Raw genomic sequence first — 144,179 nt, 5'->3', positions numbered from 1 at the left:
GTACGTCTCCACTGCCAGTCTGATCGTCCTCTTGGTTACTGTTTTCTGATGCAGCTTTGACCAAAGCTGCAATCATATCTGCTTTAGGTTTCCATGCACCAGTCCCGTAGCCTGGCACATCTCAACCAGCTGGCCCCTTGTCATCTTTCTGTACTCCTCTGCTGACATGCTGCCTGCTCTCCCTGACTAACTAAGCTAACAAAAGAAATAAAACAATTGTGATCAGAACTGTGAGTATTCACTGCGTGGCTGATTTAGAGTACTAAAACACCTTCAGTGATCACTGTACACAGGAATTCACTCTACCCACACAATTAAAGCCAACTAGTATTTGCCAACCAATTAATATGTGATGTGGAAATCCCACCACTGCCAAACAATAAATATGTGACAACCATGCACTGGCCCAGCAATCAAGGAGCCTCAGTCCTCACCACTATCAACAGTGAGGGGCATCCATATAGGGAAAGGGTAATAAATACACACAGTAAAGTACAATTTTCCTTAAGAGCACACAGAGATCACAATCAGTCTGGGGCTGGTTTCTCCCTTTCTCTCCAGAACCCCAATACGACTCCCCACTGGCACAGCTACAGGGTCCAGATCTCAGTCTAGTGGGCAAGCTAAAACCTCCAGCACCCTCTCTGTCCAACCAGTGCTTCGTGTCCCTGCCCAAGTAGCTGGCACACACACACTTTGAGATAAGAGTTTATTCAACCACACAGACACTCCTGGGGAAAGCTGGCACAGGTTCTCCAGCTGTGCCCATTTTACCCACACTATACGGTGGTACCACTTGCCACCACCCACTAATATTTATCAGCTACTCAAAGGCCCTTATGAACACTGTCCAATTATTACAGTGCAATATTATTATACAAATGGTAAGTGCAACCAGTCAAGACTTATTTGGAGTGACGTGGTGTAGTATCACTATATACATGCAATGTACTTTTAGAGCTTAAATTATCTCTAAACAAAACAGCCACAGTTGAGAGGTTTAAAAATATTTAATAATAAAAACACAAGGCAATACTTCTTACTACACAGTGCTAATCAAGAGTTGAAAGATCACAGAGAAATGCTTAAAAGAATACAGTAGCAAAAGTTCTGACATCACAGAAAACAAACTAGTCTAATCTTCATATTTCTTAGCTATATCTAAGAGAAAAAAACAGTTCTAAAATCCTACTTACATCTAGACACAGGCAGGGATCTGGTGAACTGGATGTTCTCAAGACAAATGCTCTAATGCTCTCATTCTTTCTGTCCTTAAATTGATAACACAGTACCAATGATTCATTTCAGATTACATCATTTCTTTCTGGTTCTCAGGCTAACAAAGTGTCTGAGGTTAATAGCCCTTGATCTTGCAGCTGGTCTGGAAGCCCGAACAATAAGAGAAATTATACATGCATATTCTATCAATTAACTCTGGTCTCAAGACAATAGCCAGAATTCCTTCATCCAGACATATCAGCTCCAAGTTTTGACATCAAAGAATTGACTTATTAGCTTTGTTACAGCAGAGTGCACTGTTGTTAAATTTTTGAAGTTCCTCATTTAACACCATTTTTTCTCATTTAAGAGAACAAGCCTTTGGCTTATATTAATATTTACAAATGACAATTCTATCTGGCTAGGCTGGCAGCCTTCACCTATCTTCACAGTGACATGCAACTTGTATTAAACTATAAAAAATCAACTGTTGTAGTGTTTGCGACACACCAAAACTGAAATCCAGTCCCACATTAAACATGACTGACCATCAATACAACCCACTGCTTAAACACACTGAACAACAGTACCCAGGTATAACATTTTTCACCAACTCACCTTTGCGGCACATAAGCAAAACACTACAAAACAAATATTCAGTCAACTTAGATTAGCATAGAAATGCTCTCAACTACTCCCAAGAGAGTCTAGGAAAGCTCTAACATTACAAAAGAAAATGCTCAAAACAGAGCATGTTTACCATTATTTGCTCCAAACGCCATACCGAACACTTATACTTTGCAGTTGGGCCCAGAGAACATACTGTATTTCTCTAGAAAAATCCAAATGGCTACCAGTGACTGCTAGGGCTTATCTGCTACTCAGCTGTTTGACATTCATATTGATTCATTGTTGATATGCCCACACATACCATCACACAGACAGACAAACTGTTCCCTGTGTTCCCTTGCAAGTAGTGCTGTCTGTTTGTCAAGACCCCATTTAAAAAAAGGTAATAGGTGAAAAAGCCTTTTCAAAGCTTGCACCTGCAACATGGTACTGACTATCTCAAGATATCTAAAGACAACAAGAATTAAATATATTCAAAAAGCACCTGCTTTGATTTTTTTAGTAACAAATGCAGGTGCCAATGTTTCGATAATGACTGAATCAGGACAACAGCAGCTTGCTCATATTTGCACAGCTGAACACTATTTTATTTTTTAACTGCATTCTTTGATATACTTTGTACATATGCTTTCTATTCCTTCTTTAATCTCTTCCAGTTCTTGTTTCTATAAACCTATATGTTGCCCTCTTTAAACTGTAAACTACATTGTAGTATATTGCCCTTGGTGTTTAATTGTATCTTCCATATGTTACTCCATTGCTATTCTGCAAGTGAACTGTCACACTCTTTGAATAGTGCAAAGAAAGTATTGCAACTATCGGTTGAAACTTGTGACATCATAACTGGCCTTGGTCATGGCTGGAAGTGGTCTATGTCCCATCCCATCTGCCTTGTCAACAAAGTTAATAAATAAATGTAATCACTTTATTTAGTAGTAAATATGATTTTTACTTGTGATGCAATGCCACCTCAGTGCTGTTATATTTTGTATGTGGTTTGCATTGTACATCCCAAGAAAAAAGTGGTATACCCATCCAGTATGGAAAATTAACATCCTGCAACTTTGCAGCTGTTCTACTTACATTCTTATGTATTTCCTTATGTAGGAGACAATATCTCACTTACCTTCTGCAGTTTTTTTGTAACAATTACAATGAATTATACATAGGTATTCAGGTATATAGTATTCCTAAGTCGGCCATTCCACCACTGAAGAACTTTATATATCACAAGGTTAGAGTCAGTTTGGCCATTTTGCTGTTGCCCTTAAAGGTATTTTTTTGTGATGATGAGTATGATTTTCCCATGGCAGAAAAATTTAACTTTTATGGAAACATGCATGTACATATATAATATTTGCTTCTGACACAGTACAGGCACATTCTTGAAATGTATTGCTTTTCCATTCTGAACAGAAGTGATACCCCATGCCTACAGATACTAAATATAAAGCAGTTGAACTGGACTATTCTAAGCCATGTGTAGACCGACTAATTTGCCCTGTCCATGCAGGATTGTGTATCTCTGACATTTTCTAATAACATTTTGGGCACAATATTTGGCTTTTTTATCTATAAACTAATCTTAGGTTGTGTTTTTTGATGCATAAGTGTGGGAACCTACATCTTTAATTTCTGAATGCTATTAAACTGAACATTTAAAATGCTTGAAGTGTGACATATCCACCAGTTTTAGCCATGGTGTTATATTAACACAGTGATTTGATTTTGGTGCTTTTTGTATTTGCCTCTACAAGGGAAAGGGAAACTGTGTATGTTAGCTGTGAACCATATCTGATGAACACTTGACATCTGTCATAGTGTTTTGGTGCTTTTTGTCTCCACTGCCTGCCATTGATCATCAGTCACCTTGCCGCCTAATGACCCATTCATTTTCTGATTACTGAGAGTAAGAGTTAGAAAAGAAATGAAGCTGTTAGGAATTGTCTGCATTTATAACCTGACTACTCCACTCCCACTCATCTCCACTATTAAATGCAGGATGTGTAGTAAAGTTAATGGCACTAGTCAGCCCCTAACTTCCATAAGGGATGTACACCCACAAGTAACATCATCCATGAACCTAAAAGCATAAACAGATAGCTATGTCCATGCACAACTTCCCTTTCCACCAGGGGAAGGTGAGTGGGCCATTTCCCCTTATTCTTTCCCCTCCCTTCCTGGCCCCTCCATTGCCAGGGCTGTTTATTAAACCCTAGTCACCTGGGTTATTGTTAGGTCTCCATCCTTCTGTCCCATGGATCCAGGCTTTCCATATGTCATTTCATGCATTAAAAATGTTGCAAACAATAGTCAGATAAAAGCTGCGATGAGTATGTGTTTTCTTCTGAGAAGTATTTTGGCTTTCACAGAAAGACATTTCTTGTACCCCATGAAAATATAGTTGGCAGCACCTCTGATATTCAAGTGCCATCAGCCATATAGAATTCTCTCAATGTAACATTAATGCATTTCTACACACCCACCCATGTATATACATAGTGCTACTCACAAGTGAAAATGATGAATATATATCTGTAATTAGGTAACAATCCCCGGGATTCATGAATGGTTATTTTCCTTGCAAGAGCAGTGTAGCTGCTCCTGCACAGAATATAGCCGTAGAGCGATCCAGGAATGTGCCGTTTTGACGTGCACGAGCGTGCTGACACTGTTTCTGCACAGAAACCCATGCAGGATGCTAATTACCTCATTTGCTTGTGAAAACCATGCAGATGAGGTGAATTAGTGATTCAGGAAGCAGGCAGGTAACCATGCAGGAACAGTGTAAGGTGCAGAAATGTGTCCGGCTACTGGCTGAATACATTTCTGCAAAAATGAAAATGGAGCCATGACAGGTCCAATAAAATCATGTACCCTAATCTGTAGGCATGCCAATGGCCAAATATATGGCCAGTGGCATGGAAAACTGTTTAATTTTTATAAAAATAAAAGTTTGTTTTTTTTGGCCCATCTTGGCCGTTTAAGTATAGGTCAGCGCAGTGCAAATGGGATTGTGGGGGAAAAATGTGAAAAGTCAGTTTTAAGGGAAACCTGCATTTTGCTATTATAGTCTATGGCAAGCAAAATCAAAGCAATGGCAGGGAATAGTGGTTGCTAAGGGGGAAGGCTCTTGTGTAGTGCAATAACTACAGATTAAGGCAGTGAGGTATGTTAATGAGGAGACTTGTACTGAATCACAAAATTCTTCTAAGTGTCACACTGCACCTAACCATGTAGGTGCTCTAACACCATCGTGTAGGCAGGAGGAGCAACTAACATGAAAAGGGGGTGTGTCATCCTTGCTGTAAGCACATTTGAGCTTCATTGCCCGGGTTTGAGCTTAACTAAGCACAGCTAAATGAGGGTGTGTGTCCCAGATAGCTTAGCTGTGCTTAGCTAAGTACAGAAACAGTAAGCGTGTTCATGTCCAGGGAGGGCCTTTTCTTCTTAGCATTGTGTACACTAGCTAAACGGGTTTGCGTGGCACGCCCCAGAGCTTAAACAGGAAGTATATAGGATAAAAAAGGAAATATAAAATCAAGGGAAATGCAGTACAAATCAGTAATATGAGAGTCTGCAACTCACAATGGGCTATTGAAAACAATCAATAATACAGCTGGTAGATAGCTGCATAGCTGAAAATTGGAGGAGATGTAACTGAAAAAAAAGAAATAGAGGGCAACAGCACATAAAGGACAAATAAAGTAGAAATCACAAATATGGGACTCTTGCAACTCACAATGGGCCATTCAAAGCACTCAATAATACAGCTGGCTGCATAGCTGAAACTGGGAGGAGATGTAAAAAAATAAATAAAGGGCAACAGCACAATAAAAGAGAAATGACATAGAAATCACTAATATGGAACTCTTGCAACTCACAGTGGGCCATGCAAAGCACACAATAATACAGCTGGCAGGTGGGTGCATAGCTGAAAATGGGAACAGATGTAATTAAAATAATAATTATAAAGGGCAACAGCAGAATAAAGGCAATCATGCACAAATTACCACTAATGCCTGTAACACTCGCAGTGGCCAAATCAAAGCCATGAGTAATATAGCTGGCAGATGGAATGTATCATAGTCAGCCAATCATACAGGCAGCATCTGCAGCACAACAGCATAAAGTATGGAAACACCTTACAGTCTGTTTTTTCCCACAAACTCTGCACCATTGGTGTATACATGCAGGGAATTTTAACTGGAAAAATGTTAGCTGCCATTGCTTTGATTCCTCAGTATGTGCTAGAGGATGTTAGCGGAGAGGAGGATAATGCTGACAACCGCCACAGAACAAGGAGGAGGAGAACAGTGTTCAGACCCAGGGTAACTTACCAGGGGCTACCTGATCTGGAGGTAGTAGAGCGCTATAGGGTGGACAGAGACATACTTCAGCAAATCACAGAGCTGTGCCAGCTTCAACTCAGAGCTAGAACCAACAGAGGGGGAACCCATCCAAGTGGTTACCAAGGTAAGTGTAGCCTTAAGAAGTCTAGCGACAGGTACTTTCCAAAGACCTACTGGGGCCATTATGGGGGTCTCACAGGCATCTGCATCCAGGGTACTCCACCAGTTCCTGGATGCTATGCTGTCACATGCCAGTGAGCAGATTTACTTCCCCAACACCCGTGAGGAGAGGACCAGCAATATGGGTCTCTTCCACCATGTAGCAGAATACTCGGAGGTACTGGGTGCCATAGACTGCATGCGCATCCACCTTAAAGCACCACCTAGTGACCAGGGTAGGGTCTACATAAACCACAAGGGATTCGCCCTCCAACTGCCAGGTCATGTGCAATGCCCAGGGCATTATCATGAATGTGTTTGCTGACAGCCCTGGAAACTATCATGACTCCCAAATCTGGCATTCATCACAGCTGTACCAGGCATTTGCCAGTGGAGGGATCCTGTATGGCCATCTGGTGGGGGATGCTGGCTATGCACTGGAGCCGTGGATGATGACACTCATCAGAAATGCACACACACCCACACAAGAATGACATAATGAGGCACATGCACAAACCAGGATCATTATAGAGCATGTGTTTGGGATGCTCAAGTCACGGTTTTCCTGCCTTGACATATCTGGTGGAGCCTTGCAGTACTCTCCAGCCACATATGCACACATGTTCATAGTATGTGCCATGCTACACAATATGATCCTGTGGAAACAGCTGCAGCAGGAACAGCACGGGGAAGGGCCACATATCATTGCCAAGGTCCCCACAGGCAAAGAGGGACTCACAGCAGGAGACCCCTGAGCCTGCTCCCATAGGCAGATGGAGGCATACCTAGTATGCTCAGGCCTTGGCAAAGATGCAATGCATAGCACACACACTGACACTGTAGGGACCCCAGGGACTGACACCTCTCTCTGACTCGCACCCACAATAAAATAGATGACACACACATCACATTACCTGTAACTTACCATGTATAGGCAGTATACTGTGTGCATCCAACATAGCGGCCCTTAAGCACCGATCTCACAACTGCCGCAAGCACAAGGTAAGTCAGCCTTCTTGACCATAAATGAATGAAATAGTGTGTTCTGCTAGCATATCTACGGTAATGCAGCATGCATGCAAGGGAATTGGGTGGCCTACTGGGATAGCAGCACACAACTGACAGCTATGTGGGACACCAGGAAATGTCTGTTCAAAACTAGCCTTCACACACCATGCAGTAGTACCCGAGTTGGCAAATCCCACTGCAGTATATGTGTGGGGACAACTAATTGGTGGGGGTCATAGGTCACAGGCATGGATGTCAGGGTGGGGGGTCCCATTACCACCCCTCACACCAACACAGCAAGCCAGCTGTAGAAAACCACAGAGAAATATCTGATAAAGTCACACAAATAGTGGCAATGTTGAATTAACCCCCTACAGACTCACACAGTGACACAGTGATAGCACAGCAGGATCTGCAGTTGCAGTAAGGCTATGAAGGGTAAAAAGTCTGAAACTCAAATGTATGCCAGTACAATCTTACCTGGGCTCTTTAATGATATGTCTCTAGTCCCCAAGACAGGGCACAATAGTATGAAAAAAGAACCAAAATTTAAAGCAAATATCAGCACAGTCTGTGCAAATGTGTACAGTTGACAGGTGTGCCCCCCATATACCCACACAAATGCAGTAACATGTATGTTTGCAGGAAAGTAGCAGCATACACACATTGTCAGGGCTGTACCAATACACATGAAAACATGCTGTCTCTCCATAGTATGCAGGGGTCAATGAGCTATGTGTGGTTAATACTGTCTGGATCTGGCCAGCATGTTCTCCTGCCAGTCGCCTTGTACTGCCCTAGGTACAGTGCTGCCTTTGACAGGGCCATGTGCAGATAACTACAGTGCCAACTCTTATGCATGTCAGTGACACCCACTGCTCTGCTACTGACATACCTGGAAGTCACAGTGTTATGTGGAATATACTACACATATTAGTGACATCTTAAAAGATGTGTAGCAGAGGTGCCAAGGCTTTTGTGAATATACGTGCTTTGTGGCACTGTTGCCAGTGGTCATTCTCAATAATTCTTTTTCTTATGTTTGCTTTTACATATAATGGACATGCCTGTACAGTTGAATGCACTCTGTACCCACACCCATAACTCCCAACCTCTGACAGCAAGATGTCTGGACATGGGCAGAAATAAAACTGGAAGAAAAGGCACAATGATAGGCATGTGTTGTAAATATTGCTCTTACATACTGAGAAAGTTGGTAGGGTGAGGGGTTTGCAGTAGGGAGAATTGTTTGAAGGTTATGCATTTTGAAACAATAATGTCTGATTATTTTGTAACATCACACTTCAATTCTATGTAACTATCTTGCCATAAAAACACAAATTTAAGTAGAAAGGATGAAACCTCTAGCCAGACACCTGGACAACCAGCCAAAGAATGTACAGAACAGGGGTATGCACACAAAAGGATATGACATCTCAGGTTAGACAGATGCCACACAAGCAGATCCCCATCCAGTATATCACCAGGTTACTGGACTGTTTACACAGCCATGTGTCATTACTACACTGGCTGTAGCCACACCTTACAAATGGTCTTGTTGGGCAGAATTTACATAACTGCCCTCATAATATTGATCTATGCATCATACAACTAGTATTCCTCTGTTAAACCACTGTGATGATCTGGGGATGTCTGGCACTAGGTAATGACACAATACATTGCAGTTTCAGACTACAGATATATCAGAAAATGTATGCTAAACAAAACAAGTACCCTGAGGAAAGTCCTGTATACTCCTGAGAGGTATGGCTGTAGCACACAAAACCCTGTACTGGAGTACACCTATCCCTGGAATGGAGTCCCACTCTTACTATAGAAGGTCACACTGGACATGCTTCTACACTTAGAGAATCACAGGACATGTTGGAACACACAGTAGAATATATGATTGTATTGTGTGTGTGTGTGTGTGTATATATATATATATATATATATATATATATATATATATATATATATATATATATATATATATATATATATATATATATATATATATACACATACATACAAAGAGCTATGTACACCTCAACTGTCCTCACACACACACATCAGACAGGATTACCCTCAGCTAGCTGTAGGTGGCCCATATGTGATATATCTGCATCTATTGCGTGAGATACATACACACACACATATATATGGGCAACTGATATATGTCAAACATACACACACATATATATGGGGAACTGTGAGACAGACAGTGATACAGAAAGAGACACAGGGGGACACAGACAGAGTGAGTGACAAACACGAATACCCTGAATGGCATACAGTGATGTCCTGCTGTGGAGACAGTGGCATACCAGTTGTAAACAGTTGCACGTGCCAGCATAAAAGGTGAGCCCCATTGTGTAACAGTACTGAGATTGAGTTTAATATCACATCACCTGCCTCCATGTATCTCCATAGGTCCAAGTATTAGGCGACTCTTCCCACTCAGTAGACTTCACATTGCTCTACTTCACAAGATCTGCTGCTTTCATTCACCTTAGAAGTACCAGTGGACACCGATAACCCCTATAAGCTCTGTAGCGCATGTGATAACTGTGTAACACTATAGTACAAATAACTAGATAGGTAAGGGTTCTAATCTCAGTATAAAAACAAAAGTTTTTAGGGTATGCTGGTCATCTGATGAAGTCATCTTTATGACGAAAACGCAAATAGATGTATGGTGAAGGCGTTTATGTTTTACAAGTGTCTCTGTTTGTGCGTTGGAAATAAACTTCGTTTAAGTTGTTGATTTGAACCATCCTTCGTGGATTCTGCTTTTTGTGTTGGTTTTTGGTGACTATTTGCAGTATTATCCATTTTTTTTGCATTTCTTGGTCAACGTTCTGTGGTGTACGATGGATGGTTCACCACTTCCTGAATCCAGATGGCAGGACAAAGCAGGGCAAATGAGGAAGCTCATTGGCCAGCTAACAGCCTTAGTTGAACTTCTTACACCCATCAGCCAGTCGCTTTTGGAGTCTAGCAGCGTCAATATCCAATCGCGTGGATCTAGGACCGAAGGGTTAAACGCTAGATGTGTAAAAAACAACCGGAAGCAAGGGGAGCTTATTGGCGTGAATACTGTAGCCGGCGACCTTGGTGGAACTACTAATGAAGGAACAGAAGGTACTTTTAATGCTGCTAACACCCCGATGATTTTCCAGAACCTGGATACAAGAAATGGCCCAAATGGAAGCAGTAATGTGTTTCGTGAAGAGCGTGGGTGTCACTCAGGTACTGTGCTAACTACTATGCATAAAGAGACTTCCGACTGGCTGAAAGGCAAATATGTATTTAAATGGGACTATAAACAACGAGAAGGCTTGAATGATTCTTATAGAAATAAATTAGATAAATTGTCAAAACTAATGCACAAATTTAAAGTTTTGGATATAGAGAACGAGTATTTAAAAGAATGTATTTCCAGAGACATTGTACCTAAGGGATTACGTGTTTTTAAATTTCCAAACAATGTGGTTATTGGTACTGATTTTCACAAAGAGCTTTTAGATGTATTTAATAAATGTGGTATAGATGTTTTAAAGTTAATTATAAAAGATAATATTAAAAACCAAGGAGCTATACAGAAAGATATAGATGAATTGGACCAGCATATCAAAGATGATTTGATTTTTTCTATCAGAGAAGAAAAGGAAAAATATTATAATATTAGGAAGGACATTGATACAAAATGTGAAGACTTAGTAAGTAGGAAAATTAAAAAGTTAGAGAGGGACATCAATGATTATGAGAATAACACATGTTACCCTATACCTAATAAAAGGTACAACAATATTTATGCTTATGGACATAAATACAATGATAGAGAAAACAATTTTAATGGAAATAATGGGGAAACATGTTTTTTTGATGAAGATGGACAGGATTATGATGAAGCATTCCCACCTTTAAGGAGATCTGAAAGACTAAAAAGCAAACAGGGCCCACAGCAACAAAATTTTCCAGGGGGGGGGGGAGAAGGGGGAGGGGGAAATTTTATTGAATCCCCACCCTTATACACAGGTTGATAACGAAATAGCAAAGGATAGGCACAAAAATGTGTATAATAATTTCACAATTTATAATTTTAGTGAACTAGTTCTAGAAAAGGAACACTTTGATATATTTTCCAGGGGTCTAAAATATATACCTAAAAGGAAAGGTGACATAACAGGAAGTATATTAGATATAAAAAGTTTTTTAAGAAAGGTAAACTTACATATTATGTTTCCCAATAACAAAGTTCAATTCAAGACTGAATTGAAACGGAAAAGCATATACAACCCCCCGTTACGCCCCCAATTAAAAAATGTGGAGAAAATTATTGAATCTGAAGTGAGGAAACAGGTAAATAAAATATGGTATAATCCAAATTTAAGTAAGAAAGAAAGCGATCTGTTGTATGAAATAAGAAACAACAGAAAAATCAGAGTGATGAAACCTGACAAGGGAGGTGGGTTAGTTATTATGGATAGTATCCTATATGAAGGTAAAATGAATACCATCCTATGGAATGAAGTTAGATACTCAATAGTATCTTTGAATGAAATGAACATAGCATATAACAAAATAGATGTTATTTTACAGGACATGCTAGATGAAGAAATTATAGATTATAACACTTTCAAATACTTAAAAGTGGATAAACCTAGAACACCTACGATTTTTGGTATACCTAAAATTCATAAAAATGAAGAAGATCCACCGTTTAGACCGATAGTTTCGGCAGAAGGTTCAAAAACATATCCTTTAGCCAAGTTTATAGACAAAAAATTAAAAAGTGTATGGATGAAAAGGAAATGTATTTTGAAAGACTCTTGGGACTTATTAAAGGAATTACCTGATAGTCCGGTTAATGATCAATTATTGTTTGTCACGATAGACATTATTGATTTATTTTCCTGTATCCCATACAACGAAGGGACTAAAATGTTTGAGGAAATTATTTATGAAGATAGTGTATTAACACAAAATGAGAAACTGATAAGCACTTGGCTAATGGAGTTAGTCTTGAAAAATAATTTCATTTACTTTAATGGGGAATTTTACCAGCAAAAACAGGGGGTAGCAATGGGGGTGGCGTGCGCCCCTACATATGCCAATCTAATACTTGCTTATTGGGAAGAAAAATATATTTTCAATTCAGAATTCAAGAATTGTTGGAAGATATATAGAAGGTTCCTGGATGATATTTTAATTTTGTGGATAGCTGGAAAGGAAAAATTTACCAAATTTTTGGAATATATAGAAAATACTACTAATTTCCTAAAATTCACACACAATATTTCCGAATCTAATGTATTTTATTTGGATTTAGAAGTATACAAAGATGGACATGAACTAAGAACTAGAATATTTAGAAAGAGAACCTTTTGTAATTCTTATTTACATTTTGAGAGTGCCCGCCCCCTACACTGCAAAAGAAACATAGTGAAGGGACAGTTTGTTCGAGGAAGTAGAATGACAAGTTCTGATGTAGATTTTAAAGAGGAATGTGACCTTTTAGAAAAAATGTTTTTAGAGAGAAGTTATCCATTAGCATTTATTGCACAAATAAGACAGGAGGTGGAAAAGGGGAGACAAGATAAATTTTGCCCCATATATAGAAAAAAAGATTTCAGTAATGAAACAGATAGTAATAAAGAGTGTGTAAGAGAAGAATTTCAGCAAGCGTTGGTGCTTGAATATAACGGATTGAATAACGTAGTTAAAAACATATTTTTAAATGAATGGGAGAAATTCATAGCCTTGACTGACATAGAGAATTTAGCTATTATACCACAAAAGGTAATTTTTAAGAATTCACAAAATATAAGATCTATCATAGAGAACAGTAGTAAAAGGAACAAAGGAACAAGACAGAAAAAAGGAGAAACAGAATAGGTACATACAAATGTGGTCATTGCACCCAGTGTACATATATTATTAATAATGATAGAATATTTTTAGAAAGTAGAGGAAGGTATGTAAATAGTGGAGAATTTTACAATTGTGAATCTAAAGGTGTAATATATTTAGCTATCTGTGAAAAATGTGGATCGTTCTATGTAGGAAAGACAGAAAAGAAATTAAAAAGAAGGATCTACGAACATGTTTATGAAATCTCAGTCAGAAAGGAAAGTAATGCTTTATTCAAACACACTAAAGTTTATCCTGGTTATAAATATAAATTTTTAGTATTAGAACAGGTCAAAAGTGATAGTAGAGGGGGATTATGGGAAGAAAAAGTTGAATTTAGAGAACTGTGGTGGCAGATCACTTTAGAAGCTGATAAAACACCAGGTTTAAATGATTGTATTTCCATAGTTCCTCTACTAAAAATGAGAGCTGCAAAACTTTGAATGTAATGAACATAAATGGTCAGGAGAGGGCACTGTTCCACACATAACAATATCAGTGTTAATCTATGTGAATGGGACACACACTTTCTTTTATTAAAGAATTTTAAATGTTTTTAATTCATGATGTTTTAAATAATGTGGGTTTTTAAATACATGTATATTTAACTGTATTTATATTTAATATATTTAATTTATTTAATAACAAATTTAATCATATTTAAGTAGGAATGTATTTATATATATAAACTTTTTTAAAAAGGATTTAATGATATTTAATTAATTTAATTAATCCTGATTTTTTATTGGTTAACAATGATGTGTTCTTAGTATAAAAACAAAAGTTTTTAGGGTATGCTGGTCATCTGATGAAGTCATCTTTATGACGAAAACGCAAATAGATGTATGGTGAAGGCGTTTATGTTTTACAAGTGTCTCTGTTTGTGCGTTGGAAATAAACTTTGTTTAAGTTGTTGATTTGAACCATCCTTCGTGGATACTGCTTTTTGTGTTGGTTTAAGGGTTCTAATCTCAGTACTGGCAACTGTGTGTGTGTGTGTGTGTGTGTGTGTGAGAGAGAGAGACAATTGTGTAAGTGAGAGTGAGGGAGTGTGTGTTTGTTTGTAGGTGAAACAATTTTAGGCCATTCCCACCCACACCACTTCCCAGTGCCCCACTTTCTCACTCCTGCTGATGTCATTCCCCTTATCAGCACCTTTGGCCAGTTTTCAGCCCAGTAAGCTCTGTAGCATGTGTGATAACTGCATAACACTATAGTACAAATCACTAGCTAGACAGGGGTTCTAATCTCAGATTTGGTGAATGAGTGTGTGTGTATAATTGTAAGAAGAAGTATTTTGATAAGTCTCCCACCCACTACCCTACTTTATCACTCCTGCTGATGTCATTCCCCTTATCAGCACCTTTGGCCAGTTGTCAGCTCAGTGAAGCTCTGTAGCATGTGTGATAACTGTGTAACACTGTAGTACAAATAACTAGATAGGTAGGGGTTCTACTCTGGCAAATGTGTGTGTGGGTGTATAAGTGTGTGTAAAAGTGTGTATGTTTGTAGGAAGATGTATTTTGATAAGTTTCCCACTCACTGTCCTACTTTATTAGTCATGTTGATGTCACTCCCCTTATCAGCACCTTTGGCCAGTTGACAGCCCAGTAAGCTCTGTAGCGCATGCGATAACTGTGTAACACTATAGTACAAACAACTAGATAGGCAGGGGTTCCACTCTCAGATCTGGCAAATGTGTGTGTGTGGGTGTATAAGTCTGTGTGAAAGTGTGTATGTTTGTAGGCAGAAGTATTTTGATAAGTTTCCCACCCACTGGCCTACTTTATCAGTCATGCTGATGTCATTCCCCTTATCAGCACCTTTGGCCAGTTGTCAACCCAGTAAGCACTGTAGCATGTGTGATAACTGTGTAACACTATAGTACAAATAACTAGATAAGGCAGGGTTTCTACTCTCAGATCTGGCAAATGTGTGTGTGGGTGTATGTGTGTGTAAGTGTGTATGTTTATAGGAAGACATATTTTGATAAGTTTCCCACCCACTGGCCTACTTTATCAGTCATGCAGATGTCGCTCCCCTTATAGGTTCATAGGTGTGTACTAGGCTAATGGCCCTGGAGTTGTTACAAGTCCAGCACATAGAAGTGCCCTGCCATTGTGCCACCTGACATTAGTTCCCAGTGCCTCCATCAAGCAGAGTCAATGGAGTGATCCCTGGGCTGAAATTTCTATTACCCATCCACTCATCAAGATCTCTCTGGAACAGGGTCATCTAGGTGTTTTGCTTGACATGTATGGGAAGTCTATTCCAGGGCATTTGAAGTCTCTGGGTGAGGAACCTGTGCTCCAGCATGTTGTGTTGGTTGTGGTAATGAGGTTGAGGTCCCTGCAGTGAGTGGTGCAGAGAGATTGGGATGTCTTTAGGTGTAGCATTTGTAAAAGAGTTGGGTCAGACATGGCTTTGCAAGTCAAGCAAAGTTCGCCTCTAAGTAGGTAATATGAGACAGAGAATAGCTGGAGTCTTTTGAGTCTGTCTGTGTAGAGGACATGTGTTTAATGCTTAGGATCCTCATTGTGAGTTACTTCTGTGGCCTCTCCAGCTTTTGCAGGTGTCTAGTGAGGTACATACTAAATGGGCCATTATACTTGATGATTGTTCTAATGAGGAAAGAGTACACAGAGATGATGATCTCTTTCTTACTGGATGCAAAACCCTTGGTAATGAGATGTGCCACATAGAAGGAATTCCTGACCACAGTGGCAGTGTGGTGGTTAAAGGAGAGGTTGCTATCAGCCTGTGTCCCCCAGATCTCTTATAACACCTACAGTGTTCAGTGGGCTCCCATCGATATGGTACTTAGTGGGAACTGAGATTTTACCAAAAGGGCTAATGATGCATTTTGTGGTGTTAAACTTCAGGTCATGGTTTCCAAACCTGTCAGTTGTCTCAGTGAGGCCTTTCTGTAGGATGTCTGCCTCGCTTGTGGTTAACGATGGCTCCCAGCTTGCATTTGTCTGTGAACTTGGTCAGCCAGAGTTCCTTTGTGTTGGCCTGGACTCCTGAAAAGTAGATGCTGAACAGGAGAGTACACAGGAGTGATCCCTGTGGGACTCCACTCGTGAGTGGCTGGAGTTCACTACTTTCACACTGTGTGTTCTGTGAGCCAATTTGCAACCCCCTAGTGTTATAGGGATTGATGCCTAGTTTGGTGGGTTCATCAATAATTCCTGACTGAGGAATGGTATCAAGAGCCTTGGCCAGATTGACGTAGGTTGTATGCATTGCCTTACTGTCATACACAGCCCTGGTGACTGACTCAAATAAGTCAACCAGGTTGAGCAGGCATGATCTCCGTTTCACAAAGCCAAACGTTGTGGGGTCCAGAGTTAGGAGATTACCTATATGTTTATTAATCAGGTCTCTGATGATGTGCCCTAGAGCTGTACATATCAAACTCGTAAGGTTAATGGGCTAATTCCCAGGGTCTATAGTTGCCACATGATTATGGAGAGGGATGACTGTAGCAGTGCACCGTTTGGGAGGTACAAAGCCTGAGGTGAGGCTGTGACTGAACAGGGCATACAGATGTGGTGCCAGATAACTTTGTAGATCATGTAGAACACAGTCAGGTATAATTTTGGGTCCCATGGAAGCTGTATTCTTGCCCGTGGACAATGCAGGTGTAACCTGGGCAGCAGTAATCCTGGGTGCCTGTTAGTCTGATTGTTCCCATAGCGGGGAGAGAGGGGTAAAGCTGGCACTGAATGAGTTAGCAAGAATGTTAGCAATATATGTTGGCTCAGTATAGGAGGTAGCATTATGCAGTATTTCAGAGCACCTCTGGGTATTGCTGTGGAGGTTCTTGATATAACTGTCACAGGATTTGTGATTGTTGTGTCTGCTGCAATTCTGCCATTATACCTGGCTTTAGATGATTTCATGAGGGATCTCAAGTTGTTGTTGAGACTAATAAGGAAGTTTTCCCAGTCTTGGGACTCTGCAACAGTTTCTTCGTTCTGTTGTACAGTTTATTAATGGCAGGGGACCACCAGATTGGCCTTCGGTGTTTGAAGTAGAGTGTCTTGGATCTGTTGGGTATGGCTAGTTCCATGCATTTATGTACATGTTTGTACCATGCATTTGTGTATGATTCGGCAGTCATGCAGCTATTTTCAATTGGCATGGGTGCTGTGAAATTAGCTACCTCTGCTTTTAAGAGTCCAAAGTCAGCTTTGGAGAAGTTTTTCAAGGTAGTTACCTTTGCGGGGGGGGGGGTGAATTTCCATGGTTGGATCTGACCAGATAGGGATTGACTACTGTTGTTGAGCAACAGTCCCATATGTTAGTAATCAACACAGGTCAAGGATGTTGCTTCCTCTACTAGGGGTCAGAATGAGCTGGTCCAGGGCATTAGAACTGATGAATTCCAGGAAGTGTTGGGCCAGTGTATTGGTACTTGAGTACTTTTCCCAGTTGATGGAGGGGTAGTTGAAGTTTCCTAGTATGAGCGTGTTGGGTTGGACCTTGATAGATTCCATGGTGTTGAGGAATGTGGATTGAGAGTCTAGGGACATTGATGGGGACTTATTGCAGGCTATGACCTGGATTGCACTATTACCCAATGTCAGTTGTACTTGAAGTATCTCAGATGCATTATTCTGGGATACTAGTCTGGAGGTGTGCATATCCTTTATGAATATGGAGAAACCACTGCCTTTGGAGCTGTGGTCCATGTTTTGGGGCTGACAGGTGTGGAATGAGTTATAGCCTGGTAGTGCAGGGGTGCTGTCTGCTGCTGTAAACCAGGTCTCCGTTGCAGCACAAATGTCAATGTTCTCAATTTTGAGGTGTGCTTTGAGTGACTGTGTCTTGAGATTTAGATGTCTAGTGTTGAGTACATGACTCTCAGATTGCATTTATTCATAGCTGTTATGGTGGTAATTTGATTTGGAACACTGCCTAAAAAGGCAATATAGGGGTGGCAAGTGACTTAGCCAGTACCTGGAAACCCAGGGGTGACAGATGCAGGCCATCTCTGGCAAGGCATCGCAGTCTGTCAGTCATGTCATCCCAAGCAGACAGATACTGGATCCCCTGAAAATGACACCAGACACTTAAGCCAATTGTTGAAGTCAATCATTTGTTTGTACTGCGGGATCATTCTGGGTGACAGTAGTATACTGCTCAGGGCTACTGTCATACCTGCCTGGCCCACATAATCTGAGAGCACCACCATGTCTCTTTTCATGTAGTCCAGGGAGGTGCATCTCAGATCATTCACACCCGCATGGACAATGACAGAGTGATACTTGTAGTTGTTTTGGAGTGACCTGACTGGGTGTGTTGTGTGTTGGATCCTGGCAGCTGATAGACAGCCAACTGTTACCTTCACCATATTCAACCTAATGAGTGGGACAGCTGTGCACCTCAATATTGAGTCACCTATGATTACTGTATTGGGCAAGGTGGTTAGCCTTAGAGGCTTAGGTTGAGGGGCACACTGTGTAGGTGAGATATGTGTCCTGTGTCTTGGTGGTCTATGCTTTATGGGTAAATGTCTATTGAGTGCCTCTGTGAAGGTGGGTGTGTGTTTTTTGTTTGTATGTCAGAGCTGTGATTGTGGGGGTTCTGGAGGGCTATGTGTGCCATGTGGTGTGGTGCAGGTGTTGACCTTCTCCTCTTGACCAGCTAGTCCAGTCTTTGCTGGAGAGTGCATTTCTTCCAATTTGGTGATATAGGTATATCTCTCACAAGTCTGAGTGTTGAGAGTTTAGAGGGGTGGGTTGTCTGTGTACATGAAACAGTTGCAACAGTGCATCATAATGCCCAAGTGCACCAGGTTAATGGGCGAAAGCACAGAGAACTGCACTTTAATCATGCCAGGAGGGGTGGTCATAACTGCTAAGCACTGGAGCTAATTCCATGACGAATGACTACTGCTGATGGCTCTCAGGTGTGCTAGAATAATTGATAGAAAAACCTGTTGAAGTGCAAAGCTATTAGGGTATTTGAAGTGCAAGAGAAAAAGAACTAGCAAGATCTAAGGGAAAAACTGAAGACAGACTTTCTGGCACCTGTAATAGTTTACCTCAGCTGTGCAGTTATCAGCACCTTTGGCCAGTTGTCATTCCAGTAAGCTCTGTAGTGCATGTGGTAACTGTGTAACACTATAGTGCAAAAAATTAGATAGGCAGGGATTGTACTCTCAGATCCGGCATGTGTGTGTGTGTGTGTGTGTGTGTGTGTGTGTGTGTGTGTGTGTGTGTGTGTGTGTGTATGTATGAGTGTGTATGTTTCTAGGAAGAGTATTCTGATGTTTCCCATCCACTGCCCTACTTTATCGGTCCTGCTGATGTCCCTTATCAGCACCTTTGGCCAGTTGTCAGCCCAGTAAGCTTTGTAGCATGTGCTATAACTGCGTACCACTATAGTACAAATAACTAGATAGGCAGGGGTTCTAATCTCAATACTGGCAAGTAAGTGTGTGTGTGTGAGAATCATATACTGTATGGGTTATACAATTTTGAGTTGTGTACCACCCTGTACACTTACCATCACCCTACTTTACTAGGCCTGTTAATGTCATTCACCTTAGAAGTACCTTCGGACTAGGTGAAATCGTATAAGCTTCGTGGCACATCTGATAACTGTGTAACACTGTAGTAGTAATAAATAGATAGGTAGGGGTTCTAATCTTAATGCTGTCATCTGTGTGTGTGTGTGTGTGTGTGTGTGTGTGTGTGTGTGTGTGTGTGTGTGTGTGTGTGTGTGTGTGTGTGTGTGTGTGTGTTTGGGTGAGGATCATGCCCTGTTTGGTTTATACACACCTGTTTACCACCTCCCGATGGCATTACTTTATATAGTGTGGTAATGGCATCTGCCTTACATGCAGCATGTTAAACCATTGTACCAGTCCTCTGTACAGCTGTCTATGGAATATCCAGATGTTAGTAACCTAGATGTGGTCTGTGTCCCTTAACAATGCCCATGTATGTGATATTGTTGCCAAATTGGCCACAGTGAGTGTAGTGACACACATGCCAGCATCAGGTATCAACATCATGCTGATACAACATCTGTTACCCTATCACTTGTTCAGACTTGTAGGAGCAATACATGACTCAAGATACTATTTCTGGTGGGTTATCTCACCATCCATGAAGGCATTCACAACATTACATGTTGTAAGAGGTAGTGGGTTATGTCCCATGTATATAATCTATGTGGGGGATGTCATGTGTATGTAGTACTACAGTACATCAAAGTGGATATGTAGGTTTAATAATCTGTCTATTGCCAACTGTGTTTGTGTTACTGTATGCACATGTGTCAGTCCTTACTGTGTGTGTGCAAAGGATATACCATTTTGTCTCCCTGTTCCACCCTATGAACTCAGGAATACATACCACATACCTGTCATACACAGTATCATGTATGCCCTCACCAATTGCATCAGGGTTGAGTGTATGGGAAAGAAATGATAGGGTCAACAGGTACTGACAGGTGAATCTGCTGTAGTTAATGTAATGGGTATGCTTGTGAGGGACCTGCTGACAGTACTACAGTAACCTGTTCTGTATGTATGAGCCTGTGATACTACACAACACTGAGGTGACATGTCTGAAGGCTACGTGTCTGTGACAAGGGTCACAAGTGTCTGCAAGGTCACACTGTCTGACAACAGTGTCCCTCACACACTGTTGCATGCATAGACACCTGGTACATGTACATATAAAGCTGTACCTTGCGTATGACATGGTCAGTGTATTCCCACTCTGACATACTCCCTCTTGGTAATGTCTGTAGGGCCACAGCCTACAGACACCTGGAACACAGAATGCAGCATGTCAGACTATATCCTGTCAGTGGTACTAACAGCAGTAATGCATCCTGGCTAATACACCTGTATGTGTACCCATAACAAATGTAAGCAGACAGCACCTTACACATTATTACATAGCTAGACTGTACTATATTCACCCTGTTCATCAGACCCGTATTAGCATGTCCCTGCATCGATGGTATAAATGACATAGATGTGGCACAGGTATCATCATATGCACAGGGTGTGGTGTGGGTTTGCCAGAGGCCTAGGCTGGGCCATATGGTTGACATCATCTGCGTGTGTTTGGAGGGGTATCCAATAGATGGGCTGTGCAGAGGTGCTGTGTGTGTCTGGAGGTGACTTGTCTGTGATACAGATGTGTGTGTATGTATGCACACAGTCACACCATATGGCTGCCTTACACAGGGGTATGTTGGACAGCTGTGGACCATACATGGCAGGATGTCCAGTTCACCGTCTCCGGCCACGGACATGGGAACTGGTCCTGCCAGGGGGCTCACTGGCACCACCAGGACCAAGGCCAGATGCAGTAATGCTTCCTGATGGTGACTGCTGTCTACTGGATCAGTGTCTCTGACAGGACCAGCCAGGACCACATGCCCATGGTCTACTCCGGTGTGATGTGGACAGTAACCCCCCTTCGGTAGTGCTGGTGTCACTGCCACTACAGGAGTGTGAAGGTGCACGGCCCCATAGACTCTCAGCTGTTGTTGTTGTTGACCTACATCCACATGGCTGATGCCCATCTCCCACTACATGCTCTAGCATGGACATGCCCCTGTCAGGGATTGGCAAAGTCTCACCCCACCGTCTATTCATGACCTCAGTATTTTTTTGTGTGCCCTCAACAAGGTCATGTATGTTGCCACGTTAATCAGGAAGAGTTGCCTCCACCACTCTGAGTGTTTATCTGTTGATGCATTCACTACATGCCTGTGCATCCATGACAGGCCAAAACATGTGTCTGGTGACCCCTGCTGTGGCAGTTGCGACAGTGGCTTGACAAGCAGCAGTCCTCCTGTGAGCACCCCTGTCTATCCACCTGTGTATGACCACGCCTGCATTCTAACTATGGCGAATGTCTACACACACACCTGCCATAGTCACCACACTAGCCTTTTCCATGCCACCACCTGCCAACTGTCCATCATCTGTGGCCACTGGTGACGGGATATGTGTGGGCATTGTCACTGTGTGCAGGGATGATGTGGACAACAATAGGATGCCAACCAGTGGCACAGATTCAGCCCCTGACAACCCCTCCTATACCTCACTATTCCTGTCATCATTGTCAGAATCTGTAGAGACACTGACATCAGTTTTTTTCAACAGCACTGTTGCCCCATATTCAATCCACTGTCTTTACTGTGCTCCATGGTGTATGCAATGCTGTGGTAATGTTGTTGTACCCTACTCCTTAGTGATACCTTTCAAATATGTGATCCCTTTGCTGCTTTGTTAGCTGTCTGCAAGCCATGGCTGTTGCTGTTGCAGGCAACTGAGCAAATGTCATGAATAGCCTACTTGGACAGTAGACTGTTATTTGTTGTTACTTTGAGTGCCTTTACTTGATGGCAGGTGTTTACCCAACCAGACTGAATGTTGACAGTAAATCACAAGCTGCTGCAATAAAATATTATTTGAAGGGTGTGCACACGTATGCATCCAGCTTATTATAAGGTTTGTATACTCCATATTTGGTACCCAACAGATTGGCTGGTTTTATAAGTGAATTCTTCACATTATAGGTCACATTAAAGGTTGGAAAAGGTATGGACTGACATATTGTGGTCTCATTTTGTATATATTTTGTATATATCATAAACACCTGGCATCTTAACAGGGGTGTGTACACTGTTTATATCCACTGTATAAGAGTAATGTTTCACACATGTCCCTATCTTACGCCGTTTGTCCCCCCATTTTGTTGGTCTCTGTCCAGAAGTCTTGCACTGACAAGTTGTGAGATATGCTACAGGAATTTTACATTCTCTTCAGATAGGCCTCTGTGGTGGCCACTGTAATGCAATGCAGTTAACCGCACCACAAGTGAACATAGGTTTATAGGTTGGTACTAGGCTATTGATCCTAGGGCCTATACAAGCCTAGCCAAACAATTCCCCAGATATTTCTTCCCACAGTATTTACTTCCCTGGACCCCTGTCTAGCAGGGCAACTGACGTGATCCCCGGGGTGAATTTCCTATCTCCCTTCCAATCGTCAAGGTTCCTTTTGAAGAGGGCTAAGGAGGCGCTCTGCTTGACATGTATGGGCAGTCTATTCCAGGGTATGGGGAGTCTCTGGGTCAGGAACCTATCCCTCCAGCATGTTTTGTTCATTGTGATGACAAGGTTTAGATCCCTGGAGTGTGTGGCTCTGAGGGATTGGGATTTCTTTAAGTGGAGCATGTCCAACAGCTCAGGGTTTGACATGGCCTTGTATGTTAAGCAGAGATTGCCTCTGAGTAGACGATATGCCACAGAATATAGCTGGAGTCTTTTTAGACGGTCAGCATATGCACATAAAACAATATGGCTATGAGTGACAGTTGTGTGCATGGTAAACTGCATGCCCTTCGCATGCCTGGGGTATTGGCAAACCACAAAAGAACAATTCCATACTCACCAGCTTCAGGTTGCTGTCCCACATACAGACTGGAGAGACCTAGGTAGTTGTGGGAGAGAGGTATTGTCAGCAGACTCACATGTGGCATTGGTACAGGATGGATGCAGCATGTCTGCACATTTACAGTACAACCCCCAATACTGCACAATTTGCTGTCCTTCACCATAGATGTGCACTTCTGTGCATTAGAAAACCCCATCCACAACTGCAATCTGACCTGACACATGCATGTAGATACTCTACAGATACAAGTATGTCTGCTACACTAGTCTAGTAATCTCCACTGGGGCCTTCCTTCCATACGCCTCATCCATTGTCTGGGTGCCACCCATCTCCATCATGTGGGGTCTGTACCCTGATGTATTGGGATGGGTACCCCAAGGTTGGCGAGGAGCTCCTCGGTGGGTGTCAGCGGGGCCTCCATGGCTGGGCCCCCACCTGTGGCTGTACATTCCCTGGCCACGGCAGCAGCCCTTTGCCGGGCATGGCGTATGAGGTTGGTTGCACGATGACGGACCTGCTCGTATGTACGTGCGTGCAGGCCGACATCATTTACCCTGTGGACAAGGTCACCCCACAGGGTGGTCCTTTCCTGCAGATGTTGATGGCTCGGCCAAACATTATGGCATGGTTCTGTAGTATGGCTTCTATGATTATATTTGTCTCAGCTGCTGAGAAAGTTGACCTTCGCTGATGCGACATTGCACCTGGAAGACATAAACAGGGAAACACATCACAGGACCTCATACATTTGGCAACAGTACGTTCACTACCTGCACATCTACACTGAATACCAGTAGCCACCATTCATAACCACACCATACCCCTATAATCTGTCAGCAGAGTATCAGCTTGCATTGCACTCCTGGTCCTGATGTGTCATATTCCCCCCAATGAGGGCCAGTTAATTACATAATCCTCTATTTCTCATTCATGTCTGTGTAGAGGGATGACATTGACCATCTTCCTTGCGGATGGGGTGTGGATGGTGCCAACGCTTGGTGTGACTTCAGTGTGTAATGGAGCTGGGAGCACATGCCTGAGTTCATGTAGGATGTGGACAGGGAAGTTATCAGGTCCCATGGATACTTACATTTGTTGCCTTTCAGTAGGCAATATGTACCTTCATCACTGGTGATGAGGTGAAGTGTGCGGGTGCTGTGCATATCCACCTATAGTGATGCTGAGCCGGGGGGGGGGTGATGTTTGTGGCAGGTTGGCTATAGCTATATTGTGTGTGTATGTGGTCTGATTGATCACCTTTACAGGGTGGGTTGGTTTATTGCCTCTGAGATTGGAGACATATGTGAAGTTGGGCTTGTGAAAGCCTGTCGGTCCACATGACATACCTGTGGAAGCATGAAGGTGTTTAGGGGAAATGGCAGTGGTATTTTTAACCAGATTGTTTAATGATATCTTGGAATGTGAGAGGTTGCATGAGGAGTGGAGAGAAAGTGTTTGGCTATCGTTTTAAGAATAAGGTTGATGTGCAGAGCTGTAGTAACTACAGAGGGATAACATTGATCAGTCACAGCATGAAGTTATGGGAAAGAGTAGCGGAAGCTAGGTTAAGCAGAGAGGTGATGAGTAGTGGTCAGCAATATGTTTTCATGCCAGGAAAGAGCACTACAGATGCGATGTTTGTTCTGAGAGTGTTGATGGAGAAGTACAGAGAAGGTCAGGGGTTGCTTTGTGTCTTTCTGGACAGCATATGACAGGGTGCCTAAAGAGGATTGTGGTATTGTATAAGGAAGTCATGAGTGGCAGAGATATATGTAAGAGTGGTATAGGATATGTATAAGGGTGGTGTGACAGTGGTGAGGTCTGCGGTGAGAGTGACAGATACGTTTAAGGTGGAGGTGGGATGACATCAGGGATCAGCTGTGAGCCCTTTCTTATTTGCAATGGTGATGGAAAGGTTGACAGACAAGATCATACAGGAGTCCCCGTTGACTATGATGTTTGCAGATGACATTGTGATCTGTTGTGAGAGTAGGGAACAGATTTAGGAGACCCTGGAGAGGTGGAGATATGCTCTAGAGAGGAGAGGAATGAAGGTCTGCAGGACTAAGACAGAATATCTATGTGTGAATGAGAGAGAGGATAGAGGAATGTTGAGGATGCAGGGAGTAGAGTTGGCAAAAGTAGATGAGTTTAAATGATTGGGATCAACATTTCAGAGTAATGACGACTGTGGAGGACAAGTGAAGAAGAGAGTACAGGCAGGATGTAAAGGGTGGAGAAGAATGTCAGGAGTGATTTGCGACAGACGAGTACCATTAAAGGTGAAAGGGAAGGTCTACATGAGGGTAGTGAGACCAGCTATGTTATATGGGTTGGAGACAGTGACACTGACAAAAAGGCAGGAGTCAGAGCTGGACATGGCAGTGTTACAAATGTTAGGATTTGCACTGGGTGTGACAGGGGTGGACAGGATTAGCAATGTGTATATGAGAGGGTCAGCCCATGTTGGACGGTTTTGAGACAAAGCCTGAGAGGCAAGATTACGTCAGTTTGGACATGTGCTAAGGAGGGATGCTGTGTATTTTGGGAAAAAGATGGTAAGGATGAAGCTGCCAGGTAAGAGGAAAAGAGGAAGGCCTCAGATAAGGTTTCTGGATATGGTGAGAGAGGACATACAGATGGTTGGTGTGACAGAGCAAGATGCAGAGGACAGGCAGAAATGGCAACAGATGATCCACTGTGGTGACCCCTAATGGGAACAGCCAAAAGAAAAAGAAAGAGATATTGTAATGTCAATCTTCACAGATTTGCCAAATATAACACAACTCTGTGAGTAAATGACTACAAATATGAGGCACACATATGGTCAGTGTGCATAACGCTGGACAGTTTAATGGTATGAGCTCAGTATATCACATGCAGTTCAACACATGTCTGCAACAGTACTTTACTATGCAAATACCATGTATTGGTCTCTCACATTTCTAAGACATACAAGTATATCATAGCTGTATTTGCAAGTAAGATATGGATATGTACGACATCCCAGTAGCTGGCCAAGCATTGTCACAGTCAGTAGTGTTCAACACACACTATAGTAATAGTCATATGTGAGCCATCCCTTCCTGGGTTGACTCAGGGGTCTGACCTATGATCTGTGTCACTGCAGACAGACCCAGATGCTATGGCCATAGGTCCTGATCAGCAATATATCAGTACAGCAAGTCTTGTTGAGACATACATGTTAAAGTTCCTGTTTCCCATTCTTAAATACCCCCTACTTCAGTCCATCACATATTTACTTGTTTGACATACCTGTTTTTTTTTTTTCAAGTGTAGGTGGTTATATCCTACTTGTTTTTTTTTCTTTTCACTGTTTTTATTTCTCTCTCTCTTAAGGATGTTGGGTGTACAGCTGTTTTGCATAGGCAGCAGCTTGCCTTTTGTAGGTAATGCTTATGAGCAGCTGATGGCCTGTGCACCATTTGGTGTCCTCCACTTGCTAATTGCATGCAGAACATCTGTGTTGTTATTCATATAGCCAATGGTATGGCAACACACTCCTATAATTGAGTATTTCATGTGGGTATTGGTCCTTTTCCTTGCCAGTGAGGAGAAATTCATGGAGATGTGTGAACAACAGCATCGCAGAGGGTATTTGGAAATACCTCTTACAACCAAAACTGTGGCGACAGGCCAAAAAAATGGGGGAGAATGTTCCAGACATAGACACAGAATGTAAGAGGAGTTGTTATACATTTGGATTAATGCTAGTCTAACAGGGTTTGTGTGGACATGGAGTTTCTGCGTGATTTTAACTGATATGTGTTTGACATATCTCTCAACTGTCGAGCTATCTGCAGAATGGCCAGAGTTTGGACTCCTATGTTTGGTGTGTTCCTCAGACATTTTTTGTCTTTAGAAAATCAGTAGCATACTCTGGGGATTGCAGTCAGTAACTGCTAACATCTATTTGTGTTTCTGACCTCATATCCCTCAGAAAAGATATGTTACAACTAACCCTGTTACAGCAGCAACTTTCTCAGTTTATAACAACAATATTTCATATATGCCCCTTTTTAGGGGGCTCTGTCCCACAGTTATGTCAGGCTTTGTCCAGATGTCATGCAGTAAGAGGTTAATAGGTATGGTATATGATTATTTAATGAATACATTCCTGATATTATCCCAGTGATGTGTCAGACTGCCAGACGTTATGTGGAAGAGGCCTTATATATGAAGGGAAAGCTTGAACATTCTGTGAGACTCTGTAGAGTTGAGAGGTCTGTGTATTTCTGGCAATTGTTGACAGACTGTCAGGATTGTGTAGCAGTGTAGTGTGTCAATGTTATTTGGCCTGTGTAGGGAGGGGGGGGTGGATGTATGTGTTATGGCTCTTTTTCTATCTGCCTGTGCATGCTGCTCCTGTTTCTGGTGGTCTGCAGGTGTATATGTTTGTAGGGGCAGACTGAGACATGTCCCATACCATGGTCAGGCATCATACTACACTGTGAATTGTGCCAGCATATGTAGGGGTAGGGGTAGTGTGTGAGTGGCAAACATGTTGAGATATTTTTGTTCACACAGTCCTTATACTGTACTGTTCCTTCGGCTTGCTGGTATGTCACTGTGACTGTGGTGGAATTGGTTGTGGGTATGCACTTTCACACTGGTGTCTGTTTTTCAGTGCTGTTACATCCCTGTAGTGCCTGATATATTTGCCAATACATGTGTAATTCCCTCTAGCGGATTTGAGTTAGTGTTGTGTTAGTCTGACTGTAGTTTGGACAGTGCTTGGTGACATGCTTAGCAGCTGGGTGTAGTTTCCCTAATGTGATGTTATGTCAAGATATTTGTAGGATTTACTATTGCCTGGCCCCCATAAGTGTTGTGTATTTCTGGCACATCAGTGGCATGATGTGAGGATTTCAGTCACTAACTAGTGAGAAGCAATTGAGTGTTGGACTTATGCTATTTCAGTCAGTATATGTTAGGACAGACATGAGGGTGTTACTGCAGCAACTGTGTCAGCTTATCTACTCCAGTATTTGATATATGTTCCTATTTTCATGGCTTTCTCCCTCCCACTTTGTCAGGCATTGTCCAGATTTGTTGCACTAAGGGATTCTGAGCCTACCTCTCGACTGTCCAGATTGTTTCAGTATGTCCAGGTTTATTTTCTCATATATCTGGTCTGTTCCTTCAGATACATTATTTTTATATCCCTGGTAAGTCGCTGTGATGATCTGAGGATTTCTGACAGTAAATGATCACATACATTTCAGTTTCAGAACTCACATCCTTCAGAACATGTATGCTGAAACAAACCCTGTCACTCTGGCAACATTCTACATATTTAAAATATGTCCCTAGTTTGTGCCCATTGTCCCTTCATTTGGACAGCCTTTGATGATATTTCTTGCACTAAGAGGTTGAGAGGTATGGTTGTGAGGTATGACTCTACTACATGTTATGAGCATATATATATATATATATATATATATATATATATGTATATATATATATATATATATATATATATATATATATAGTTGGGGGGTATGGGGGCGTAGCCCCCACTTACTTTAATGTTATATTCTCTGCTTTTGCTTTTATATTGTTTATTAAAACCAAAGTAAGTGGGGGTCTGCGCCCCCTCACCTCCTAACTATATATACTAACTCCAGGGTCGCACTTCAGTGGGGGAAAGGACATATTCCTTTTACTTGCCTTATAGTGCTGTAGACACTGCCAGTACTAATTGTCAGTTAGATGAACTGTCAGTGAAATGAAGTTTCAGGTATTTGGTCCGACTAAAATGTTTCAGTCAAATCAGCTTTCGACAAAATGAGGGTAACCCGTATATATATATATATATATATATATATATATATATATATAGATATATAGATATATATATAGATATATATATAGATATATATATATATAGATATATATATATATATATATATATATATATATATATAGGTTTACTATCACATACTTGAATCTCCTTCGTTCGAGTGTTAAGATGTTCGAATCACATGTTGGAAATCTCAACACCGAATACAAAAAATGTTGAAGGCAGCATTTTAGTCAAGTCAAAATTTTGAAAATGTCGACTTTACTGAAATGCTGCACTAATAGCTATTGTCTTATTTACATTTGAAGACATTTTTCCCGATCAGCTGGTTGCAACAGTCACTTGATCAGAAAAACAGAGTTCCACTAAGAAACAGAGCCATTTTACTGATAGCAAAGAAAAATCATGATATCATTCAGGAAGGCCTGCATCTAAGTCAGCATGGGCATCATATTTTGCTCTTTAGTTTCCTTTTGCTTCTAATGGGTGTTTTTACTGCCCCTTTTCCTTATATGAATATGATTAGTCAAGGTCTAATTTTTACTGGAAGACAAGCTTCCTGACTATGAATAGTCATGACTTGGTTCTTATTGGCAAAAAAAGCTTCCTGATTAAAGACAATTTGTCCTTTTGTTGTGATAAATAGCTGGTTCAGTATGACTAGTTGATTGGACCAGCTTGCTCCTGTTTTTTGTTGATTGGTTCTACTGTTATTCTGAATGAATTTGAGAAATGCATCCTCCTGATTGGAAGAAATAGTTTCTGATAGTCTTTGGTCATCTTGATGTGCTAAATGGTTGATTCAGTTTGAGAAGCTCATTGGTCCAGCTTGTTCCTGATTCTTGATAATTGGCTATTACTCCTTTTATAAGAAAAATCATTGGTTAATGGGTGAGGATCTGAAGAAGGTTTTTACCGAAAGCGCTTATCCACCCTAGAACTTTGTTTTATGCTACTTTTTATTGTTCGTATAAAAGAATTTAGTTTTTAATGTGACATGTTCGTCTCACTACAGCCTTGGTGGTACATCTCATCTTTGTTCCTACCTATACAAGACTAGGTGTTATTTCCTATATTCATCAGAAAGAAGCCTTTGTCCCCTCCCCCTTACAGATATATATATATATATATATATATATATATATATATATGCACTTCTCCACTGGGAAGAAAGCAGTGCTCGATATGTTATAGGCCACCTCATGCTCTTTAGGTAGTCTGCACTAATATATGCATTTATAGTGTAACCTGGCATATTTGTCCCACTTGCAAAGAGCAAATGGACTGCTTACTCAGTTGTGCTTTGATTTCTTATTGTTTTCCCTAGTAGCAGCTTGTAGTACTGGCTGCTGGGCTGCAGCCCTTGGTGGAAAAGCAAAAAAGAAAAAATATACATTTTATTTTTTTTTCAATGCGTCCTTTTCATTCATTTATTTATTCCATGTATTCCTTACATGAGAATGGAACTTCCCACATGCTACTGTGCACGTGTAGAGTTCCGAGCTCATCTGATTTTCATCTTTCTCCAGTTGCCGTGCTATTTTCAAAACAGTTTGACATCATGTATTTTTTTAATAGGAGTAAGGAAACCAAGCAGAATACAGAAAAGTCGCTTCAGAAAAAGGGGTCCCCTGGGCTGCTGTATGAAGCAACAAGAAGCCATTTCGTTTAGCTGAGGCTGCCTCAGGTGACTTTGATAGTCTAACTGAAACTGAAATAAGATGGTATTGGATGCTTCTGAGACAGGAGTGCAAGAACAGGTTTATTTATTTATTTAAATACTTTATATATATTTTACAAGCACTATACTTGCCACTTGTTAAATAATGCAGGTTAAGTATTTTGTGTGTGTGTGTGTGTGTGTGTGTGTGTGTGTGTGCGTGGTGGGGGGGGCAACATATATCCCCTTTCTTTTTCTGGGATAGTAACCTGCTGTGTGATCATTGAGTTCATTTGCCAATTGTACTGCTCATTTGTTGGGAAGGAAATGCAGGTCTTTTGTTTAATTTACTGGTCCAGTTACAATGCATTGCACAGTGTATTCTGACAGCAGTGAGAACAGGCATGCCTTTGTGGCAGTTGTTTATGTATGTATTCATTCATTTTGTATCAGCCAAAGTTTTGAGGCATATTGTCAAAGTCATACAAGTGGGAGTAATTGATGGATATGGAGATTGTGATGAAAATGATTTTGTGTGTAGGGGAGTGATTGCAGTGTATCTAAAAGTAGCAAGGTGGCCATAAATGTTTTTCATTTTTCGTCACAATCAGCAAAATTCTACATAATAAGTGACTGTTTGCGGTGGTCTGGGTAGGTTGAGTGAGATAGCCACTAATCACTGGCTCAGTGGTGCAGCAAGCAGAGTTGCTGTCTCACAGTTCTTGTGGTTCTGATTGAGTTTCTGGTAGTGATTCATTCTGTGTGTAGCCTGCACATATTCCCTATCTTTGTGTAGGTTTTATCTGGGTACTTTGTTTTCTTCCACCTGCCCCACAGCTGTATAATATATACCTGTGGTTATTTGTCTTTTATTTTTATCTCAGTCTAACACCAGAGGGGTATACAGAAGGTAACTATCTTTTCTTGAGAGGTAAGAAATCAGGCAGTATTAACAAATAGGATTTACAGTTCCTTGCATGCATTTGGCCTCAATTTATTGAGAGAGGCTATTTTGTTAGCTTTCAGAATTTAGCTTTGGGCACCACTTTTTTTTCTTTCAAGGAAAAGGGAAAAGAGAGCTAAGGTGGTGGCATCATGATGGCAGCGGCCTCTCTGGCTCCTGTTGTGCACTTATGTTTTTTATTGTGTTACTTACCATATTGTTGAGTTGTAGGGTCGTTCTTCTGGTCAGGTGTGTGTCTGGTGTCAACAGTTTTGTTTGTGATGTCTGTGATGTCAGTGGCATCCCGATGTTTTGGTTTTTCTTATCTTACCTTGGAACTTGGAATGTTGAAGATTGGCCTTCAGTGCGAGTTGGCACGTTGGGTGCAGAAGAGGAAGTCGGAGTTTTCCGGTGCAAAATTTGAAATAGGATAGAATCATGGTGAGATGGAAATATGGATGGAGAGGCTGGTGAATTGTGAGAAGGACAAAATCATGGTGTGGTTGTGACCGTTAGGGGCTTCGGTTAGCTGCATATCGCTGGACTGGTTTATGGATTGCTTGTGGTTCCTTGGACAGGAGGAATATTTCTGGTGTTGAGCGGAACGCAGGGATGCGGCAGCTGATGTTTCTGTACCTGCGGTTGAACTTCGACTTGAGAGTAGTTGATGCTGGAGTTGGATTGTAGCGGTTGTAGCTTTTGGCACTGTCTGTTGGCTCGTACTGTTGTTTTGTGTTTTTCTTGTTTATGTATAATTGATTTTTCATATTTAATGTTGTTGATATATGTTTAGCCTGGAGGAAGGTAATTTTGTTCAGTTGTGCACTTATGGGTGGATGCGGTTGAATGACAAGAAAGTTGAATCTTGATCTTGAAAACCATGACTGATTTTATTTCCTTATTCATGATTTTTGTTTAGGCCATCATTGGATCAAAAGGTTGGAAAAAAGCTGTAAGATGCATTTCAGAACTTGTAGAACTTTATGACTTCAGGGGACTGCTAGGTCCTAGGCTTTGTTTGATTATTTCCTCTGCACTTACTTCAGTGACATCTTAGCCAGTGTAGGTGTGTTAAAAGGTTAGATGAAAAAGGTAAAGTAAGACTTGGTATGAAAGAACAAGAATGAAGTAATCTGTCTGGATGGTGTGGGGCCAAGTTGAGAGGTAAACAAAGAAAAGGCACTGGGAAGGTGTAGGGAGACTGTTGTGCAAAGATGAACCATATGTAATCCTTTGACTGGGTCTTAATTTCACCTAAGACTGGCCTTGTTGAGTGCAGTCATCTGAGGTATATACATAGGGTTGTCACCTTTTCAAATGCCCAAAGTGGGATATTTTTTGTAGAAATGTGAGATTTTGCAGGACAAAATATACCCACGGCTAGTGCAAGGGACAGAGCTTCACTTTTTTGTCAAAAGAAAAGCTTATTTTTGTAGCATTTGCATTGCTTGTGCTTTTTCATATACTATTTATGTGTTTCCAATATAAAATAACTGTTTTATGCAACTATTAAAGAAAACTGAAGAAATATATTTTGTCTTAAAATCTCAGGACATTTGTTATGTTTTAATTTTTTTCGCAAGACACAACTGCCTAAAGTGGGACACAACTGCCCAAAGTGAGACTGTCCCTCGCAAAGAGGAACAGGTGGTAACCCTATATATATAGTGAATAAAGTGGCCAGAAAAATGTGGGTACTTGGGTAATCTGTGGATGAATCTGAATGAGCCCATCTACCGTTTGATCAGAGGTAATGGTGATTGACCTGTTGTAATAGAGACCCACCCAATTCCAATTAGCCTCACCCATTCATTTCCTTCCTGCAGTTCCCCTTTGTTTGATGTCACTAGCCACCACTGAACTCTGCCCCCAATGGTTATGAGGTAATCTACAGAACTTTACGGTTATTAAATTATAATGTGGACATTATTCCACTTAAGTAAAGCAGATATATTGGCTCCTTACTGGGAACGGAATTGTAAATGTTTATATTTGGCTGCTATGATTTTGTAAGGCATTTTTAGCAAAGTAATAAAATAAAATACTGCAAAATATTTTGTCAATAAAGTAAATTTATTTGTTGTTCTTCCAAGTGGCTTCAGGTGAACACTTCCAGTTTTCCTTTTTGGCACTTCATCAGCTTTGTCTGAAAAAAAAATGATCAGTCACAATGTGTTTTCCTGCCAGTGAAAAGATTAAGGAACTTAATGAAAAACCTAAAAAGAAAAAGGAGGGGGCAGGGCATGGGAATAATAAAAGTTAGTCTAAAATTCCTAGTGTAGATGAAGGACGTAAGGGCAATTATCCTTCCACTAATCCATCCATTCATGCATAAATCTTCTGATAACTGATAACCATCTTTATCTTTTACTGGGTCATACGGACACCATAGTCTGTCCCAACACCAAGTGTGTGCAGGACATTAAAACCCAATTGTGAATAGGGAATTTGTTCATCAAAAACACATGCACTTACTGATGCAGTACATGCATATTTACATGCAGTTTGGAGAGTGCTAGATCACCAAGATGGGAGGAAATTGGAGTACTAAGACAAAAGCCACACAGATGGAGGGGAAAACATGAAAACTCCACACAGAATGCATCAGAGTACTTAACCAGAGTCTCTTGCTGTGATGCATCAGCGCAATTCATTGTGACACTGTAACTTCCTGTTTGTAAAAAAAAATATTTACACTGCAATGTTGTCTTTTCAAACTGAATATGTCAGTGTAGAAAAAGAAGTAACATCAGAAAAAGAACATTTTGTTGCCCTCTATAGAATTTGTGGAAGGTTCTAAATGATTTTATAACAAATGCTTTTACCTTCTATATTCATTCCTTCTATGGTGGGTTTACAATTTCTGTCAGCAATACTGGATCAATGCTGGTTGACAAAGAGTATATCAGAGTCATGTAAAAGGCAGCATAAGCACAATACCCAGAATGTATGCTGGTGTTATTTGATTGATAAGCAGAGATTTTCAAATGGAGGTTTGTTTTGTCATCTATAGTACAGGTATCTATATGTCTTCTCAGTTTTGCTATGTATGATCAAACTTACTTAATGTTGAACAAAACACTCAGACAAAAATAAAATCAAGCATACATAACATTAGATTACTTAAACATTCAATGAATGAAACATAGAAAAAGGAAAAAAAAAAGTTCCTGTCCCAATGTGTACAGTAAACTGCCCCCAAAACACTAGCGTCCAATTTGTCTGAATAGTGGCAGTGTTACGGGAAGGTTATTTTTTTAAGATAAGGTGTGGGGTTAGGGTTAGCCCACATTACTGAGGTAATGCTGGGAGGGCTCATCCCCCCTGCATTACCTCAGTAATGCATGCTAACCCTAACCATGCCCCCACCCCAAACCTAACCCTACACCATACCTTAAAATAAAACTTCCCATAACCCTGCCACTATACAAGATGCACCCATACACACAAACATGCACCAACACATACACTACAAACGTAAGGTCCAACCCCTTATCTAACTCCGACCCTTAGCCTAAAACACACATACATTCACATGCAAAAACACAACACCTGTACCTTTAACTAACCTTTTCCCTAATCCTAACGCCCAAGAACATACTCTAACCCCTCCCAATTCCCACTCACCACTTTCGAAGAAACACTTCGAGAAATCGAATTTTTGACTATCTGAACGTTGAACAGTCTTGACATTTGTTGAACAATGCAACATTCAATAAAATGCATGGTAAATGTTTACTTATATATCTCTATGTTTACAGCTTTACTACTACAAATGCTTGCATATAAAATACTCAGTTTCAACATGATATTGCAGTTGTACCACTCTGATTGTACCATTGTGACTGTGCATATTATTATTCAATATGTTTTTATGTAATATAAACCTGTTCGATATGCTCCCGTGTATCATTTTCTAATACTACATGTTAAAGATGACACTATTGTTTAATTTACCTGTGTTAATTTACATTGTATCTTGAATTATATTTTACCAGTGGAGATGTTTTCCTCAGTGTTCCACTGAAAAGGGGTTCTGCACCCAGTCAGACTTCTCTGGTCAATAAATAAAAACCCACTCCTCACATACACACATGGGTGTGGCACATAGCTGTTTTCATCATATTGATCACTGCTGCAGCAGCATTAGGTATATGAGTTATATCTTGCCAAGGATATAACAGCCGGTCAGCTTCCAAACCTTCAGGGCACCATCCACATGCCCAAACCATCAGTCAGCTCGAGACGAACTGTCTAAAAAGATAGGTTTGGGTGGAAAGTCCATCAGAGCTTTCCTGCCTTCTCAGAGGCTTTCGAGGATCAAAGATCAGCTTATGCTTTTCCTTTGCTAGGAAGATAAGTTCCCTTTGTTGAACAAACTTCCGTTTTAATAATTTGTTATTTTATAACCCTTACCTGTTCGGGAAAATTCTTTTAAAGCTAAGAGTTTGTGTTTTAACGGACTGCCATGAGACTGTATTGTCTCTTTGCCTTTTTTGTCTAGGCTCTCAGCACAATGTTTCTAACTTCGGTATTGTACAAGGTTAATTTCAAAGATCATTAAGTGTTGGGACACTTCCCATCAGATGTATACAGAGTCAAGCAAGGAATCTAGTAAGGCAGGCCCATCGCACACCTCAGTGTCCAGTCCACCAGTTCCCAGGTTCTCCTTCTCAGAAAGTATAAGGATAATTGCCCAAAGTAGAGAGAGATGATGATTCTGAAGATGTTTCTTTGTCCAGGCCCTAAACCAAGCTTGATATCACTGGCACAGATTGGTCCATTGCCTTCTGTGCTTTAGTCCTTAGGCCCCTATTTCACAGTCAGACATTAGGCCATTAGTTGGATACAAAACTGCTGAGCCATGGCTGTTGATGCTTGTGTCTGGTGACCGAGGATGAGTGTAGTATCCCCTTGGTTACTGTTAGGTAGGTGATCCTTGAAAACTAGATTGAGAGGCCTTCACTTCCCTTTGGTGCCTGGCATACAAACCTCAGAGGCCCTCATATTTAATGCTGCCATCTCTGTCTCAGTGTACTGCCTCTTTTTCCAAGGTATCTTTACAGGACTTGGTCAGGTAGTCCCAGGACTTAATGGATTTCATGAAGACCAGGGGACCTGCTGTGTAAAAGGATCCTGTGCCAGGAATTTCCCCTCATTAAAGGAAAAGGGACACTTTACCCCAGGAAGATACAGATTCCCCAGCATCAGAGGATGTGGGAGGAACTGGCATATGTGGAACATCTTCCCCCTCAGACTTTTGAATATTCTTATTCTTATGACACATTATCCTCAGCTTTGCCTCCTAAGATTTATCTTTACATGACACCCTACATAGGATGAAAGAAGCATTAATTTGTGAGTCTAGGGAATTTTCTTAGGATCATACTCATTATGGATATCTTTTGAACCTTCCTAACCCTAGACCTTTGGCAGTTCCTGCAGTTCATGTAGTTTTGAATGATGTGCTTGAGGACATATCTCTGTACCCTAACTCTCATTACCCTTTCCTAGGAAGCCAGACTTGGTTTTCCAAGTGGTGGATCCAGCAGTGGTTTCAGTGAAATCCACTAAGAAAAGTGTGCATCCAGAAACACCTTACCATATGACAGGGAAAACAGAGTGATGGACTGATTTGGAAAGAGGACTTATTCTTCATTATCGTGGTCTTGAGGGTTCTCAACTGCCAGTTCCAAATGCTCAGTACTTTGCATTATTATATGAAGAGATTAAATCCAAGGCAAAATGGATCCAAAACAAGCATCTTCAGAGGGACATCCAGGACCTGTGTAATGTCACCCTTCAGGTGTCTAGAGACTCACTTAATTGCAGCTGTGATGCTCTTAATGCATCATGTAGAGCAGCTGCCATGGAGTCAGTCACTCAGAGACATGCCTGGCTGAGAATCCAACCTTTCTCTGACCAGGTAAAAGCTAAGCTCATGGATGTTCCTTTGGACAAAGAGTGCCTTTTGGACCCCCTGCTGAGCAAGTATTTGATAAACTGGATATGAAATGGAAACAGATGAAATCTGTCAGAATTTTATGTTTTTTGCTCCCAGATATAACCGGAGCCATCCTTCCAGATCTCAGCCCTTTAAACCTAAACATGAGGAGACTAGACAGACTAAGGAAGAAAATCCAAGATTCCAGCGAAAGTAGCAAATCACTCAATGCTCAGGAGCTGGGAGAGTCAAGGATCATGCCTCCCCCTGGGTTTGACTATCTTTAGAGCCTCCTCTCCCCCAATACCTCCAACCCAATCCTCTCTGTGGGAAAACTGTTAGCTTTTTTCCATCATTGGGAAAATTTAACCCAGGACAAATGGGTATTAAAAATCAAAAAGGAAGGCTATACCATTCACTTCCCTGTGTTCTTTCCAAATACAAAGATCAAAAGTGAACAGATTTTGTATTCCTCAAACATGTACAGAAAGTTGAGATATTACTTAAACAGGATGACTTTCTCTAGCATATCAGACCAACTGTTGGGAACATTTGCTGAGGGTAAACAAAGTAAAACAACGATAAAACAAGCTATTTCAAAATGGCATGCTAACTGCATCACCTTTTGTTATTCTCATCATGGGGAAAACTTCCTGGCAAAGTCAGACCTCATTCCACCAAGCATAAATCTACCACAACTACAGTTTTAAAAGGAGTGCCCACCTAAGCTATTCAAGAGGCTGCAACTTAATTATCTCTTCACATCATCATTAAACATTACCACCTTCGATCAACTTTGAGAGTTAGTGCTGGGTTTGCCTCTGTCATACTACAGAGCCTGTTGTCCCCAGCTAATATTCTACAAACCACCCTCTTAAAAGGTCTGGGAGTCTTCCCAATAATCAGTACTGCAACACTGACTATGATGAATATAGTACAGTTGTATCTCTACTTACCATAATTGTAGATGTTCGAGTAGATTAATGTTGCAGTACCTTTCCTACCTCCTTCCCTCTCTTCCGCTTTCTTCCTTTCCTTGGGTTGGAGTAAATCACAATTTACAGTCATCAAACCCCATTTCCTTCTGCCCTTTAGGTCAGGGTTCCTGATCTGAACTCAAGACAGTTGAGAAGGTTTTGCTATGCCTGAGGACCACACAACTCTTATGTCTCGACAAGAAATACATGAATATGGTGCCACCTGACATCTTTTATACCCTGATGTCCAGATGCTGGTTTGCATGGATGTCCACTGGCTGGGGGATGGTGAAAAGACTCTTTTGTTAGAGCTGACCCTGGGCTTCTGCATGTCAGGTAGACCAAAGAATCAGTATTGCGACATTGTTCATCCTGAAGATCTGCAGTTATGGTAAGCAGAGACTTAACTGTACTTTCTGTAATTTTCTTTATCTACAGGATTTACCCTGAGTTCTAGGGTTTGGTAGTGAGTGGAACAGAAACTTGTCAACACTGTTCTGGTGTTAGATGGGTCAAATATTACTACAGCCCCTTTTTTGTATGATTCTTATGATAAAGCATCAAACATTTGAGTTGTATTCCCTTTTCATCTAGAAGTTTGAACGCACCCATTCTCTTCCAGTGGGTGCACTACAAATAGCTGAATGGGACTCATGCTCTGTTATTATGCTCACAAGCACTGTTTTGGCTCTGATTTAGGAGGCACCATCTCTTAGTACAGTTCTTCTTGCATAGGTCTCCTAGTAAGACATTTAATATTTGGGTGCTGTATCCCTGTTTAGGAATCTTTCTTACTGCATGTGTCCTTATCCAGAGGTTACACCACACACCCCTACTATGTTGAAAGAATGGGACTTAGCTATGTGGTTTTCCAATACCATAAGTTTAAAGCTGACATCTTTTCAATCATCCACATTGGGTGATTGTTTATTTGATGTTAATATTTGTTTTTATTTCAGTTGGTCCTGTTTCTTGTAACTCTCTTTCCCTTTGCTGCTTGAATTGTGGATTTCCTGGCCTTGTAGGGCTTTCTGGGAGGGTTGCCTCTTTTATTGTCTTTCTCCTCAGTGACTTCTTTTGGGGGATGCTCACAATTACAATTTATTGAGACCATTTCCTTACATTTATCCCACATGCCTTATTCCTGTCAACCTCCTTTCTGTACTGATTTGAGGTTGGCAGTGTCCTGGTAAGTGCTTCCTGGTGTGTATCTGCCTGTTTCTCTTGCTCTGGGTTTTCTGTAGTCTGTTGTGGTTTGTTGCCCTCATTCCTCTTTGAATAAGGGCAGGTCCTGAAGTTTTAAATTTTTAGTCGTATAAATGGCAGTATATTTCTATATATGTGTGCATTTGTAGATAGATTGATAAAGATTGGAGATGTGAATTTGGTCAAAACAATGTTTGGTCAACATCTGTTTAGTCTACAGCATTTTTTGACTAATTAGGTGGTCGACATTTGCTAGACTGCATAATTCTCAGGGTTGGGGAATGAGCCCATTCGCCAATATTATGCTATCTCAGAGTTAGTATGTATAAGTAGTGGGGTGTGTAGGAGTGCATGAGTGCTTGCTCACTACAAAAAAGGTGTTTTTTTAGTTTTAATACTGCATGCAGTGAGTTTATTGCTCAGAGCATGCACATAGCATGTCTGTTATCATTTTGTTTGGGTCTTTTGATTAAATTCAGTAGATATATATATTTTATATATATATATATATATATATGTGTGTGTGTGTGTGTGTGTGTGTGTTATATATATATATTTTCTTACTAAGGTTAAGGCCAAAAGAGATCATCAAGAAGCTCATTCACATCAACCAGTACTGGTGGGAGACTAATAATGTCCCCCACTTAGTAGACTTTCTCTGTATAACTCTGATGAAAGTTTGTGATCACTCTAATGGTCATCCATATTGCGTTTAGAGGTTACTAGGGAATAAAAGACAAGTTTTGGACATGGCTGTACCTTGTTGATTTATTGGGTTGCTTAATAGGTAAAGGCAACACTGGGATAGGTATCTGTTATGCCATCTGATATTACAGATGCGCTAGTATAGGTTTATTTCTTACAGGGGATGTTTGATTTACCATTGGTTCTATTTAGTTCAAGTAGTTCCAGGAGTACTGGGTCATTCAAAGCATGGAAGGCTAAGCAGAGATCACCCCTCAGGAGTGTGTATGATACTGAGTAAAAGATAGGGCTTTTAGTCTATCAGAGCAGCTAAGGGAAGTGAGGACTGAAAACATTTTAATGAGGAAACACGCACATCTCTCAAGCTGGTTTAGGTGCTTAGTGAGGTACATGTTGAAGGATGCATTATATTCAGTAATTGACGTAGTAAGGGATGAATAGAGTGAGATTATAACTTCTTTGGACCTTGAGAAGTCGTGTTATCGACATGCATTTATACCCAAGTCCCAAATGACTGTGTCAAATTTAAGTGGAATGTTATCTATGTGGTTAGCAGCAATGATGTTAGATTTACCAGAGTAAACTGTGCTACGTTTCTTGGTGTTTAGGGTAGACCAATGATTAATATACCAAACATTTGTTTGGAATTGTATTTGATAACTAACCTCTTGTTTGCAGTCATCAGCAAACTTGGTTAGCCATAGTCCCTTGATATTGTCTTTTATGTCACAGAAATATATACCAAAGATGACAGTATCCAAGATAAAGCCCTGTGGAACACCAGGGGTGGCATTTTTCTGTCCAGTGCAAATACCATCCCTGTCCCGAGCTTAGCAGTATGGGTTCTGTCAAACAGTCAGTTACCAGAACAGTGAGTGCCCACACGAGCACACACACACACACACACACGACGTCTTCAGGACTGGTCTTCCTCCTTGTGCTAGGCCCTTGATTCTCTCTGAGATTGTAAAGGGCAATGTTCATCATTCTCACTGCTGCAATAGCCTTTGGCTATTTGGGTTGTGTCCTGGAAAGATAAGTTCCCTATTGAGGACTAACTTCCACATAATTTATTTTAAGAGAAAATTGTTCTTTTTCAGCAGAAATTGAGGTTACAAGTTTGAACTTGCAGTCTTAGGGGTTGTAACTATGTTTTACTTCAGAATCTTTCTTTTTTGCTGTTGGTGCTCTGTGGATGTAGTCATGAAAATAACTATTTTTTGTGAGAAAGTGATTCACTTTTCTGTTAGGGCTAGGGGTAAAGGCTAGTGTTTTTATGGACTATCGTTAAACATTTTACATCAGCATTTTATCCTATCATGGTGTTTTACCAGCTTTCCTAAACAATGCTAACTATTTGTCAAACACCATTTCTACTGACCGACATTTAGCGTCCTAGTGGGGATTCCCTTCTAATTTGACTTTTTTATTTATATTTTTTTTAATTAAAATGTGTTGTATGTAGTTGGAGATTCTGTATTTTTGGTTGTTCCTAAGGAATGGTCATCATTCTAACTGTTGTAGTAGCCTATGGGCTGTATCCTGAGCAGGATGCAGCATCCAGCCAGCCTCCTAGAATGATAACCCCTTCCCACACAGTCACTCTGGCTGCAAATAGGCTAGCCCGTTTTGGAGGGAACTGTAAAAGCAGCCAGAGTGACTAACAATCTTCAGTACTTTCTTGCCGTCTCTCAAGATGCATCTATGAGACTTCTATGGAATAGCAGTCAGACAAGTCTTCCTGTCAGACAGGTAAGATCCCTTACACATATGTAAATAATATTTTTATATTTTAGTGCTTTAAGCATTTTGTGGAGAAAATAGTGTTATTTCATTTAAGAATACTGGTTTGCAGGTAAGCCAGGAGATGTTCCTCAGTTATTGTTATTGTCTCTGTAGGGAATACTTTCAAAGAATAGAGTGCATTCATGCCTTATGGCTTATTTTATATTTAACTTTTCTCCTTTGAATATTTTAGACAGTCAGGAAATATATTTCCAGGGGATAAATGGACACTTATGTGAATGTCTGTGTTTCATATTTGTTTTGTTAATGTTACATTAATTTTGTGGGACAGTTAACTTAGGTGATTCTGTCTCTGTTTTGACAGAAATGTCTTGTGTGCTGCTTGTGTAACTTTGTTGTGGCACATTTTCTATTTTTTGATAGAGCTGTGTGCTGCTTGTGCATACTAGTGACAACATACCTTCTGACCGACTCCTCCTGATGCACCTTAACAACAATCAGGTTTCTTCCCCAGCTGCAGCATAGATACTTACCCCTGTCCTGCTGGACCATTTCTAAATGTACCTAAAGAGAAAAAAAAAACATTAGTCCATCCCTCCCTTGTGGGATCTTCTTATGCCTCAGCTGATGATAGGTGACTGCAGTGACCTCTGCTGATTCCTCGTACCACTTACCAGTTTCCATGAATTCCACTGGTGTAACCTTGACAGTCACTGTGGACCAGGGGTCAGACACATCCTCTGAGGCTTTTTCAGTACCCTGCTTGGGCAAGGGAGAACAATATATTTTGCTTATAGGAGAAACTTTGAGACAATCTTTTAAAAAGTGCCTGGGGAGTGAGACCTTTTGTTCAGGATGATATGCTGTCCCCAAATCATTCAATCCTTAGGGTTGCACCTAGAAAAAAGAAACAGAAAATTAAGCACATTGAAAATAAAGAAATGGTTTCTGTCAATAAAAATTATGTTATTACCCTGGTCAGGAGACTATTACAGTCCGTCAGTGCTGGGTGCTATTTGTCTTCTCCTAATTTCAGTGCCCTTTCTCTAAGGAAGAGGATGCATTTTCTGAAGAGTCTGATGTTGGTTGAGGCAAGGTCATCTCACCTCATGTTTCTATAGCCCAAGTCTCTGATTCATTTGATAGTAAGCCTGAAGTTGTCCATGTGGTTGCTTTCTCTTTTTCTAAGACTATTTCCGGGCAAAGGGATGTATTTTCTTGGAATCAGAGAGAGAGAGAGAGAGAGAGATTCCTCCTGAGTTGGGCAGATCCTAAGATTTACTTGAGCAAGAAGTCCTTAATTCTGCACCTATTCCCCCTATTTTGCCAGCATTGTAGGAAACTCCTAAAGCGGCATGTAATTCTGATTTTTTCTCATCAGTTCTTAAAAAAAACAGATAAACTGTGTAGAGTTTCTCAAGCTAATAAATTTCTCTGTTCTCCTCTTACAGCTGAACTGGCTGCTGTCATGCATACAGCTCCAGTAGCAAAGAATAACCCAGTCCATGGGGATAAGGAGGGTAAGTTGTTGGACAGATGGGGTAAGAGACTTTTTTCTTTTGCAACATTAGGCTTCAGAATCTTGAACTACCAAGGCTATATGTGGAAGTTTATTTTAAACCGTGCTAATAGCTTGGAAGAATTTTTTGATTCTTTGACCACTGATGTTATGTCTTATTTGAAGCTGATTGTGCCTAATTTGTCTCAAGTTTCTTAAAAAATGTTTATGATTGTGCTGATACTGTTTACAAGGCTTCTGCTTCAGCTACTTTTTTGGGGAGATTTGTCTGGGTATACAACCAAAACTTTTCAGGTAACTTGAAGTCCAAAATTTTGAGTTCAGCTTTAGACACAGACGTTTTATTTGGGCCTGCTGCTACATGGGTCCTCAGACAATGGGATGAGAGAGGTAAACTAATGCAGGGAGTTTTTAGGATTTTTCAAGTCATCAGATTCTTCAGTTCCAAACCTTTTAACCCTTTCAAACGGTGTAACAAGTTTAGAACACAGTATAATGATAGGTAGACACTCCAATAAGGAATGGCAGGAGGGTAACAAATCCAGATCCAAAACAACAAGGAAATTGCCTTAATAAGACTCAGACGCAAGTTTCAGAATGACTATGCCAGAGACATGGTCACTTTCCTCCCTCCTCCTACTTCCCGTCTGCTTTCTCAATATCTGACCAGCTTGGCATCAGATAATTTCAGACAAATGGGGTTTGAAGGTGATTTAAGAAGGTAACAGGTGGCAATGGATAGGTTCTTTTCCTCCTTTCAGTGGGATTCCTCCTCACCTTCCAAACCAAACAAAGTTGTTTCCTCGGGTGCTCCAACACGTTAGAAGCAGGTGTCATAGATCATGTTCCTGCAGAGCTGTTAGGAAGGGTCTTTTTTCTGGAATGTTTCTGGTCCCAAAAATAGGAGCATTCGTGGAGACCAGTTTTGGATCTCTACTTCCTCAGTCTCATTGTGAAGGTTCCAAAATTCAGGATATTGACCCTCCAGTCAGTGTTAGCCCGTCTCCCAGACCAAAGTATTATAACCTTAGACAAAAAGGATTCTTACCAACACTGTCCAGTCATACATATTCAGGAAATGTCCTAGTATTTTGTGTACTGGGTCACATTAACAATTCTCTGCATTACTCTTTGGGCTATCTACTGCATCAAGAGTGTTTACAAAGTGCCCAGCTCCTGTGGTGGCACGCTGCAGGTTAATTATATTTTTCCTTATTTTTGACAATTTGATTATTACTGCAAAATCTTTGACCAGATGCCAAGAGTTTATAGCAAAGGTTGCATATCTCCTAAACATCTGGGATTTCAGATAAACATTTCAAAATCCTTCCTGACTTTGTCACATAGGATTGTGTTTTTATAGTGCCTTACAGACACTCTCATGCAAAAAGTATTTTTCTTCAAGACAAAGTGAAAACTTATTGAGAAATATTCCTGAACTTTTCTTGTCTGACTCAAGCTTCAGCCAGAGAATTCCACAGAATTTTAGGCATTGTGACTTCTATGACTCCAGTGATACCAGTTGCCAGGTTGCACATTAGAAGGAGTCATTGGTTCCTAAAAAACATGTGGACCCAGCTTCTTCACCCCCTAGATTTTCATATACCAGTGCTGGGATTTGTAAAGCTAAAACTACAGCGGTGGAACGATTGGAAGGCCCCTAGTCCAGGACTTCCTTTCTCTCTTCCTACCACACTCTGTCTTGACAGACTCCTCAGATTTCGCTTAGAGTGCATTTTTTATGGGAGTAAAAGTGCAATGTTCATTGGATAATTTGAACAGACAAAAACACATAAATGTCAAAGAAATGCTGGCTGTGATTCAGGCTATAAATCTTTATATAATCTTTGACAACTAGACCCTCTTCAGGTGACTACATACAGCACCACAGTGATGTTGTACTTAATCAAGGGGGTACCAAGTAGTACCAACTATGCTGCTTAGCAGTTATGGCTTGGGAGTTAGCTCTTCAACATTACCTAACCCTTCAGGTCTCTTGCATACTGTCAGAGCAAAACATAGTGGCAGAAAAGTCAGCAGATCCTGGACAGACCTTCGCAAGTGGAAACTCAATTGAGAGATTTTCCAGGAATTGATCCAGATGTGGGGAATACCTCAAGTAGACCTGTTCACTTCCTTTCAAAACAGATAACTAGACAAATTCTACAACAGGAATCCTTGATTGCAAGCCTGAAGAATAGATGCTGTCTCATTCTCCTGGTTGCAGATGGTCCTATATGCTTTTCCACTGATTTGAAGATAACTCTGAAGATTCAGAAACATTTATCAAAAATCATTATTGTGACTCCATTTTGACTCAGGCAGAATTGGTTCTCCCTTCTTATGGAATTAACCAATGGCAATTGCTACAAGCTTCCTCACAGACTGGATCTATTCACAGAAGACAAGGGGAGTTTGATACACCTCACATCAAAACAACTGCAACTGACTGCCTGGATGATTCAGTTCAGATTCATTTTAGGCATCTTTTTCATGAGGATGTGCAGCAGATACTAAAGGAGCTAAGAAAGCCTGCTAGGAGAAAGTCATATGTTGCCAAATGCAAAAGATGTGCAAGTTGGTGCCTAGCCAAAAATCAAGGTCCTATCTGGTGCTTAAATGTTCATGTGAATTACTACCATATGGCCTTTTGTATGCTTCTATCAAAGTACATCTGGTGGCCATTTCAGCTTGTCTGCCCATCGATCCCCCTCACATTTCCATTTTTGTAGTATACCTCCCAGCCTCACAGTAAGACGTTGTCCTATTCGATTCTCAGCTAGAGCGTCTTCTGTGTGGAGGCATGCGTGAATGGGCGTACCTTCGTTGAAGGTTGTGCGTCAGGGCTGGCAACTCGGCATGTAAAAATCTACTGCCAATCATTAGCTGACCGGAGTTCCACTGTGGCGACCCCTAACCAGGAAAAGCCGAAAGACACAACAACAACCTCCCAACCTGTTAAAGCAAGACATCTGGACAGAGCCATTAATAAAAGTGGGACAAAGGCCCAAAAATAGGGACAATTTTTAAATATTGTTCTTACAAACTTATAAAATTGATAGAATAACAGGTTTTGCATTAGCATGAATTTTCTGAAGGGTATGAAGTCTGAAACTCAAATGTCTGTCATTATTTTCTAACTTCAATCTTTAATGATTTGCCACTAATTTGACAGAAAAACCACAATTTTATGAAAAATGGACCAAACATATGAGGTAAAAATCTGGACATTCTGTGAAAATCTGTAAAGTTGAGAGGTATGTTTTGTGGTCAAACAGTTTATTAAAGGGACATTCTTGCAAACAAATACATCCACCTTGAGATCTCAATTTTGTGCTGGAGAAACTGGCTTTGTCAACTTTTGCACCTGCTTCTTTGACTCATTTTAGGTAAATTACTTGGAAAACTATTCTCGTTGTTGCTATGACATCTACAAGGTGAGCTGTCTGAGTTGCAAGCTGTCATGGTGGGGGAACTTATCTGTTTTTTCATAGAGATAAGGTCACCCTGTGGACTAACCTCACATTCATGCTTAAAGTTGTCTGATAGCTCGATTCAAAGAAAACTCTTCCAGTTTTCTATCCAGATCCAGTTAACAAGGGAGATCAAATTCTTCATAACTTGGATGTGCATAGACAACTCATATAATACCTTCACAGAACAAGGTCCTTCCGGAAAGCTGACCAGCAATTTATTTCTGATACTGGGACTAAAAAAAAGTCAACCTGTGTCGAGACTGTCTATAGATGTTTGTCTTCTGCAATTGTGTTCTCTTACTCTCGCCACGGCAAAACAGGATTAGGGCCCATTGTACCAGGGTCTTAGTTTCTTTGATGGTATGTTAGAAAGGGACGGACTCTGGAAGCATTCTCAAGGCAGCAAGTTGGCCCTCTATCTGTTTTACAAAGCACTACAAACTGGATTACTTCTCTAGGTCCAAAGCTGGTTTTGCAAGGATCATCCTCCAGAGGCTCCTGGACACTTCCCCCTCCTACTCCCAGGATGGGCAAGCTTTGATAATTTACCCATAGGCTGCAGCAGTGAGAAGGATGAACACAGTGTAGTTGTGTAAGTTTTACTTACTTATAAGAGTAGTTGTTCGAATTCTTCATTACTTAAGTAGCATCACCCACCCACCCTTGTTATACATAACTGATGTGAATTACATATTTTATTGTTAATTTTTTTGTGTTTTGTAGTAGTTGTTTTCATTCATTACTAGAGTTGTGGTTAGTTCATCATTCATAACTGTAGTTGTGGTTAGTTCAGGATGAGTTCACATTTTTTTTTTAGAGCATTAAATTTCTGAAGATGTTTTGATACTCTGGCTGATTTTGTATCTCCTTCCAAAAGGGATTAACCTGTAGGCTGTCTTTGTAACTGTGTGGGAGGGGGGTTAGAGATGTAGGAAGCTGGTCAAGTGCACTATCCTTGGCAAAGTACAATCTATAAGCTACTGTAACAGTAAGGATTCTAACATCTACTTTTATGTGTAAGTACAACTTATTTAACTGTACTTTTATACCTCTAAACTTAAAATTTCTTTCACAAGGTAAGTGTGACATTTCCAGACCGCATTATCCTCTTGTCTGAAATCTTTTTTGGTTAACAGTTATCCCTGGTTTTCTGTGGGGATACCACTGTTTATTATCATTCGTTGTGAAAGAAAATGCTACTTTTCATTCTAAATTGATTGCTAAGGGCTAAGGACACACTGTATTTGGATAGTTGTCACTAAAAGTTTTTACCTATAAAGTGACTTTGTTGTCAGGAGGTAAGACAGACTCTGTTAGGCTCCTCTATCCACTTGTCAAACTATTTTTGCTGTTGGCAGGCAGTCCTGGCTCCATTTGGGGATTCCCTTCTAAATTATCCCTTTCTGTGGTAAAAAGTGCAACCTTTTTAGCAAAACTGTTTGCTAAGGTCTGGTGTCTGTGTGTTTATTGACTGTCACAAAAAATATCTCAAAGATTAACTTTTCATTCAGTAGATAAGACTGACTCTTTAAGGTTCTGCTATCCACTTTTCAGTCACCTTTCACAGCAAGAATGTGGACCTGGGTCACAGTATCTTGATTTTTTTCTTCCCTGAGCAGCAAGCAGAGAAAAAATATCTGCAGGCTTTGGTATTGTTCCTTGGACCAGTCATTATTTTTCTTGGTCTTTTTAATGAAATCCTTGGGAAGCCACTAAGGACTTGGGGGCAGCCACATCTTCTGCAGATGTTCAGCTATCCTGTCTGGAGGACAGATAATCACTCTTGCTGGCATTAGGGATTGGAACAAGAGATACTCCTTAGCTAATCCACTTTGAGGAGCTTCTTTCTTTGGAAGGTACTGTCCTTAAAGTCTCTGTCTCTTTCTTGGGGGGGGGGGTCTTCCAATATATGTGTGTGCATAAAACTAGACAATTCCTTCTTTAAAGCTGAAAAGGACATTTCACTGGGCTTTGCAAAGGTGATTAAGGTATTCATATAGTAATGGGAAAAACATTAATGCTAGAGTCCCTTTAACTGAAAGACCTGCTCTGGTAAGAGTTTTTAGCTGTATCTAGAACAGAAACAGCTGTTAAAATAAGGGACAATGAGTAGGACATGTAAACTATTACATGATAACTATAAGAATCAATCAGAGGAGGTTAGACAAGATTGGGATGAGAGACTGGAAAAGCAATTTGCAAGAAAACAATGGGAAGACATACATATGGCTCCCAAGTATGCAACCAAGTCCAGAACATTTAGGATCTTTGCCTGGAAGTATTTGCATAGGTATTTTTATATCTCAAGCAGACTTCAAAGAATTTTTCCTCAGGTAGGTAGCAAATGTTGGAGGTGTGATGCAGAAGAAAGAGGTAAATGAGAACACATGTTTTGGGAGTGTAATGAGTTGGCAGATTTAAAAAAAATTCCTACAGAGTACTCTTATCAGAAATATTGGGTGAATAAATTACTGTACATTAGGAAGTGATTCTTCTGAGCTGGAGTACAGGATCTGATTTGCCTAGACATAGTAAGGCCTTATTAAGTGTAATTCTGTTGGCAGACAAACAAGCAATTACTAGAAAATGGAAATCAAAGTCTACACCAACTGTGTTTGAGGTATTGAATATTATAAAAGAGAGAAAAGAACCAGAAGAGGGATCTGTAGAAAAGGGAAGGACCAAATTGCATAGAAGGAAATGAAAATTGTGGGAACAATGCATGCATAATAACATTCGGGAGGAGGAGAAGTGTGGTTTAAGGGAAGGCAGGAATTCAGCAAATTTTTGTAATGTTGGACTGATAATAGTAGGAAACAAAATATATGTGATATATATTGTATTTAAATGGAAACTGTTAAACTGTTTTCTTTTCTTTTAATGTATGCTTGCCAATGTCTTAAGTGATACATTAATAAGTGTAAAAAAAATAATTATCTTCCAGGACACTTTGTATATGTATGTTTTTTTGTTTCCATTAGTGGAAATGTGCCTATATGTTTTCCACCCTTTACTCTGAAAACCAGGGCTCATCTAAATATACTGAAGAACTCTCCAAAGATAGTTGTGGTGATTCCTTTTTAGCCTAGGCAGCAATTTTTTCTCCTTACTTTGATATTGGCTAAAGGCATTTACAACAAGTTTCCTCGCAGAATGGATTCACTCACATAGGGCAGGGTTTGCTTCATACACCTCAACTTTTTGCTTCTTTATGTGTGTCTGGATAAAATAATTTTCTATTAAAATAATTTTCTATATCTTTTAGGCACCCATTTTCTGAAGACATGCAGCAGATGCTGAAGGAGACAAAGAAAGCTGCTACTAGAAAGTCATATATGTTTAAGTAGAGAAGAGTTTCTCATTGATTCCAGTCCAAGAACCAGCAGAGGCTCAGTCTCCCTGTTTCTACAGTATTTGTATGAGTTAATATCAACTGGCCTCTCTTACTTCTTTTTTACATTCTATATGTAGGCCATCTCTGGTTCTCTGCCCTTAGATCTCCTCTCCATTTCTACCCTTTAATGGCTGGAACAGTTTATAAAGGGGCTTTACATATTCATCCATCTAGATGATAGGTGGCTCCTTCTTGAGAATCTTAATTTCACACTGAAAAAAAATGTTCATTTATGCTGAGAAAATCTTGCACTGTTTCCTTTTGAACCTTCTCGTGGGGCTGTTTGAAGTTTTTTCTTGAGAAATTGTGTTATTTGCTCTGATGTCTGAGTTATCCCTCTCTCTTACTCCACAAACATTGGGTAATTATTGACTGCAAACTCTTCCTTTATGCTGGAGTTTTTTTTTCAGAGTTTATATTGAGGGACATGATTCATCTCCTTCTTTTTTTCTAGAACCAAAAAATAAGGGAGAAAAGAATTTTGCACTGTCTGGATGTCCTTGGGCAACTCAGATACTACATTGACAACACAACATCTTTCATGGTTACTGATTAGCTGGCTATAGCATATAAAGGTAATTTTAAGGGACACTGTACTGACAAACATTTTTAATGGTTGTCTCATCCTTTTTTCTCTTGTTATTCTCACCATAAATTGATATTTCCAGGCAAAGTATTCCTTACAGTAGAGATCCCCTGCCAAGGACGACCCAATATCTGGCCAGTATACCAAAGCCTTTAGGTTGCTAAGTGTACATCGTACATCACACATATGTTCCCTGTGTGCAGCGTAGGGCATAAAGATGACGTTCAGACATACCATCTTCTGAACTTCTTTGCTGCAAGTCTAAATGATACCTTCGATCATCGGTCTGAATGTTCTATTCATTTGCTGGTTAACCAAGCCGTTTTCAGATAAATACCCTGTTCTTATCTTTTTTCTTTTGATAGTGTTGCTTGGGGGATTCGTGTCATCCAGAAAAGGTAAATGCCAGTGTGGGAGGCAGATTCCCTCAAAAGATTGTCCCTCCTTCCTGGGACCTTAACTTGGTTTTGGAGATATTGACTCATGCTCCTTTTAAGCTTGCGGTTTCAGCTTCCTTGCAGCATTGTTCTTGGAAGACTGTTCTTCTGTTGGTCCTTACATCTGCCAGACAGGTGTCTGAGCTTCAAGCCCTTATGGCTGTTCCTACTTTTTTAGTTTTCCGTAAGGACAGGATGTCCCTTCATACTAATCCTTCTTTTATGCCTAAGGTGGTGAATGAGTTGTCTCACTCAGTCTTCATTTGCCCACTTTTTCCCTTATCTGTTTTCTGTTAGTGAGAAGGTTTTGCACACTTTGGATGTGCATATACAACTCAGATTTTATTTGGATAAGACCAAAGCTTTTCGTAAATTTGATCAACTTTTTGTTTCTTTCATCCTAGGTCTTTAGGACTGGCTATTTCCCCTTGGATATCTAAAGTCATTTCTTTTTGTTATTGTTTTCATGGCAAGAGCCTTCCTTCTTCTGTTAAGGCTCATTCTGCAGGGTTTGTGGCTTCTTCTGGTGCTTTTTTCAAGGGTTTAGATACTAACTCTATTCTTGAGGCAGCTACCTGGACTTCTGTGCATACTTTTACCAAGCATTATAAGCTGGATGTAATATCCAGGGCTAGAGCTGGTTTTGCTAGGGCCGTTTTGCATGGGTTCCTAGAGAGCTCTGCTGGTCCTTCCTCCTCCCATTCTTCCTCCTGAGCTTTTGCACTCTCTCTGTTGTAAGGAATACTACACCAGTAAATGGAAGGGCATAGTGCAGTTGTGCAAAATCTTACCAAAACAGTAGATTCCTTCTCTTCACTGTTGCAGTATTCACTCCCTCCCTTCTCCCCAATTCTTTTCCCTTCTGGATGTGTTTGTTACCTCTCTACTCCTTGGACTGGCATTCTTACTGGGGCTTTCAGTTCTGAGGATGGTACGTCTGTACATGGGGAGCATACACGTACACGTACATACAGCATACCCTTAGCACCCTAAAGGCTTTGGTATATTGGCTGAACGTCGGGCCACTCTTGACAGGGGATCCCTATTGTAAGGAATACTGCAACAGTGAAGAGAAGGACATCTACTGTTATGGTAAGATTTTACACAACTGTACTTTCTATGCTAATTTATGCAAAGTCCACAGTTTAAATTGTACTGAAAAAGTAAGGGAATAACACACAAAATAAATCCTGCTATTGTTTTTGGGTTGGAGGAAGAGGGCTTATAAAGCTTATTAAGTAGAAGAGAATTGGGTTTTGCAGTTCATTCTCTTATGAAATAAGCTTATGCTGCAGTTAATTTCTCTTGTTCAAATGACTAAGTCACTTCACAGTTCTTCTGAAGAGCTCAGGTAACTGACTAACTGTCGTTATTTAGTTTTAAAATAGTTTCCAGTGCCAGTCTTTGAAAAACATAGAACTACAAAAAGGGGCCATTATTTTGCTAAATAACTTTGATAGGGTTAGATTACTTTCAAGTTAGGACATTACAGTATGCTTCAGTTGTGGTGCTTAGTTTTTTTAGCTGTTGCAAAGCAGAAGAGGTACATCAAATATGAGACTCAAGATTATGCATGTACTACAAATACTGTACATGGTGTAAAACAGTGTGCTTGTGTAAATGTGTTTATATTGCTTTTAGTGTGTGTGTGTGTGTGTGTGTGTGTGTGTAACAATCTCCTATTTGCATTGTAGTGCACACATTGATACTTGGCCATTTTGCTTCCACTGACATATTTACAGAAAAGTCTTGCATTTTGAGGCATGATATAAAAAACACACCACTAGTACAGGAGAAAAAATATAAACCAGACAGGAAAAGGCAAATTGCTTCATTACTTGTAGAGATGACAACGCAGTGGGATGCTGACTGCAGCAACAGGTCTGAAAGAGTGCTGCTTTTTAATAGGTGTTTATAGTACTGTATAACAGCAGGCAGCTAGCTCCCTCCTGCCTTTCTGCTGTCAGATACAAACCATGTGACAGTCTTTACTGAAGCCTACCATTTCTCCATCCCTGTCCTCTTACCAACTTTTAGCTGTCATTTATGGACTGCAAGGCACTATTCATTAGGGTATTAGCTGTTACCTGCAGTTACAATGACACCTTGCACTGAATTTATAGGCTGATGGACGAATTTGCTGCCTGCTACTGCCTATGTGGTTTTGTGCTTGGATCCTGGAGATTGGTAATTAGTCACTAGTTTACTTATTAACATACCTTTAAACTCTCCAGAATTTCAGAAAATGTCCAGGTTTTTCCCTCAAATTTTTGTCTGTTCCTCTTAATGTTTGTTGTTTCCTGGCAAATATTTTAGGATTGAAGTCAGTACATGATGACATACATTTAAGTTTCAGAGTTAATATACTTCATAAAATGCATTCTAATGCAAAATCTGTTTCTCTACCAGCTTTCTAAGTTTGTAAGAGAAATATTTAAAATTTGTCCCAGATATTGAACTCTTCCCTACTGATTGTTTTGGCTTTGTTCAGTATTCTTGTGGCAAGAGGCTGAGGGGTGTCCGTAGAAGTAAGGTGCTTTAGGAGTGCTGTAGTCATGGATAACTTCATTAGCTAGCCATGTCCTTCAGAAATTCACGAGGAAAAGGTTGTGGGCCATGAGCAACAGACAGATGTTACAGTGGAACAGATATTGTTTGGCTGAAAGCAGTAAAGTTGCAGCTGAATCAGGATGCATGATTTTTTCATATACAGTATTTATATGCTTAATACATTATTTGTATTATGGTTAAAATGTTTATACTAGTTAATACATTATTTGTATCATGATGGTCATAGCTGTATTCAATTCATTTCTACCTGCTTTACAGTTTATATATATAATTAATACAACAGTTTCCGTTTCATTTTTTGTATTTCTGACCAATATCATTTTCTGCTCAGTGTTGTTGGTATTCATTCACTAGGTACTTTGCTATGGTAGGAGGTTAATAGTAATGTTTATCAGAATTGCTACACTACATGCAAATTTCTTCAAGTAAGCCACTGAAAGTTTAAAGGTAATTCACTCTTTTTTGAGATTTTCTTTTCTATGAATTGTGAAACTGTGGAGTTGACATAAACAAGTAAGGGGGTGTAGAGGCATACCCTTCCAGATATAGGGATGTCAAAGAGGCTAGTGTCCAGCAAAAATAATTTTTTGTTTCATCAGGTTGAAGCACCTGCTGGTTGTGTTTATAAAGTTGACGCTTCAAGCAGTAGCTAGTTGGAGATGTAGCAGAAACATGGCTTGTAGACATTGAGAAGACTGCAATGTTTGCCACCTATGCCCTCTATAGCTTTATTGTCTGAAATGAAAGTTCAGTACAGTTGAAGTGGGTTAGCCTAGTGTATGAACGCAAAAGTGTATGGTCATGGATGCACGAGTGTGTGTCTGTGTGTGTTACTATTATGTTAAATTATGTTACACACACACACACACACACACACACACACAATTCCATTTTATAATTCTTGTATTTCATGGCTGCTCTCTAGCTTTCAGTACTCTGAACTATGTGTGTGTTGTATTGCTGGGGCATTGTAAAGGTTATAAGGGACAGTCCAATCATTTTCATCCATTTAATGCATTAATGGCAACTTTGGCTTTTATTATAAATTACATTGCTTGCAGATCTGAACTCTGTCATTGCCTACTCTAATATTTTCTTAAGGAAATCATAAAATTATTTTAAATGTTTTTGGCATTATGTGATATTGAAGTAGATTTCCATTTTTATGTTGAAATAAACATGGATCAGGGCACAACATTTCACCTTGATATACTGAAACCTGCATTGGTTTGTGTTATGAGGAGAAAAATAAGTGCATAATACATATGTAGTTGTGATGTCTTCCCATTTTTTGCCAGTTTGTATAACAAGAGCATCCAGCACTTTATTTTTTGTTTCCATTCATGAAAAGCAACTTCAGCATCTAAATCATTTGACTTCTAAATAATTAATTATGCTCATTTATAAATGAATTGATGGCCTGATAGTGGCTAGTGAACTTTAGAATATAGACTGGCCTAGGTTTTGAAGGAGAGTGATTTTAAAAGAGAGCTGGGTAATCAGTTATGACATTTATTAAAAGACAGAAATTGCATCTCCTTGCTCTGCAGAGCCTAATTTATTTAAATTAGGTTGCCACTTTCAAGATTGCTTGACTGTAATAGTATTCTGAAAGCTGTAACAACATCTCACATTTCTTTCATCACAAACTTTTAGTCAAGAAATGTTTTTACATAAATCTGAGGGGGGGGGGGGTTCATAAAAAGATGTAATTATGACAACTGTTTTTAATCTGAAGAATTGTTAGTGCGAGTCCCTGAATAGCAAGATGGAATATGCAACATTGTGGACTTACATATACTAAGTCCAAGGTGCCTATTTCTTGGAGTATTCCCTTTTCTCTGTAGTATGGTAATTTCAGAGTTATTATATATAAGAGTAGTGGGCATGGATGATGCAGACCCACACATGGGGGTCCTCCCCTCTGAAAAAAAAACTTTAAAGGAGACCAGTAATTGTTGACACTTGCTGTTCTGCATTCCTGTATTTTTTCATCCTTCCAGAACTTGCAGTTACTCATCTTGCAATTACAATAGGGTACCCATGACTATACCCCACAGTGGACCTCATTTCAGAATCACAGTTACGTGCAGCTGGCACACAGCTAACTTTTAAACTGGCAACTTCATGGAGATTCATCTGATAATAGAGCATTTTCAGTTAACATTGGTGCAGCGGTTAGCATTGTCGCCTCACAGAAAGAGGTTCTCCAGTTCGATTCTCGGCTGGAGCACCTTCTGAGTGGAGTCTGCATGTCCTCCCCACTGTTGAGTGACGTTAAAGTCATGCAGGTAGGTGCATGCGTGAATGGGTGTGCCTTCTTTGAAGGTTGGGCATCGTGCCGGCAACTCGGCACCGTAAAAATCCACTGCCAATCATTAGCGCACCGGAGTTCCACTGTGGCGACCCCTAACCGGGAAAAGCCGAAAGACAATTATATTTAGGGCCTTCATCATTCTAGTCAGTTGCTGTGGGTGCCACATTATTTAGTAATAATGCAAGACACTGCATATTTTACTGGCCTTCTCTTGGAAATAGGGTTTTGTAAGAACTAACTACTAAAAAAAGAGATGCATTAATTTTGCATAATTCATTCAATGCTCCAAAAAGGACAATCAGGAGTTATTCCTACTAAATACAGTAGACAGAATTATAAGCTGCTTTTCATTCTGTGACAAATGACAGCCAAAGAAGTGGAAGTATAAGTGGATTTTCTTCTAAAACAACAGCAAAGCCCCCCGACTGTTCTTCCTGAAGATCCTCTGAGGTCAGACCCACAACATTCTAGAAGCCGTACTGTAAGTCTATGCCAGTTATTGTTGATGTGTGTAAGGGAATAATTAGTCTGTTTATCATTCTGAATCTGTAGAAAATAGCAACCAAAGTAGTAAAAACGAGGATTCCAACCACTGTAGCCACCAATAACAGAAAAAAAAACAGGCTGGAAGGAAGCACTCAGGTTCATAGTTTCTTTAAGGTTTAATGGCACTAAATGATAGATGAGCAAAACACCAAAAACGCTTATAACACTCCAAATATGTTTTTGTTCACAAACTGAATTATTCTGATGAAGTTCTTTGTGAACGAAAACGTATTTGGAGTGTTATCAGCGTTTTTGCTGTTTTGCTCATCTATCATTTGGTGCCATTAAACTTTGAAGAAACTGTGAACCTGAGTGCTTCCTTCCAACCTGTTTTTTTTCTGTTATTGGAGACTAGAAAATAGCCAGACTACCTGAGCCCAACAGGTTATCTGCCATCAGGATTTGAGTCTCTTTGTTTTCATCCGAGCAGGTCATCATTTCTGAAATATTTTTACTTAAAATCATTAAATTCTTCCCTTTCCAAAATATAGAAATCCCATGCTGTGGGATCATCTTATACTGGTTAGCCTGAATCTTTCTTAAACTGATAAAGCTTACTGCCCGGTATACTGTTGACAGAAGGTATAGGTTGACGAAGGATATTGTACTGTTAGAGGTAAAAGGAAAAAAAAGAGACAGCGAAGGCAGGAGCATTTTTGTTAATTTAAAGCTGGGAAGATTAATACCTGGGAACATGAAGGTTTAGTAGGAGGAGGGTAGACAGACATTTTATACTGTTTTTGAAAATCTTCATAGTATTGAAAATCAAAGAGTATATATATATATATATATATATATATATATATATATATATATATATATATATATAAATCATGTTGTATAATCTACATTTACTACAAATTAAAATATCTGTTTTCTTTCTTCCTTTATGGGGTTTATTTCAACAGTTAATACAGACATTCATCTTGAAGCTATGGTATTTTGGTGCTGTTAAAATATACCCTATTAAATCCTGTGTATTCCTCCTTAGGAGGACATCCTGTTTTATAAACACAGCACAGTCTCATGAAGTTCTTATCCATAGATGCATATTGTGTCTTGTAATATTTTTTAAATACCGTTACTAAGTTATCATTTAAGACATAGGCACACATTAATAGAAAAGAAAGCAAACCACATTATCATTTTTTTTCATTTACATACAATTATACATTACATGTATTTTCTTTCTTCATAACAACTCTCATTTAGACCAACATTACATAATTTGCTCAGTGTCTGCCTTCTCTTAAACCTCGTTCCTCCTCTTGAACATTATCTTGCATATGTTGTTCCACAAATTCCATTTATTTCAATGTAATTTGTTTTTTCCTCCCTTTTCTAAAGATCAGATATCCAGTTATTTATCTCATTTACAATAGCCAGTACATCAAATACTATTAAATGAAATCTGCCATATCTTTATAACTTTCTTCCCTCCTAAATTCCATAGGAATAGTATCTGTTCCTGGAGACTTCCCTGCCAATTGATTATACATCACCATTTTTATCTCATCTCATTCTAGGTTAATTATTTGTTGTTGAGTTTCATCATCCTTTAACCTTGGTATAATTATGTCTCCCATAAATATTTCCATTTGTGCTCTTTCTTGGTTTCCACATTTCTGTGCTGTATACAAATTTTCATAAAATTTTTGAAATATCTCTAATATAGGATCTGTGGTTATTTTTCTTGTCATATGCTCCTATATTCCATTGTCTAAATTGCTGTGCTATAAGTTTTGTGCTCTGGAGTTCTTATCAAAAATAGTTGTTTAACAGCAATCTTTCTAAACTCGTATATTATTTCAATACTCTCTTATTTTCTCTATAGCACTGTACAGTTGCACGTTTTCTTTGTATGTTTGATTCCCTTTATTCTATAATACTTTAACTTTTGTCTGTCTTTCCAAATAATTCCTATTATTTCTTAACCTTATCTGTTTTTTATGTCTACCATATTTTTCAAATCCATTTTTGTTTTATCCCACTCACTAGCTATCCCTTCTGAGTAAAATTCAGTCTTCTCTATTAACTCTTGTATAATTTCTACCACCCAGTCTTTGAATTCCTCTCTTTTTAACAAGTAGCTGGGAAAGCGCCAGTGTCTAATTTTTACTTAATTTCCCTGCTTTTTACACTAGTTTTTATTCATGCATAATGAGAAATAGCTGCTGGATGTATGTCAATTTTTATCACATGCTCCTGTGAAATATAATTTCTATACAGCCTAGCCCAGTTTTTGTACCTTGGGGAATAACATGCAAATTATGTCTGAGTTCCTACTAGTGATGTCACATCCACATAATTTTCATAAATTTCTTTAGAACTGTACCTCCTTTTGTTATATTTAGTCTTCTAGGTTCCCCTGTTTCATCCTCATTATTTTCAGTTGAGCTACAGTCCCCATCTTTAAGTAATAATTATATCATGTTTTATTGATCTCTTTTTTTACTTCATAAACAAATGGATGCACATTAACAAAAAGCTGTATAGAAATCAATCTACATCATACCTTCGCTTGTATCATTTTATTTCATTGTATGTATACCGTATATATGCATACACATATACCTATTGTTGTGTCTTTTGGCTTTTCCCGGTCAGGGGTCACTACAGCGGAACTCCGGTCCGCTAATGATTGGTAGTTGAATTTTACCCGCCGAGTTACCAGCCCTGACGCACAACCTACAACGAAGGTACGCCCATTCACGCATGTCTCCACGCAGAAGACGCTCTAGCTGAGAATCAAACCGGATAGCGTCTTACTGTGAGGCGACAGTGCTACCGCAGCACCACCACCGCGGCATACGCATATGCCTAAAAAGATATATATATATATATATATATATATGGATCTGGTTCATTTTGCCGAAAGCAAGACCAAATCGCCGAAAGCACATTTCACTGAAAATAGCAGTGGCAGTGTATATGCCCTTTTCCCCACTGTAGTGCAATCCTGGAGTTAGAATATATAGTAGGGGGGTATTTCCACGGTGGTACACCAGTAGCTTTGTTGCCTGACAGCAAGAGGTTCTCTTGTTCGATTCACTGTTGGAGTGCCTTCTGTGTAGAGTCTGCATGTCCTCCCCGCGGTCAAGTGACCTCCGAAAGACATGCGTGAATGGGCGTCGGGCTGGCAACTCGGCACCATAAAAAAATCTACTGCCAATCATTAGTGGATCGGAGTTCTGCTGTGGTGACCGCTAACTGGGAAAAGCCGAAAAGACAAAGACAAACAGTAACTTACCCTCGTAACAGAAACTGCATAGTATAAAACAAGCTAGGTGGGGGCCTACACCCCCCTTACTATATATTCTAACTCCAGGATCACACTACAGTGGGGAAAAGGGCATATACACTGCCACTGCTATTTTTGGCGAAATGTGCTTTTGGCGATTTGGTTCTGGTGACATGAAATTCGTCTAAATATGCTTTTGGCGAAATGACCCAGACCCATATATATCTATAGCTATACATATATGCATTGCATACATCTCTTTTTCTCTCTCTCTCTCTACATATATATATATATATATATATATATATATATATATATATGTGTGTGTGTGTGTGTGTGTGTGTATATATATATATATATATATATATATATATATATATATATATATATATTTATATATATATATATATATATATATATATATATATACGCATAGGCAACGTAACCAAGTACCAAGGACAGTTAGTTTTCCAGACTTGAGGGTAGTGCCCTTAAGGAAGAAATAACACCCCCAAAAAGGGAAAACTAGTGGTGTACAGGAAATATTGTCTTACGAATTACTAAAATAGAATGTTGCCATAACTTCTAATGTAAGATCCATATCAAAAATAAGAAAACAGGATTGAAGATGGTATTGCTTATATAAACCATGGTTTATTAAGAAAATAAGAGATGAGCACTTTCACCCTTGTCAGAGCTTCAGTTCTAAGTTATAATTTAAGTTACAAGCAATATAAACGTTTCTATTTTCCATTAATGATACATGTAAATTACACTGAAGGCATTAATTCAAGAGCAATTAAATAGATCACACTAAATGACAGTGATTGGGATAGTTGTATATACATAGTTTATATTTTTATTATGATTGGTGGTGCTCACTCCTTATCTAAGTAAGTACAAAGTCGCTGCCTATCTGGCTGTTGATCAGTGTGCTTTCATGTAAGATAACAATGACAGCATTCTAGTCCTGCATATTTGTTATATTACTGTAGTATATAATAAAACATATTTTACGAATGGCGCAGTGGTATAACAGTAGCGTTATCACTTCACAGCAAGAGGTTCTTCAGTTCGATTCTCGTCTGGAGTGCCTTCTGTGCAGAGTCTGCATGTCCTCACTGTGTTCATGTGGGTTTTCTCTGGGTACTCTGGTTTCCTCCCATTTTACAAAGACATGCGTCTGGAACGTTTCTCCGCGGGCCTCTGCTGAAAACTTGCTTTGTCCCAAGTTGGACTTTCCTGGTAAACAAATGTTAAATAAATTTATAAATATGCAGACTGTAAAAAGTCACTAAAAATGAAACGAATGGTCCGGGCACACTGAAGTCGGCTAAAAATAAATAATTGCATCGAACATTATATGTAAAAATGTTTTATTTATAGTTAAAAATATTTGCACAGTAAAGGATAGATAGTTTTAACATGATAATTATTATAATACATTTACTGTATAGAAGAGTGTACGCCTTTAAAACTTTTGGTGCTTTTTTGGGAGTGGGGATATATTAATGGATGAATATGGAGACTTTTATTTACTTGATAAAGCCCTGCATTGAATCAGGGTAAAAGCGCTTGTGTTGAACTGTTACAATAAAATGATTTATTTGTAGCCGACTTTAGTGTGCCCGGAACGTTCATTTCATTTTTAAATTAATAAATGTTGCAGTGAGACTAAACTCAGTGTGAAATGCTGTGATGGGAGAGAGGAGAAATGTGGTGGTTATCAGAATTTTTTCTGCTAAGGACAAAGGTGTAATTAGGGCTTAGCAGCTGTGCATGAGTCTAGGGATTATTTGAAAAAAAGAGACAAAAAGAAAATTGCTGTCACGGTTAGTAGCATAGCCGGCCTTGGGCATAGGCCAACTAGGTGGCCGCCTAGGGTGCCGCTCTAGTAGGGGCACTTTTCCGGTATTTATTTGGTGTAGATAGACCAGGATGGGGGCACCGGGTGATGAGGTGGGGGTGCCATGGAGCCCTTTTGCCTAGGGCACCAGTTGACCTAAGGCCACTCCTGGTTAGTAGTAGCTAAAAAGAAAACTCATGAAGCTGTGTGTCTTAATGTGTGTGTGTGTTTGTGTGTGAAAATAGTGGAGGGGAAAAGGTCAGAGATGGGCCACACATAAAGACAGAGTCCTGCCAAACCCCAAAAATATGTGTAATTTGTGTATGTATACACACACACACACACACACACACACACACATATACAAAAACACACACACTTTAGCTAACTTTAAATGACTCTAAAGCTGTAACAGCCATAGTAAATCATGATTACAACACTTTTGAACATGTAATTTTCGCATATCTCTTGTACAGAGTAAGTATGTTCATCATTTTGATAGTAAACCTATATATATATATATATCCACTTCAGAATCTGTTGCAGCCCTCTACGTGGGGGATTCAGGGGGTCTTGCTTCCCTGCTTATAGTTGGAGAAGAGTAATATGTTTCTGTGTGTAGTTGTTCTGGAATATAATAAGTGTTGGTGTCCTGTGTTTTTTTTTTTTTGATATTATGAGTTTCAGTATTTTGAAATACTACAGATGAATAACATACTGTATAATTAAGCAACTAGTACTGAAGTTAAAAAACAAAAATCAAAGTCACTCATATACATGATGATAGCTATGTTTAACAACAACAAAAAAAGTAGTATTGTGTTTTAGTAAACGTTACAATGGTCCAGTTTCTTTAATTTGAGAATGCTCTTAATGGAGCTTGTCCGATTGAGTCCTGGCTTCCAATAAGTTTAAAAGTCGAATTTGCAATTCAAGTTCTTCTTTTTCTTGCTCGACATTTAAATTGCCTTTTATTGGACCCAAATTGAGTCTCTCCTTAACAAGAAAAACAAACTTCTCGTAGTTTCTGCAGATGTGAGCATGTCTAGACAATGGGTTGCTGTCTGAGAGATGTTAGGTCACTCTTATTTTGAGAGGGTTAATTCTTCTTCCAAAGTAGGTTGCATTTTGTGAGTTTGACTGGTATATCCAAGATACTTCATTGCAGTTACATCTGCAATTCCAGACATATCTCTTTTTCAAATCTGAAAATGTAAAAGTTATTTTGGCTCATAAATGCACAGCGTCTGCAGCTGGGGGTTGCAGAGAAACGTTCCCACCTATAGTTCTGTGGCTGCACTGATTTGTTTTTCATTTTGTACCCAACTAATAATATGTATTCCTTTTTGATGAATGAAGGATGGTTGAGGATCCAGAATCTGACTGATAAGATTGGGTTCCTCTTATGATGCTCCATTTTTGGACCATTTTTCTTTTTATTACATGTGAATCCTTGTAATAAGTTGGCATCATACTTCTTTTATATTTGTCATTTCCTTCACTGATACTTGTTTGTGTAGCTTGTGATGGTTTTCTTCTAGAGGGGTTCACCAGAGATGGATCATTATTTTGTTTGGGTTTTATGCATCCCACTTTGCTGGCCACCAAATTCTCATTGTATCCTCTTTCTAGAATGTCTTGCTGCAGTTGATCTAGTTTGGGGAGGAATCAGCTAATCTCTCCAGAAACTGGCTATTCTCATTCTCTGTGATTTGATGACATTTTTTGTAAGCACCTTTATTAAATTATCACTTAGGACATAGGCAAACATATACTAAATGAATTTTAGCATTTTCCATTTAAATACAATATACAAATTCATCACATTATAAGGCCTTCCTTTGTCTAGGTAATTCAGATCCTGTATTCCAGCTCGAAATAATCCTTTCCTAACTTACAGCCATTTGCTTACCCAGTATTTCTGACAGAGTACTCTGTAGGGAATTTGTAAAATCTGCCAACTAATTACACTCCCAAAATATATGCTCCTAGTTACCTCTTTCTTCTCCTTACACCTCCAACATCAGCTATGTACCTGAGGAAAAATTATTTGAAGTCTTCTTGGGGTATAAAAATACTTCTGCAGACACTTTCAAGCAAAGATCCTAAACATTTTGGACTTGGTTGCATACATGGGAGCCATACATATGTCTTTCAATTGTTTTTTTTGTAAAATTATTTTCCAAACTGTCTTCCCAGTCTTTCTTAACCTCCTCTGATTGATTCTTATTGTTATATAATATTTTATGTACCATGCTAATTATCCCTTTTTTTAAACAGCTGGTTCTGTTCTAGAGTCAACTAAAAACTCCACCTGAGCAGGATTTTCACTTTGCTGTACTCTGTGATCAAGCCCTTTTAGGGAAGACAGTCTCTAGCCTATAATCCAAATGTCATCTTGCCTTCATCCCACTGTATCACCTTTCCTGCTTGAGTTATTTGCTCTCAATATCTTGGTTATTTTGCCAGGTTTCTCCAGTAACTTCCAGCACCCTAAGTACCCTCTTGCCCATTTTCTGTACCCCTACTTGCAGTCATCCTTATTGGCAAAAATCTCCTTTCTTTGTTCTTGTATTGGCCTAGTTCTTAGAATACTTTTTGCTACTTTATGAATATAATATTCTGTATGGGTATTATTCTCCTTAAGGATATGCATCCGAAATCCACTCTTTCTATTTCTTAAACTTTTCCCTTGCTTCATCATTGCCCCTTTACACTTCAAGTTATAACCTTCTGCTTGTGTTTTGTATATGAGCCTTAACTGTGGAGTTCTAAAATATCCCCTTTAAATCAGGTAAACCTAAACCACCTTGTTCTAGTGGAAGATAATCCCACTTAACTCTTGCCCTCTTTACCTCCCAGATAAATTCCTTCAATTCTTTATTAATTATTGCCCACAAGTTCTCCTCAGGTTGATAAAAGTATGCCTGATCCATGTACAAGACTAAAGAAAATAAAACCATTTTCACTGCTTGTATCTTACTATCTATATCCATAAATAAGAGTTTCCAGTTTCTCAATTTTTGTATTTATTTTTGTTTAGTCTCTTTCCACATATCCTTAGCTGCCATAACAGAAGCCTTTTTAATCTATACTCCTAAATACTGCTGAATCAACTTGTGTTTGAGTACATAATTTATGGCTGTAATCTTTATTTTATCTTCATTAATTTTATATCCCTAAAAGACTTGAAACTGAAATTTCCAAAACACTGAGATGTCCTTTTCTGGATTTATCAGGTACAGAATAATATCATCTGGAAATAAAGCCAACTTTTCTTGATTACCACGCCAATTTTATCCTTGTATTTCTGAGTCCCTTATTTTTTTGCCAGTGGCTCTAAATATAAAGCAAATAACAAAGGAGAAAGAGGACACCCCTTCCTGGTTCCTCTGTTCAAATACAGATTATCTGAGAGGACCCCCTCCCACCCTTTAATTCTTGCCTCCGATCCTTCATGTATCCTTTTAATTAACCTTATTATTATATTAGGGAATGTAAATGCTGCCAGTGTCCTACTCATAAAATCCTAGCTTACTCTGTCAAATGCTTTTTCTGTATCAAGACCCACCAACAAGAGAGGTATTTTTATACATTCTGCTTCCATCTGGATCATCATTGTTCTGTTAATGTTATTGAATGTTTGCCTTCCCCTCCACAAAACCACACTGATCCATATTTATCAATTTTGGCAGCACCTTTGCCATTCTGTATTGGCTAATCTGGGGACCATGGCAGCTCCCATAGCTATTCACCTTGTTTGTGAGCATAGCTGTTATCTTGTTTTGTAAAAGATTAAAAAGTTGTTACCTTATTGCTTGTTCTGGTGGTGCTGCTTTTCTGGTGGCCTGTCATGTCTCCATTATGGACAAGTGCTTCAGAATGTGCACCCAATGCAGACACAAAATTCTGCTCTCTCTCTCTCTCTCTATATATATATATATATATATATATGTATGTATGGTTTACTATCAGATGACTGAAAATCAAAAGACTGAATCCCAAAAAGACTGAAAATTCAAAATAGTGAATGATAGAATTTGCCCCTTCTCCACTGTTGTGTGAACTTGGAGTTGGTATATACAGTTAGCAGGGGGTGTGGGAGCATGGCCCTCCACATGAGGGCAGCAGGGGGGCTTGCATCTTGCATTAAAAACTGTATTCAGTGTTTTGAATTTTTAGTCTTTTTGGGATTCGGTCTTTTGATTTTCAGTTTTATATATATATATATATATATATATATATATATATATATATATATATATGCGTCTCTTCAGTAGACCGGAAAGTTCACTTACTTGACTTTCAGTTAGCTGAGAAAAAAAGCCGACAACCTCAGAACACCGGCTTCCCACTCCAGGTAAGTAACCACTTGGCCACCCTGTTGAACTTTGCCCTTACCCCCTCGGTAGTGTGATCTCAGAGTTGGTATATTTAGCTAGGGGTGTGTGGGGGGGCACAGCCCCCCCCCATAGGTGGGTTTACTTTCCTTTGGTTTTTACTATTTTTTTAGGATGGCCAAGCAGTTACTTATACCTGGAGTGGGAAGTCAGTGTTCTGGGATTCAGTGTTCTGCGGTTGTTGGCCTTTTCGTCTCGGCTAACTGAAAGTTGGGTAAGTGAATGTGCAAGATGATCAGTCTGCAAAATATTGCAGTACTGCTCATCAACAAAAAGTGATTGGCATGCGCATTGTTAACAGTGGAATGTGCATGCTACAAAAAATTAATATGGTACATAATTCCACAAATACATCATATGTTACATTATCTTGTTTGCTCATTCACCTGATGGAATTATTGCCATCAGGTCAATCTAGCCTAGCAGTCAGATCTCACTCCCATTGCCCAAGCTCCTTCCCTACTCCGTAGTAGACCTGTCATTTCTCCAGATCTCATTTGCCTCTTTGCTGATCAGGCAATCCACCCAAATGCTTCAGAGATGATTACAAATCCTTATTGAATACAGGGAGTTCACCCTGGTTTCTCACAGTTTTACTTCCTTTTACACTTTACTATTCCTTCCTACTCTCTTGACCACATGCTTCTGTGATCTTGTCAAATTTCTTGGCCTTCCAGTGCTGTCATTGATTGTTGTTACTGCTATAAATATTTCTAGTTGTTAGAGATTATCTGTTATATTACTATTTTGTAAAAGATAAAAAAGTTGTTAACTTTTTGCTTGTTTGTTCTAGTGTTGTTGCTTTTCTGGTAGCCCATCCTTCTCCATCATGGATAAGTGCTTCAGAATGTACACCCAGTGCAGACCCAAAAATCTTCCCCAGTGAGTTATATGTGATATACCTGGGGCCAAGACATCCTTTGGCTCCTTGTGACATATTTAAGGGCTTCAGCCCCTGTTCCATTCAGGAACAAAAGTGCGGATTGAGTTTGAAAGGACTTTTGCAGTCTTCTTCTGCTTCACATGAAAAAGAGAAAGAAAAGGAAAACGAAGAAAGTGGAGGATGCTCCACTCCTGTCTTATCCTCCTACTGAAATGCTGTTGTTGAATCCTTTCTTAGACGCTGTATTTCTGATTACTTCAGAACCACCTTCATCTCCAGAATCAGGAACATCTTGCATGGAAACATTCTTAATATCAGACTGCTCCACAAAATGAACACCAGTAGCCAGTCTTCTGAGAGGGAGTTCTCCAAATTTCTTTCTCCCTGTCCTCCCTCTACTTGCTTCCGTAGGTCTTCTAGGTCTGCCCATAGCTTCTCTGACATTGACTGGGACCAGATTATGAGAGCCTTTGTTATTTGTGATTAAAATAGATGCTTGGGGTGGCCCTACGTGTCTCACCACCGGAGCTTCTTCCTCAGTACAGGTGTTGGTACCAGAGGTATCAGAGCTGTTGTCCTTTCTGTACCTCCTCCTTCAGCATGGGTGCAATCAGATGCCTTGTTTCTGACTCCACAGTATCCAAAACCTTTGACTTCAATTCTATCTGTGCTGACTATATGCACTGATCCCTTGACACCAAGTCCTTGATGTGGAATTCAGTGATGGCCTGTCTGTTCCATTTTGTTTCCCATTTGTAATGGTCTTATCTTAAGAAGCAACTCTGACTTCTAGATCCTGAAATGGCTTTTGTATTCTGATGAGTATCACCTGGGCATTTCTTCTCTGAAATTCACCATACGGCTTTGCCAGTTCCATTGATGCCCAGAGATCCAACTTATACCTTTAGGGTGATTCATATTCTTTAAGCTACTTGGGAAAATTCTACATTCAAATCCTACATGAACAAATGGAAACATATCACTTTAGGCTTGCCAACAGGGATTGAATCCTTTCTCTGCTCCACATCAGTGTTACAGTTTCTTTTTTCACTTTTCACCACAGGTTCCAGATATTCAACCATCAAAGTCCAGTTATCTGCCATCTCCAGTTTCCATCAAGGCTTCCATTCCTTTTCCCAGCAGGGCAAAAGTTTGCAAGGCATTTCCCAAAGGAACTTTTGTCTTAAGACCTCCCATTAAGGACCCCTTTCCTCCATGGGACTACAGTTTCATCCTGGAAGCTTTGACTCATTCTCCTTTCAAATCAGCCTCCTCATCCAACTTGAAATACCTCTCCAGAAGACTCTACGTTTGGTAGCATAGACCTCAGCCAGGCAGGTTTCAGACTTACATGCTCCCTCATCTAAACCTCAGTATTTGGTCTTCCAAAAGAAAAAGGTTTCCCTCAGGACAAACAATTCCTTTATGCCATAGGTTGCCTGAGAATTATCTCTTAATCATGCCTTCCATTTTCCTGTCTTTTTTTCCACAATGTTTTAGCAGAACTATTTGTTGCATTCCCTAAATGTTCACAGACTCTTAACTTTTATCATATTGAGATAATTAGAAAGGGTAATCAGCTGTTCATCTCTTATGCACCTTCCAAATTAGTGCAGAAGGTATTTGAAGTCAAATTGTCCAGGTGGCTATTTGAATGCATAACCTTTGCATGCCAGTCTGATATCAGAACCATAAAATGTATGGGTCATTCTATGAAATTCATTGTAACTTCTATAGTCTTCCTCAGGAATTTTTCAGAATATTACAGCTAGCCCCCCACACCCCTGCTATTTATATTTACCAGCTCTAATATTGGATGTTAGTGGAGAAAGGGCACATATCGCATTTCAGCTATTATAGCAGTTTTGCACCGGCAACATTGACCAGCTGTTCCGTTGACAAAATAGAGTTACTAAATCGTCTGTCAGCCATCCCATGTCAATCATCTTGCATGAAGCCTTAAATATATAAGTAGCATAACATGATGGTCCTAGTGGGAGAATGCCTGATATATATGGAAAATTGGCACAAACAGGGTTTTTTTTAGAGATCAGTGCTAGAAAGGGATATAAATGTGGTTTCTAGTGGGAAGGTGAATAAAGCCTTTGTATGGGAAAATGCACACCAAACAAGGAAATAGGGAAGTCATCTATACACCTGCACCTTTTTAAGGCCAAGATAGATTCAGTAAACCAGAGATTGGTGGAGCAAGAGTCCGGAGGAGTCTGGAGCATATTCGTGAAAGGATAGGCAATAAATGAGTTTTTATTAATCACATGAACGCTCCAATACACACTGCGTTTTCGTGTTTTCTTTACTAGACTTCATCAGATGCAATAAACTACCTCTTAAACCATATATACCTAATTTTCCTAATTTGCTTTATTTTAATTTATGCAAGTGAATGATATACAAATTACAAATAGATTTTACAGACACTTTATTGTATTTATATTTTTCTTTTGTTTTATTATATTGTATTTATGAAAGGGTTTGATAAGCAGTTTTTTAAAACTAATTAAAACACTAATTGAACAAAAGTTCCTATTGGTTAGGAAATTATGTGTTGGGTATATATGGTTTAAGAGGTAGTTTTATTGCATCTGGTGAAGTGTAGTAAAGAAAAGACGAAAATACAGTGTGTATTGGAGTGTTCATATGATTAATAAAGACTCGTTTATCTGGTGGCAGCTGACGACCTTGATATTTGGTTATGGTTATTCACAGATCAGGCTCTCTCCTCTTCCCTCATTTCTGAGCTCCTTCAAACATATCTCGCAAATCTCAGCAACTTGCTTCTCCAACACAAGCTACTTCTTAATCTCAAAAATAAATAAAGTGGTCCATCTTGTACAGTAATAAACTTTGCAAAACATCCAGGTCTGCAAATGTCTTGAAGTCTTGACCTTGTACTCAACTTTAGCAGCACATCCAGGCCACCGAAGCTAAAATGAAAAAAACTGCTATTCTGGGCTAAAAATAAAATTGACTCATGTCAACGTGGAACTGCTAGAAGTAAGGGTGCCTTTGTCTGTCATTTGGAATATTGTTTCCCCCTAATTGCCACCACCTCAAAAAAAGAACCTATCCCTACTAAAAGCCATCTTCAACAAAATCTGCAGAGTCATAAATCTGTCCCCCAGGAGAACATCACTGCACCACCCTCACCAAGGCCAGGTGACTACCCACTCTTGAAATAATTACTTTCCCCTTAAGTGCCATAATGTTTAAACTCACCAATATAGAATCATTCCCCTTCTTTGCCAACCGACTCTCAATCAGATAACCTCCATATAACCTAAGGTCATTCTCTACTTCCACTTTTAACCTGTTTCTCATTCACCAAACTAAAACAAACTTAGCACACTTTAACTGTTATGGCATCCAAAATCCAGGAATCCATCCCTAACCAAATAAGCAACACCCTGTCCTTCCCCATTTTCAGAAAATAATTAAGATCATGTCTATTTAAACAAGCACAGTGGTGCAGTGGTAACATTGTTACCTCACAGCAAGTGGTTCTCCAGTTCATTTTTTGGCTGGACTGCCTTTTCTGCTGAGTCTGCATATGCCCTCTGTGTTCATGTGGATTTTATCTGGGTGCTTCCATTTCCTCCCACATTCTGAAAACATGCAGTAGTGGATAGGAGACCCTAAACTGGTCAAAGGTGTGTGTGTGTGTGTGTGTGTGTGTGTGTGTGTGTGTGTGTGTGTGTGTGTGTGTGTGTGTGTGTGTGTGTGTGTGTGTGTGTGTGTGTGTGTGTGTGTGTGTGTGTGTGTGTGTGTGTCTGTGTCTCTGTCTGTGTGTGTTTGTGTCTGTGTCTCTGTCTGTGTGTGTTTGTGTCTGTCATGACTTATGACAGGGCTAGCCACCCATTGAAGGGAACATTGCCTCATGATGATCGCCACTGTTAAAGTGACATCCTGACCCCTTGGGAAAAAGGGATTGTAGATAAATGGATGGATGTAAGTAAGCTAAATATAGATGTCGCAACAAAGAAAATGTCACTTAGCCTTATATGGTATCATCTAATGGACCTCCAACTAAGACGCAAATGAATCTCTGTAGGGTATCCATTTGCTTTATGCTCTGTTTGTAAAATACTTTTAACCAATAACTGATGACCAGAACTGTATATAACTTACTTTGTTAGAAGCTCAAAAATATTGCTTTATGCAGTTCTTCCCAAACTGCTTTGTTTAATTTTTATTCTTTGTTATTTATGCATGATTGCTACTTTGGGGTGTTTTCACATGGCTGAGCCTGAAAATGGTCCATGTGTATAACTTTTCCATCCCGTTTATCCAGTGCAAATAAGTCATTCCAAAGCACTCAGCTTGCTAGTCCATTATGCCACTGCTGTCGTCCAACATTTCACTTAGTCTGCCCATCAGAAAGTCCACTATAAAGCCAGGTCTGTTATACATTTCTTCTTACTGCATGTATCTTAAAGACCATTTAAACCAAATATATATTTTTAATTGTTATGCCACCTTCTCTTTTTGACATTGACAATTGATGTACTTGAAATATGAGCAAAAATGAATGGGAGCCCCTATCAATTTCTCTTCACTACAATTACAGTAGCTCTAGTAGACAGTCCACATTTTACTGTCAGTAACTGAACTCTAAATTTACATCCATAGGTGGATACCCTCTCTAAACGGATTAATCCTCAATAACATAATTTAACAGCCAACATTGTACGCACATTTCATCTCATAATACTTTACAGTAAACCAAAGATAAGAAACCTACCATCTTTGCATTCTTTTATCACACAAAAACAGTCTCTCTTTTCTTTGCTGCTCTTCCCATTTCACTTCCACCGAATTTGTAATCCTTATGCAGCTGGACTCAATTATCCACCATTGTCTAACAGTGTGCTAAGGTGCCTCCTTGCCAGTATGAGTCAGATTCATTCCACAATCTGTTCAACATCAGCCTCTTGTCTGGCTTTGTGCCTGAGGCTTGTACAGTTGTGCTGGTCATCCCCTCACACAAGAGAGGCCCAACCACTGACCCTGGTAATTGCAAACCCATCATTCTGAACCTCGTAAACATGGGCATTGGCAGACTGACGTCCTTTGACCCAAATCAGTTTGGGTTTGTAAAGGGCAGATCCTGTCTGCTTAACATGGTTGACTTCTTTGAAAATGTCACTCAGGGCTTGGACAGGGGCAGGTTAGTACACACAGCTTACCTTAATCTAGCCAAATGTTTGACATTATTCTTTATTCAAGCATCATAGATAAGCATTTTCAAGCTAAATGTAAATTACTATATTACTAAATGAATAGCAAACTAGTTCAAAGACAAAACCCAGCAGATTTAAGTCTGGGGGGAAATCACTACTGGAAGGGGATCACCAGTAGTGTTCCCCTAGGGCTCGGTTCTGTGACCACTCTTGTTTAGTACTTACTTCTCTTACATCAGAGCTGACACCAAAGGTTTTGCTGGACTATTTGTTGATGACTATAAACTTAAAGCCATAATCAACTCCCCTGGGGACTTCAGAATTCTACAAGAACAACTAAGCTACACAAAATTAAATGGTGCCATGAGCATGGTCTAAATCCTAATTTAAAAAAAAAAAAGAGAAGTAGAATTATATCCTTTGGCAAACAGGGACAATTTAATGGTACCCTCCTCAAAACAGGCACCATTATCAAAAACCTGGGGGTGTTTGTTGACAATGAACTCCTCTTTGACCACCATGTAGCAACTATTGTTAGAAAGTCTTTCTACTTAGCCCAACTAATTACTAAAGGTATTTCCTGCAGGACCAATGTTGTTGTTATTCCTTTCTACTTCTCCCTTATTAAACCCATCATTCTTATTGAGTCTGCCTTCCAGCAACAATTTATTCAGATGCCACATTCCCAACTTTTCCTTGTATATGGAAGTCTTTCCAGAGAATTTCTAAAGCTGAACTATGTAGTACTTTCAGATGAGATAGCATTACTGAAGGACATCTTCCTGTCCATTTTGATATGATGAACTAAAATAAGCACCACAAATCTAAGATGAGGAGGCCAGTCAGTGGGAGTAACTTAAGTCTGAGTAGCTAATTGTTCTTTCTGTGGAGGCAAATTTGAGGCTTGAGTAAAAAGTCTCCTTGTGTGTTATACAGTTTAAGAATTTTTCCCATTAAAAGATAGAACTTATTTTATTTAATGGTTAACTGAGTAAAACCACTAGACACATATGCCTCTCTTCATGGGCGACCTGGGAAGGCACCATGTGTATAAATGTATGCTTTCATAATACGGATATTTATAATAATTGTTAAATACCTTTAGTAATTACAATGTTGTCTCACATTGATTATGACGGACACATTTTGAAATAAACTTTTCGTAGTTCTTGATGTTTGATCTTAGTTATATTGAGACTGTCTGTACGTATTCATGGAATTTTTCTCTGCTTCAAATTCTGGAGTGGATTCAGTTCAGTACAGCAGCTCTATTATCAGCCTGTCCCTCAAGAAAAATCTGTGAAATGAAAATATCAGCATTTATGTACCTTGGAAACATGGAGCTGAATGTGACAGCCTCTGTCTAACTTCTGAAAATGAAGCAGTTATGAATAGCATCATTTTTCTTGTCTGGGGTCTTATTAAAACAGTTTTTGTTTCGTCCACTGAAGAGGTCGTCAGTACTGGCCTCATGAATATTAATCAGGATATGAATGATACTATTTTTAGTATGTGTAGAACAGTATTTAGAATGCAGGTACTTTACCAGTAGCTAATATTGCATAAAGCTCTGTATTATTTGAAATAGATAATAGAAGAAACATAAGCCTACTACTGCTTGGAAAATACACATTTACTACATTTTTACATTGATTTACTGAAACATACAAGTCAAGGTATATATTAAATAATATTATTTAGCATGCTGGATAAAAGGAAGAGTCTCAGATAACTGCATTTTGTAAGTATATTTCTTTTTATTTTAATGTGCAGCACTTATATCACGTGTTTTGGAGATCATCAGTGTACTTGCTGTTATTTGGGTGCTGTAATTTGTTATAATTAATTCATACTTATTTACTGATTACCTGCAAATCCATGCTTGGAACTTAGAATTATGTATAGGGCCAGATTCAGTAAAGCCTACACTAAGTGTACACAATATGTATTCAAGAACATTCTTGTCACATTTTTTGTGCTTTCTACTCACTCAGAAAGATTACACTAAATGTACATGTACCAAGTAGGAAAGGAAGGTGCCGGCTGAACAAGTAACCAAAATGAAAGCACCCAGTCAACAACGAAGTAACACAAAACGAAGGTTTAATTGGGCATAGAACAAAAAAGGTCCACAATACTCCAGACAAAAGTACTCTTGCGTCTGAGTTTATTGTTAACATCTGGTGTACCCTTGCCCTTGAAGAATATTTCAAGGTTTTTCTTTCTGATAAATAGTTTGATGTCTAACAGTAGTTTAAACACATTGGTCTTAACTTGTGGAATGAAACCAAAACCCTTGGAGAAAAGGTCAAAATGGGTCCTAGTAAGTTCAATATTAGAGTAGTTGAATATATTGAAGTCGTTAAAGGACCATATTTTCCTATATTTGTTATATCTAATGTTGGTGCCACTGGTTGTTCCTCCCAACTTGTTTGTCCCCCCTCCGTGTGAAGTTTTTGAATTGTAACTGACGGGTTCCTTGTGTGATAACCTCTCAGATCTCATAGGGAAACTCGTCACAATCTGTTTCTCCAAATACATCATTGGGTCTATCATGTAACACACCACTTTCATTTTCATTATTTAGTTCTGAATTCATTCTCCTGTTAGAAAACCTGGGTTTGGGGTATTGTATCTTATTTTTGTATTCGTACATATCCCTATCAATTTTACCAAATTTTCTATTTTGTACTTCAAAACAATGTGTTTCAATATCTTTAAGTAATTTCTTATACTTTCCTCTATTTTCTTCCACAGTAAACATAAGATCATTAATTACTGCTTTGTTAGTTTCCTCTATTGATTTAGACAGTTTTAACATTTCACCCTCATTGTTTGCAATTATAGCTTCCATGATAGCAAAACCACATTTATCAAAAGCCTTTAACAAATTGTTGTGAAATTCAGTCCTTCATAAACATTGTTAGGGTTGCTTACCCTCAAACCCTTGGGTACAATTTCTAATTTCAAACAGTGTTTAAGATAGGCATTGTCCAATTCTAACATTTTATATTTGTTTAAATAAAAATGTAAATCATTTGTAAGTTGGGAATAATTCCCTTTTGTAGTGACCACATTCTTTTTGTTGGAAAAATCAAATTTGACGTTGACTATGTCACTAAAAAGTGTCTCAGTACCTGGTTTGGACCCCGAACACGATTGGAGTCCTTGCCTTTGCTCGCTGGAGGCCGCTGAGGTAAAGGGCGTCTAATCTGACTGTCGTCAAACGAAAAACAAGGAAAATCATTAAGAACGTCAGTGTTAGTAATTTCCTCATCATGGACATTGTTCGTGTTGTTTGCGTTCAACCCAGGCGTATCTTCATTCGAAGCTATACGCCTCATAGCTTCCTGGTTCCCAGGCAGAGAGATGGAGCTAAAAAAGGTCCATGATGAGGAAATTACTAACACTGACGTTCTTAATGATTTTCCTTGTTTTTCGTTTGACGACAGTCAGATTAGACGCCCTTTACCTCAGCGGCGTCCAGCCAGCAAAGGCAAGGACTCCACCCGTGTTGTGGGGTCCAAACCAGGTACTGAGACACTTTTTAGTGACATAGTCAACGTCAAATTTGATTTTTCCAACAAAAAGAATGTGGTCACTACAAAAGGGAATTATTCCCAACTTACAAATGATTTACATTTTTATTTAAACAAATATAAAATGTTAGAATTGGACAATGCCTATCTTAAACACTGTTTGAAATTAGAAATTGTACCCAAGGGTTTGAGGGTAAGCAAGTACCCTAACAATGTTTATGAAGGGACTGAATTTCACAACAATTTGTTAAAGGCTTTTGATAAATGTGGTTTTGCTATCATGGAAGCTATAATTGCAAACAATGAGGGTGAAATGTTAAAACTGTCTAAATCAATAGAGGAAACTAACAAAGCAGTAATTAATGATCTTATGTTTACTGTGGAAGAAAATAGAGGAAAGTATAAGAAATTACTTAAAGATATTGAAACACATTGTTTTGAAGTACAAAATAGAAAATTTGGTAAAATTGATAGGGATATGTACGAATACAAAAATAAGATACAATACCCCAAACCCAGGTTTTCTAACAGGAGAATGAATTCAGAACTAAATAATGAAAATGAAAGTGGTGTGTTACATGATAGACCCAATGATGTATTTGGAGAAACAGATTGTGACGAGTTTCCCTTTGTAGATCTGAGAGGTTATCACACAAGGAACCCGTCAGTTACAATTCAAAAAACTTCACACGGAGGGGGGGACAACAAGTTTGGAGGTACAACCAGTGGCACCAACATTAGATATAACAAATATAGGAAAAATATGGTCCTTTAACGACTTCAATATATTCAACTACTCTAATATTGAACTTACTAGGACCCATTTTGACCTTTTCTCCAAGGGTTTTGGTTTCATTCCACAAGTTAAGACCAATGTGTTTAAACTACTGTTAGACATCAAACTATTTATCAGAAAGAAAAACCTTGAAATATTCTTCAAGGGCAAGGGTACACCAGATGTTAACAATAAACTCAGACGCAAGAGTACTTTTGTCTGGAGTATTGTGGACCTTTTTTGTTCTATGCCCAATTAAACCTTCGTTTTGTGTTACTTCGTTGTTGACTGGGTGCTTTCATTTTGGTTACTTGTTCAGCCGGCACCTTCCTTTCCTACTTGGTTATTGTTTAGCATGGAGGACACAGCGACGAGTTCACAAGAAGGTGAGGGCAGGAGAAATGAGATTGGGGAACTACGTAAGCTCATCGGACAGCTTACTCAGCTTGTCGGTCTGCTGACACCTGTTAGCCAATCCGTGGCTACGTTTCTTAGCTCCATCTCTCTGCCTGGGAACCAGGAAGCTATGAGGCGTATAGCTTCGAATGAAGATACGCCTGGGTTGAACGCAAACAACACGAACAATGTCCATGATGAGGAAATTACTAACACTGACGTTCTTAATGATTTTCCTTGTTTTTCGTTTGACGACAGTCAGATTAGACGCCCTTTACCTCAGCGGCGTCCAGCCAGCAAAGGCAAGGACTCCACCCGTGTTGTGGGGTCCAAACCAGGTACTGAGACACTTTTTAGTGACATAGTCAACGTCAAATTTGATTTTTCCAACAAAAAGAATGTGGTCACTACAAAAGGGAATTATTCCCAACTTACAAATGATTTACATTTTTATTTAAACAAATATAAAATGTTAGAATTGGACAATGCCTATCTTAAACACTGTTTGAAATTAGAAATTGTACCCAAGGGTTTGAGGGTAAGCAAGTACCCTAACAATGTTTATGAAGGGACTGAATTTCACAACAATTTGTTAAAGGCTTTTGATAAATGTGGTTTTGCTATCATGGAAGCTATAATTGCAAACAATGAGGGTGAAATGTTAAAACTGTCTAAATCAATAGAGGAAACTAACAAAGCAGTAATTAATGATCTTATGTTTACTGTGGAAGAAAATAGAGGAAAGTATAAGAAATTACTTAAAGATATTGAAACACATTGTTTTGAAGTACAAAATAGAAAATTTGGTAAAATTGATAGGGATATGTATGAATACAAAAATAAGATACAATACCCCAAACCCAGGTTTTCTAACAGGAGAATGAATTCAGAACTAAATAATGAAAATGAAAGTGGTGTGTTACATGATAGACCCAATGATGTATTTGGAGAAACAGATTGTGACGAGTTTCCCCTTTGCGTAGATCTGAGAGGTTATCACACAAGGAACCCGTCAGTTACAATTCAAAAACTTCACACGGAGGGGGGGACAACAAGTTTGGAGGTACAACCAGTGGCACCAACATTAGATATAACAAATATAGGAAAAATATGGTCCTTTAACGACTTCAATATATTCAACTACTCTAATATTGAACTTACTAGGACCCATTTTGACCTTTTCTCCAAGGGTTTTGGTTTCATTCCACAAGTTAAGACCAATGTGTTTAAACTACTGTTAGACATCAAACTATTTATCAGAAAGAAAAACCTTGAAATATTCTTCAAGGGCAAGGGTACACCAGATGTTAACAATAAACTCAGACGCAAGAGTACTTTTGTCTGGAGTATTGTGGACCTTTTTTGTTCTATGCCCAATTAAACCTTCGTTTTGTGTTACTTCGTTGTTGACTGGGTGCTTTCATTTTGGTTAAATGTACATGTAGTCTACACTTTGTAGTAACCTTTATGAATCCCTTTCAGTATTTAAAGCTGCAAGAATATCAGTAGGAAAAATAAAATCAGGAGGAAGAAGGTGTGAGTTATGTCTGTGTTGCCTTTTCACTCAGAATGGTGTACACTTTGTGTAGACATTATTGAATCCCATGGATATTTTATTTTTACTTTAAGTACATGTTGATATATGTAATAAATATGAATTATGTGACTGGTTACTTTATAGGTTAGATTTATAAACAGCTATTAATGACAAACAGTTGTCTTCATGTCAAGTGACATTTCCTATTATTACTTATTGGCCAAGCCGTTTCCCATAATGCTTATTTTAGGGCAGAATTTAGAATTTCCATGTCTAACACTGTATTCATTTTCTGAAAGCAGTGCAATATTATGATTTATTCTGCAACTCATTTTCCTTCTATGAGCATATTAAAATATTTTAGAATGTAGGACAATAAAGTGATGCATTATTTACACATCTTAGAGAATTTTAAATGAAATTGATACCTGTGCTTTGGTTAGCCCCTGATTGTAATTGTTGGTCTTCATATCAGTTGTGGTGTTTCTGATAAATATGTTTCACTTAGCTGATACAGGTTCTTCTACACATGAACAGTAGTATCAGGTTAAACCATTTTCCTAATTTTTTCTCTGTAGTCCTTAAATGATTACAAGCCTTGCCAAGACTCTTGTCATCTGGCCTCAGCTTTTTTCTAACTATACATACCACTGTTCCACACTAGTCTCTGACTGTTTGCCTTAGCTGTCACTTATACTCTTAGGACCCCCTTGTCATATTTAGCAGGCTTTGAGGGAACATTTCCAGTAGCTGTATATGACGATGGATATGTACAGCAATATTTGAATGCTCTCTCTCTCCCTCTTGTATCTATATCTCAGTATATCTGTCTATATCTGCATCCATCTATCTGTCTGTCTATATCTATCTATCTACACACACAGAAATATATGTGCAAATGCTTAACCCACATCTATGTAGAATAGAGATGAAATAGTAATCTGGTATGTGATACATGAAGTATCTTGTTGGTTTAGGGAAGGAGCTTTGTGACAAATAGCCAAACCTTTAACAGCAGAATTCTGTAAAACTTGAGATGTTTCATGCATCATTTAAACCAGAACCCCACATACCCCATTTATATGTTTTAGTGTTTTTCTTTATGCTAGAAAAGTGCTTACAGTTAACTTTATACTGTTATGATAACCGATTAAGTTTCTGTCAGTCTTTAGTCAGTTTGCATACATATATGAATATATGTGTATATGCATGCGTGCGTAAGTGTGTGTGTGTGCATGTGCATGCATGCGTGCGTGTATTTATATATATATATTAATCTCCTTATCCAGTGTTGGCAAAAAAACAGAATAAACAGTCTCAACAGAATTTAGGTAAACAGATGTTTAAGATGGTTAGTCAGGGATGTGCGGACACACATAGACAGAAATCTAGCCTTTGACCATCATGTGTCTATAGTAATGAGGAAATAATTCTGTGTTCTGCATCCTATAAACAAAGACATGACATCTAGGTCCAAGGAAGTCATTGTTTCACTGTATTCAGCATTCATCAGACCTATCATTGAGTACAGTGCCCCCTTTAGTATGTACATAACCAGACATATCCAACAACTTAAACATTCACAGAGGTTCCTCACTAAAAGAATGCAAGGCATAAGTAACATGTCCTATGCAGACTGCCTCACGGCCCTATCCCTGTATTCTGTATCCTACAGGCTTTTGAGGGGAGATCTATGCATGGCATACAAGACATTTACAGACCCCACACTGATGGACCTCCTGCATATCTGCAAAATAAATAGCACCAGAATGACCCATTCTTAAGACTTCAGCCTAGCCTGTGACATAAATAGGATCTGCTGGAGAGAAAAGTATGTATCCCAGAGACCACCCCTTCCCTGCAACAGGGTCTCCATCCATGTGAAGCAGAGTTCCTCCCTAACCCAATTCAAATGTAACTTGGACAATTTTTGGATGGGGAACAGGAAATTCATCCCTGGTTTGGCACCTATGTCTCTAATGGAGACAGGCAGCCTATAAAATGTTAATTTCCCAAGACTCAACTTGTAAATGTTTCACCTGCCAAGCCCCTCCTTACACTTATCAAAGGTACCAGAACTTGTCAGAGATTTGGGATAAATGACTAGGCTTAAAAAGGCCCTTGAGGTTGTCAGCCTAGTAAATACCTATGAACCTATGAACCTATAAGAAGAAGTGGCAAAGGAGTTCCAAAAAAAGTCCCAAACCTCCCAAAACTAAGGACAGTACAGCAAGTCTGAATGACTGTTCAAGAGATCTTGTGAACCCTCCCACCATGGCCCCTTTTGTTTTCTAAACAGTATGAATCTCCATTTTTCTGTTTGGCAACAGATTGCTTCAGACAAATGGGTTCTTAAAATAATTCAGCAGGGTTACAGATGGCAGTGGGAGGAGCTTCCTCCTTTCCTGGGGGTCATTCCTCATCTTGCAGATCAGACTCTTTTGTTTCCACCTGTTCTTCATCACACTGTGTCCCAAGGAGTGATAGAAGCAGTTCCTCCTTCACAGATGTGGAAGGGGTTTTGTTTAAGGATGTTCCTAGTACCAAAGAAGGAAAATGCTTGGTGACCAGGTCTTGATCTTTCTTTCCTAAACTTGTTTGTGATAGTACCCAAATTCAAAATTATATCACTTCACAACCTGTTACCTCTCCTTCCTCTTTCATGTTTCCTGGTAGCACTAGACTTAAATGATAATTATCTTTACATCCCTGTTCATCCTGACTTCAGGCATTTCTTAAGGTTTTGCATGTCTGGATCACATTATCAGTTCTCTGCCTTACCCTTTGGACTATCCACTGTACCAAGAGTGTTCACAAAATGTCTAGCTCCAATTGCAGGCCACAGGGTTTCCACATTTTTCCATATTTAAACCACTTGGTTATCTTTCTGAGTCTTTTTCAAAATGGTAAAAAATGCTGGGATTCCAAGAAGACATTCAAAAGTCTTTCTAGACTCAGTCACACAGGATTGTGTTCCTGGGATGTCAATTAGACATCTCAGTTCAAATAGCTTTTTTTTCCAGAGGAAAAAATAGATCTTTATCTAGATCTGTTTCTGAGGTTTTCCACTCAGACTTCGGTCTCTGCAAGGAAATACCTCAGGATTTTTGGTCTCATGGCATCTATGATTCTCATGATACCCCTGATAAAACTCCACATGAGAAAGATACAGTGGTATCTGAAATCTCTTTGGTCCCAGTGTCAGCATCCTTTATCTTTTCATATCCCATTACTGCAGTTTGTCAGAAGAAAAAAATTTTGGTGGAGACAACAGATATCCTTAAATCCAGATCTTTCCTTCTTCCTCCTTGCTGCAGAGCAGTCAGTCACTACAGATGCTTTGGACTTTGCTTGGGGAGTAGTTTTAGGAGAGATAAAAGTGCACAGGGTGTGGGCCATCAAGGACAGATGCAAGCACATAAATATAAATTAAATACTTGCCCTGTTTAAGGCACTCAGTGCTCTGAACCATCTTTGGTACCCATGTTAGTACATCAGTAAACAAGGGGGGGGGCAGGTCGTACCCCCTTTGCAGATTCGCCATATTAGCTTGGGATATAGCTTCACAGCACAGTCTCATTCTACAGGCATCCTACATTTTGTCAGAGCTAAACTATGTGGCAGATAAGCTGTGGCTGATAAGCTGAGCAGGACCAGGGAAGACCCTCATGATCCCTCTTTGGGAAGATCAAGTTGACCTCTTTACCCTTTTTCTGAACAATCAATTGCCAAAATCCTGTCCCAGAACTACATGCAAGAAGGCCTGGATGACAGATGCCTTTTCTTTTCTTTTCTTTTCTTTTCTTTTCTTTTGTTTGGAAAGGCATGTTTCTATATGCCTTTATGTCCTTTCCACTAATATCCTCAGTATTCTCCAAGGTCATTGTAGTGACTCCCTTCTTACCTAGGCAACAGTGGTTTACCTTTCTTTTGGAAATGACCAAGGGCAATTACCACAAGCTTTCTCACAGAATAGATATACTCCCACAAGAACAGGGGTGTTTGCTATATCCCATCAGTCATCTTCAGTTGACTGCCTGGATGATAGGGTCTTAATTCCTTTTAGGCACCTATTTTCTGAGGATGTGCAGCAGGTACTATTGGAGGCAAGAAAGCCTGATACTAGAAAATCATATATTAGCAAGTGGAAAATGTTTTCTATTTGATGCTAACAACACACCCAGCACCCATTCAGGGTTAGTTGTTTTATGATTTTACAGTGTTTGTGTGAGTTATGGTGAAAATAGGTGAAGGCTGCCAGCCTAGCCAGATAGAATTTTGTAGATAATTCTGCCATTTGTAAATATTAATGTAAGCCATAGGCTTGTCCTCTTAAATGTGAAAAGATTGCATTGGATATTGAACTGCAAACATGTAACAACAGTGTACTCTGCTGTAAGAAAGCTAAGTCAAGCATTTTATAACTGTCTTTGATGTCAAAATTCGGAGCCAATATATCTAGAGGGAGGCATCCTGTCTATTGTTTAAGACCAGAGTTATTGGCTAGAATTTGCATGTATAACTGTCCTTTATTGCTCTGATTTTTGACCAGGTGTAAAGAATGCAAATGTAGTTTCTGTTAGCCTGGGAACACCAGAGAAGTGTGAAGAATGATGTCATGTGAAGCAGCTCTGTGTTATCACTTTAAAGAGAGAGAATCAGAGAACTCAGAGCATTTTGTCTTGAGAACATCCAACTTTACCAGCACTGCTTTGCTCTATATGTAAGTTATTTAGAACTGTGTTTTCTCTTAGATATAGCTAAGAAATAGGAAGATTAGACCCATTTGTTTTTTTCTGTGATGTCAGAACTTTTGCTACTGTATTATATTAAGTATTTCTCTGTGATCTCTGAACTCTTGACTAGCACTGTGTAGTAAGAAGTATTGTCTTGTGTTTCTATTAGTTATTATGAAATATTGTTAAACCTTTCAACTGTGGCTGTTTTATGTAGAGTTAATTTAAGCTCTAGAGTACATTGGATGAATATAGTGATATTGTACTAAGTCACTCTAATAAGCCTTGACTGTTCAGTCACACTTACCATTTGGATAGTAATATTGCAGAGTAATAATTGGACACCCTTTCAGAAGGGCCTTTGAGTAGCTGATATTAGTGGGTGGTGGCAGCGAGTACTACTGTATAGTCTGGGTAAAAGGGGCACAGCTGAAGAACCTGTGCCAGCCTTCCCCAGGAGTGTCTGTGTGGTTGTATAAAGCACTTATCTCAAAGTGTGTGTGTGTCAGCTACTTGGGCAGGGACACGAAGCACTGGTTGGACAGAGAGGGTGCTGGAGGTTTTAGCTTGCCTACTAGGCTGGGATCTAGACCCTATAGCTGTGCCAGTGGGGAGTCTTATTGGGGACCTGGAGAGAAAGGGAGAAACCAGCCCCAGACTAACTGTGATCTCTGTGTGCTCTTAAGGGAAATTGTACTTTACTGTGTGTGTATTTATTATCCTTTCCCTATATGGATGCCCCTCACTGGTGTTAGTGGTGAGGATTGAGGCTACTTGATTGCTTGGCCAGGGCACGGGCATCACAGTTACTATCCTATGGACTTTCTTATTCCCCTATCAAAGTTAGTTTATTAGCTATTTCAACATGTCTGCCCTTGGATCCTCCTCCTCTTTCCTGTCTGTCCCATGTCAAAATGTTCTTGAAAGGGGTTTTGCATAAGAAGCCTCCAAGTAAACCGAAGGCCTCTTCTTGAGATCTTAATTTTGTATCAGAAAAAATAACTGTTGCTCCATTTGAACCACCTAATATGGCTGACTTGTTCTTAACATGGAAAACAGTTTTACTGATTGGTCTGACCTCTGAAAGAAGGGTATCTGAGTTGCAAGATCTTAAGTTGAGTCATCTCTTCTTCATTTTCCATAAGGACATGGCTACTTTGAGAACTAATCCTTATTTTATGCCTAAACTGGTACCTCTGTTTACTTTAAGCCAAATTATCCATCTCCCCATTTTCTTAGCTTTGCTAAGGCTACTGCAGCAGTGATCAATATGAAGAATATAGTACAGTTGTGTAAGCTAAACTTACCATAACAGCAGATGTTTGAGTGATCACTGCTGCAGTAGCCACTCCCTCCTTCCATCTGCCTTGTTTTTTTTGGTGTGCTTTTTATGCCTAGGTGTGGGCATTTATTTTTTGTTATTCCTAGCATTCCCATTTCAAGACTCAGCCTCCCTCTCTCTGTTGGCAGGAAAACTCTGAAGGGTTCTCCACCCGAACTTGTCTTTTAGTCATCTGATATAAAGCTGCTCTGAAGCTCTGGAAGTTGAACATCTGTTATATCCTTGGCAGGATATAACCCATATAGCTAAGGCTAGTGCAGCAGTGATCATTTGAACATCTAGTATTATGGTAAGTTCAGTATACAACTGAACTTTTACAGTTAATGTCTGCTGCATATAAAGCCTTAAAATTGAATGATGTGACATAAAATTATTAGTAACAGCAGCATTACAAATTAAAAAAGTGAAATTATGAAGCAATTAGATGATCATAGGAAAAATAAGGCAACTAACTCACAAGACCATTTACACCATGCCAGTCCCTACCCTCATGCTGAATCCCCCTTCTCAAGAAGGGCAAAGCAGGTAATTCCTGGAGTACATTTATGGGCATCTACACAATCATACACAATTACTTTCAAGGATGGCAGGATGTCATATCACTTTGTTTGACTTGCAAGGGAAGCTTGCTCCAGAGGTGGGGTAGTCATTAGATAATACATTTTGTCTTTTCAGTACATTTTATTTACATGCTGTTGGAGATTTAAATCTTAATACTGGTATTAGTGGAGCTATTTGACTTGAGAAGATATAGGAGATCAAGGAGGATGTGGTCTGTAATGGCATGGAAGGCAAGGCATAGATTGAGATGCAAGCTCCTGTACGAAACTCTCTGAAGGGATAGCACTTCAAGACTTTTCTGCTAAATCAGGGACTTTAGGCTAACAATCTTTTTGGTTAGAAATGTCTGGGGCATTTTCAGTTCCCTATAGTGTCTAGAAAGGTACAGCCTGAAGGGGCAGTTATATTCAATAACTAGTATAATTAGGGCTGCTTTAAAGAGGGGATGATTACTACTTTTGACCTGGATTATATGACTTTAGATAATAGTTGTGTGAAATGGAAGGATTTTCTGACTACTGTTGCTTACATGGTGGTCGAAGGAAAGGGAGATATCAGTCCATGTTCCATACATGGATCTACTTAGCTTGTTTATATTGCCAGCATGGATTATAGTGTCATATGTTTTGGCCAAATCTAAATAAGCTGTGTGAATAGAATGACTATTGTCTACAAGCGTGTGTGACCCTCTTGTAGACGTTTAAATAAATTGAGTAGGCAAGATCTCCCTTTAAAAAAGTCAGCCAGTGTGGGTCTAGCTTGAAAAGGTTTTTGATATCCTAGATTATGAGGTCCGACGTAATGCATTTTATGGCATTGCAAATCCCATTAGTCAGTCAAATGTGTCTGTAGTTTCTCATGTCAGAAGTAGTGCCACCCTCATATAGGTATATCACCACTGCAGTTTGCTATACTATGGGGAGAAATCCTATAGCCAAGCTCAGGGTAACGGTTTAAGAATGAGCTGTGGTGTGTTTGGCACATTTTATTAAGCATCCAGGTAAGTTATCAATCCTCATGGAAGAAGTATTTTGGTATTAGAAATCATCTTCAGTACATGTCCCTTTGTTATGTCAGAAGATGGAAGGGATTTGGGAATTTGTGGAATTAAGATAATTGTTTCATGGGTAAAGCACTAAATGTGTCTGCTAGTACATTTGCTATGTCTACAGGATGCGAGATAGGGACACCATTTTGGATATGTTCAGAACACTGCTATTATTTCACAGTTTCTTGATGTAAATAAAGAAGGGCATATAATTATCCTTGACATCAGAAAGCTAATTTAAGTTTGTGATTTGCATTATTAGCCCGGATAGTAACTTTTAGTTCCTTATGGATACTGTTGATGCAGTCTTTTTCAAGAGGATTTTTAGATCCGTTGTATGCTTTAAGAAGTTTTTTCTTCTTGTAGAGTTCATTTCAAATGTTAGACCACCAGGGTGGTTTGTTTCTAAACTTAACTCTTTATACTTGAGTCTAGTATGGACAGCCAGGTCTCTGCAATTATCTGTGTGGGAATACAACTCCTTTTATGAAGCTTTCTTATAATTATTCCATTATAAGTACACAGGACATTAGATGTTAAAGCATTCAAAATGCAAACATGCAAACTCATTAATGTTAAAAACTCACAACATCATTTAAACCTTTTTTCAGCCTGTAATAGTATTTTACCAGTGGTATTTCCTGTAGTGAAGAGCATTCTCAATGTAATCCCACCTCTAGAAACAGTGTCTTACTTTTCCATATTATAAAGTAGTGACCATCTCTGGCACCATAAAGAAAATTACTGAAAAGAACTGGAATATATTAAGTACACAAAAGGAAAGGTCTGAGCAGGTTGTGTTTTACTAATAAGGGAATCTTAATTTGCATAATATGGTTTAAAATTTTGCTTGATGTCAGGGTATCTCAGGACAAGGGAATCACAGAAAGTTACAGCATATATGCTTGTAGTATATGCTGACAATATGCAAGCAATAAAGCCTGACCTGGTGTGTTAATGCGTAATTAACACCCATCCAGGGGTGTTATGAGGCCTGACACTGGAGGTGGAGGGCCTCTACACCCCTGGAATTTAATTAATTACACATTAACACACATCCTGGAGCGCATTATTCAGCTGAGAGAATGGGCTCTCTGTGAAAGCATTGTGATTTACTTGCTTATTTACTTTTTCAGGTACTATATTATATCTTATATATTTTTAATGTAAAATAGTTCCTCCTGCTAATGTTTCAAACTTGCTGTAGTATACGTTAATGGTGTTGAGACGAAGTATTTTACATCAAATGTATATTAAAAAAGGGTCGATATTACATTGTCGAAAGGGCTGTTCATCTAACGCCCTTTCATCAACAGATAATTGAAATACCAAAACACTGAATGGCCACAAAAGAAAATTTTTTTCCCAGGGGAAAAAAATTGCTTGGCCAACAAAAAAAAAAAAAAAAATTGCAGACCCTATGAAGTGGGGGGTTTTGCCCCCCCCCCACACCCCCTAACTAAATATACCAACTCCGAGATCACACTACAGTGGAGGAAAGAGCAAATTCCCGACGACGGCCAAGCGATTTTTTTTCCCCTGGGAAAAATTTGCTTATGTGGTTATTCAGGGTTTTGGTATTTCGATTATTATGTGTCGATGAAAGGACACACACACACACACACACACACACACACACACACACACACACACACACACACACACACACACACACACACTCACACTCACACTCACACTCACTCACAGTCTCCTCTGCTTTCATACACACACTCACTCCCAAAAGATAGCTCTCACTTTCAATCTCTCACACACACAGGCTCCTCTGTTTTCATACAAGCATTCACTCACACAAGACCACTATCACTCTCTCTCAATCTGTCTCACACACACACAGTCTCCTCTACTTTCATAAACACATTTAGTCACAAAATATCACTCTCGCTTTCTCTCTCACTCTCTTGATCTCTCTCTCTCCCACAGACACACACACACACACACACACACACACACACACACACACATACACACACACAGAGAGTCTTTCTCCTTTTTTTTTTTACATTTTATGCACGCTAAACAGCAGAACCACTGCTTAGCAAGTGTATGACAATGGCGGGCGTTAATTGTTTTTGCAGTCCAAGCACCACGGCAGCTCGATATGATGCCCTGAAGCGGCTGACTCATTTGTCAGAGGGCATTACTTGCACATTAATACCCTGCTGGAGAATGTTCATTCTCCAGTCGGGGTGCTGATGTACAGTTTGCCCATTTTCTAATATTCAGTATCCAGTAATCCCTGGTACTGCAGTAATATTAGTATCAAGACCTGTAGTCCATCAAGTTATTTTCAATAAAAGGCTATTCAGATCACATATTTGGGTGAATGTGCCCACTTGCTGTTCATTCTATAATAGGTCATATATAAAGTTCGGTTTCCTAGATACATATGAAGACTGATATGGAATAATGAAAGCAAATAGAATCTGATCTGATTTCACATAGACTGTGGCAAATAAGTGTGACAAGTAATCATGAACCTACAGCTGGAAGTCTGATTGACTGTTATTGTGTTTATGATAAGCTGTCCTGAGACATCAGCTACTTGATCTGCCTTTCACCGACTTGCAGTTTTGATACATTCTATCAAGTGTACTGGCATCATAGGTTCATAGGTTTATACTAGGCTATCTGCCCTAAGGCATTTATAAGCCTAGCCCAAAGTTATGTGGCTTACGCCACCCCTTATGTTAGAAATAATGTGCCCATTAGTTTGTTGTGCCTCTGTCCAGCAGTGACACAGAGATGATTCCCGGGGTAAACCTACGATCTCCCATCCACCGGTCGAGATTTCTCTTGAACAGAGCCAGTGAGGTGCTCTGCCTCACATGGACCGGGATTTTATTCCACAGCATGGGGGGTCTCTGGGTGATAAATCTATCCCTCCAGCACGTCCTATTTATATCCGTGCTAAGGTTTAAGTCACTTGCTCTAGTTGTTCTGGTGGATTTGGATTTTTTGAGGTGGAGCATGTCCATTAATTCCGGGTTGGTCTTGGCCTTGTATGTCAGGCACAGGTCACCTCTGAGCAGACGGTATGCAACTGAATAGAGTTGGAGTTTCTTCGGTCTGGCAGTATATGACAGGTTTTGGAGTCCCTTTATCCATTTGGTGAGTAGCTTTTGGGGTCTCTCCAATTGCTGCAGGTGTCGGGTGAGATACATCCCGAATGGGGCATTGTACTCGATCATTGGTCTGATAAGTGAAGAGTACAGGGGAACAATGACCTCACTTGATCTGGATGTGAATCCCTTCATGATCAGATGGGCAATGTAGAAGGTCTTTCGAACCACTTTAGCAATGTGAGTGTCAAACGAGAGGCCACTGTCAACCTGGGTACCCAGGTCCCTGATAACCTCTTCTGTGCTTAGTGGGTTGCCATCTATATGGTAGCTTGGGGTTACCTTGTTTTTCCCAAAGGGTATGACTATACACTTTTTTGCGTTTAACTTCAGGCCATGGCTCTGGCACCAGCTATCAGTTTCCGTGAGACCCTCTGAAGGATGTCTGTGTCCGATGTACTATCCACTATGGCACCCAGTTTGCAGTCATCCACAAACTTTGTCAGCCATAGTCCTCCTATGTTTGCCTGTACTTCTGAGAAGTAGATGCCGAACAAGAGGGGGCCAAGGACTGAGCCCTGTGGGACACCACTTGTAACCGGCTTGGAGTCTGACATGGCTCCAGCAACTCTAACCCTGTGGGTTCTGTCCTTTAGCCAGTTTGCAACCCATCTTGTGACATATGGGTTTACATTTAAGCTGGTAACTTTCTCTATGATACCCGAGTGGGGTATTGTGTCGAAAGCTTTTGCAAGGTCAAGGTAGGCTGTATGGACTGCCTTTCCCTCATCAATGGCCTTGGTAACTGTTTCGAAGAAGTCGATCAAGTTCAAAAGGCAAGATCTGCCCTTGACAAAGCCAAACTGGGTTGGGTCCAAGGTCTGCAAGTCCCCTATGTCCTTGTTTATGAGTTCCATTATGATCCTCTCCATAGCTTTGCAGACCAGGCTTGTTAAGCTTATGGGGCGGTAATTACCAGGGTCCGTAGAGGCACTGCCTTTGTGGAGTGGGACCACAGTTGCCGTACGCCACTCCTTGGGCACATGTCCTGTGGTAAGGCTAAGATTAAACAGCTGCCTTATGTGCGGGTTTAGTTCTTCATTGAGTTCATGTAGCACACAGCCGGGGACACCATCCGGTCCCATTGATGCTGTGTTTTTAGCTTTAGAGAGAGCAGCTTTCACCTGCGCATTTGAGATGTCTGGGAGGCTACACTCTGTTGGGATAGTTATCTCTCCTTTTGGGGGGGAGAGGGGGTGAAGTTTGCGCTGAACCTGTCTGCCAGTATGTTGGCAATGTCTGTGGGTTCAGTGATTTTTGTATCATTTTGGACTAATTCTGAGCATATCTGGGAGTTTCCACCCAGGTTTCTGATATAGCTGAAGAAGGCCTTATGATTGTCTTTTGAATCTATGGCAATTTTTTTCTCAAAGTTTGCCTTGGATGATTTTATGAGGGATCGTAGTTTCTTGCTAGTACTGATCAAAGATGCCTTCCCTTTTTGGGATTTTGCTCTATCATGTAATAGCTTTCTCCTCTTATTGTAAAGTTTGCTTATGGCTGGGATCCACCAGACTGGACGTTTGCCCGTGGTGGAAAGAGTCTTGGTTTTATTTGGGATTGCCTGATCCATGCAGTCCTGAAGGTGTTCATAGAAGGCATTTGTAAGGGCTTCCGCAGATTGGGTTGTGGTTTCCATTGGCTCGGGGGCCTTGAAGGATACCACACCTGTCTTGAGTAGTGTGAAGTTTGCTTTAGAGAAGTTCTTCACTGTGGTCTTTTTTATTTGGGGTGGGGGCGGGATGTGGATTTCTAGTGAGATTAGTTTATGATCTGATCTCACCAAAGAGGGATATACTTCCGGTGTGGAACATTTTGTCCCCATGTTTGTGATGATGAGATCTAGTATATTTTCTCCTCTTGTGGGGACGGTGACTAGTTGTTCCATGGCATTTGAATTTATGAACTCCAGGAACCTTTGTGCTAGAAAGTTGGGGCTTGAGTAATGTTCCCAGTCTATATTCGGGTAGTTGAAGTCACCCAATATGATGGTGTTTGGTGATACATTTATACCCTTCAGTGTCTTCAGGAAGGCTGTGTGGGTTTCCTGAGTTTGAGAGGGTGGCCTGTAGCATGCTACAAATTGTAGAGCAGTTTTGCCTATGGTTAATTGCACCTGGATGGTTTCCGATGCTTCGTGCGTAGCCACCAACCTGGAGGTGTGGGTATCCTTGATGAATATGGATACACCCCCTCCTTTTGTGTTATGGTCCGGGTTTTGGGGCCGGAACTCATGATATGAGGTAAAACCTGATAGTGCCGGGGTGCTCTCAGGAGCCTTGAACCAGGTTTCAGTCACAGCACAGACATCGATGTTCTCCATACTGAGAAGGGCCTCGAGTGCGTGCATTTTGAGATTTAGACTTCTGGCATTGAGCAGCATTACCCTTAGTTTCTTCCCGTTTTTGTTTTCTAGGGTGGTAGGTTTAGAATTTGAGCCTTGCCTAAAAAGAGCACTATGGGGTGGCAAGAGCCTTAGCCAATATCCGGAATCCCAGGGTGACAGGTGCAAGCCGTCCCTTATAAGCAGCGTGGCTTGTCAAGCATGTCATCCCAAGCAGACAGACACTGGATCCCCTTTGAATGACACCAGAAATTAAGCCAATTGTTAAAGCTGATCATCTTGTCACTATATTGTGGCATCATTCGTGGTGAAGGAAGGATACTGCTCAGGGTCAGGGTCATACCTGCCTGGGCTACATAATCAGAGAGCTCCTCTATGTCTCTTTTCATGTAGTCCAGGAGGTAAGTCTCAGGTCACTCACACCAGCATGGACAATGACTGTGTCATACTTGTACTTGCCGTGGAGTGACCTGAGTGCTTGTGTTATGTGGCGGATTCTAGCGCCCGATAGGCAGCTTACCGTGACCTTCTCCTTGTTCAGCCTGGTGAGTGGGACGTCAGTGTGTCTGACTATGGAGTCACCTATGACAAGTATGTTTGGTGTTGTATTTGGCCTTAAGGGCAGTGACTGCTTTGCACACTGATTTTGTTTTTTATGTGTTGTTTGTGTGGTGTCTTGAGTTTGCAGTTGCTTGGGTGTCTGCTTTGGAGGCCTTTGCTGTTTAGGTAAATTTTTACTCAAAGCCTCCGAGTATGTCTTAGTGTGTTTATATGTTTGATTCAGTGGTGTGGTTGAGTTATGTGAGACTTGTATTGTGGTGTGTGTAGTTGCCTTCTCCTCCTGCCTGGTCTTGCCAGTCCTGAGTTGAAAGAGCTCAGCCTCCAGTTTGGCTAAATAGCTGCATCTCTCGCAAGTGTTAGTGTTATGTGGGAGGAGGAGAGGGTTGTCCGTGTACATGAGGCAATTGTAACATTGCCTCAGAATTCCCAGATTCACCAACTGGGCAGGAGAGGATGCCAGCATCTGACCCTTCGACATGCTAGAAAGAATTATGAGTTGGTATGAGACAGAAAAGTAGAGGGCTTAGCAGGGAAGTGGGCACTTCTGGGGGGTTTTGCAAGTGAGGGATTTGTATAATATAGGAGTGCTTGACCTGCAAAGAAAATAATTATACGACAAGGGATATGCTTTTAGGACAAGTGCTGAGCTTTTTGAGAAGAAAAAGCAATTACGAACAAGTGCTGTGCTTTTTAGTGAAGGTGTAAACTGTTTAGGTTCCTAACAGAGCAGTTCTAAGGGAAAAACTGAAGAACAGACTTTATGGAGCCAGAAAAAGTTTAACCTTGTTAAACCGGCACTGCCCGATGCTGCTCTAGTGGCAACTCCGCGCTAAATAGCGCTAAAGCACGTTAAGGCTTGCTTGATAGCAGGGGCTGGAAAGAAGCAGGAATAGACCCAAAACGGACAATAAAACTACAGTTTCAAGTCAGTAACCACTCCTACGGGGGGCAGGGAAGGCTGCTCAATGTTATTCACTGCCACTGATCAACAGAGAGACCTTCCTTTAGCCCAAGCAAAAATGGCCTCACAGAAACTTACAAACAGTTCAGGAAACAGCAAGCCTGTAACTGAACTTTTTTAAATCTCAGAAAAGTGGGAAAAAAGCAAGATTTTTTTGTTTTTGCTTTTTCAGAGATAGCAGAGGTTCACAGGTAATATCAAGTTATAACAGTGCAGTAAATGACCCCACACAAGAGTGCTAGGTCAAGGACAGAAAATATGCAAGTTCTGAGAAAAAAAAAAGATTTAAAATTAAGTGCAAAGAGGAAATTCAGTAAACAACTTTTGGTTGTGCTCTAAATACAGCTACTAATGCAGAAATCAAGTTTAACAAGCCAGAAAATGCTCAAACTAGACAGCTATGCAGAAAAACTTTGCAAATAAACAGAGAAAAAATACTTAAAATCTCAAAAGTGGCTCCCTTCTTCTCTCAGCGTTTTCTCCTCTTGGTGGGTGCTTCACCAACAGCCAACAAGCCTGAAAAGATGCCAAAACCACGAGGCAACTAGGTTATAAGAGAGGAAGATGAAGGAATTTTGGAAATGACCCCTGTTGGCCACTATAACTACAGTTTCAAGTCAGTAACCACTCCTACGGGGGGCAGGGAAGGCTGCTCAATGTTATTCACTGCCACTGATCAACAGAGAGACCTTCCTTTAGCCCAAGCAAAAATGGCATCACAGAAACTTACAAACAGTTCAGGAAACAGCAAGCCTGTAACTGAACTTTTTTAAATCTCAGAAAAGTGGGAAAAAAGCAAGATTTTTTTTTTGTTTTTGTTTTTTCAGAGATAGCAGAGGTTCACAGGTAATATCAAGTTATAACAGTGCAGTAAATGACCCCACACAAGAGTGCTAGGTCAAGGACAGAAAATATGCAAGTTTTGAGAAAAAAAACGATTTAAAATTAAGTGCAAACAGGAAATTCAGTAAACAACTTTTGGTTGTGCTCTAACTACATCTACTAATGCAGAAATTAAGTTTAACAAGCCAGAAAATGCTCAAACTAGGCAGCTATGCAGAAAAACTTAGCAAATAAACAGAGAAAAAATACTTAAAATCTCAAAAGTGGCTCCCTTATTCTCTCAGCGTTTTCTCCTCTTGTTGGGTGCTTCACCAACAGCCAACAAGCCTGAAAAGATGCCAAAACCACGAGGCAACTAGGTTTTAAGAGAGGAAGATGAAGGAGTTTTGGAAATTACCCCTGTTGGCCAATAAAACTACAGTTTCAAGTCAGTAACCACTCCTACGGGGGGCAGGGAAGGCTGCTCAATGTTATTCACTGCCACTGATCAACAGAGAGACCTTCCTGTAGCCCAAGCAAAAATGGCCTCACAGAAACTTACAAACAGTTCAGGAAACAGCAAGCCTGTAACTGAACTTTTTTAAATCTCAGAAAAGTGGGAAAAAGCAAGATTTTTTTTTGTTTGTTTTTTCAGAGATAGCAGAGGTTCACAGGTAATATCAAGTTATAACAGTGCAGTAAATGACCCCACACAAGAGTGCTAGGTCAAGGACAGAAAATATGCAAGTTTTGAGAAAAAAAAACGATTTAAAATTAAGTGCAAACAGGAAATTCAGTAAACAACTTTTGGTTGTGCTCTAAATACAGCTACTAATGCAGAAATCAAGTTTAACAAGCCAGAAAATGCTCAAACTAGGCAGCTATGCAGAAAAACTTAGCAAATAAACAGAGAAAAAATATTTAAAATCTCAAAAGTGGCTCCCTTCTTCTCTCAGCGTTTTCTCCTCTTGGTGGGTGCTTCACCAACAGCCAACAAGCCTGAAAAGACCAGTGGATGAATTTCATCAGTGAAGTGGATATCTGGTGTGTGCAGCAGTATATATGAATGAGTATGTTTCATTCATTTACACTGCTAAGGGACATGTGTTTTTGGCAAAAGAGAGAGCATGGTAAGAGAAATGTTTAAAGATTCAGAAACATGGACTTTATGGTAAGTTTGATGGATGTGTGTTTGCCATTACAGGTAAATGTGGTGTGATGTATTGAATTATCGATGTATTATGTAAGCAATAATGCCCAACAGGGTGTGTGTTAATGTGTTATTAACACTACACCCCTGGAAGGGTGTTAATTACACATTAACACACACCCTGGAGACCATTATTGCACTTAGAGAATGGGCTGTCTGTAAAATTGTTGTGTTTTACTTACTTTTTTTTTTAAATACAGTATTATTTTTTTATATATATTTTTTTATGTAAAATAGTTCCTCTGCTAATGTTTCAAACTTTCTGTAGTACGTTAATGGTGTTGGAAGAAGCATTTTACATCAAAAATATATAAATAAATAATATGGTACTTAAATACGTAAACCACAACCATTTTACAGAGCCCATTCTGTAGCTCTCTGTCTCTCTCATACACAGTCTCTTCTGCTTTCGCACGCACACATACATATACACACACACAGTCTGCTCTGGTTTCATACTTTCATTCACTCATACAAGCATAACTTTCAACTTATTAGCACAAAAAATCTGGACATAGCCAAAAGTAATGGAGGGACAAAGCCCCCAAAATAAGGACAGATTTTAGATGTTGCTCTTATAAACTTGTTAGAATGAAAGGTCTTGTACTATATTGCATTTTCTGAAAGATATAAAGCCTGAAGTTGAAATGCCAGTCATTACTTAGTGAATTCATTCATCATTGATTTGCCACAAAACTTCAGAAAACCACAAATTTTATGAGGAATAGACAAAAAGGATGAGGCAAAAATCTGGACTGCTCTCTCCCTCTCTCTTTTTCTCTCGATGTCACACACAGTCTTCTCTGCTTTCATACACGCATTCACTCACATGCAGACAGAAACATAAACACATTCATAGACATACATACACACACATGTACTGTTTTCTGTTTATTTTTTTTTACACTCATTAAACAGCAAAAGCACTGCTTAGCGAGTGTAAAGTAATGGCGACCGTTAGTTTTTTTTTTCAGTCTGAGCTAGACAGCAGCTTGAAATGTTCGTTTTCCAATCAAGGTGCTGATGTACAGTTTGCCCATTCTCTAAAAATTGATAATTCAATATGGATCTGGCTATCTTTTTAAATTAGCGGCTATTGTGAAGATCTCATTGTAGTGAAATTGTTGTAACTAAATAATAGTATTTAATGTAGTGTCTTAAAGTAATGCATGTCTTTCCTCTTTGTCGAACAGGCTCCTTTTTCTGTTGTCACTTGTGGTTAGTAACTAAATTATCTTGGGTCCATTTAGGTTGTGTGTCCATCTTTTTGTAGGAGAAACCACACACTCACTTCTAGTTTATTTGTAAAACATGGTCTGTCAACCCAAAATACCATATGGAGACTTCTGGAGAAAATGAGTCCTACTGTATATTTAGTCACATTAGATTATATGACTTGCATTTTTTTTTTCTGTTGTCAACCTTTCTATGCCCTTATCACATTGATTGTAATTACTCCTTCCCTTTGTTTCATTGCTAACTAGTTGTAATGAATGACATATACCATAGAGAGGTGTTGTGAGCCCATAGTGTTTCTCCTCCTGTTTTTTATAAGGTTGGGTAAATATGGACACCCATACGTAGGAAGCCTGTATTTCTTATATGTTTACATATTTTTAGTATAAGAAGTTGTATAGAATACTAGGCATTTGTTAGCAATACAGTATGTAAAACTACTATTTTTTTTCTCTAAGTAATTTTATTATTCATGGACCAGTGTGCCTGTTCTTGTACCATGGTGTGGTGGATTAGCATGATTTTTTTGAGCTGTGATACAGAATCGGAACTGCCTAGACATGGTAAGAAGGCCTTGCTGTGTCTAATTATGGTGGCTACCAAAAAAGCTATTACTAGAAAATGGAAATTAAAATCTAAACCAACTATATTAGAAGTGCTGACTACAGTAACATAAAACAACTGGAACTGAGATCTTTAGAAAAGGGTAGGAGCAAACTACATAGAAAAAATGTGAGTTGTGGTAATAATATCTACAGGGGAGGAATGAGGTTAGAAGAATGTAGGACTTAAATGAGCTATGTAATGTTTGACTGAAAATGATTGGGTTGATTTTAAGTGATGTATAATATTTGCAACTGGGAGTGTGTCAGTATGGTTTGTGATGTAAAATGCTGCTACTGGGATTGTGTCGGTGTGGTTTGTTTTCATTTATATAAATGTATGATTGTTTATGTCATAAGTGATGGTTTAATAAAGATGTTTCTTGTTTAAAAAAAGGGGCATTCATTTAATAATTTATTTAATATTTCTTAGGTTATATGATATATAGTAATATATGTGAAGTATAATGTTTGTTCATTTTAATTTATTGATACAGTTTGATTACTTTTGTATAAATGTAAATTTGCCTGTGTCACAAGTGATAATTCAATAAAGGTGTTAAAAAAATATTAACTTGCTTCTGTCTTGTGTGCAATGAGCACCATCTTCCCTCACTTCAGTCTACAGCGGAAGTATATTTATTTTTCCTTTGTCTTCCTGCTTTTGCAACTTTTTCTCAGACATATACACATATGTTCAATAAATATTGATGGACTTAAAGTCCCCAAAAAGAGAGAAACATAAATGAAAAAGAAAATGTTAGATGTCCTGTTCTTCCTGGTAAGATTTTTTTGCCCTATATATTTTCTAACAGTCAAGCATCCCTCTGGCATGCTGACTTGGCTAGTTTATTTCCCCAGGGTGACTGCTGTGCTTCATACTTTACTTCACTCATTCTTGGGGCAAGGGTTGAGCTGTCAAGAGCAGCACCATCATCCTGAAAGGGATCAGGATTTACCCTAGCCCTAATGCTCTTTATCAGCATGTTGAAGTATCTGCATGTTAGACTGGGATGACAAAGATGTGTGGCTTGAATGTATGCACTGCCTCAGGTTCATAGACCGGGTATGTCTACACAACTATCTCTCTCTTTCTCTAACTCTCCAGTCCACACCTCCAGCTATGGAGTCCTTTCTAAGTGCAAGACTCCCTATGAGCTCAAAGGACTGTTTCCTATGCTTTTCTCCCTAAGGATGGGCATGACCATCTTCCCTGCCTGTGCCATCAAGCACCCAAGCCAATTCTCAAACTGGGTCATAGTCAGAGCTTCATTCCTTTCTGACACTGGTCAGACTCCTGATAAGAAATCTTTTTACAAATAAACACAATAATTGGGGAAGGTATAGATATTTGCTGGTTGTTTCTTCATCATTTTCCACTGGTTAAAAAAATTAGGGGTGACAATTCTGATAGACAAATTTGCTGACAATATAATACGTGATATGAGTTCTACAACATTAGGTCAAACAATAGGACATAAAGTTTTTTTTTTTGTTCACCTATTAAACACATACTCATGTTTCCTATACCTTTTGTGTCTTCTGCAAATGTGATCTATGACTCTTTTCTTGAGTTTATTGACTGGGACACTAGTATGGAAACACAGCCATTCTTTCATGTCCAGATCTTTAATCGCTTTGTCTACCTAGGAAATTATTGCTTGTACTGCTGTGCCACCATTCAAACATAAATATAGTGTCACATTCACAGTTTTGCTGCCAGTTCTGTTAACCAATCTTCATTAATCCTGTAGCTTTTTGCCCTGTAACAATCTCTTCCTTTGTTACGAATTAATTTAGTGTCTCATTAAGTTCGTAATCTAGAGACGTTTATCTCAAACATCTTGAAGGAAATTAGAGATCTAAATATCAGTTTTGACCTCTCACCAAGCATCATCTGGAATGATCTGAAAAGCCATTTGCCAGAGATTCCTTATGATATTTACACTGTAGCTACTGAGGACTTGACGAAGAAAAGTAGACAGACTCTAGAGGGAAATAATGGAATTGGTGAAATTAATTCCATGAAGATTTTTTGAACACTTAGACTTATTTGAGAAATTGCAAACTCAGAATCAAAGCATGTTGTAGAATACAAGCAAAGTTAGAGAGATTTTATTTATTCATTCATTTATTTATTTATTTTTCTTTGTTTACCAGGAAAGTCTGACTTGGGAGTACCCATTTCCAGGGGAGGCCCAGGGAGAAAAGCTCTATTTCCTTACATTGCATTTTACTAAGTTCCAGTTAAACACAGAGTAGTTAGATTTCTATTTACATTTAAATACAAACAGTAGTTAAATGTATACATTCAAAGATTTTACAGAGGTGGAAGTTACTAAAGAGAAAGCCCACATGCAACTTAGTGGATTGTACAGGCAGCAGTTATGTATAAAAATTGTTCTGTCATTTCAGTGAGAGGTTGAGAATATTCTGTTTAAGGAAAGGATTTGAAGAGTATCGTATGGTGAACAGAAAGTCTAAACCTTGTGATGAGCATGTGCAGGACCAGGATTGGTTAAGATGTTGTTTAAGCAGTGGTTTAAAATTATTGAGTTTACCGGAGAGTTTTATTTGTGTGGGGATACTATTCCAGAGTTTAGCAACATATTGGGAATACAGTGTCAACCACTGTAGGCTTAATCAACAGTGCCAGGGTAGAAGAAGCCTTGAAGATGTTCCAAAAGCTCACAAGATGCTGGTAGGAGATAACAGTTAATTTGGGAGATATTAATTCTTTTTTTTTCAACTTGGATTATGGTAGAGGGAAGTGGAATAAGGATAATTTACATTAAAGTGCAGCTGAGAAGGAAGAGGAAGGGAAGAGATGTTATAATGTTTAGTTTGATGAGAGGGTTGATGTGGTAATGTTTATTTAGCGTGCTGATGCCATAATTAACATATGGTTATACTTTATGACAAATCTTGAAGCTGGTACAGTCTGCTTCTTTATGCACAGTCAGACTAACCTTGAGGTCCTGTACAGATGGATATGAAAAAGGAAATATTGTAAGATCCATTACACCAGTATCACAATATCAGGCAGCAGTCATTTCAATATTATATAAAGAGACTGTAGAATGTTGTGACCCTGGTGGCCTTAGATCTACTTCTTTTACAGAGTACCCATCCACATGCACAGAGGAGGCATCAGAAGAACTAAGACTGCTATGCCTTAACATTATTTCTAAGGGCAGTTGATACATTTGCCATTTGTTGATACATACCTCTTCCCTTGTAAATTATATGAGGGACATACAAGTGTTAGTCTTCAGAGCTAGTGGTTTGAATGGCCAACTTTAGCATGTAGGCTTTTATCTGATTTTCCTATTTAAGATTTGCATTACATAGATCCTGCCTTATTCCCTAATCAGATATCCACCTCTAACATATTTGCGTTATTTCCTTTTAGGGATCTATTTATTTCTACTGCACAATTTTCCCACTTATGTACTCTTGCCACAGTTGCTTCTGCAACTTTTGTGAGTAGTAGTTGTGACTAGTAGGCCAGTTGAAATTGAGCTATGCATTAACTCACCTGCTTTCTCCCCAGGCAAGACTAACTTTAGAAGAAAAAATACTTGTTCCTGAGCTTGAGTGTGGCCTTCCAGTAACTGCAGTGCATTCTTCAACTAAATCCCATATTTTTTGTTTTGTCTTCCTGGCAAACCCTCATGCATATCATTGTGACTTAGAAAGTATAACAGTCTTACTACAAGTTACAAAACAGGGCAAAATTGCTTCTCAATGCACTTATATTTAAAGTGATGACTCAAGGTTACTGTCTACCACTAACAGCTAAATTAACTGGGAACAGCTTTAGGACCTCAGAGAAAACCATAGTGATACAATTGCCATACTGAGGCCATGCTACAGCCTAGCTGTAGGTGAAAGAACCTTCTGAGGACTGACCCAACCTCATGGAGCCACCTACCAAATGAAGTTAGGAATCAGCAGTCATTAAAGGCATTTGCTTTGGTGGCATCAAGCCTCTCAACACCCAAGGGTGGTCCATTAGTTTACTGGTCATTTTACTTTGGTTAATCTGAGTCAGTGCTGTTCTCTTTCTGAGAAAATGATTGTAGAGTTGATAGACTTTTCATAGAGATGATAACAGTTATAGCTAAATCAAGTTCTAATCAGACAAGTAACTCACCACTGACAGTTGCATTGCTCCTTTCTGGAGATAGAAAGTGTGGGTTGTGTATAATCCAGAAAATACAACACACTTGTTAGTTGTTGCTTTTGCTGTGAACATGTGGTATTGGAGATGTTGTTAGATGTCAAACTACATGGTAAACATCAGAATGTATTGGTTCATTCTTTGGGGGTTTGTTTTATTAAGCCTTACTTGACAATTTTGGGGGAGACTTGTAGGTATTTTTTCTGAGTGCAAATTACCATGGCTTCACTTTTTTCATGTTGAGAACTAGATTTTTTGTTTACTTCCAGTTCAGTTTACACACACACAATATCTATATCTATATCTATCTATATGTATCTATATATGTATATATATATATATATATATATATATATATATATATATATGTATATATATATATATATATATATATATATATATATGTATATATATATATATATATATATATATATATATATGGTTCTACCTGACATAATCGACATGCCAGAAGACCGACAACGCAATCACCGAAACCACATAACCGACAGTGCAAAAACACGAAACCCCACATGCCCGACAACAAAATAATCGACGGTACACAAACATGAAACCTTATACACTGCACACACCACAATCACAACAATCAACAAACAAAGCACATTCCCTGTCCAAAAACCACACACACAACACAAGCACACCAAAATCCCTGCAAACCCACACTAAACCTCACATACACAAATATCTACAACCCTAACCCAAACCCTAACCCTAAGGTCCGTCACTATCGCACACTCAGCTAACCCGCGCCCTAACCCAAACACAATCACTACCGCACACTTACCTGACCTACTCCCTAACCCTAACTCACTTAACCCTCCCCTAACCCAAACACAATCACTACCGCACACTTACCTGACCAGCACCCTAACCCTAACTCACTTAACCCGCCCCTATCCCCACACACCGTCAATATCCACACTTACCTTACTCGCACCCAAACGTCCGTCCCTACCGCATACTTACACAGCCTTTTCCCATGTCGGCATCCTCGGCGTCAGTGTTTTCATCCGTCACGTCGGTCTTCTGAACTGTCGATCTTCTGGGCCTCGCGATTCGCTTGTCTGGCGTTTCGACTAACTCAGGTAGACCCATATATATATATATATATATATATATAGACACACACATATATATATATATATATATATATATATATATATATATATATATATATATATATATATATATATATATATATATTTATATATATATATATATATATATATGTGCCCTGGCCCAGCAATCAAGGAGCCTCAATCCTCACCACTAACACCAGTGAGGGGCATCTCATATAGGCAGAAAGAATAACAAATACACACAGAGATCACAGTCAGTTCAGGGCTGGTCACTCCCTTGTTCCCCAGGTCCCCAATAAGACTCCTCACTGGCACAGCTATAGGGTCCAGATCTCAGCCTAGTGGGCAAGCTAAAACCTCCAGCACCCTCTCTGTCCAACCAGTGCTTTGTATCCCTGCCCTAGTAGCTGACACACACACACACACACACACACACACACACTTTGAGAAGAGTTTATATTACCATACAGGCACTCCTGGGAAAGGCTGGCACAGGTTCTCCAACGTTAGTACCAGCTGCCACCACCCACTAATAATTATCAGCTACTCAAAGGCCCTTAAAAGTGTGTCCAATTATTACTGTGCAATATTATTATCCAATTGGTAGTATAGCCCAGGGCTAAATCTATTGAAGTGGCTTTGTACAATTTACCAAAGGCATGCAAGTACTCTAAAGAGCTTAAATTATCTCTACAAAAACAGCCACAGTTGAAAGGGTTTAAAATATTTAATAAATAGTCAAAACACAATACAATACTTTGTACTACACAGTGCCAGTCAAGAGTTCAGTGATCACAGAGAAATACTTAAAATAATTCAGTAGTACAGTTCTGATATCACAGAAAAACACAGTCTAGCTATTTCTAAGAGAAAACACAAGTCTAAGATAAACTTACATATAGAGCAAGATAGTGCTGATGAGTTGGGTGGTCAAGACAAAAATGCTTAATGCTCTCTGATTCTCTCAGTTTAAATTGATATTACAGTCCTGATTCACATGACATCATTCTTCACACTTTCCTGGCTAACAGGCTACATTCTTTAGTAAGCTCTCACCGGGTCAGAAAGCAAAGCCATTAAGGACATTTATGCATGCAAATTCTGGCCATTAACTCTAGCCTTAAAACAATAGCAAGAATTTCTTCATCTAGACAGGCCAGAGCCATGTTTACATCAAAGGGTCACAACATGCTTTACTTGGTCAGTAGAGTGCACTGTTGTTACATTTTTTTTCAGTTCCACATGTAATACTATTTTTACCATTTAAGACAACAAGCCTGTGGTTTACATTAATATTTACAGATGACAGAATTATCTCCAAAATTCTATCTGGCTAGGCTGGCAGCCTTCATCTATTTTCACCCAATCTTCACAATATATATATATATATATATATATATATATATATATATATATATATAGAGTTACATTTGAAAACATCGAACTTCTGAAATATCGAAGACCATATGGTCGATATTTCAGAAGATCAATCTTTTCAAATTGTAAAAATACAAAAAAAGAACAAAACAAGAAGACGTTACTGGAGGGGGGCAAGCCCCCCTGCACCCCCTATGTGGTGGGCTCTGCCCCCAACCCCCTACTTAAATATACCAACTCCAAGATCGTGCTACAGCAGGGAATAGGAAAACTTCCCATTCCGCACTGTACTGTCAGTGTAGCGTGATCTCAGATTTGGTATATTTAAGTAGGGGGGAGTGGGGGGTGCAGGGGGGCTTGCCCTCCTGCAGTAACGTCTTGTTGTTTTTTCTTTTTTTACAATTTGAAAAGATCGATCTTTTGAAATATCGATCATATGGTCTTGACCATATGGTCTTCGATATTTCAGTAGTTCGATGTTTTCAAATGTAACCGTATATATATATATATATATATATATATATATATATATATATATATATATATATTGGAATGGGACAGATCAGATCTGTATATTATCTTTTTATCAGCACACAAGATGATTGGTAGTTGAGTGAAATATGAGGGAAGCTTGTTTTTAAAAAATGAAAATAAAAGTTGTGATTAATGTTTAATAGTTATTCATATGCTTTAGCAATGAACTCTTTATTCATGCTAGAGCACATCTGTATGGAGAATATTCTCACAGTCATAAATAGGTCACTTGGTGCTCTGGGATGTAGATCAATATAAGAAGCTTTCTAGGGGCTTGCACAAGTGTATAAATACTAAGCACTTGCAAGCCTGACTGTCATTTTGTAGTAAGCTGTTGAGATATAAGCATGCATGTCTGCATAGTCTGTCAGTTAATCGGTTTGTTTATATTCTGTACTGCTGCTATACATCCTGATGTGTTTCTACATAATAAAGCAGATAAACAAACTACCCCTCCTGATCTTTGAAATGGCTGTATTTTGAAACAAGACAAGTGACATGGTGTCAGAAGTGGGATCCAGATTCAGATCCCGATACAGGACCGAAAGCACTCAGTTAAAGTTGGAGGAATATAGAGGAATGGATCATCCCTACTATATGTATAACTCACAAAAACAGGTCAAAAACAAATTTCAGGTAACAAAGCTTACTTAAATTTTTTCTTATTCACAAAATATAAAACAAAGCACTCAGAACACTAATTCTAATTAAAGGAAATGTCCAAAACTGTGTCATATTGATGAAAATATTCAAATAACTACAGCAAATGTTTGAAATAAAGTCTGACTCGCATAAAATGTATAAAATAAGGAAAACAACAGCATTTTTTCACTAAGCGATACTTTTTTCACAATGATTAAAGCTATTCGAGATATCTGAAGTGTATGAAATATTTGCATGTTTGTACAGTATATTTATTTCGCAAAATGCAGCCATTTCAAAGCATATTTCGCAAAGTAGAGTATTTCGAAGAGTTTATTGTTCATTTTAATTTTTTTACAAGTACTGGCTGTGTGTGCTTGTTCATATATAATTACAAGGGCCATATTTACAGTGTGTCTGGGCATACTTTGTTGCATGGCAGACAGATTTCAAAAACTAGGACCTCTTGTCTTTGATACTAATATTGCAGAGACTTGGAGAGAGTTTGAGCAAGAGTACAATATTTTCATACAAGCTGCATTTTCTGATAAAGATGACCGTACAAAAGCACTTATTTTGCTTAATTTAGCTGGTTCAGAACCCATAGAAAGAGACCGTTCGTTTGTGTATGAACTTGCTGTATTTGTATGAGAGAGGAGAGGGAGAAACCATCATAGAGTGGTACTGGCTGAGTCAAGGGAAGACCCTGAGTTCTTAAAACATAAATTTAGAGAAATGTGTAATGCCCAAATTAATATTACAATAGAAAGGCACTCATTTTACCAAGAGATCAAAAGCCTGGTGAAACATTTGCAGCATATATAACTGATGTGAGAAACAAGGCTAACACGTGCAGATTTGGTGATTTAAGGGATGGGTTGATAAAAGACAGACTTGTGTGCGGTATTAAAGACGATACTGTAAGAAATATTTTGCTTTGTAGCATTGATTTAACTTTGAATAAGGCCATTGGGATTTGTCAGACATACGAGCTTACAGAAAAGCACACAAATATGCTTTCAAATGAGAAATGCATGCTTTCAGTAACTTCTAAGGCCACTGTTGATAGTATGCAGCACATGGTTAAAAGAAACAGGCCCAAGTACATGGTAAGCCCTATAACAGTCCCTGGGAAACCCCATAGCTTTCTAGCAAATTCCAGAATATGCAGAGTCTCAGTGAAGCACAAGAGTGAGACATCAAACTCAAAGAATGGGCCCCCACCTAGTTTTATTGCTAACTGTCATAATTATTGTGGAACTCATGAACCTAAAAGAGAAAAGTGCTTAGCTTTTGGTCAGCAATGCTGCAAATGTAGTAAGTGGAATCATTTCAAAAGGTTTTGTAAATCAATTTATTAAAAGAAAGCATCCCAAGAGAAGTTGATCAATTAGAAAGCTATGACCCTACCTTTTATGTTGATGGTGTGTCAGTACTTAATGAAACAGTCAATGCAGCAGATTTATGGGCAAAGAATGAAGTATTTTGTACTGTTCAGATAAGTGGAAGACTCAAAGAGCTCAAAACTGACACAGGTTCAAAGTGCGATGTTATGTCAGCAGAAACATTTGCTAGAGTATGTGCTGGTGAGAAGTTTTTTTTGGCAAAGTGTGTGAAACTTGTTGCTTATGGTGATGAAGAAATTCAAACTGTAGGTTCAGTAGTGCTTTCATGTTACTCTGTTGGGAATAACTATGACTTGCAATTTTATGTGGTCAAAAAGCATGTACAGTCATTATTATGCCTCAGAGACAGTTTGAAAATGGGACTGCTTTCATTTAACAAGGAAGTCCATCATGTTAGCTTGAAAGACCACTGTGCTTATTTTGCCCAGTCTATTTTCACTACCTATGTTGATCTTTTCAAAGACAAACTAGGTAAACTCCCAGTTATGTACTCCATGAAGTTAGACCCAGAGGTCAGTCCAGTTGTCAGGTCAGCCTGGAAAGTTTCATTAGCTATGCAGAACAGAGTCAAAGCCAAGATAGATAAAATGATGCAACAAGGTGTAATTTGTCCACTTGATGAACCTACTGAATGGGTATCTTCCATGTTCATAGTTCATAAGAAAAGCTCAGATGATATAAGAATATGTATTGATCCATGAGATTTACAACCTCATCATCCAATGCATACAGTTGAAGAATTGCTGCTTTTATGCCAAAAGCTACTCTTTTTTTCTGTCTAGATGCAAAGACTTCATTTTGGCAAATACTGCTTGACCGAAAATCTTCATTGCTAACTACTTTCAGTACTCGTTTGGCAGGTACAGATTTTTGAGAATGCCATTTGGAGTAAATTCTGCCAGTGAAGTCTTCCAGCAAGCAATGGAGCAAATTTGTTCTGGCTATCTGTGTGCTATTATAGTAGATGATATTCTAGTAGGAGGTAATGGTGAATCTGAGCATAACAGAAACCTCAAGAAAGTTCTGGAAAGAGCATGTGAAGTGAATCTTAAGCTCAAAACTCAGAAGTGAAAATTCAGGCGAGAAGTCACTTACGTTGGTCATTTGTTTACCAGTACAGGCTTAAGAACAGATCCTTCCAAGCAAACTGCCATTCTTGAGATGCCAGATCCAGACAATGTTCAAGCCCTACAACATTTTCAACATTTTCTTGGCATGGTTAACTATCTAGGCAAGTTCATTACAGATTTGAACCAACTTCCAGCACCGCTTAGAGAGCTGACACGCAAAGATATATCTTGGCCTTGGTTAGAGAAACACCAGAGAGCATTTGATATCATGAAACAGAAGACTGCCAGTCCACTAACTCTCAGATACTATAATGTTCATAAACCAGTTACTCTTTCCTGTGATGCTTCGAAATTTGGTCTAGGTGCAGTCATTCTTCAAGAGAGTAGACCAGTACCCTATGCATCAAGAACTCTTACCCAAACTGAAATACAGTATGCTGAGATAGAGAAAGAACTCTTGGCAATTATGTTTGAATGTTTGAAGTTCCATGATTATATTTGTGGTAGACCTATCCAGATTAAAACAGATCACCAACCACTAGTCACTATTTTGAGAAAGCCTATGCATACAGCTCCTGCCAGATTGCAATGCATGATGCTTAAATTGTAAAAGTATAATTTCAATCTTGACTACACAAAAGGCAAACTTCTTTATTTTGCTGATACATTTTCCAGATTGCCCAGAAATACCACTGAACAGCATGAAAATGAGTAACTTGATTTTGAAGTCATGGAAGTGAGAACTTTTTCTTCCACACATCTTAGGTAATGGTGAATCTGAGCATAACAGAAACCTCAAGAAAGTTCTGGAAAGAGCATGTGAAGTGAATCTTAAGCTCAAAACTCAGAAGTGAAAATTCAGGCGAGAAGTCACTTACGTTGGTCATTTGTTTACCAGTACAGGCTTAAGAACAGATCCTTCCAAGCAAACTGCCATTCTTGAGATGCCAGATCCAGACAATGTTCAAGCCCTACAACATTTTCAACATTTTCTTGGCATGGTTAACTATCTAGGCAAGTTCATTACAGATTTGAACCAACTTCCAGCACCGCTTAGAGAGCTGACACGCAAAGATATATCTTGGCCTTGGTTAGAGAAACACCAGAGAGCATTTGATATCATGAAACAGAAGACTGCCAGTCCACTAACTCTCAGATACTATAATGTTCATAAACCAGTTACTCTTTCCTGTGATGCTTCGAAATTTGGTCTAGGTGCAGTCATTCTTCAAGAGAGTAGACCAGTACCCTATGCATCAAGAACTCTTACCCAAACTGAAATACAGTATGCTGAGATAGAGAAAGAACTCTTGGCAATTATGTTTGAATGTTTGAAGTTCCATGATTATATTTGTGGTAGACCTATCCAGATTAAAACAGATCACCAACCACTAGTCACTATTTTGAGAAAGCCTATGCATACAGCTCCTGCCAGATTGCAATGCATGATGCTTAAATTGTAAAAGTATAATTTCAATCTTGACTACACAAAAGGCAAACTTCTTTATTTTGCTGATACATTTTCCAGATTGCCCAGAAATACCACTGAACAGCATGAAAATGAGTAACTTGATTTTGAAGTCATGGAAGTGAGAACTTTTTCTTCCACACATCTTGATGAGCTTTGAACTCATACAGCCACAGGTCCAGTTTTTCAGAAGCTCAACCACTTTATCAGTCGAGGATGGCTGTCAAAGCAATCTTGCTTATCAGTTGACCTGTAGCCATATTTTCCATACAGAGATGAGATTTTGTTTGACAATGATATTATCCTGAAAGGTTCTAAAATGATTGTTCCACAGTCCTTGCAACAACAGTATATTACTATTTTACATCATGGCCACCCAGGAGTAGACTCTACCAAAAGAATGGTGAGAGAACTAGTATTCTGGCCTTCTGTGTATATTGAGAGAGTACCTTCATCTTGTTCTGTATGTAATAGTACAAAGCAGCATCAACAGAAAGAACCACTTCAGCTAAACCAGATTCCTGAACTCCCTTGGTTGACAGTAGCTACAGACATTTTCAAGTGGAATGTTCAACATTACTTGGTGTTAGTAGACTGTTACTCAAATTGGTTCAAGATTGACCTACTCCCTAACCTAGTGTCTAGTACTGTCATTACTAAGATGAAGCTTCATTTTGCAGTTCATGAGAGTCCGCACAAAATTATTTCTGACAATGGTACACAGTTACAAGCCAGCAGTTCAAAAGATTTGTTGAAGAGTGGGACTTTACTCATGTTATGAGTTGCCCTAAGTATCCACAGTGAAATGGTTTGGCAGAACATGCAGTTCAAAGTGTGAAACAATTACTAGAGAAGTCAAAAGAAGACAATCTCAGAAATGTTCCTCTTGATAAACATCTTGGTTCACCTGCACAGAGACTTCTGTCAAGAAAAAATAGAACCACATTACCTATCAGTAGTCAGTTATTGGTTCCATGTGTCAAGAACAACAGATCAGTGAAAGCCAATCTGTTAAAGAAGCACTTATCCCAGAAGTCCTATTTTGATAAGTCCAGCAAACCACTCAGTCCATTATGTGAAGGGGAGATAGTGAGGATAACGTCCAAAGGTTTTGATGGGATTGGAGTCATAAAGAGTGTATGTCCAGAGCTGAAATCGTATATTGTGGAATCACAAGGAGCAGAATTTTGGTGGAATTGGAAACATTTGATCCCAGTGTCCGAGCCTGTAGTTCAGTACCATACCTGCAAGAAAGAATGTTTATCTTAGAGTGAGTTTTCCAATGTTCCAGTTCCAGAAGACGTTCCAGTAAATATCCTTGTTCCTGAGAAGAATCCTGAAGTTCCAGAGTCTATTTGTTCACCTATGACTGTGCCTGTTGCTAAACCCAGTTCTGATTGCTACATCACTAGATCAGGTCACATTTCTAGACCATGTTACAGATACATAGCAACATGGACATAAAGACATATGTGCTGTGTTTACTTCTTATTGTTTATAGAATTGCATGTCTCTATTTTCAGATGCCATTATAACGTGGGCAATTCATTAAAGAGGGAGGATGTAGATCAACATGTACGTGTACCTTTAAGAAGCTTTCTAGGGGCTTGCACAAGTGTATAAATACTGAGCACGTGTGAGCCTGACTGCCATTTTGTAGTAAGCTGTTGCGATGTAATAATGCATGTCTATGTAGTCTCTCAGTTAATCAGTTTGTTTGTATTTTGTACTGCTGCTTTCCATCCTGATGCGTTTCTACATAATAAAGCAGATAAACGAACTACCCCGCCTGTTCATCTTTACTTGTGAAGCAAGACGAGTGACAGGGCTTTCCCCAGAATGGCACCCCTCCACTTCAACATGAAGTTGAAAACATAAAAATAAAGTAAAAAAAAAGGTCCTTCAGAAGCTTTTACAAAGATCTTGATATAGCTCCTTTCTACAATTGCTAACAAGCACTCACACTATAAGCACTTATATTCATATAAGCAGGTGTGATATCACCAGCCTTGTATGCAAAGCCATGGAATGTATCATATTAGAACTCATTTATTCTGACATAAGCAACTTAGCTGAGCTAGAGCTGAATTAGTTTGGTTTTGTGAAGGGCATATCCTGTTTTCTGGACCTAGTAAACTTCTTTGAGAAATTTGCAGAGGCAAGTGTTCACTCTGTTCAAGATGCTTACCTTGATCTGACCAAAGCTTTTGACACTTTCCGCCATGATGATATTGAAAAATTAGACCAACTTAATGTAAACACCTACATTGTCTGCTTGATTGCAAGTAGGGAAAACTGCTGGTACCCTGTCTGAAAGCAGGGATCAGTGTTAGGCTCTCTCCTCTTTGACATTTATTTTGCAGACATCCAAGACAATATTCTTAAAGTGTGGTTGACCAAGTTTGCTAATGACTGAAAGTTGGGGACTGTTATACATGTATCAACTGATTAGATGCTAAACTGCTCCTAAAAGATCTGGAATATGCAGATATCAGTTGTACTGAAACTGGTCTCAAGCTAAATGCAAAAAAGTGCGGCATACTAGCATATGTCAAAAAAGCTGCTCCCACCTCATATGCTATAAGTGATACTCCTCTTTAAACAGAGACATTCATAAGTGACCTGGTACTTATATGGACAACTCTTATTCATTAAGTCATTATGTTTCTGCTGTAGTCAGGAAATCATTCTATCTGACCCAGTTCATTTTCGAAAGAATATCTTCCAAGATACAGAGACATTCTCATATAACTGTACTCTTCTTATCAGACCCATCATAAAATGTAGTGACCTCTTTGGTATGTAGAAATCCAAGCACATTGCTCAACTGATAAGATGCCAACAGTTTGCCACAAAAAAAATGAAAGGCCTCCAATCATTCAACTAGCCTGATAGATTAGCACAACTCTCATTATACTCAGTAGTCTACCGGTTGCTCTGACGTGACCCATACATACATACATACATACAAATATTTCAAGCATGGGTATTAATGCACTTCTAGCTTGCCAATATACCAAAACACTTGTTTCCATAATAAGTGTCCAGGCTGTTTTTAAAAATATCTAAATTAGTACTTGGTTTAATGTAATTTGGTAGTCTGTTCCATGCATCAGCTACACTGTCAGAGAACCAGTTAGTACACTTCTCATTTCTATAGAATCTTCTACATAGGTTGTCTGATGATTCAGTATTTTTTGATAACCTCAAGCATTCCCAGATGTAGTTGTTTCTAAATGTCCTATATACCTGAATAAGATCTCCTTTAGATACCTGTAAGAGAGACTGTACAAGTTCAGACATTTTAGTCTTTCATAGTAACTTAAATTTTCATGTCCATGGATGCCCTTGGTATGTTTCTGTTGTACTCTTGCCAGTTTACAGATTGCTTGTTTTCTTATAGGCTTTCCATATTGTTATTCCATACTCAAGTTTGGGTCTAATGTAACTAACAAACAATGACTTCTCATTTTTGATTTCATAGACTTTATAAATCTTTTTATACAACCTATAGTTCTATAACTATCATTAACCAATTGCTTGATATGATTAGAAAAACTCATTGCTGGATCTACAGATATACCTAGGTCCTTAAATGAGACTACAGTTTCAGTCACTGTGTGCTATATTAAATATTCTCCTTTCAGTTTATGTCTCCCAAATTTCATATGCTTAGTTTTTGATGTATTTATCAACATATTATTCTCCTGTCCCCAAATGGTCATTTTAGTTAAGTTATTTTGCAGACATGCCTTATCTGTAGAACATCTCATATGAAAAATTTAGGCCTGAAGGACATGATCTAAAGAAGTAAGGGCCTAGGACAGGGCTCCGTGGGACACCCTGACTGTAACCAAGGATTTCACCTGTCCAGTTGCTGTATGATAGTTGCCATGTCCTATTTGTAAGCCATGTCTCACTTTTTGAGCCATGAAAGACATCATATTTGATTTCTTATTTCTTCACAAAAAAACAGTGGTTTTATAAACACATATATTTGGGACTTAAATTTACACTAACAAATAAACAAGACTTTCTGTAAGTCTAGATGCCTAACTCAAAGTATTCCCAGACTATGGAATATTTTACTACTACAGGTTAGGCAAAATACTCCTTTGTCCGCCATTTAGGCTAGTCCTAATGATTAGATGGGTAGATACAGATTTACACCATGGTGATCATGTACGATCCTGCTTGATTTGGGAGCCGAGCAATATTATTTGTCATAAAGGGTGGCAAGAACTTTTAAGTTTATTTACTTAATGGTATATATGGCTAGGCATTTTATGGTCACTGTGTTCACTTGACTAGTATTGTTTTTATGTTCTTAAATAACTGCAATTACTGCACTCCTTCCCAATTAGCAATTCTGTGGTGCCACATAATGCGTCCAGGGTAGCTGCCCCTTTGTTCCACCCTAGCTATGGTACTGAATATGGAAGTAAGATAGTGTGTGAGAAAAATGTAAAAACTTTTTTTTGTGTTTGAAGACTTGTAAATATTCCCAATCTCCGCAAGTATATATGTATGTATGTATGTATTTAAAATAACAAAGGGGACAGCTATGGGAACCTCATCTGCACCTATTTCTGCTGACCTGTTTATGGCATATGATACTGTCCATAACATCTCTATATGTACCATTTATATGTGACACAGATATTTGGATGATTGTTGGCCAGTATGGGCATCTTATCTTAATCTTTCTTCTGGAATTTGTGGATTATTTAAATAGTAATATTTAAGGCTGAGGCACAACTTTTAGTTTTGCACATCATCACAATAACACTTTGGCTTTTTTAAAGGTGCAGGTGACTAAAATCAAGATGGTACATTAGGAATGTCATTATTTAGGAAACCATTCCATAAAAATTATTTTTTGTAAGCTAACAGCATGCACCCCAGATATATTATAAACAATATTCCTTTTTTCACAATTGCTCAGACTTAAAGAATATGTTCCTTTGATTATGACTATGTTATTTTTTCTCAAGGCTTGACACAAAGGTTTATACAGATGGGTTATTAGACTAGCTTAGTTAAGGGAATGTCAGAAAAGACTGATGAGAAAGTGAGGTAATGGAAAATACTGAATTTTCTAATACGTGTGAATCTATACTTTTGGGTCAAAGGACAAAGTACTAGCAGCTCTCATACATAAATATTGGGACATTCTTATGGTGGAACGAGAACTGGCAGAAATTTTACCCTGTTCATTGCAAATTTATATATAGAAAAGGAAACACTATTGTACAATGGTTTAATCACTATACATAGGCTATTGGTTATGTGAAAGCTTCCAACCAGTCAAACCTGCAGGAAGAACCCTTAAGAGGGAACTCACTATGTGGACATTGTGCAGCCTGTATTGCAGTAAACAAAATAAAAAGAAAAACATTTTCTTCAGCAAATATATCCAAAGATGTTAAGTTGTCTATCTCGCCTTCATTCTTGCTGGATGGGTTCGGAGCTGATCCTCGGCTCCAACTCGGCCACTCTAAAAGTTCGAGAGTTGGTTCCACCAGCTCGAGGCTCCCCTTTTATCCCACAATGCTAGGCGGTAATACCTCAGATCTCGTTTGCCGCTACAGCGATCGAGGTGTGTTGTTCCAACCGGCTTCAGGTTAGTCTATTTAGAACAGTCTAAAAGTTAATTTAAACCCCTTTAAATTAGTTTTTACTCATAATTCCCTTAGTTAAGTAGTTTTTTATCCTTTCCTTCCTGTTTATCCACCCTTTTTACCACAAGAACTTAAGAGTTCTTCCCTTGGCCTTCGGGCCCTCCCATCCCCTCTTAGTAGTGGAGTGTATGTGTTTTTTGTAGGGATTAAAAAACTAAATTTATTAGTTTAATTTTAGTTTTAATTTTTAGTGGATAGTGTAATCGGTGTGTTTGTGCTTGTGTGGTGATTACACATTATTTCTTGGAAATGTCTAAGGATTCAAAGGTCTCAGGCTTTAAGAGGTGTGACTCGTGCTGTCAGAAGATGTCTCTGACAGACGGTCACACTTCTTGCGTGTACTGCATGGGACCTTTACACCTGCAGGACTCTTGTGCTGTATGCCATGGCTTCAGCCCTAGAGTCCTGCAGGAAAGGAAAAATAAGCTTATTTTACGAGGCTTATTGAAACCTGAGGGTCCCCCGACTCTTCCTTCGGGCAAACCCTCCAAGCCTTCTAGGTCGTCGGCTCCAGCCTCTGAGTCGACACCTAAGGCTTCGAAGTCTGCTACAACATTGGCTCTGGCTGGAGCCGATGAGACTCGAACACTTATTTCTTCGGTTCCCTCGGCTCCGGCCGGAGCCGAGATATTGGAAATCACTGAGTCGGCTCCGATAATATTATCGGAACCGACAACTAGAAAAAGGTCTAGGTCACAGTCTCTTGGCTCCGTTCATTCGGCTCCAGCATCTCCCTTGCTGTCTGAACGGAGCCATAGATCTCACTCCTCTAGGTCGTCGAGACTTTCGGACCATGACCTTCAGAGGGTAGTGAGTCGATTTTTTAAGTCCGAGGCACTGGCCCAAATGCTTCAGAGCCCGACTCATCAGTCGATGCTTAATCCTATTTCTCAAAATGTTCCTCCTCCGACTCCTTTGAGTTCGGAGCCGGGGCGTTTCGGACCCGAGACTGTGGCAGCGTCGGAGCCGATACAATTGTCTTCGGCGCCGTCGTCTGCTCCGATTTCTTCATTGGCAGAATCTCAGCGCCGGACTTCCCTCGTCGGCTCCGAGGGGGTGAGTGGCATCGGACCCTTGTCCGACCCTGCTCTCCCTCTCGGTGCTTCGGCGTTGGTGAGTTCGGCTCTGACATCGGCCTCGGAGCCATCACTGTCGGTGCCGAGGGAGGTTTTCAGCATTTTGGAGTGGAGACCTCTGGCTCTGCCTGACAGGGGTGCGTTCGAGGTCATGCGGAGTGTGTTGGAACCTGGTTCAACTCCACAGTCGGCTCCGTCCGCCCCTCCCTCCTCGGTGCCTCAGGTAATTTCTACTCACTCCCTCATCCCAGACCGCAGAGAGCCAGCTCTTCAAGAATCCCCAGTGGGGATCTCATCCTCTTCCAAGGCCTCTCCTGAATTGGCAGGAGAGCCCCCTAGGAAGAGAAAGTGCAAGAGGAATCACATAGACTCACCTGAGTCTGCCATCTCTGACACGGATTTAGAGGATTCTGAAGGTTCCCCCCGTTCCCCCTCTGAAGATGTCTCCTTTGCAGATATCTTGGAGATCTTAAAACAGAGGGGGAATTGGCCAGCCCTCAACCCTTCGGAGGATGAATCTGTGTATCTTGAGGCGTTCGGCTCTCGCCCTTCCACCTCCTGGGTGTCCCCCCCCCTTTGACCCCCTCATGCAGGTGGTAGCAAAAAGGCCTGGACGGCTCCTGACTCTGTGGACCCCACCCCCAGGAGACCTTCAAAGTTTATTACCGCCCCAGCGTACAAACAATTTTTGACTAAAGGAGTTTCTGTGGATGCTATGGTGGTAGCTGCTGCCACCAAGAAGGAACTAGCTGATCCTTCAGTGCCTGTCCATCCCCCTAACAAGGAATCTAGGTCTATGGACAGGTATGGGAAGCGGATGTTTTCGTCAGCGACTTTTTCTATGCGTTCGCTGAACTACCTCTGTCATTTCACTCGTCTTCAAAGAGACTTGATCAAGGAAGCAAGTGAGATGTTAAAGGATCCAACAGCTGCGGGTTTTCAGGATAAGATGAACGCTCAGCTGGCTACCCTCAATTCGATAGCTAACTCCTCCATGCGCCTTCTTTCATATGCGGCTGATGGAGCGAGCAGAGCCGCAGGTACAGGTGTGGCCTTACGCCGGCATGCCTGGATGCGGCTATGCAATTTTGCGGAGTAGAAATTACCTGAGGCACCGTTTGATGGATCGTCTCTTTTTGGTCCTCAAGTGAAAGAAACCCTGACAAGGTGCGAGACTGATGGCAAAACTCTTTCTGCCATCGGAGTCCGTTTTTCTACTCCTTCTAGGCCTTACCCCAAGGGCCAGAAAAGTGGAAAGATGTGGTTCCGCAAGCAATCTCAAGGGGCTTTAACTGACGCACAGAGTCGGTTCCCCTCTAGAGGCGGGGGGGGAACAATAATGGTAGACGCCGCCCTAGAACCAGGGCAATCGAGAAACCTTTTCTGATAAGCCCTTTCAACATCCCTGAGGTGTTGCCCGACTGTCCACCTTCGGAGGCAGTCGGGGGAAGATTATCACTGTACCCAGAAGCCTGGCGATCTCTAACTCAAGACAAGTGGGTACAGTCCATCATTTCCGAAGGCTATTCCATTCCGTTCTTTCGCATTCCAAATCAGTCAAAAAAGTCCCTTCCAGATGTTCCACCCGCTCAAAGGGAGCAAGCAGCGTTAGAAATATCAAAGTTGCTTGCAAAAAGAGCCATTCAGCCAGTTCCAGCAGACCAGCAAGGATCCGGAATCTACTCCAAATTCTTTTTGGTTCCAAAGAAAACGGGACTGGAGGCCCATTTTGGATCTCAGCATCTTGAACAAGTCTGTCAAGAAAACAAGATTTCGGATGGTCACGTTGCAGTCCATCCTACCCCTATTGGGGAAGGAAAACTGGATGTGCTCTATAGACCTCCAGGATGCGTACTATCATATAAAAATGAACAGACGCTCCAGGAGATTTCTCCGCTTCAGGCTGGGAACCAGTCACTTTCAATTCAGTGCCCTGCCCTTTGGACTCACCACAGCCCCCCCGGGTGTTTACCAAATGCATGGCAGTGGTCGCCTCTCACCTGAGACGTCAAGGATGCCAGGTGTTTCCATACTTAGACGACTGGCTCCTTACAGCTCCCACCAAGCATCTTCTACTACTTGCCAGAGACTACACTTTTCGCATATTTCGAAAGCTAGGTATCTCAATAAATTGCGAAAAGTCTGTTTTGTCGCCTTGTCATGCTATTACCTTCATAGGCGCAAATCTAGACACAGTCAGCATGTCAGCGAGACTCACAGACCAAAGGATAGCAGACATACACAGACTAGTCTCTCTTCTTTTCCACAGCAACAAAATCAAAGTCAGATTGGTCCTGAAAGTACTGGGGATAATGGCAGCTGCTATCCCTCTACTTCTATTAGCCAGATTTCACATGAGAATCTTACAATGGATGCTCTTCACACAATGGTCATACCAACAACTTCCGATGTCTCACACCATTGTGATAACGCAAGCATGCAGGAATCACCTTCTTTGGTGGATTTCATCCCCCCAGCTCTTCTTAGGAAGACCCTTTGTCCCTCCGTCTCCGGTTGCTACTCTGACAACGGATGCCTCCCTGATCGGGTGGGGGGGGGCATTATCAGGACAGGACAGTCCAGGGCATATGGCAACCTTACGAACGCCACTTGCATATAAATGTTCTAGAGATGAGAGCAGTGCTTTTAGCGTTGCAGGCCCTTCAAGACTCTCTTCCGATGGGAACGATAGCAATTCAGACGGACAACATGTCTGTAGTGTGGTATAGCAACAAACAAGGCGGAACCAGATCCTACCCCCTATGTCGAGAGGCACTCAGACTGTGGCAATGGGCGATTTCTTCTCAGCGGTTTCTGATAGCAACGCACATCCCCGGGAAGTCCAATGTCATTGCGGACAAATTGAGCAGAGCTATTCTCATGCCTCACGAGTGGTCTCTGAAAAATTCAGTGTTGAAAAAAGTTTTTCTGAAGTGGGGCCAGCCTTGCTGCGACCTTTTTGCTACTCCCCAAAACAGCAAGTGCAAAAATTATTTCACCCTCTTTCCTCTACCAGGCCATCCCAGCAGAGACGCTCCAGTCCAAGATTGGCCCCGGGGACTTCTGTATGCCTTTCCTCCCTTCCCACAGATTTCTCAAGTGATACAGAAAGCCATCGCTCAGAAAGCTTCCTTGATCCTCATTGCCCCTTACTGGCCTCGACAGGTTTGGTTCCCTTTTCTACACCGTTTTCTGTTGGAGCAACCCTGGCATCTGGACCCAGTTCCAGATCTTTTGACCCATCAGTCGGGTCAGTTACATCACTCCCTCCCCTCTCTGAACCTCACTGCTTGGTTCCTCCAATTCCAACCCTAGCCAGGCTTCCTCTAATATCTCACTCAGTTCAAGATATTTTAATAGCTTCCCATAAATCCTCCACTCGGAAGATTTATCTTAGTAAGTGGAAACGTTTCTCCTATTGGGCACAAGGAAGGGACATAGATCCTTTCACTGCTTCCATTCAATCGGTCCTTGATTTCTTAGCCAAACTTTTCCACGCAGGTTCGTCTCCTTCTACTCTTAAGGTTCAATTGGCAGCTATATCTAACTTTCATGTTGGAATCTCAGACTCTGCCATCATGTCTCACAAACTTTGCAAAGCCTTTTTGAAGGGAGTTTTTCTTCTCAAGCCTCCTATTAGAAATCCTCCTCCTTCTTGGGACCTTAACTTAGTTCTCACATCTTTGATTCTTCCCCCTTTTGAACCTGCAGCTTTGTGTTCAATGAAATTGCTATCCTGGAAAACACTCTTTTTGGTAGCCATTACTTCGGCTAGAAGAGTCTCTGAACTTCATGCACTCTGTAGTCGATCCCCTTACCTTTTGTTTCATAAGGATAGGGTATCCTTACGGACCAATCCATCCTTCTTACCCCAAAGTAGCCTCTCCGGCAAACCTAAATCAAAACATAGACCTTCCTGTGTTTTTTCCTAACTATTCCAACAGGTCTGAACAAAAATTACATTGGCTAGATGTTCATCGACAATTAAGGTATTACTTAGACAGGACCAAACAGATCAGAAAGGCTGACCAACTGTTTGTTTCTTATGCAGAAGGCAGAATGGGCCTTCCAGTTTCGAAAGTATCACTCTCCAGATGGCTTACATCCTTGATTTCTTTTGTGTATGAGATTAGGCATCAAAAGTTACCAAACAAACCTAAGGCTCATTCAACTAGAGCTTTGGCTACTTCTATAGCTTTCCAAGACAGGCTGCCAATTGATACGATTTGTGCGGCAGCTACATGGGCTACTCCTCATACTTTCATTTCTCATTATAAGTTGGACTTAGCTTCTAGACACAGAGCTAACTTTGGTTCCACTGTACTCAAGAGTCTGTTCCGATAGGCCACCCGGGACAAGGTGCTAGGGACGCAGTCCCATCCAGCAAGAATGAAGGCGAGATAGACAACTTAACATATAGAAGTTATGTACCTACCATAACGTTCCATGTTAGTTGTCTTCTTCTCGCCTTCTTTCTTGCGTCCCACCCTCCTTCCCCCTAGCCTGGACAGACCTAGAGGAGTTTGATTGTAACCTTTTTTTCCTACCACCTCTATTTGTATATATGTATATACTTTTACGTATATATTCCCTCATCAGGTTGTAGGTCACCTTCTTCTGTCATTTTTAGAGGTGGGTTTTTCCCCTTTCCTGGATTTTGTTTTTCCTGGCTGGGCCTACCTTACAAACGATATCTGAGGTATTACCGCCTAGCATTGTGGGATAAAAGGGGAGCCTCGAGCCGGTGGAACCAACTCTCGAGCTTTTAGAGTGGCCGAGTCGAACCCATCCAGCAAGAAAGAAGGCGAGAAGAAGACAACTAACATGGAACGTTATGGTAGGTACATAACTTCTATTTTTTGATACTCACAACTTGATTACACACCAGAGTGAATGGATTATTTATTTAGCTACATGCACATGTTCAGTGTTCTGTGTAGAGAAAACTTCTAGAAGCTTTAAAACAAGAATCTGTGAACATCCTAATGAAATCAGATGTAACAAACCAACAAGTTCATTTTTTAAGCATGTGTCTACGCACCCTAATGCATCTTTTAAGTTTACAGGTATAGATAGAATATCTATAAAAAGTCCAAATAAATTAAGCTAGCAGCAGATTTTGGACAAAAAAAATAAATAAATAAAAAACAATGGATTGCCATGCTGCATGCTTTGTTTGCACCTGGTTTAAATTAATATTTTGAAGATGAAATTTTTTAAGTTTCTTAAATTCATTCATAGCTATGTTTGCTGTTATCATCTGTGCAGTGATATATTTATTTTGCTATTTATTCATATGCTTTGCTCTTTATTTTATATGCACTGGTCACTGTTTGATGATGTCATCATTAGAAAGTTATATAAGGCAGCCTTTTTGGCCTGAATAGATTAGATATTGATAAAGGTCTTGTGCTGAAACCTGTTTATCTGTGAGACTATGGACCAAAAGTAAAATCAGTTGCATTGTGTTTGAGTATTGAGGTATGTACTTTTTAGTACTGGATTGTGTTGCTGCATTTCTTTGATTTCTGAGCACTTTACATACCAGGGAACTACATTTGCAAGCTTAGTTTTTTACATATTGTAGTGTTGCCAAAAACTAATATTATGATTGTTTCCTTATTTTTTGTGTTGACAAATTCAAAATAAAGTACAATAAAATATGTGAATGTGGTTCATTTGAGGAATGTTTGTTTTTATGGCATGGGCATTTCCATTGGACTGTCTCTTGATCTTTGCACACGTTTAGTCTGTAGATAGATGTTCTTCGTGTTTCACTGTTGCAGTCATCACATTTGGTTTATCCCTGCCAGGGTAGCCCTCGGCCGGCCCGAATACCAGAGACTTAGTATTTCTGAGTCTGTTGCTGTCGCTTGAAGACTGACGTCAGGTCGTCAGTAGTATAAAGTAAGGCAGCCGACGCCATTACATCAGTCTTTCTTGCAGTGGAGCCCGAAGCAGAAGCAGTTCGCATGAGTGTCGGTCGGCCACTACCTGAGTTTTCGTCTACTGAATTGAAGTTGAAGACTTCTAAAGCTAAGTACCCTATTGGGGATCCTTTTTTCTTGCACTAACCGATGTTAGAAAAAGTTAATAATTGTCTCGCCTGTGGAAAGCAAATACCACACCAAGACGTCCACTTTTACTACATCACTTGTTTAGGCCCAGACCACAACGTCCCTCATTGACGCTTCTGTGTTTTGTTCAACGCCAGAACTTTCCGTCATTGGGCCCTTATTGTAGCCAGATATTTTCGCTTACAGTCCTCAAATTCCAATATGGTTTCAGTAAGCCATCCAACAGCAGACCTTCAGAAAAACGTAAAGATAAAGACAGAGACAGACCACACAGGTCCAAACCTACCGACCACGCTTCTGTTAAGCTAGTTGCCAGTTCTCTGGTACTCAGTGAGGTGCTTTTGCAGCCCCTGATGCCCATTTCTGTTGATTCACAGGCCGCTACAGACACCCTTTCGGAGTCCAGTATGCTGCAAAATTCTTCTTCAACTAAGGATCCTGCTGTCGCCTCTACCTTGGATGGATCCAGAGCCGCTGACAGGTACCGGCTTCCAAGGAAGTCCTTCGCACTACCGAATCTTAACACAAACTGACATCTTCTTTCGCGACTACTGTTCTTTCTAAAACTACTGAATTTCTCAGGCCCAGGGCATGAACCACACCCAAGAAACCGACAATCCACTCTCAAGTGCCTGCTACCTTGCCTCAGTCTGAAATGCTTAAAATGGCAGAAGACCTTATCATGCTGATCAGGGGAAGCCAAGCTACCCCCTCCAAAAGGGAAAGAGGTCTGTCCCCTGTAGTTTTGTCTGAACAAGAGTCAGATGAACCTGATGCATCTGAATATGAAGACATGTAACCCCTCTCCACTTATGAGGATTCTGATTCAGAGGATTCCATTCTTTCAGCCTGTCCCCCAGAGGATTTTTTCCTTTGGGGAAACTTTGTATACCTTAAGGGAGCACTTCCAATGAAAGAGTCAGGACTACCCTCAGTCTAAAAAGAGACTCAGGGAATTCCAGATCTTCCACAACACAGACCCTTGGCCATCCCCCAGTCCTTGATGTTGTGGAGAATGTTTTCCTCAAGTCCAGCTTGACTCTTGACACCCTTCCTCCTGCTCCCAGAAAACCAGACAGGTACTATAGAGTTCCTGACTCACACAAATATCTTTTTAAAAATCCTACAGCTGGCCATGAGGTCATTTCTCAAGGGCCAAAAGGGATTAAAGCAACCTCTGCTAAGAATCCCACCCCCTCAGTCAGGGATTCCAGAGCATTGGACAGATGGGGTAAAAAAGTATACACCTCAGCTACTCTTGGTATCAGGGCACTAAACTGTCAGTTCCATATGCTGAAATTTCAGTAACATATCTTGGAACTCCTTAAACAAAAAAAGTCTTCCTTTCCTGCTTGGGCAGAGTCTAAAGATTTACAAGAGTTAATACGTTCTGCATATCAAGTAACTAAATACACCTTGCACTGTGGTTTTGACTCCATAGAAGCTTCTTGCAGGGCAGCAGTCACTGGATCTGTCATTAGAAGGCATGCATGGCTTAAGGAACAGCCCCTGCCAGACCATGTCAAATGTAAATTGTTGGATGCTGTCTTGCACAAAGATAACTTATTTGGCACTAAGGCAGAAGAAGTCTTAAAAAAGACTGAAGAAAAAGCAAAATCTATGCAAACAGTTAAGGATTTCTTGCAGGTCCAGCCACCTAGGTTCAGCAGACATTGTCCCTCCAAACACTGGTACTTTCCTGCTCCTAGTAAACCGACCCAGCCTAGGCCCCGTGGAAGCAGACCCCCCCCCCCCCAGACAGCAGCCTTAGGGAATGAAGAGATCTAAGCAGTGGTCTACCTCCACTTCAAAACCAGGGAGTTCTAAGCCACCCCCTTTTGGTAAGAACTCACAATGACTCACCTCCTCCACCTCCTCCACCTCCTCTCTGCCCACCATCACTTACCCCAGGAGGAAAACTCTCCTTTCACTCAAGCACTTGGGCTACCATTATCAAGGACTGCTGGGTTCAGAATATTGTGTCTCAGGGCTACAATATTTCCTTCCACACCCTTCAAACCCCAAAAGGGTTCCCAGATCTACCACCAAATCAGAGGGCAGAGTCTCAAAAGCAAATCCTTTCCTTACTGTCTATGAGGGCAGTAGAGCACGTTCCTGCAGAACAGATAGGCCAAGGTTTCTACTCCATACTTTTTCTGGTGTCCAGAAAAGAGGGCACCTGGTGCCCCATCCTCAATCTATCCATTCTAAACACCTTCCTGGTGATCCCAAAATTCAAAATGCTCACCCTCCAACAGCTGCAACCCATGCTTTCCAAGGATGCTTGGCTAGCCACCCTGGATCTAAAAGAGGCTTACCTCCACATTCCTATCAGGGACTCATGCAGGAAATATCTCCGCTTCAGGGCAGGATCTCAACACTTTCGGTTCGCTGCACTTCCCTTTGGCTTAGCTGCTGCTCCCAGAGTTTTCACAAAATGTCTGGCATTGCCTCTTGCAGACAAAGAAATATTCAGATTTACCCATACCTGTATGACTGCCTTATTCAGGCAGACAGCCAGGAAAAGCTGCTGAAGCACCTGCCCTTTGTAAAGACCCTGTCAACGAAAAGAAATCCAAACAGGTGCCCACCCAAAGAATAATCTTCCTGGGAGCAAGTCTGGACACAGCATCCCAGATGGTATACCTTACTCCAGAGAAACAAATTTTCCTGACAGCCTACTTCTCTCAACTAGCCACCAGGCCCCAGCTATCTGCAAGGAAGATCCTGCAAACTCTGAGGTTCATGGCATCTTGCATAATACTCATTCCATATGCCAGACAACATATGAGGAAACTTCAGTGGTACCTAAAGAGCCTTTGGTGTCAACACTCTCAAGACCTGGAAAACTCTTCTACCTATAATTCCTTGCCTCAGAAAAGATTTTCTTTGGTGGGCAATTGCATGCTCCCACAACAAGGGAATGCCTTTCTCCTCACCCCCCACTGCCCCAGTCCATCACCACAGACACATCAGACTATGCTTGGGTGCACACCTGGCTGGCAGGTGCATACAGGAACAATGGAGCCCTCAGCAAATCCCTCTGCACATCAGTCAAAAAGAGATGATGGCTGTGCAGCATGCCTTGATAGCTTTCAAGCCCATTCTCTCTCCAGGGGCTCTCCTGATCAAAACAGACAACACCACTGTGATGTGGTACATCAAAAATCAGGGAGGGACTCACTCCTACCCTCTATGCAGGCTAACCATGACCCTTTGGCACACAGCCTCTGCCATGCAACTACACCTGTTAACATAATTCCTACCAAGCTCTCTCAACTCTCTGGCAGATCAATTAAGAAGAAATCTTCTGTACCCACATGATTGGCAACTCAACAAAAGTACCTTCACCCTAATAACTCAGAAATGGGGAACCCCGAAGGTTGACCTCTTTGCCTCCCACACCAACCATCAGTTCAGTAAATTCTGCACTAGGGAGCATCACTGCATGGCTTGGAAAGTGGATGCCCTGTCCTTCCCCTGGGTCAATCTATCGGTCTATGCCTTTCCTCCCCTACCTCTCATAGTAAGGGTACTGCTCAAAGTAAGGGAGGAAAAACCAGGGACCATTCTTATAGCTCCAGACTGGCTACATCAGCACTGGTGCCCCTTGCTGTGCAGTCTGTCCCCGCTACCTCCATGGCATCTTCCTCAGATCCCAAACCTCCTGACCAAAAGGGAAGGGGAATTCATGCATCCCCAATTTCAGACACTCAGTTTGGTAGCTTGGCTTATTCCCTAACCCCGAACAAATCTGGCAACCTCAGTAAACAGGTTCTGGATGTTATCCGTGAGGCCAGACGTCTTAGCACCAGACAGTCTTATGCTGATAAATGGAAAATATTCTGCACCTGGATCCAGGCTAAGGGAGCCAATACAGCACAGCCCTCCCTCCCTCTCATCCTGGATTACTTAGCTGACCTACTACACAGTGGCTTCTCTTTCTCCTCTATAAAAATTCATGCCCGTGTTATTTCTGCTCATTTTCCCACTGAGCAACCCCTTTTCTCACACCCTTTGATCCAACAGTTCCTAAGAGGGGCTAGCAACCGGAGGCCACCCAGAAGGGCACCAACACCAGCTTGGGACCTTAACTTTGTATTGGAAAAGCTAACCCTCCCCTTTTTGAACCAGCTGCTTCTGCAGAGCTAAAATTTCTCTCCTGGAAGACAGCATTCCTTCTGGCCATCACTTCAGCCAGAAGAGTCTCTGAGCTGCAAGCACTCATGGCTGTGAAACCCTTCATCATCTTCCATGCAGACAGGGTATCCTTCAGAACTAACCCATCCTTCATGCCTAAGGTGGTGACCAGTGTAGCTCTCAACCAATCCATTCATTTGCCCGCCTTTTTTCCTAATGGCCAGAACAAGGTGGAAAGGATTCTTCACTCTCTAGATGTGCACAGACAGCTCAGATTCTATCTAGGCAGGACCAAATCCTTCAGAAAGTCTGATCAATTGTTGGTTAGCTTTGCTGCAGGGGAAGAAGGCAAAGCCATCTCCAAACAAACTATTTCCAAATGGAAAGCACACTGCATCCATTTCTGCTACAAACAGCATGTAAAGCCTCCCCCCAAGTGTGTCAGGACACACTTCACCAGAGCAGCCTCAACCTCTTCAGGTTTCCTCAGAGGAGTCCCTACCAGGGACATCCTGGAGGCTGCCACCTGGACATCTGTTCACACTTTTACAAAGCATTACCACCTGCCACTTTTCTCCAAATCCAGGGCAGGGTTTGCCTCTGCAGTCTTGCAGGGTATCCAAGCCAGCCCCTAGTTTCCTTAACTGCTTCCACCCTTTTCCTCAGCTTTGGGAATCAACCCAAATGTGATGACTGCAACAGTGAAACATGAAGAACATAGCACAGTTGTGTACACTTACCATAAATATAGATGTTCGAGTGTATTCACTGTTGCAGTCCTGGTTTCCCTCCCTCCATCCCCCTTTCTTCTCTTTCTCCTTTATTACCATTCTAGCTTGTTGTTCTCCTTTCCTTACAAAGGACGTATTGGTATTTATTTTCCACTGGTGGGGTTCTTCCACCAGAACCTGGCCTCCTACTTGTGCACTCCTGACAGGTTAGGGCTAGAAAAACTGGTGTAATGGCATTGGCTGCCTTACTTTATACTACTGACGTCCTGACATCAGTCTTCAAGTGACAGCAACTGACACAGAAATACTAAGTCTCTGGTATTTGGGCCGGCCGAGGGATACCCTGGCAGGGATAACCCAAATGTGATGACTGCAACAGTGAATACACTCGAACATCCACAGTTATGGTAAGTGTACACAACTGTACTTTCTTTATTCAGTCATCTTTTATAAACAGTATACTGAAAACATTTATATTAATGTAATGTCAGGTTGTATAGATGAATTTTGAAAACACCGTGGTTATGCACCTGTAAGACTGCAAGCTTGTGGCCATTACTTAATGACGGTAAAATAAACAGTTTACAGCCTAGGCAAATCACAAAATGCTAATACCTCTTTAAAATGTCAGTATTGATACAATGATTCCAAACCTCCGGTGTAATTGTTACACTGTTTTATGTATAAATGTATGTATTTTGGTAGGGGTAATGAGTATATGCAGTTTTAAGGTTGTAAGTGCAGTTTTCTTTAGCTCTGTGTTCTGCCAGGTTAAACTGTGCATTCATAGCAAGTCTGGCTTCCTGGGTGGCATTCTTTGTTTGTTATCCACTAGGTGACAGCACAGTACTTCCATGGCTTGTTCCTTATGTGTGTGTGTTTGTAGTAGATCTGCAAATGACTGTGTTTTTAGCGGCATACTTAGCTGTAAGTTAAAAAGTAAAACAGTTCTTTTTTCTTCTTCTTCTTCTTACTAATTTACAATGCTAAGGTTACTTTTTTGTAAAGATAGGCATTTCATCTCACTGTGTTATGTAGTTACCTAGACATATTTTTATTGCTTTTCCATTTTTCAGAATTATTAGACAGGTCAAACCACGAAAATTCAAGACTGGATATACATTAAATCATTGCAAGTGTATACAAAATGTTCTTCTTAGGTGACTTTCAAATATTGGGAAATGGCCAATATGATAATTTTCTCATAATTTGGTGCTACTGCCTTTCCAACTGTTAGCAGTAGTAATGTCCAGATGACAAAGGAAATATACATTCTTTGTAAGAGCATAGGTGACAGAAGTCATTTAGCTATCCCACAGCATAGGGGTGTGAGAGTGCCAAGCCAACTCTGGCATTATCTGGAGTCATTCAGTTAGCATTTTCCATTAGATGTTGTCTTTCTTCAGCAATTTAATTTCTTTCCTGCTTTTATATTCTGTCCTTGTTGTCACTGACAGGTCTGGGTTTAATGATCTTTTAAGAAGTATCTCAGATAGGTACGTTAGCATAACTTGCATAGCATAGACATCTTAAAGGAATGTTAAAAAATATGCATTCATGTGGGTATATGTAATATATATGCTGTAAGATGAAAGAGGGGCAGTAAAGTCTGTTAACAATCACTTAAGATGCCTTAATTCTAACTATAGTTTTATTCATGAATAGTTATTTCAGTGGTTTGAAATGTAGTGTGTTTTGTCAAAAAATGTGGAAATGTCAGGAGATTTGTTGGGAAATCGTATGCTTGAGGTAGATAAGGTTAAAGAGAGGGGAAGTGGAACATTTAAATAGCCGGAGATGGGATCAACATGGGTTTTGTTCCCAGGATGTTTGTGATACGTGCAAGTGTTGTTGCAATGGTGATGACTTGTAGATTAGTGGTGAGAGAGTAATGGTTTTTAGGTCTGTCTTGGGGCAATAGAAGCACTGAACCAAAATATATGGCTTTGGAAGGAACTTAGACTTTTAGAGTCAAATATTAATTACTTTCATGACTGCACTTTATTTTTTAAATCTAGGAACAAATTCACTTTTTTGTTTAAAAGGATTTGAACATCAGGCAAAGAGAGTTATGTCTTTGTCTGTTTATCATTGGTTTGTTTGTGTACTTAATTTGAAGTTATTTGCCAAGTAAGGCAGTTGTCTCAGTAACAATAGAAATTGCTTTCAGCAAAATGTGAAGGATGTTTTACATGTTTTTTTGCACTAGATTCCACTAATCATCAAGCCTACCTGATGACAACTGATCCTTTTGCTCCCTCCATCCCCCAGTAGTTTATGCCTTTCATACTACCCTTTGTGTTTGGGCTGGAAGTTGGAACTGCCTCTCTAACCCAAAAGGCTGAAGATAAAGTTTGCCATTATTTTTTCTTTTCTTTTCACTGCCAGACATCTCTCCAGGTAGGGTGATAATAAATCTTCATTTGGGGCATTGATGTTTGAGGTTAGCCATTGATCACTGTTGCGACAGACCTTCCTTCACTTTTCACTCCTTCACTGAGTGAGGGAGAACTGGCCTCCCAGTGTAGCCTTTCTGTCTTGTCTGCTAATGAAATCCAGGTCATAAATGTTGGCAACTGTCCACTGTACTGCCAGGCCTGACATCATATGAAGGACTTAAATGTATGTTTAAATATTAAAAAAAATGGAAGTTATGAAACAAGACATGCAGATAGCTATGAATTCCTGCACATGGGTGAACATTTTACTGGTGTTTTTTTAGCATAGAGTGGTTGTGCAGCCATATTGTTTTAGGTTTATCTAGTGATAAGAGTCATTTAGAGAGATAGCAAGCAAGTGCTCAAGGCTGGCTTGCCCCTAGAATGAATAGGGGAGGGAGCCATGTGGTTGAAGGTCCAGATCTGCAGCTGCATACACATAATCTCAGAGGAGAGCAGCCCACCATGAAAGGTCAGCAGTCCATCTGAAAATTGTGGGTGTGAGGTGCCAAACCCTTGGCTTCCACTGGGTCAGCACAGTGGACATTACACTATGCTTTCCTGTCAAAAGTGGGGGAAGGTGTTTAAGTCCATACTAGGAAATTCAAGCTGCCTGTCTCTCTTAGCAGTTTGCCTTCACCACCACCACTACTTAGCACAATAATGTAGTCCTTGATAAGGTATTTCCTACTGTAGACAGGAAGCCCCACTGGATGATTTAGGGTGCTAAGCTACGTAGCATGGGAGAATGGCTGGATCAATAGAGTATTGGGGGTAGAAGCTAAATGCTGGTAAGGCCAAAAATTAATCTTTTCAGTGGATTGTTAAAATTTAAAAACATCCACAAATTGGATGAAACTACATCTTATAATAATTCTGTTAGAGAGGACACGGGGTAGGGGATAGAGATAAGGTTGAGTGTCAGCAAAAAAGTCAGCAGGGTCACAGAAGAGGTCATTTTTTTTTTAAATATAGCCTCTAATTTGGATTAGCACATGATATTTAAATAGCGGAAAACTATTTTTAGGAATATTGTCGATAAATAGAAAAAGAGTAGTGGATGAGAGTGAATGATAAACATAAGTAGATAAGCAGACCCCCCCCTGAATTAATACTTTGCCTTTTCAAGTCAAGATGCTATGAAGACCCAGTTTAACAAGAGCTTGTGTGTTAAGTGTGAAGACAGATAAACTTCTTGTGCTAAAATGGATAAAAGGTCTGTAGTGTATGATGTGGGTAGGAATGGCACTGGTTATATGATAGATGTCATGGATGACATGGTATTAGTTTAAGGATGTGAAAAAGATGCTTCAATTCTAAAAATAAAAGTGTAAATGTGACTCATAGGGATGTGACTAGGTAAAGAATTTACTGATGTTCTGTCAGGGCTTTTTATAGTTCGTGTTGCTGGGTCCTTATAAGCATGTTAGATAAGGACATGTTCCACTTTTCATTCTAGAAATAAATTCACGTTTAGGAAGTTTGAAAACTACAGAGATTACCACTTGATATCTGCGGTAGGTAGCATAAAAGGTCTGTAGTGTATGATGTGGGTAGGAATGGCACTGGTTATATGATAGATGTCATGGATGACATGGTATTAGTTTAAGGATGTGAAAAAGATGCTTCAATTCTAAAAATAAAAGTGTAAATGTGACTCATAGGGATGTGACTAGGTAAAGAATTTACTGATGTTCTGTCAGGGCTTTTTATAGTTCGTGTTGCTGGGTCCTTATAAGCATGTTAGATAAGGACATGTTCCACTTTTCATTCTAGAAATAAATTCACGTTTAGGAAGTTTGAAAACTACAGAGATTACCACTTGATATCTGCGGTAGGTAGCATAATATGGGCTGGGATTCATAAACATTAAGAACATAGTGCAGTGCTAATTGGCTAATGTAATTCATATAACTGTGAGCATCCTAATGCAAAGAACTTCCCAGATATTAGTTCTCTGCAGGTCCATATCACCACAAATATAGAAATCCCAGCCTGGATATATTCTGAAGTAACAGTTATGCTAGCTTTGGATGAAAAATGACAGATTATTTTGGTAAGATGTTTGCTACCAAACATTAATTATATGATTAAGTAGCAGTGACTGTTCTTTGGGGTAATCTTTTTAGATATTGTTTGCCCCTCGATTTCGGCAAGGCATTTGAATTGACTTGACTAAGTACACCAGTAATCCTTGCTGCATATAATGGTGGTGAAGTTAATAGCTAGTTCTATAAAAACTGACATTTGACATGTTCACATCTGGTGAAAGTAATGGAGCCTTAATATTTCTCGGGGGATCTTTTGTTTGTATTATAGACATCAGTTTTGATATCAGTGGTATAATGAAGGTATTTTGCCGATTTTTATATGTTTGAGTAGAATTTAATGAGGAGCAGGTGGGTTAACAAGCAAAATGAGCTGAATATGCTGGGAAGAAGATTACTGCACAAAACTGATCAAGAACATAAAAATTAAGTTACAAAGTACTGCATATGTGGGATTGGGAGCACTTAAATAACATAAATATATTTTGAAAGATTTGTATTTTTATAACTGAAGAAAAAAAATGACAACATGCTGGGACATGTTGCTAGTAGAGGTACACTAAACACGGAAGGGTGAATCCTGCAATGTATAAATGCTTAATTAGGTCACACATTGAGGGTAGTGTGTGTTTTGCACATTAGCAAATTAGCGGTTGGTATAATGGTTAAGCTGTTTGACTCACAGACACAAAGTACAGTGTTTGATTCTCACCTTTGGTAGGGGAATTGGCTAGGCTTAGAATGGCCTATTAAGAAAGCTAGCCTAGTAATTAGCTATGAACTTATGGGGGGGGGGGTGGCTGGCCTAATGGTTAAAGTGTTTATCTTACACACAAGATACAAGGTTTGATTCTCAAATGGGAGTAATTGGCTAGGGTCAAAAAGGCCCACAAGGCGTATGACGTTCCAAACTTTTTTTATTTCCAACAGCATGGTTCATAAGTAAGAACCTCATTATAATTTGCATATTATAGTGAAGTTCTTACTTAAGAACTTCTCTCATCAAAGGTGTTGCCTTCTCATTTTTGGAACATAATTAGAGTTCTCCAAGTATTACATTTTTGTTTCAGCAGTAGCATGCTGCTCATCTTCTTTTTAAATTAACCAAAAAATAGTTTACAATTTCTGGGGGAAAATGTCTCCAAATGTTGGACATTTCAGACATATGTATTCAGCATATGCTACTGAAGGAGTAGAAATGAAAACAGTGTATCCCCATGCATTCCAAATTATTTTTACACTAAATGTGAAAGTTGGAAGGGGTGTTGCTGCATTCATTTGTCAGAATGCACAACAGGATATCTCCCACTGTGCCTGGGTGTTGTCAAAGAACAGCACATCTAAACTGATGAAGTCACTTTGGTAGTAAAACTAGTCTGTTAAAAATAACTATGTTGTCATAATTGTGGCTCTTTTGAGCAACTAAAACTGAATGTGGTTCACCTTATTTTAAATTTTCACCCTGTGTAATGTAAAATATAAAAAGTGCCTGTGTATGCCAGATCATGATTTTATATTTCATACTGGACCTACAGGCACATCCATATTTGGTCCTGCTTGCTATTCTGTAGAAAAAATATATATAAATAATTGAATCTATGTTATTTTTTTTCTTATTCACCATAGTAATCTTCTTACTGAATACTTACACATATTGCATTGCTGTACTGCCTTGCTTGTGCTGTGTTTAACTTGGTTATTTTAATGCATTACCTGTTACCTATCTTGTATTGTTCTCCCTAACTGAACCGTCTTCTGCAATCAGTTTCTCCTGTCCCCTTTATTTCTCACTCCACTCCTAAAATACCACTTGAACCTAACTATGACTTAATCCTAATGTGACTTTCTCTCATCTTTTTCCTTCAGAGCTAACAGTACAAATTGAAGGGCTGCATTGAACAAGTTGTAACCCCCTGCCAGAACTGAACCTCTCTCTTTAAAAACTAGGCACACATCAATGCCTATTAGCAAATGTAACTCCAGGTTCTCTCAAATCTCCTTGCCTCAAGGACTGGTCAACCCATTTCTATAAGCAGTAGATGTCTGAAACTTTATGTAGTCTACAGTCTTCTATAACTCTTCAGCTTTGACTTAGTCATTTTTAACTTTTTCCCTGTAAACCAATATATAATAGTTCCCTGGACAAAGTCCTTATGTCAGTCTAGTTCATTTCATAAGAATTCCCTACCACCATCATTAAATAGTAATTTCATGCTTTATTCCTTTTCTATAAATTTCTCAATAGACAGCAATAAATACTAATCCTGGAAACCATACATCCCCATACTTTTATCATGTTACCCAGACCATCTCAATTGTTTTGATAATTACTTTAGTGATAGTTTTTCATCCATGCTCCTCATACATAGTCCTTCCCACTCCGTTCCCCTACCCTACCCCCATATCCCATCCCCCTTCATATCTACATTTATAACCCCTAACTCCACCCAACTTAACACTCCCTCCTCCATATCCAATAAAACTACTCATTCAAACACACCCACCTAATAAGTTATACTCCCCTCCCCACCCCTTCTGCTGTACTCCCTCCTTTCAACATCACAATAGTGCCTATTTCCTTGTTTCCACTCTTCTCACTACTTATTTTTATTACCTGTCTAATATCATGGCATCTGCATCTCCTGATATTTTCCTGCACACCACACTCCCACTAATTCTTCTTACCCTAACAGCATCCACATCTTTAAATCCTATCTCAACATCTTCATACAAAGCCTCCTCTACACTTACCACTCACTATCTACCCTTCTCACAAAGCTACTGTACAATTTCCCCCAGTCTATTTACTTTAAACCCACTCCTACTTCAAAAATTCCATATACTCCTTAGAAACCTTATTTTTATCATTTTCTAAGCACACTACTAGCTCACTTAATGGAGAATCTTTTCCTGGAAATTTATTCATAGATCCATTTTTATTCCACATAGGGTTGAGTTGATATCCAGAACTAAAACAGTCTGTTGGAGATGTAAACTAGATGTCAAAGCTGATTGGCAGCATATGTTTATGAGTGTGTCAGACTTAAACCTTTTTGAGATGAAATGAATATCTTTTTACAGTCTTTCTTTTCAGATAAATTTTCCTTAACTAAGTTAATGGATTTATTTAATACTCCTGTTTCTAGATATGTTAAGAAACAGAAAGACCCTATTTTATGGAGTGTTTATCAATTTCCAGAAAAGTCATAACAAAGGACTAGAAAAAAGAATCTTCTCCCTTTTTACCAAATTTTCCAATATTATGAATGAAGTATGTCATATGGACTGTTAAATCAAGGACTTATAGAATCACATCTACATACAATTCTTGGATGAAGCTAAAGGAACTGTTAAACAAATAGTAGCCAAATTGTTAATTACTAGAATTTCTTTTGTCGTTACTTATATTTTAGACACCTTCTCAAAATAGTTTCCTGGTTTTTGATCTTGGTTTTGCTTTTTATTTTTACTTTGTTCTTTGGCTTATACATGTTATTTATTTATCTCATAACGTAAGGTTATAATTTCTTCATTCATTTAAATCAATAAAAAGAACTGAGAAAAAAAATCCATATCCTCCAAACTGTAACACAAACCTACCCCACCAAATTCTATTCCTGCAAAACAAAATATACCATTTTCAGTATACTACTTCATACCAAGTCCACTAAATTAATACTCAGTGGTAATATTCATCCTAATCCTGGTCTCAGCTCTCCCTCCATCCCTTCTTCTCACTCTAACCACAATGCTTGCCCTCCCCCCTCTGCAACTTCTAACACCAAATCCGTAAAAATAATCACACTAAATTTTCAAAGTATCTGTAATAAAATTACTAACTTCCATGCCTTGCTATCACATAACATTCCTGATATTCTAGCTGCAACAGAGACCTGGCTCAAATCCACCATAAAAGACACAGAAATTCTTCCTCCTGGCTATAACCTCATCAGAATTGACAGGATCCACAAAAAGGCCAGAGTACTTGCACTCTTCTGTCATAACTCACTTAATATTTTCTCTATTCAAATCATATCCCTCACGTTCTAAATGCAGAAATACTCATCACTCTCCTAAAAATCATCAAACCCCAAACTATATGCCTCACTGTAATATATCGTTCTACTAGGTCCAAACATCCCACTCCTTGAAGACATAGTATCCTGGATATCTAATAATATATAAAATGAAACTGTCATTCTAGGAAATGTCAACATCAACTGGCAGACCCTCAGTGGTAATTTCCCTACCACTAGCATAAACCTACCTTATTTCACACAACTCATCACCACCCGTACTAGATTCTCCAATAAAAACAACAGTAATCAGGCCTCCATACTTGATTGAATCTTATTTACTGACCCCACTAAATTCCCTAATGCTGGCACCCTCGCTGATACCTTTCGTGACCACCTCCCTGTCTATGCTACTAGAACTATCTCCCGCTCCCTCAAAGAATATCACTACAAAATTGTTAGGAACTTGTCTGACATTTGCCAACATTCATTCATCAACACACTAAAAGCTTTTAACTGGTCCATCCTCGAAAATCTTCCTCTAGATAAAGCAGTCAGCCACTTCAGCACAACATTCCTTGGCATTCTTAATTGCCTGTCACCCCTATATAGGAAAAGAATCAAAAATAACTCCACACGTTGTCCAACAAAAGCAGCTGAAGATGTAATGAGAGCCAGAGATAAGCTCTGGAAAATCTGTCACGCATCAAAATGACTCTCAGACCTAAACAATTACAGGCATCTTCACAATCTAACCAAAAAAGCTATTGCAAAAGACAAAAACAAGACTACTACTGAACACTACAATCCACTAACATAGAAAATCCCCAGAAATTCTGGTCATCCATTTTTTCACTCCTCGATCCCAGCAAAAAACTGATATCAACCCTCTTCCTGGCAAAAGCCCCACACAAATAGCCAACCTCTTTAACAACTACTTCATTCAATGCATACAGAATGCCACTTCAAATACATCATCTCTTCCCACCATCACACCCAACTCTCTCACTTAGTGCATGCAGAATCCTACTTCAAACACATCTTCTCTTCCCTCCTCCTTACTCAACCGTCCAGTAGTACATCCCCTCCAGGAAGATCCACTACCTCCTCCATCACACCCTGACCCGTGCCCTCACTCTAGCATTTCCTCAGCTCCTACACCTTTCTCATTTCACTCTGTTCCTACAAGTACTCCTTCTTAAACTCAAATCCTGCTCTAACTCATCTGACAGCTTCCCTGCAGATTAGCTCAAAGTGGCAGCTGACGAAATTGCTTATCCTGTATCCATTCTCATTAATAGAGCTATTCTAGAAGCTTATGTTCCAACAGTCTGGAAAAAAATATACATTTTACCACTACACAAAGGAGGCAGCACCACTGAAATGTCCAACTTCAGAGTCATTGCCTTACTATCACCAGTCTCCAAACTCTTCAAAAAATGCATACACACTCAACTACTCCACCACCTCCTCAGCAATCAACCCCTCACTCCCACACAGCATGGCTTTAGACCAGAACACAGCACTAGCACAGCTCTTCTATCCTTCACTGACACTGTTAACAAAGCTCCCGACTCTGGTAAACTCATTTCCTCAATACTTCTTGATCTCTCCAAGGCCTTTAATACTGTTCCTCACCTTCTTCTTATATAAAAGCTCAGTAAACTGAGAGTATCCCCTCCTTTCACCAGGTGGTTCATTAGTTATCTCTCTAACAGATAGCAGGTGGTTAAATGGCTAGACTCTATCTCTTCTTTTCAGGATATTTCTAATGGAGTTCCCCAACGCTCTGTCCTTGGCCCCTTCTTTTTCAACATCTTTACTAATGACCTGTATGCCTCCTCCCAGCAGAGTACTGTAATACAGTATGCTGATGATGCTACAGTCATTTGTTCATCGGATTCTATAGTTCATCTCCAACAAATTACCCAAACTGCCTTCACATCCATTGAGATTTGGCTTACAAATAATTAACTACTACTTAACCCCAACAAACCAAACTTATACTTTTTGCCCCAAAAAACTGATCTGATGTTGTTAATCTTTCCATTCATCACTAATGGGTTCAGTTCCGAGCCCACGGAACCATTGGCCTTTTTACCAAGCTCACACCAGCCAGAAAACTCTTGAGCTAAGCTTCTACTCAGAATGCCCTTCTCCATTAGCTCAGATCTCATTTGCCGCATAGCCATAAAGCCGCGTTTCAGCCGAGCTCTCAGTTAAGTGGACATTTATTTGATTTGTTGTGTGAAAAACTTGTGATTCTTTTTCTTTTAATCAGCGATTAATATCTCCAGTGTTTTTTTTTTCTTCTGTCAGACCTTCATCTTTCTTCCTGCTCTACCTGTTGGTAAACTTTCAAGTACCATTGTTGGTAGAGCCTTCTCCCCTTACCCTTGTGGTATTCCTTCAATACCATAGCTGGTATTTCTCCTTTCTTTCCATCCTGTTAGTATTTTTTTCAGTAAGGTGTTTCTAGTTTGCTTAGACATATCACTGTAGTGATACAACTGTGTGGTTTTTTTGAACTATGTTTGACTTATTAGTACAGACTGTTTTCATTAATCCTTAAACTGTTTGCCTGTGGTGTCTCTCTGTCAAGATGTCGGATAAGAAAGGTACTTCAGGGTTTAAGCTTTATGCTTCATGTAATGGCAAGGTACCTAATAGTGATTCTAATGATGATTGTGTATACTGTTTGGGGGTGCCCCACCATTCAGTGCAACCTCCTTGTGACATTTGTCAGAGTTTCAGTCAACGTATTCTTAATGAGCGCAAAAATAAACTGATACTGATAGGGTTACTTAAGTCTCCCTTTTCAGAGGCCATCTCTGGGATGGAGGTCTCAAGCCCTCCTACAAAAGACAAAAAGAGGTCCCACTTGGTTCTGTCTTCACCATCGTATGATGAGGGTAAGTTCATGAAATAAAAGGTCCCCAAGTTGTCCTCAGAGCATAAATCTGTCTCTTATGGCTCTGTCCTTCTCAGCTCTGAGCATCTCAAAACCTACAATATCGGTGCCAGCTTCGGCACCGATCCTGCCCCCGGCGCCAATGATAGACCTCACTATGCCTATTACGACTTCGGCACCTGTGGCCAATATGGCTCAGGGCATACCTTCGATACCTTCATCAGTTACGATTTTGGAACCTAACACTTCAGCTCCAAGTGCTGTTTCAGCACCGAGCGCTTTTTCGACCAAGTTGGATTTTACCCCATTAATCCCAGTCTCGAAACTTGAGACTTCGGTGCCGGCAGCCTTGCACCATGGACCCAATACTCCCCTTCCATAGATCCATTCCTGGGCCAGATGTATAGCCTGTTCATTGACTGACCTGACTCTCCATCTGGAGTGTCCACTAGATCCACCAGAAGCCTGCTAGAACACAATGTGATGCATCTTGTGGACCAGCTGTTGGCAGCCAAGGGGATACCCACACTTTCTAAGACCCATCCACCTGCTGAACTTGGGTTGGTTTCTCCACGGACTCCTTCTTACACTTCTCTTTCGGCCATTTTGGTTCCGAAACTTTCTGCTCTGACGGCTCCTATAGTGGACCTCACTCAGGCTCTGGGTTTGCCCCTTTCGTCTTCGGTTACTCGGAAATGGTCCTTCCTCAATCTGGGGGTTGGGGGATGGGCACCTCAGCTTGGGGCATGGAGCCGTGTCTATCTTTGGTGCCGTTCTCGGTGCCAATAGCCACATCCGCACCAATCCTGCTTGAGGCTCCATCCACGAGGACAGGTTCGTCAGAGTGGGGTGTGACCCTGGTCTTGAGGTCATCTTTTTCAGTTCTGGGCTCCGATCCATCTTTGGGCGGACCTGCTTTCTATGCAATGGAGAGGGCTCTCACTTCTGGTAGCACTCCTTTGATGTCAGAACACTAGTTTTCACACCCTGAGCTACAGTTGTCACAGACCCCCCCCCCACCCCCGGGTCACAGGGCAGAGAAGCCACTGGAAACCCCTGTTCAGGGTACTTGCTCTTCTGAGTCCTCCTCAGAGACCCCCACTAAGGAGCCCCCTCAAAAGAGGATGTGCAAGAGTAAGCACATGGGCTCACCTGATGAGTCTTGAATGGAAGACATGGATTATGATGATGGTGAAGGGTCCCCACGGTCACATCCTGATGATGTCTCCTTTGGAGACATCCTGGAAATGTTAAAACAGAGAGGTGACTGGAAGCCCTTCAACCCTTCATCTGAGGGTCCGTGTTCCTGCAGGCTTTCCGTGCCCAGCCTTCTACCTCTTGGGTGACCCTGCCTGTCGATGAGCTCATCCACCTCGTCGTGCACCTCGCTTGGAAGAACCCTGATTCCATTGAGGTGATCCCTCAGAGACCAGACAAAATTCTTTCCCCTTCCAAGGAGAACCCCCATTGGTCCAGAGGGTTACCAGTCGACGCTATGGTGGTGGCAGCGGCCACGAAAAAGGACTTGGCTGAGGAAAGTCCCACTGTCCACCTGCCCAGCAAGATGTCCAGGGTGGTGGACAGACTTGGGAAGTGAGTTTTTGCATCAGGGATCTTTGCTGTATGATCACTGACCTATTTGGCACATTTTACAAGGCTCCAGAGGGACTTGTTCTCTGAACTCTCTGGGACACTCACAGGACAGATGTCTGACGAGGTCAGGGACAAAGTGGCCTCGCAGCTTGCATCCCTGGAATCGATCTCCAACTCGTCCATGAGGTTGCTATCACATGCGACCAAAGCGGCGGCTAGAGCAGTGGGTTCGGGCGTCATGCTTGGATGTGCATTTGTGACCGCGTGGACCCCTTCAAGTCTTCCTTTTTGAATGGTCTCATTGAAGCATTGTCCCTTTTTGGCTCCAAAATGAAGGACACACTAGCCAGGTGTGAGCAAGCCGGCAAGACCCTGTCTGCCGTATACCTACAATTTTCCAATCCTTAACGTACCTTTTCCAGGAATCAGAGGAGTGGGTAAATGTGGCACAAGAAATCTCAGGGTCCTTTCCATGCCACATGTGATGATGATACCCTCAGGGGCAGAGGGCATAACAATTCCAGAAGACGCTCCGACAGAGGCAGAGGGGGTCCTCATAACCAAGACTGCAGGGACTCCTTCTCTGGACAGCCTTACCAGCGGTCCTGAAGAGCAGCCCAATTGCTTACCTTTGGAAGCCATCGGGGGCCATTTTTCTCTGTACCAAGCTGCCTGGCAATCTATTATCACTGATCGTTGGGTGCAGAGTGTAATCACCAGAGGTTAAACCATTCCCCTTTCTTGTCAACCAGTTTTTCCAAAAAAGCATTCCGACATTCCACCCAGTCAATGGGAAGAATCAGCTTCAGAGATAATAAAGCTGTCTCAAAAAAGAGTCATCCAACCAGTCCCATCAGACCAATACGGATCCGGATTCTATTCAAGATTCTTTTTGGTGCCAAAAAAGACAGGGGACTGGAGACCCATTTTGGATTTCAGCAGCTTAAACAAGTCTATCACCCTAACCAAATTCCAGATGGTCACAGTTCAGTCCATTCTCCCTTTTTAAAGGGAAGGTGATTGGATGTGCTCAGTAGATCTCCTGGATGCATATTACCACATCAAAATGGACAAATGCTCCAGGATTCTGCTTCTGGCTAGAAGCCAGTCATTATCAGTTTGGTGCCCTGCCGTTCGGTCTCTCTGCAGCCCCCAGAGTGTTCACAAAGTGCATGGCAGTGGTCACAGCTCACTTGAGACTACAAGGATTCCATGTGTTTCCATATTTGGATGACTGGTTCCTCACTGCCCCCACCGAGCATCTTCTGGTAACAGCACTGCATTATACACTCTCTCTGGCAAAAGTTTTGGGAATAACAATACATTGGGAGAAATCAAACCTTACTCCTACACAAGAAATAGAATTCATTGGAGCAGGTTCAATACCCGGTCCTGTCTAGTGTCACTCCCAAATCGCAGACTCCAGTGATTGAGACTGCAGCTCCGAGTGATACTCTGTCAAACAAGAGTTTCAGCAAAAGAAGTTCTTCAGGCCCTAGGATCAATGGCAGCTTCAATTCAAATAGTGCCCCTAGCGAAGCTACACATGCGAATCCTACAATGGCTCCTTCTTTGTCATTGGTTCCCGAACTATCACCCCCTCAGTTACCAGATTCAGATAACCAACTTCCTGCAAGAAGGACCTCCTTTGCTGGATGAGGCCAGACACAGAACTTTGGAGTCGCCCATTTCAATTCCCTCAGCCCAGGCCATTGTGACCACGAATGCTTCCCTGATCGGGTGGGGGGGCATTTCCAGGGAAAGATAGTCCAAGGTGCATGATCCACCTCAGAGGCCCACCTGCATATCAACGTTCTGGAACTGAGAACGGTGTGCTGTTAGCATTGCAGGCTTTTCATTCAGTTCTGTCTTCTGGGACAATTGCAGTTCAGTCAAACAACATGTCAGTGGTCTGGTATATCAACAAGCAAGGAGGAACCAAGTCCTACCCCCTGTGTCGCGAGGTCATGAGAATTTGGCAGAGGATGCTTTCTGATACCAACGCATATCCTGGGGAGTTCCAATGTAATTGTGGACAAATTGAGCAGATGCATCCTCCTGCCTCATGTGTGGTCCCTCAATCCAGGGGTGGCGACAGAAATCTTCAGCCACTAGGGCCAGCCTTGCTGCGATCTTTTTGCCTCCCCATCAAACAACAAGTGCAGCAACTATTTTGCCTTGTTTCCCCTGGAGGGGGAGTTCCCGAGGGACGTTCTAATCCACGATTGGCCCATGGGTCTTCTTTACGCTTATCATCCCATTCCCCTGATTCCATAATTCCTAAGGAAAACTCTTCAGTTGAGATGCAAGGTGATCCTCATAGCTCCGTTCTGGCCTCAACAAGTTTGGTTCACCTTCCTTTGGCCTCAACTAGTATACCCACCGTGGATTCTGGACCATTTTCCAGATCTGATTACTTACCCCCAAGGGTTAAGCCACTCAAATCTATCCAGTCTCAAGCTAACGGCTTGGTTTCTCCACTTCCGTTAGTTGTCAGGCAAGCTAATCTCACCTCACCTGTTCGAGACATCATTCTGGCCTCTCATAAACCATCCACCAGAAGACTATATCAGGATAAATGTAAAAGGTTCTCCATCTGGTCTAAGGATAACATAGTAGACTGTATTTGGCTCCAGTGACTGTGATGCTGCAATACTTGGCTAAGTTTTTTGGTAATGGAGCCTCTGCCTCTACCGTATGAGTACGGCAATTTTTAATTTCCACAATGGTATAGATGGCACCCCTCTCATCTCTTTACATCTATGCAAAGCCTTTCTCAAGGGAACCTCTCATATCAGGCCTCCAGTCAGACAGCCTGTAGAACCTTGGAACCTCACTTTAGTCCTCCAGCCTTTGACTCAAAAAACCTTTGAACCTGCAGTGCAGTGTGACCTAGCGTTCTTGTCCAGAAAATCCTTGTTCTTAGTAGCCATCACATCAGCCAGATGGGTCTTGGAGCTGCAGGCATTGTGCATCAAGAAGTCCTATCTAGTCTTCCATAAAGACAGAGTATCACTCCGGACGAACCCATCTTTCATTCCCAAAGTTGTTTCTGAATTTTCCATTAACCAGACTATTGATCTAGCAGTGTTCTTTCCGAATTTTTCCAATAAAGGACAGTACTGCCTACATTCCTTGGATATACTTAGGCAACCGAGATTTTACCTAGGCAGGGCCAAACCTATCCGTATGTCTGAACAGCTTTTCATATCTTTTTCTGGGCCTAGAATAGGAAATGCTGTTTCCAAGGTTACATTATCAAAATGGCTAAGGGACTGCATACGTCTTATCTATTTCCTCATAAAAGAACCTATGCCAAAAGTTAAAGCTCACTCTACTAGATCTATGGCAACATCTGTAGCTTTCCATTCTAGGGCTTCCATGGATGACATTTGAGCAGCAGCCACTTTGGCTAAGCCTCATACCTTTATCAATCATTACAAATTGGACTTGGTCTCCAGAGGGAGACCTGCCTTCGGCTCAGTGGTACTCATGAATGTTCTTCCATAAGGGCTGCCCATGGACCTCAAGGTAGCTTGGGATTCTGTCCCATCAGTCATGAATGGAAAGAAGATTAACAACATCAGATAAAGAAGTTATGTCTTACCATAACGTTCCATCTGTGTTGTTCATCTTCTTTCATTCATCACTTCCCACCCTCCTTCCCTCTCCAAAGGCTCCTGGGGGATGCTTTGGGTCCAAGTGGTGTCCTAGGGTAGTTTTGCAGAAGTGGCCTCGACT

The sequence above is a fragment of the Protopterus annectens genome, chromosome 6.part0 (genome assembly GCF_019279795.1).
Source record: "Protopterus annectens isolate FY-2018-M chromosome 6.part0, PAN1.0, whole genome shotgun sequence".
Lineage (NCBI taxonomy): Eukaryota > Metazoa > Chordata > Ceratodontiformes > Protopteridae > Protopterus > Protopterus annectens.
Note: the sequence above shows the minus strand (reverse complement) of the source record.